The 141,421-nt window shown below is 34.6% G+C and overlaps 5 protein-coding genes, 3 long non-coding RNA genes and 1 other non-coding gene across 24 annotated transcripts; 5 read left to right on the top strand and 4 right to left on the bottom strand.

Annotated features, from left to right (window-relative positions):
• The first annotated feature begins 28,746 nt into the window (after positions 1–28,746).
• On the top strand, positions 28,747–41,176 carry LOC109801950 (alpha-L-arabinofuranosidase 1). The gene is made up of 18 exons (XM_020363127.3): positions 28,747–28,976; positions 29,751–29,955; positions 30,333–30,387; positions 31,141–31,352; positions 31,586–31,707; positions 31,811–31,964; positions 32,199–32,268; positions 35,019–35,164; positions 35,282–35,327; positions 35,541–35,593; positions 35,716–35,860; positions 36,096–36,214; positions 36,314–36,385; positions 36,470–36,573; positions 37,635–37,691; positions 38,807–39,005; positions 39,651–39,794; positions 40,844–41,176. The coding sequence occupies exons 2-18, from the start codon at positions 29,779–29,781 to the stop codon at positions 40,991–40,993; spliced, it is 2,025 nt and encodes a 674-aa protein (XP_020218716.1). The 5' UTR covers positions 28,747–28,976; positions 29,751–29,778; the 3' UTR covers positions 40,994–41,176.
• A 4,393-nt stretch (positions 41,177–45,569) lies between these two features.
• LOC145956685 (uncharacterized) lies at positions 45,570–49,013 on the bottom strand. Of its 2 annotated transcripts, XR_014432924.1 has the most exons (6): positions 48,865–49,013; positions 47,289–47,440; positions 47,070–47,204; positions 46,411–46,453; positions 46,056–46,116; positions 45,570–45,936 (listed from the first exon to the last, which is right to left on the bottom strand). It is a non-coding gene; the product is annotated as an uncharacterized LOC145956685 (long non-coding RNA). The 2 variants fall into 2 exon arrangements; XR_014432925.1 differs by lacking the exon at positions 46,411–46,453.
• Positions 49,014–52,824: 3,811 nt separating this feature from the next.
• On the top strand, positions 52,825–75,350 carry LOC114916101 (uncharacterized). Of its 11 annotated transcripts, none has more exons than XR_003804442.2 (4): positions 53,465–53,617; positions 54,278–54,344; positions 59,406–59,499; positions 59,601–59,867. XR_003804442.2 is itself a non-coding variant. In XM_083072167.1 (3 exons), the coding sequence occupies exon 3, from the start codon at positions 67,377–67,379 to the stop codon at positions 72,915–72,917; it is 5,541 nt and encodes a 1,846-aa protein (XP_082928293.1). In that variant the 5' UTR covers positions 53,266–53,617; positions 54,278–54,344; positions 63,197–67,376; the 3' UTR covers positions 72,918–75,350. The 11 variants fall into 11 exon arrangements, 4 of the variants coding, with proteins under 4 accessions (XP_082928293.1, XP_082928292.1, XP_082928290.1 ...); XR_014432917.1 differs by lacking the exon at positions 59,601–59,867 and adding exons at positions 55,949–56,298; positions 61,806–62,494 and having other exon boundaries at positions 53,486–54,344; XM_083072167.1 differs by lacking the exons at positions 59,406–59,499; positions 59,601–59,867 and adding an exon at positions 63,197–75,350 and having other exon boundaries at positions 53,266–53,617.
• LOC145957663 (small nucleolar RNA R71) lies at positions 67,970–68,074 on the bottom strand. Its single transcript, XR_014433706.1, has one exon. It is a non-coding gene; the product is annotated as a small nucleolar RNA R71 (small nucleolar RNA).
• Positions 75,351–80,069: 4,719 nt separating the features above from the next.
• Positions 80,070–80,673, top strand: LOC109802668 (uncharacterized). Its single transcript, XM_020364084.1, has 2 exons — positions 80,070–80,083; positions 80,181–80,673. Exons 1-2 carry the CDS (start codon positions 80,070–80,072, stop codon positions 80,671–80,673), a joined length of 507 nt encoding a protein of 168 aa, XP_020219673.1.
• A 9,708-nt stretch (positions 80,674–90,381) lies between these two features.
• Positions 90,382–93,175, bottom strand: LOC145956683 (uncharacterized). Of its 3 annotated transcripts, none has more exons than XM_083072169.1 (4): positions 93,031–93,175; positions 92,177–92,234; positions 91,853–91,949; positions 90,382–90,648 (listed from the first exon to the last, which is right to left on the bottom strand). In XM_083072169.1, the coding sequence occupies exons 1-4, from the start codon at positions 93,107–93,109 to the stop codon at positions 90,538–90,540; spliced, it is 345 nt and encodes a 114-aa protein (XP_082928295.1). In that variant the 5' UTR covers positions 93,110–93,175; the 3' UTR covers positions 90,382–90,537. The 3 variants fall into 3 exon arrangements, with proteins under 3 accessions (XP_082928295.1, XP_082928296.1, XP_082928294.1); XM_083072170.1 differs by having other exon boundaries at positions 90,384–90,677; XM_083072168.1 differs by lacking the exon at positions 90,382–90,648 and having other exon boundaries at positions 91,662–91,949.
• Positions 93,176–93,990: 815 nt separating this feature from the next.
• On the top strand, positions 93,991–95,706 carry LOC145956684 (uncharacterized). The gene is made up of 2 exons (XR_014432923.1): positions 93,991–94,501; positions 95,392–95,706. It is a non-coding gene; the product is annotated as an uncharacterized LOC145956684 (long non-coding RNA).
• Positions 95,707–103,204: 7,498 nt separating this feature from the next.
• On the bottom strand, positions 103,205–107,350 carry LOC114915743 (uncharacterized). Of its 3 annotated transcripts, XR_014432922.1 has the most exons (8): positions 106,956–107,350; positions 106,814–106,894; positions 106,515–106,555; positions 105,796–105,873; positions 104,657–104,741; positions 104,278–104,329; positions 103,312–104,145; positions 103,205–103,231 (listed from the first exon to the last, which is right to left on the bottom strand). It is a non-coding gene; the product is annotated as an uncharacterized LOC114915743 (long non-coding RNA). The 3 variants fall into 3 exon arrangements; XR_014432920.1 differs by lacking the exon at positions 106,515–106,555 and having other exon boundaries at positions 106,956–107,347; XR_014432921.1 differs by lacking the exons at positions 104,278–104,329; positions 106,515–106,555 and having other exon boundaries at positions 106,956–107,343.
• Positions 107,351–111,021: 3,671 nt separating this feature from the next.
• On the top strand, positions 111,022–117,511 carry LOC109794192 (alpha-L-arabinofuranosidase 1-like). The gene is made up of 17 exons (XM_083072163.1): positions 111,022–112,693; positions 113,016–113,070; positions 113,186–113,391; positions 113,588–113,703; positions 113,793–113,943; positions 114,355–114,424; positions 114,734–114,879; positions 115,002–115,047; positions 115,160–115,212; positions 115,298–115,442; positions 115,637–115,755; positions 115,883–115,954; positions 116,060–116,163; positions 116,278–116,334; positions 116,480–116,681; positions 116,880–117,026; positions 117,133–117,511. The coding sequence occupies exons 1-17, from the start codon at positions 112,520–112,522 to the stop codon at positions 117,226–117,228; spliced, it is 1,959 nt and encodes a 652-aa protein (XP_082928289.1). The 5' UTR covers positions 111,022–112,519; the 3' UTR covers positions 117,229–117,511.
• Positions 117,512–141,421: the final 23,910 nt, after the last annotated feature.

The following is a 141,421-nucleotide window of genomic DNA, read 5'->3' as shown; positions in this document are numbered from 1 at the left end:
TTGTGAGACCATTGAGTTAGTGAACCCGAAATGGGCCTGTAGATTCGGACTCTTTAACTTGACACTTTTTTTTAACACCGTTCCTTTATTTTCTTTTGGGTTGATTGTGCGTTTCGGCCTCTGCTGATTGAGCTAAGGTTCATGATATATACACGGTTAATGACATGTACACCTCCTTTTTTCTATAAGCACACCTCCTTTTAAAAAAATAATTAAAATTTTAAAATATTTTTAATTTTTTGTTTTAAATTTTTTTAATTTTACATCCACAACATTTAATTTAGTACTTTTTTTTCACACATCTTTCCTCCTTTTTTCAATTTTTACATGCACTCCCTTATTTTTCCTTCACCCCACCTATTTTGGTTACATGTGAAAATTGAAAGAGAAAAAAAAAGTGTGTGAATAAGAAGAAGAAAGTAACAAATTGAAAGTTGAAAGTGTAAAATTAATTTTTTTTTAAAAAATTATAATATTTTATAATACTTTTTTTTAATAGGATGTGTACTTATAAAAAAAAAGGAGGTGTATATATCATGAGCCTTGAGCTAATTAGGTTCCGGAGATGGTTTCTATTTTTCTTATTAGGCCTCTACTGATCAAGTAATTATCTATCTTTGGATATCATGGTTTTATTATTGTAGAAACATATATAAACTAAAATAAGTAAATAAAACCTTTAAAAGTCATTAGAGATTGATTTAGAGACGAACTTTCACTCTCCAAATAACTCTTTAGGTCTCTAAACCAATTTCTAGTATATTAATTTCTTATAGTAATATTGTGCATTAGGGATTACCACACACATATACATATCTCTATATTGGTGGAATATTGTCCACTTTATGACTTCTGCCATCATGATTTTGCTTTTGAACATCACTTAAAAAGCCTATCAACCAATGGAGATAATTGTGTATATATAATTTCATGTCTATCCTCTTATTTGTATGATGTGAGACTTTGTTTGCATTCCAACACACTTTCTTATTATTAGTCCATAAATTATGCATTAATATAACTGAACTCCAACCATTTTATAAAGATAGATCTTCTTTAACACTCTTAAAGAGCAAGTATTTTATAAATAATTTTTTAACACTCTTAAAAACTGTGTTAAAGAGTGTGTGAGTGAATTCACCCAAAAAAAAAAAAAAAAAGTGTGAGTGTGTTTGTCCATGTCTTACTCTTAATACAGATAGAAATTCAGACAATTTAATAAGTTTAATGATAATATGTTAAAAAATAGGAATAGGACTTTTCTTCATAATTGAAATATGTAAAGAATCTTGTGCGTACGAAAAAGTATCGGCGTGGATAAGTTGTTTTTGTTAACTTGTAAGGGAGAGTTTCGCTTTATTAGCGGAGAAAATCTTAACGGCATATTTATGTACCATGTACGTACGTGCCTTTATAGCTGGACTATCGCCTCAGCATTTTGAATTTTTCATCATGAGAAGTAGTGCTATTTAATAGCCTCAATCTTATTTTGAATAAAATGCCTAAGACAAAGACTTTTTTTAAAATATTTTTTTTTTCTTCTGAAATATAATTTTTTTTCCTTAATATTTTTTTTTTTGCTTAACTTTTAGTTTCTGTATTTTTTTTTCAGTCTTTGCCGTGACTTTATTTTAACTATTTTAGATTATGTTAAATTCTCCTAAAATAGTATTAAAATATTTGACTGGTAATCTAAAATAGTAAAAAAAAAAAAAATTACAGTAAGAACTAGAAGAAAAAATTAATCTATAAGGATCAAAAGTTAAATAAAAATTTTTATGGATCAAAAACAAAAAATAGATATATTTCATAGAAATAAATATTTAAGCTTAAAATTAATAAACCTCCTATATATATATATATATATATATATATATATATATATATATATATATGTGTGTGTGTGTGTGGATGTAGATAGAAATGAATAAATTACATTATAGGTATTTATTATTTATTCATCTTCTTTTGTGTAAAAATCTCAACTCTTAAAATAAATAAGACTATTGTGTTACGATAGATAATAGACAATAAATATATGAAATATTAGAAAAATAAATAAAATTTATAAATTTAAATATCTAAGATATTGTTTAAATTTTAAAAGGTATTGATTCTTTTATGATAATATTTAGAATTAAAATATATTATATTTATTTTAAAGATTTTTTTTCCTCTTTTAAGATTAGGTCTTTAAAGGAAAGGAGATCATATAATTGTGAGTTTTTAAGTTTTGCTAGAGAACTAATGAGAAAGGTGTTTTCAAATTTTACTTATAAAATTTAAAGAAAGAATTTTAGATATATTTGTAATACATTTTAGGATAATAAATATCCTTATAAATGTATACATAAGAAATAAGAGACTGAAACACATTAAATAAATTAATTATGTAATATTCTTCTATTTCTTTAAAACGTTACTTATTTGTGTTTTTTCATCCTTTCATATAAAAGAAGAAATTTTTATTCTCAACATAAATGATTGCCCCACAAGGTGTCACTGGTTAAAGTTTTTTGTTCCTATTAGATAGAATTTGAAACCAAATCCTATTTCTTTTGTACTTTGTACTTTTTCATACAAATTTGTAACGACTTGACTGGTCGCTACACACGGCACAACACACCAGAACACCACACAAAAAAGAACAAGTATATACATATAGTGTCTAGAATATATATATATATACAAGGTCCAAATCAGGCTAGAGTCAAAGTGTACAAAATACAACCAGCAATGCTACACTAAGTAGCTAAATACAACAACAAAAAAACAAACGCCATCTGCCAGCTGCAGACTTTCCTCGGCACACCAACCTAACCCTGCTCTGCTCTCATATATAGTATGATCATCGCAGTCCAAACCACATGGAAACAACAAAGGGTAAGCTAGTGAAAGAAACAACATACATATATACATATATATGAATAGTAAACAGCTACAACTATCAGCACATCAATCATCTTAACAACATTAGCTTAATATATATATATATATATATATATATATATATATATATATATATATATATATATATAACAACACACATCTCACATCATTAAGCAATAACAGCAGTAAACAGCAATACACAGTGGTAAACAGCAGTAAACACACAATGCATCGTCACGCATATAAGTTAGTATTGGTCGCTTGTAAGCGGTATAGCTCGACCTGGCCCCTATACCGTGGTCGCTTTGTACACGTGTGCCTCGACCTTGCCCACACACGGGACCACTAAGAACTTAGAGGAGAACAGCATAGTTACCACTCCAAGGGTCAGCTTTCCAGGGAGGGTTTTCAACAAATTGGGCTCCAAGAGCACCACAGCCGCTCAATCCACACAATGGGATGAGGAAATTTCGAAAACAACTCCTCTGGTCTTAGTGATCAACAGCTCAGCCTTACGGCCTACAACAGCTCCTATCAGCACGGAGCACATCACTGCATAGCAGCAATAACAGCACCGACTTAGCGGCTATAACAATACCACATTAGTGACTATAACAGCACCGACATAGCGGCTATAGTATCACAATAGTGGCTAATAATAGCACCGGCATAACGGTTATAACAACACCACAATAATGGCTAATAACAGCACCGACATAGCAGCTATAGTACCACAATAGTGGCTAATAACAGCACACAGCTCAGTACAGCAAAGCAATATCAGCATACAGCAATAACGGCTTACAGCTCAGCTAAACAACTTACAACACAACAATATCAGCATACAGCAATAGTGACTTACAGCTCAGCTAAACAACTTACAGCACAACAATATCAGCATACAGCAATAGCGGCTTACAGTTCAGCTAAACAACTTACAGCACAGCAATATCAACATACAGCAATAGCGGCTTACAACTCAACTAAACAACTTACAGCACAACCTAAACATCCTTAATCAGCAATAACATCTAACAGCACGGCATATTCATCAATTTCAGCTCAACATCATACTTCAGCATTATCAACTAGTCAGCACAACAATATTTAACAACTACAGCTCAGCTCAACATATCTATCATCACATTTCTACACATAACAGCTTAACATCAAATATCATGTATGCGCCCGGCGCACTCATGGTCGCGCCCGACGTGGCACAACCCTCGCTCGGCACAGGGTAAGCAAAGACTTCCCCAAAGTCTCACGCCCGGCGCAATATAAATTGCGCCCGGCGCCACCTCTGACAGAGACTCCCAAGGAGTCTCCACGCCCGGCGAGACATGGTCACGCCCAGCGCCACACCAGAAATCCCCAAGCAATGTCACTTACTAATATCGCGCCCAGCGCGGTCCAACCACGCCCGGCGTGGGCCATCCAGAGGCTCACACCCTCAAGCTCGCCCGACGCATACACCACTACGCCCGGCGGGCTTGCCCAATGGAGCCCTCTAGTGGTCACGCGCCCGGCGCGAATAACTGCACCCAGCGCTAATAACTGCGCCCGGCGTGATACCCAGCAACAACCCTCAAACTTCAAAAATCTCTTCCAAACCTGCACCAAATCAGCTTTCCAGACACATGCAATCGGCCCAAAACATCACATTTTCATCAAACAACCCAAAAATCCCAGTTTTACCCACATGCAACCATAAACAATGAAAATCCCAAAATTTCACCAAAAACCCAAAAAATGAGTTTTCATCCAAAACAGCTGAAAATCTTTGAAAATCTCAGCAATTCGTGAGCCCTAGCTCACTACAACACACAACCGGCAAGAAATCCTAGCTTCCCTTACCTGAAGATTGGATCAGGATAGTCAAGAAGCAGAATCCCCTTTCCGAAGCTCAACTCGGAACTTCAATCCTTCAAAAGTCAGCTTTCCAGTCCAAAGCCCTTCTCTCTAGAACTTCTCTCTAAAAAAAAACTCCTCTCCTCAACTGCCCACAACCTCTATTTATAGACATTCCGGAGTGGCCAGAACGGCCTGTACCGAAACCGGAATGGCCCGTTCTGCACCCCTTCATCAAGTGCAAAAATCGCATGCAGCACGGCTCGTTCTAAAATCAGAACGGCCGATTCTGGAACTCATCTAGAACGGCTCGTTCTCCATCCAGAACGTTCCGTTCTCCCTCCAGAATGGCCCATTCTCAACCACGATATACAGGTCATTTTCATAGCTTGGAACAGCCCGTTCCAGATTGGGAACGGCCCGTTCTAGGCTACTGAAACACCAACTTGCTACGTCAGAAAATTTGCATTGAAGATGATATGATTAATATGTAAGTCTACTAAAAATATTTTAAAAAAATAAATAATTAACTTTAATCTTACATATAGTTATATATTTTTCTTAATCTAAACTTTTTTGTAAAAAAAAAAATATACAAATGACCACCGATGTAAGATTTTTAAAATGACGAAAAGAAAGGTGAGTGGTTATAAAAGATTGGACATAACAACAAGTAGCAAGAAATATACGAATGATCAGGAAATATACGAATGATCTCATATAAGATATTTAAGGAAACATGTTTGTTCCCCAAAACATATAGATGAGTAGTTATGAAAGATACAAATCGTAAGTGATTTGTCTATTTTCTTGCAAACTATTTTGTACATATCTATATTTTTCAATAAATTAATTACAAAAAATGATTTCTTTTCCTTTTTAGAAATAAGCAGTATACATTAGCAATATTACGTTAAAATAAACATATTTTTTAAAATTATACTTTTATTTCTCTTATTTTTATCAATATCTAATTTTAGTCTTCTATTTTAAAATAGAAACATTAATTAGTCATTAATTTAAAAAAATTATGAAATTTTGATTATCAATTTTATATCTATTTATCATTAAATTTTAATTTTAAAATTATAAAACTTTGATTATCAATTTGATAACCACTTACCATTAAATTTTAATATCAAAATGTGACTTATTATTAATTAAGTAATGTGACTTTTAGTGATGAATTTATAAATGAGAATTATCTATTATGTGTTAGAATTTAGTAGTTAATAAATGTAAAATTAATGATAAAATTAAAATTTTACATTTTAAAACTAATGAGAATAAATATATCTATTTTAAATCAAGATCAAAATTACGGATTAAAAAAAATATATATATAATTTGACATTTTTTTTAATCAAAGTATGTCTTGATAAGTCTTCTAGAAGGTAATAAAAAAACAGATGCATACAAAAATATAATGCAAAACAATATTAACATATATTATAATAAATAAAGATGATCTAACTAACTAACCTCCCTTCAAAAAAAAAAAAAAGATGATCTAACTTAAAATTTTTCCTAATTTACTATTCTATTTTTTAATAATGCGCAAACTGCCTTTATTTTTACCAGTTACCTTAAGAGAAAACTAATTTTTATTTTAATCAAAGTAAGTTTTTTTATAAGCTTTCTTAAATAAAATTTAATAACTATTAGTACTTTGATTATGTAAAAGAAGATCTCGGATTTGTATCTTATAAATTACATGATTTAGAGAGAAGATTTAATTAAAAGTGATTTGATGAAATTTTTTTGACAAAAGTTAGTCTAATAAAATTAGTGAATACTTTATATTAATAACATAATTATTAAAAATAAAATTTAACAAAATATTATAAATCTAAAATTATTAAAGCTGTTGAACGAATAATGTAATAGAATACGGATAACAGTGAGTTACTAAGATTACATGAAAATGTAGGTACAAAACATAAAATTGACTTAGGTTGATGATACAATAACAAATGAAAAAAAAAAACTCTTTTATTTAAGTAAAATATAGATAAAAAAAAATTTAAACAATAATACAGAAAAAGTAATGGCAAAGGGGGAATAGGACAAAAGTCAGGTGGAATGAAGTAAAGGGCAATAGAATAAAAATATGAAGAAAAAACAAAGGCCTTCCAAAATTAAGAATCAATATAGATAACTATAGAATAAAAAATTAAATGAAAATGAAATGAACCGTAAAATATATTTTTCAAAATAAGAAAATAAAAATCCTTTGGACCAAATCGACTTCTAAAGTAATATATGGATTGATTCATTATAAGGAAGATAGATTTCCCTTTTAAAACTTAATGTAATTATATCTATCTTCACTCTTTCAATTCAGTTTCAACTACCATATATAATAACTTACTAAAATCAACACATCATAATTTGGTTCACCCACCACAATTCCTTTTCCTAGATAGAGTCACACATTGTGTATGCTTTGACTTGTGATCAGAGGTGAGCTAAGATTCAAGCTGTTAAATGACCTAACTCAAATTCTTCATATAGATTAATTAAAATTTTAAATTAAATCCAATATTTTTTTATAGAATGGATTCATGTTATGCTTTGAATTCTCTCAACCTAGCTACATTTTTAAAATAATTATGTATTAATATTATATAAACTTATTTTATAAAGTTATACTTTATACAACATGATACTATATTTATAATCAATATTATTTATTTTAAAATATATTAATAAAATATAATTTAATTTAAGTTTTATATACATTCTTTTATACTTTTGAAATAATTATGTATCAATACTATGTAAACTTATTTTATAAAGTTATATTTTATATAACATGATCTTATATATATATATACACATTATTTTTTAAAAATATATTATAAAATATACTGTGTTTTCTGTTCTTTTCTTACACTCAAAAACCATATCTAACGAATGTGGACAAAATTACAGATAAAATTTGGAAGTTTCATAAGTAATTGTATATTTAGAATTTGTTTAGATAAAATTTAAAACCTTTTTTTTAAGAATTTCTTTACTGAAAATAAAAAATATATTTAGTAAAAAAATTCTAAAAAACACTTCTTAAATTTATATTCAAATAGATTCTTAAGTTAATTTAGACTTCTACTAGTGTAAGAAATAAATGATGTGATTTATAATTATGAAATATATAAATTAACTTATTAGTTATAAAAGTAATTGAGTGAGAGAGAGACTATATAATTTGATAATGTGTTTTAATTTTACCATTTATGAAAAATTAATAATTAATATTTTTTAAAAATTTTCACAAAAATTCTCTCATTTAATACATTTCTTTACACACAATCTCACACTATGTATAATTTAAAATAAAAATGTTAATATTAACAAATTCTTACTAACATGAAACAGTATATAATTTTAATTATCTTTGATGTCTGTCAATGTCAAACTATGTACTCTTTTTTATTTTTCAAATAAATATTTAACTAATAACATTATAGACATATATTTTCATTCTCTTTTTGTGCAAACAGTTTTCGTGTTATATAGCATTGCTGAATTAAAAAAAGTAAATTAGTAGCTTTCACAAGATTTCCGAAATAGCTTCTCTGATTATATGTTCTTTTAAGGAAACAAATATTTGGCTTTTTTGAGTTTTTCTGTAATAATGAACTAATAATGTCGTACGTCGTAATCTAATTACATGATGAAAGTATCTAAGAAGGTGGAATTTCTACAAAAAAGAGAAAAAACAAGGCTTTATAGTCTTATAGACAAAATTTTTATTAAAAAATTAGTTGTTCATTCCAATGCTGAATAATAAAAATAAATTAACAACAATTATAAATATGAAGCATATAAATTTATTTATTTCAAATTAATAAATAATATATTATTATAAAAATTGTAACGACCCAACTGGTCACTACACGCGGCACAGCACACTAGAAACACCAAGCAGATAGAACAAGTATATAAATATAGGATCTAGAATATATAGATATACAAGTCACAGTCTGACTAGAGTTAAAGTATACAAAAAAAAACATCATCAACTGCTACATCAAGTAGCTAAACCACAAAAACAAAACATCCTAAGAGGATCAGCTCCAACTGACAGCTACAGCCCAACTACCAGCCACCGACCTATCCCTGCTCTGCTCCCATACATAGTATGATCATTGCAATCCAAACATCAAGGAGACAACAAAAGGGTAAGCTAGTGTAAAGAATTCAACATATATATATATATATATATATATATATATATATATATATATATATAAATATATATATATAAATATATGAATAGAACATCTACAACTATCAGCACACCCACACAACTTATACTACACCACAGCAATTCAGCAATATCAACACCGCTCAGCGACATAGTGGCTATAACAGCACCACAATAGTGGCTAACAGCACCGACATAGCGGTTATAACAGCACCACAATAGTGGCTAACAACACCAACATAGCGGTTATAACAGCACCACAATAGTGGCTAACAGCACCGACATGGCGGCTATAACAGCATACAACTCATCATTTCACAGCACAGCACAGCACAACTAAACAACTTACAGCACAACTAACACAGCTCACAGCACAGCTCATCATCATTTACAGCTCAACTCAGCATAAAACAACATTTATCAGCAATTTCAGCATTTTCATCTAGTCAGCACAACATATTCATCAAATATCAGCTTAAATCAACACAAACAACATTCGGCACAGCTCAGCTTTTCATCATACGACATTAACATCATTAATCAGCATACAACATTATCAGCAAATTTAGCATATCAATTCAACATTCTTCTACGCGCCCGGCGCACCCAAGGTCGCGCCCAGCGCAACTCAAACAGAGAGCATCAGGGGCTAACACGCCCAGCGCAAGACTGCCCGCGCCCGGCGTGGCCCCTCTCGCGTCTGGCGCAATTGAGAATTGCGTCCAGCGCTTGCCAGGCAGAGACTCCATGGAGTCCCACGCGCCCAGCATGCCTGAACCCGCGCCCAGCGCGGGGAAGGCAGAGACCTCTCCTAGGTCTCACGCTCAGCGCAATTTGAATTGCGCCCAGCGCCCTCCAGGCAGAGACTCCCAAGGAGTCTCGCGCCCAGCGTGACTAGGGTCGCGCTCAGCGCTGAACCACCACTCAAATATTGCCTGCGCGCTTGGCGCGATTCTTTCCCCGCCCGCCGTGGACCAACCAGAGGCTCACCTTCTCAAGCTCGCCCGACGCACACATCTTTGCGTCCAACGAGCTTGTCAAAAAAAGAGCCCCCAGGTGGTCTCGCGCCTGGCGCGAAGAACCGCGCTCAGCGCGAGACTCGCCAGCAACCCATCCAAGTTCAAAAACTTCACAAATCCTGCAAAATAACCAGAAAGTCTAACATGCAATCCAGCAAACAGTTCACATTTTCATCATAGATCAATAAAAATCAATCATTTTCCACATGCAACCACAGAACAAGAATTTCCCAAAATTTTCTCAAAAGCCCCAAAAACCCGAAACCCTCAATCTCATCATTTTCAACCAAAAATCATCAAACAGCAACAGCCAAAGAGTTCCTAGAACTCATTTTCATCCGAAAACGGCAAAAGAACCTAGCTTCCCTTACCTCGGTGGAGAATCCGAGCTTCCGGGAATAGACAATGGAGAAGAAAGAGCTCGAAAAAGGCGGAGAACGGAGAAGAGATTTTCGGCTTTCCTGCTAGCTTTCAAACACGAGAACCAGCACCTACACACCCAAGAATATAGAGAATTTGGACCAAGGCAAACAAAGGAAAGAAGAGAGTGAGATGTGCAAGTGAGAGTTTTGAGAGAAAGTGAGTAGGAGAGGGTGAGAGTGAAAACAGGAAAAGGTTAGGGTCTCACATCCTCCCCAACAACAAGAGTTTTCGTCATTGAAAACAGACTTACTTGGGAATAAAAACGGATATCGCTCCCGGCACTGCTGTTCCACCTCCCAAGTAGACTCACCGGTAGTTGCATCCCACAGGACCTTCACCAGGGCAATGGACTTGCCCCTCAGCTCCTTCAGCTTATAATCCACTACAGCTACTGGCAACTTCTCAAAGGTCAGGTTCTCTTTCACTTGTACATCGTCCGGTTCCACCACATGACTTGGGTCATGAGTATACTTCCTCAGCTGAGACACATAAAATACATCGTGTAGGTTCGAAAGGGACGGTGGCAGAGCCAACCGATAAGCGACCAGACCCACACGCTGTATGATCTGATAGGGACCAACAAACCTCGGTGTTAACTTCCGAGCCTTCAGTGCCCTGCCCACACCCGAAGTCGGAGTCACCTTCAGAAACACATGCTCTCCCTCAGCAAACTCCAAAGGCTTACGCCTTTTGTCAGCATATGATTTCTACCTACTCTGAGCAGTCCTCATCTTCTCCTGAATCATCTTCACCTTTTCAGTAGTCTGTAGGATCAGCTCCGGTCCCACAACCACTGTCTCACCCTCCTGATACCAGCACAGAGGAGTCCTACATCTTCTGCCATACAAGGCTTCGAACGACGCCATTCCAATGCTAGCATGAAAGCTGTTGTTATAGGTAAACTCCACCAGTGGTAGGACCTCCTCTCAGCTACCCAAGTGGTCCAACACACAAGCCCTCAGCAAATCCTCCAAGGACTGGATTGTCCTCTCTGACTGACTATCCGTCTGTGGATGATAAGCAGAACTTAGCTTTAGCTTTGTGCCTAGAGCTTGGTGTAGACTCTGCCAAAATCTAGAAGTGAACCTCGGATCCCGGTCGGAAATAATACTGGAAGGCACCCCGTGCAGTCGTACTATCTCCCTCACATATATCTGTGTCAGCTTCTCCAAGGACCACTTGATGTTGACAGGCAAGAAATGTGCACACTTGGTCAACCGATCAATAATCACCCAGATAGCATCACTATTCCTAGCTGACCTAGGCAACCCAACAACAAAGTCCATGGTGATACTATCCCACTTCCATTCCGGAATCTCAATCTGCTGCATCAACCCACTCGGCTTTTGATGCTCAACCTTTGCCTTCTGACAGGTCAGACAGGCCGCCACATATTCAACTATCTCCCTTTTCATACCCGACCACCAGAAAGTTTTCCTGAGGTCATGGTACATTTTAGTCATACCTGGATGTATGCTAAGTCTGCTCTTATGGCCTTCCTCCAGCACAGCTCTCTTTAGCTCAGCATCCTGAGGTAGACAGATTCTGCCCTTGAACCTCAAGATTCCATCTTCTCCCAGCTCAAACCCCACAGCCCTTTCGGTGCCCAGCAAACCAAGAAGCTTCACTAACTCACATCCTGCAACTGCTTTTGTCCAACCTGCCTCAAGAACTCATTAGTTATGGTCAGCATTCCACAACTAATGTGATCCTGAGCTAATTCCACATGAAGATTCAGATCTCTGAACTCCTCAACCAGCTCCAGCTCCTTCACCATCATCACAGACATGTGGATGGATTTCCTACTCAGCGCATCCGCCACCACATTGGCCTTACCAGGATGATACATCAACTGGAATTCATAATCCTTCAGAAACTCCATCCACCGCCTCTGCCTCATGTTCAGCTCCTTCTGATCAAACAAGTACTTCAGACTCTTGTGATCACTGAAGACACTGAACCGAGCACCATACAAGTAATGCCTCCATATCTTCAAGGCAAACACCACAGCTGCTAACTCCAAGTCGTGAGTGGGATAATTCCTCTCATGATTTTTCAGTTGCCTTGAATCATATTGTTGAGATTTCCGTTGAAACACTTTTGTTAATATTTGTAAATTCGTTTAATTCTATCAACGGTCTCAAACACGGCAAGTATACCGGCCGTTCAAGTAGTAAAAATATCGTATCCACAAGGATTAGAAGGTAATATAAGCATTTATTGACTATTCGTGACTAAAGAATAATTCCAATTTCATAGTTTGTGCAGTGAATGCAAAGTTGTGACTATTGGAATGAAAGCTGTAAATAAATATTGTTTTGTGAGTGGAAAAGGTAAGGAATGGTATTGTGGTATTGTGAGGTTGTGGGGGTCAGATTTCACCAAACGTAACACTAATGTATCCTTAATCTCTTGTTGAATTCATTGCTTAGTCAACCCATAAGTTTACTCAAACCTAATCCCTTAGAGAAAAAGCCTAGGTGCGGATATTGAATATCAATCCCTTGAGTACCCAATATCTACACCCGCATTACGGGCTAGGGTTTAAGACTACTAATGGGTCAAGCTCTATCCCTAGATACAATCACCACTAGGCATATGTTTCAGAACTAGTTTCAAAGGTTATTTTCCAATACCCATGGAACCTTAAATCATGCAAAGGGTGATCAATCCAAAGCAAGCATTAAGAATAGAAACAAACACAACAAAGAATAAAACAACATGTATATATATCATTAAAATCGTAAAGATTACAATAGAGTACGTTGGTTACATCTAACCCCACAAAATGGGTGAAACCACTCAACAAAGAGGGCAAATACAAAATAGAGATGAAAGGAGGATGAAGAACCGAAGGAAAGATCCGCACACGGACGATCCCAAGCCCTGGGAATCCCTTCCGCAGCTCCTGGAGACGCCCAATGTGAGAATGCAGAGAAAGATCCCCGAAAATGGCTTCAAATACGAGCCTGGGAGATCAGATTAGGGTTCCGCGCCCGGCGCACAATTCTTCGCGCCCGGTGCAAGTTCTTCCAGAGAAGTCAAGCACTCTCTGTCTCAACACAAGCCCGGCGCAATTCCTTTTGCGCCCGGCTTAATTCCTTTTTCGCCCGGCGCAATATAACTGGCAGAGATGAAATACTCTGTTTTTGTCACGCGCCAGCGCGGGTTATATTGAGCCCGGCGCAGAACCTCTTCTCTGCTCCTTAGCTTTTTAGGTTTCCAATCCTAAGAGTCTTCAATCCTCAAGTCACTAGCTCAATACCTGCACAAAAAATGAGGTGTATTAAGGTATTGTTAGCTGAATTTGGGTTAGTTATATCTGCACACAAAATGAACCAAAAAGAGAACAATTATATTGCAATGATTAAGAGGATGAGTGTAATTTGTTCAATAAGTCTCATCTAAAAAGAAGTAAAATTGAGACTTAACACATATGCCACCACTCTCCTGTTTTGCATCAACACACAGCCCAGACCCTGGTGAGAAGCATCACAGAATACATCAAAGGGTTCACCAGAATCCGGCAACACCAGCACAGGAGAAGTAGTCAACCTCCTCTTTAGCTCATCGAAGCTCTGCTCACAAGCATCGGTCCAAATGAACGGCTACTCCTTCCTCGTCAGTTGGGTTAAAGGCGCCACTATCTTGGAGAATCCCTCTATGAACCTCCTATAGTAACCCGCCAAACCCACAAAACTCCTGATATCAATGACAGTTCTGGGACGCTACCACTGTAACACCGACTCCACCTTAGCCGGATCAACAGAAATCCCCTCAGCTGAGATCACATGTCCCAAGAACTTCACCTCACTCAACCAGAACTCGCATTTTGAAAGCTTAGCGTACAACTATTTTGCCTTCAAAATCTTCAGCACTAACCTCAAGTGCTCTCCATGCTCCTCTGGGGTCCTTGAATAAATCAAGATATCATCAATGAATACCACCACGAATTTATCCAAGTACGGCCGAAAGATCCTGTTCATGTAATCCATGAACACAGCTGGGGCGTTGGTCACACCAAACGGCATCACAACATACTCGTAGTGACCATACCTAGTCCTGAAGGCAGTCTTCGGTATGTCACCCTCCTTCACCCTAATTTGGTGGTAGCCTGACCTCAAGTCAATCTTTGAAAACACCGATGCTCCCCTCAGTTGATCCATCAAGTCATCTATCCGAGGAAGTGAATATTTGTTCTTGATGGTCAACTTGTTCAACTGTCGGTAATCCACACAAAGTCGACTACCTCCATCTTTCTTCTTCACCAACAACACAGGAGCACCCCACGGCGATACACTCGGCCGCACCAACCGTTTCTCTAACAGGTCCTCCAACTGACCTTTCAGCTTAACCAGCTCAGCAGGAGCCATCCTATAGGGAGCCACCGACACTGGCCCCGCACCTGGGACCAGGTCAATGCTAAACTCCATCTCCCTAACAAGAGGCAACCCAGGCACCTCATCAAGGAATACCTCAGAAAAATCCCTCACCACATCAATATCAGCTAAGACCCTCTCGGTCTCTACACTCAATGCAGCAAGCATAAGACAACACTCTGCTCCATCTCTCAGCAATGATTCAACTTGGCCAGCCGAAATCAACAGCTCTTCCTCCCCCTGAGGAAAAATCAACCGCCTATTGGCACAATCTATTAGGATACGATTGGCAGATAATCAATCCATTCCTAAGATTACGTCAATATCAACTAAAGGAAAACAAATCAAGTTTACCTTATACTTCCTCTCATTCACCACAATCGGACAACTAGCACACAGCTCAGAAGCAACTACCGAAGCAGAAGCGGGCGTCGACACTAGCAGTCTCAACCTCAAATCCCATACAGGCACACCCAGCATAGCAGCACAAGCATACGATATAAATCAATGAGATGCACCAGAATCGAAAAGAATCATCACATCCTTACCAGCAGCTCTACCCTTCCCCTTCACAAGATCTGAGGAAGTAGAAGCTTTAGCTCCAGTCAAGGCGAATACCCTACCAGCTGTAGCGGGTCTGTCACCCCTCTGAGCACCACCCCTCTAGGCACCACCTCTCTGTACATCACTCCTCCCTGATACATCTCTAGTAGGACAGTTGTCTAACTCATGGCCCATCTGGTGGCATCTGACACAACGACTCTTAGTGTGCAGGCAATCCCTGACAAAGTGGGGACCAACACACCTGTAACACCTCAGAGTGGCACCTCCACCCTGTCTCCCTCCACCTGCCGCACCAGAAGGTTGCCTGATGACAGGACCCCCCTGTTGTGGTTGGGGCCTATCATACGACTTCCTTTGGTTCCCTCCTTTCTTGGACCCAGATGGCCCCTCAGCAGGTTTCACCCCGCGATTACCACCTTCCAACCGCTCAACCACCTTCGCCTTCTCTACTAAGGCTGGAAACTCCGTGATGGCCATAGGCACCACCACTCTCTTCAGATCATATTTCAGACCCTCAGCAAACTTCCTACACTTTCAGGCCTCAGCTATACCCTGTGAATAAAAACGAGCCAGGTGCTCGAATTTCATTGCATATTCTGAAACAGTCATCCCTCCTTGGTGTAACCGCATGAACTCAGCTTCCTTGGCATGCCTCACACTCTCCGGGAAATACTTCTCCAGGAACATCCTTTTGAAGCATTCCCAGTCAACAACCACCCCTCTGGCGGTCAGCATATGGTGGGTACCCCTCCACCAATGTTCTGCCTCCCCAACCAGCATATATATAGCATATGCCAATCTTCGCTCCGGTGAACAGCCCAGCACTGTAAAAATCTTCTCAAGTTCACAAATCCAGTGGTCAGCCACCTCTGGATCCGCCTCTCCCTTAAACTACGGAGGATGGCACTTCCGGAACTCGGCTAGGTCCCGACTCTCCTGCGACCCTGTGGTCCTTGCTGCGCCAGCCGCAGCTCTATCCGCCTCTGCCCAAGCAAAATAGGCATTCTGTTGCTGCATAGCCATGGCCATCATCTCCATGGCCCGAGCTATCTGTTCGTTGATTCTAGACATTGTCTACAAAAGTAACAGCATCTTTAGTACACAATAACTAGACCAAACAACAATCAACAGCATAACAAACAACACAGCAAAACAACACAACACAGAGTTCAGCACAATAAAAGCCTAAAGGAACCACCCCAAAGAGTGTCTACTAGACTCTAACTGCTCTGATACCACTAAAGTGTAACGACCCAGCTGGTCACTACACGCGGCACAACACACTGGAAACACCAAGAAGATAGAACAAGTATATAAATATAGGATCTAGAATATATAGATATACAAGTCCCAGTCTGACTAGAGTTAGAGTGTACAAAAAAAAACATCATCAACTGCTACATCAAGTAGCTAAACCACAAAAACAAAACATCCCAAGAGGATAAACTCCAACTGACAGCTGCAGCCCAACTACCAGCCACCGACCTATCCCTGCTCTGCTCCCATACATAGTATGATCATTGCAGTCCAAACATCAAGGAGACAACAAAATGGTAAGCTAGTGTAAAGAATTCAACATATATATATATAAATATATGAATAGAACATCTACAGCTATCAGCACACCCACACAACTTATACTACACCACAGCAATTCAGCAATATCAGCACCGCTCAGCGGCTATAACAGCACCACAATAGTGGCTAACAGCACCGACATAGCGGCTATAACAGCACCACAATAGTGGCTAACAGCACCGACATAACGGTTATAACAGCACCACAATAGTGGCTAACAGCACCGACATAGCGGCTATAACAGCATATATCTCAGCATTTCACAGCACAGCACAACACAACTAAAAAACTTACAACACAACTAACACAGCTCACAGCACAGCTCATCATCATTTACAGCTCAACTCAGCATAAAACAACATTTATCAGCAATTTCAGCATTTTCATCTAGTCAACACAACATATTCATCAAATATCAGCTTAAATCAACACAAACAACATTCGGCACAGCTCAACTTTTCATCATACGGCATTAACATCATTAATCAGCATACAACATATTATCAGCAAATTTAGCATATCAGTTCAACATTCTTCTACGCGCCCGGCGCACCCAAGGTCGCGCCCAGCGCAACTCAAACAGAGAGCATCAGGGGCCAACACGCCCAGTGCAAGTCTGCTCGTGCCCGGCGTGGCCCCTCTCGCGCCTGGCGCAATTGAGAATTGCGCCCAGCGCTTGCCAGGCAGAGACTCCATGGAGTCCCACGAGCCCAACGTGCCTGAACCCGCGCCCAGTGCGGGGAAGGCAGAGACCTCTCCTAGGTCTCACGCTCAGCGCAATTTGCAGAGACTCCCAAGGAGTCTCGCGCCCAGCGTGACTAGGGTCGCGCTCAGCGCTGAACCACCACTCAAATATTGCCTGCGCGCTTGGCGCGATTCTTTCCCCGCCCGCTGTGGACCAACCAGAGGCTCACCTTCTCAAGCTCGCCCGGCGCACACATCTTTGCGTCCAGCGAGCTTGTCAAAAAAAGAGCCCCCAGGTGGTCTCGCGCCTGGCGCGAAGAACCGCGCTCAGCGCGAGACTCGCCAGCAACCCATCCAAGTTCAAAAACTTCACAAATCCTGCAAAATAACCAGAAAGTCTAACATGCAATCCAGCAAACAGTTCACATTTTCATCATAGATCAATAAAAATCAATCATTTTCCACATGCAACCACAGAACAAGAATTTCCCAAAATTTTCTCAAAAGCCCCAAAAACCCGAAACCCTCAATCTCATCATTTTCAACCAAAAATCATCAAACAGCAACAGCCAAAGAGTTCCTAGAACTCATTTTCATCCGAAAACGGCAAAAGAACCTAGCTTCCCTTACCTCGGTGGAGAATCCGAGCTTCCGGGAAGAGACAATGGAGAAGAAAGAGCTCGAAAAAGGCGGAGAACGGAGAAGAGATTTTCGGCTTTCCTGCTAGCTTTCAAACACGAGAACCAACACCTACACACCCAAGAATATAGAGAATTTGGACCAAGGCAAACAAAGGAAAGAAGAGAGTGAGATGTGCAAGTGAGAGTTTTGAGAGAAAGTGAGTAGGAGAGGGTGAGAGTGAAAACAGGAAAAGGTTAGGGTTTCACAAAAATATAATAAAATATAAGTTAATAATATATCTGTAATAAAATAATTTATTTATAAAAATATAAAATTAAAATAAAGTGTAAGAGAATTAACAACTGTAAAAAAGTTAATTATAAATTATAATTATAAATTACTTTTGAACAAATACTGTTTACCATGCATGTTCAATTAAAAAATTATCACATGATATTTAAAATTTTGTTATAAATAAAAATAAAGAGAGTTTTAGTTTCTTTCATAAACAAAGTTTATTAACAGTTTTTTTTAATATATTATCTTATACATATATAGTTAATGAAATCAAAATATTATTTTTATTGAATAACAATTTGAAATGAAATGACTTTTCAAGTTACTCAGTCATTTGGTATATATATATATCGCTTAATCAAATTAATTCAAATGGCAAAAATATTCAGGTTAAGTTTATCCATGTGAATGTTTGAACTAATATTCTTATATATAGCTAGTTACAAAAATCACAAAACCCAATCATATATCCAAACTAAGAAGCAAGTGCCATTGTGAATTGATAAAAAGGATTTAGGTTCCGGCAGCTTTAATTTGTCTTTATCATTACATGATTTTGATATATTTTTTTCATTATTAAAATCTTATTTTTAATGGATATACCTATTTAATGAGATTTATTGATATAGGGGAAAATTTTACTTAAGAACTTCTATTGACCATAAAAGTAAAATTTTGAGTTAAACTAAATATTACTGAATTTTAACTAATCATTAAATGAATCATGGTGTTTAATTTGAAAATCTTAAGCATTTTGTTAACTTTCTATCAAATAATTTTAAGTGTTATCTATTATTTTATATTAAAAAAATACTATGAAAAAAAGAAACTTCAATACTACATGAAAGCAACCCAATTTAATTGCATGGGTATAATTTGCTAAGCAAAATTCCCGTATGAATAGTATTTAGTACCTTTCAATCGCTGTTCTCCAAACTTGACGATTCAATCATCTCTGGCAAGAGTAAGTGTGGTTAGAATTATCCATACTTAAGCTTTAGCAACACTAGACTCCAAAGTCGTTTTATCAGGAAATAATAAAAGTAAAGTTTGAATTTGAAAAGGACATATGTCGTACATATTTTTAATAATATATTCAGTGATTTGGATAATATTCGCAATAAATTTAATAGGAAAGTAGTAGTTGTCATTTTATTCTAAAATAATAAGAGTATGCTAAGAAAATAACAAAAAATGCTTTTGAGATATGATTTTTTTGATGTAATCTCGTGAAAACATGTGAACAATCTCTCGTCGGGCGTGTCAAATCTGGACAATAAATGAAAGAAGAATAAATAATTATGATACGATATTATAAAAGATATAATATAAAAACATTACTGAAAATTATAGTTGAGAAGACCTTTTTCTTTAATGACTAGATTATATTATATATCATTAAAAAAATCATGGTCGAGTCACATAAAAGTATTATTTAAAAATGTTATTTAAGTATATTCTAGTGATGTTATTCAATAAAAATAGGTATTTTACTTCAATATTTTCATATTTTGTGTAATAAAAATTTGTAACGACTCTTCATCATCTTTACATTTAATGGTTGTCAAAGTAAAAAAAATAAAATAGTAGTTGAGATAAATTGTCATAAAATAGTTGTTTATAAATAGCAAAAGAGATTAAATGAGATGAAAAATTAGCTTTAAAAATAACTACAAGTATACATACTAAAGTTAACATACAAATCTTTCATGGAAAACACAAGTAATAATATAAATACATGCATAAGAATAAAATCCACCAAGGATAAAAGTTCCTCAAATGAACAACAACATATCCCACACACACACATTATGATCCAAAAGTAACTATAAATGTAACCTAAGTTATTGATCAAACAACTCTACAAAACTATACAAAGTAGCATCAAGTTACATTGTCAACAATTTGGCTCCCAAAACAACATTAGTCTCTAGCCTATCCTTGCCTTGCTTTTGTGTAAACATGATCATCACAATTTAACCACAAAAAACTATGTAAGGATAAACTAGTAAACAATAGAATAATCATGCAAGTATATAAGTAATATAACTATACAACAAAGACTAACATGTAAATCGCACAACATCATAACCAAACACCTCAACATAGCATTCAACACCTTATAAGTAAGCAACCCAAAATATTAATTTCATATTTCACCACATTAATGCCATTTCAACAATAAAATCAACTAAGCATATGAACACCACCACAACCAATACATCATATGCAAAGCGTCTTAATTACATGTGACTTCACTCATTCACCTAGGAAGATCTCCTACAATAAAGGTGAGTAATCTAAGTGATTTGATCCTATCAAACCAACACAATCTTTCTAGATCTTCTAGATTAACAACCAAATGAGATACCAATCCCTAACAACATGGTTTCTTGGATGATATCACTTAAACTAGGAAGTTTAGTATTTTTGTTGAGGGTAAAATAGCTTGGGTATGAGTTTATCACAACATTAACTTTGCAACACTAAGCACCTTATGAAATTAGCCCATTGACTACCTTTCAAATATGACACCCTTCTAGTACTCAGTTATGGACTAAGCCCCCAACTTTATGCCTTACTCTGTTGGTCACTTTATGCACGTATACCTTGACCTTACCCACATACGATCAACACTGGTAACTTATAGTATGCCTCGACCTGATCCACATCCCACATCAACTAATGCTCTATAGGAGATTCAACTATCCACTTCAATAGTTAACTACTCAAGAATGATTTTCAACAATTGAAATTGTAGAACACCACACCAATATCCAACTTTCAAAAATTCTCTTTCCTCTAGTCTTAAGTTGATCAACATAACGCCTAAAGCATTTTTAGTATTAATGCCTCAATAGTTTAATAATGAACCAACATACCATGCTTAAATGTCTAAAGTGTTCTCAATAGTTCTACAATCATTCATCTATATGCATCATCCTATATCAATGAATATAAAACTAACAATATTAAGCAACATACAACATGCAACATATTCACCTAACCTAATCATTCAAACAACAAACTTTCACAAGGAAGTCCACGCTTGATGCCATACGCCTTGTGCCCAACACCATTAAGATAGGGAGCTTTTTGCCTTGCCTATGCTTGGTGCCATTCAACTTATGCTCGACATGGATAAGGTATGGAACTCTTAGACGCTCACGCCTAGTGTGGAAAAGTCCATGCTTGATCCCATTTTAAGTAGAAAGCCTCTACTTGACTCATGTTCGACGTCACTTTATTGGTGCCCAACGTCAATTCAAGTAAAGACAATTATCTCTCCTCACACTCGACGTCATTCAACTTAATGTCCAACATGACTAAGTCAGAGGTAATTCTTTCTTATGACGTTCAATGCAACCAATCCTATGTTTGACATGAGTAAGATAGAGGGCTCTTGATTTGAGCCATGCTCGACACCATGAAGGCCCACTTGATGTGATAGTGAATTCTACAGTTGTAGATTCATAAAAGTTGCTTTCTTCACCTAAAAACCATAAAATTTCTAACATGCAACACCAAAATCTATATATATACATCATATACAATTCATTTTTCATCCAAATGACATCATGCAACCACCAAATAACTCAATTCATCAAAAATCACCTCAACATGCCTGAAAGCACCAAAAACTCAACCTCTTCATCATACAACATGAAATCAACCAACATAACCACATTTTCTTGAAAATCAAGCAACATGCTACACAAAACCCAACATAAATAATGTTCTAGCTTCCTTTACCTCAAGATTACTCTGAAAAGAGGAAGAGGAAGAGGAAAAAGAAAATGGTTTTGCACTCCTATGGAAACTCCACATGACTCAACAACTATGACTCATAGTTCTACTAACTTGAATCAACAACCACAACTAGTCAAAACTCTGGAAAAAGAATCACCCTCTCAAGATAAGATTAATTTAGAGATGTAGAGAAAACTCATCGACTCTAAAGTGTTTCTCTCTAACTTATCTCTCTATAATTTTTTAAGAATTGAACTCATGAAGTTCAATTCTTTAAAGAAACCTTATATATTTCTTCCCTTAAAATCAAATTAGACCTCTGTCCAAAGAAACCTTCTAAATACTTAAAAATTTCTCAAGAATTTCTTAACTCTTAGAGCCCCAATGTTAGACCCTAAGACATCTCAACACAATTATTAATAAAATGCAATACTTAACAAAAACGTACAATGTTATAAAATTCACATTAAAATTAATACATAATATTAAAGTAGAATTCCAATTTGAATTAAAAAATAATAATAATGGTACCCAAATAACTTCCTCTAAATTTTATCTTAAGTATGGTTAGCAGAAGCATTATAAGAGTTTATAAATTCCTGGAGTAGTTTATAAATTAATTTAACATAAAAAAGTTTGTTAGCTATATGATTTTTTATATGATCAAATTAGAATCACAATGATTATAAAATAATTTAAATATAAAATTGTGTGTATATTATTCTAACTTCGGTCACTAAATCGACTTTAGTGGTTTGTATTGTATGAGAATTTATAACTTATTTCATAAATTAATTAAAATAACTTATAATTTAATTATAAGCTTTTAGTCTTTTTTTAATTTTTTTATCCTTGTTAATTAATTAATTTTTTTTAATTTAGAATTTTTTTCTACTTTGACATTGTCTCACTATATCAAATAAGTTAGCTAATTAGCTAATTGTACTAAATACTTTTAATTTAATCAATTAATTTATAAATTTATAAATTTTCAACTTTTAAAATGTGTTTGAGATGGATTATAATATTTCATTTCAGCTACTTTTTTCTTTTTAAACAAAAATATATTTAAATATATTATATGTTCGGGATAACAATTTAAATTAATTTGCAAATAATTTTTTTCTTGAAAAATAAGTTGTTTTTATGAAACAAAAAATTTGATTATGATTCTCTTTTTTTTTCTTCTTTTAAGTTAATTAGTTACATAAAAAACAATTTTTTATTCAAACAAAATTAAACATTTTAAAATCATTTTTTAACGGTTTTATCCAAAAAAAAATTTAATTCAAATTATAATTAATTATTGAAATAATTTAATTTTCACTTTTTTTTCAAATACACTTTTAATTTGTAACTTATAAACTTATAATTGATTTATAAGCTAATTTTATTAAACACTTTTAATGGATAAATATAAAATAATATAAAAGAATATACATTATCTTTTTTTTTTTTATATATATATTAATAAAATATCTATCAATTTTGTTAAAAATTAATTTCTTTCTTAAAATTTTGACCATATTTGCCCAGTTTATGGGTTACTTATTTGCTCTAGTATGGATCGGTTAAGATGGTCAACTGTGTGAATGACTGTTTTATGGTCTCTTTGAATTGCTAAGAATTAGACTATTTTCTCTGATAAGGTCACATTATATTTTGACTTATTGGAGTTGATTCAAATACGTTCTTAGAAGTGACTTAAGACTAAGGACTTTTCTTTCCAGTATTCCTTTTCATCTTGGGTTGGTTTCCCCACTGTCTGTCTAAATTTTTTGGACATATATTTAATTTCTGAGCATCTGAGTATGTAGGGTGAGATTTTTTAGCTGATTGTGCCTAAGCTACTAGCAATATTTGTAACGACCCATCATGGCCGTCACACTATGAACAACATTACACACTACTGAAATATATATATATATATATATATATATATATATAAAGAGTATAATAAAATATTTATTTTTCAATACAAGTTGCTAATCAAGCAACCAATGACGACCAAATATATACAACAAAATATGCTACCTTAAGGCAGCCTACAAAAAAATCTATCTCCAGGTACCTCCTGTGGTCTCTAGCAGCTAACTCCAGTCTATCCCTACCCTACTCCCATACAACGTATGATCATCGCAGTCCAAACCACATAGAAACATGCAAGGGTAAGCTAGAGACAATAAACAACTCATAATAATTTAATCTGAAACATAACAACTATAATCATCTTCAAATCTGACACAAAAGATAAACAACACATATATATATACATCTTAACATCATTTCAACTTAATTCCACATATCAACGCTGTATCAACACCTCTCAACAAATACATGTTTAAAACAACTTACAATACAACATAACAACATTATCATCATCCTCAACAGGATCAACATACAACACAATTACAACATACAACACAATCACAGATTAACAACATAACAACATAGATACAACTTTTATCAACAACAAATCCACTCATCAACAACTTATGCATCGTCACGCATTTCAACTCGGAGATCTCCAACAATTGAAGTTGAGCAGTCTAGGTGGCATAAACCCTACCGAATCCAACGTTTGACCTATCTCAACCAGGTCAGGTATAGTACAACGTTAGGAACTCCGAAGAGAACCAGGTATAAACAACAATAGGCGATTGCTCAAGTGTGCCACTTAGACTCGGAGGTCCAGTACTACTATCAGGACAGAAGGGTTTGGGTATGAGCCTACCACGGCCTTGGCTAGCATCACCAATCCACATATGGAGTTAGCCCACCCACTGTCTTCCAAGTACCATGCACCCTCCAGTACCTAGTCAAAGACTACATCTGTAACTAGATACCTTACTCAAATTGGTCATTCAACCATGACATGGATCGACTATTTCCATGTCGCCCACACAGTACTAAGGGATTCAACTTTAAAACAACTTTCAACTTATCACCTTAGTACTATGTATCTCAACATCTGGCCGCTTGTAATCGGTATAGCTCGGCTTGACCCCTATACCGTGGTCGCTTTATACACATGTGCCTCGACCTTGCCTACACACGGGATCAACTAAGTCCTAGAGGAGAACAACACAACGTCCACTCCAAGGGACAACTTCCCAAGGAGGGTTTTCAACAAATTGGGCTCTCCGAGCATCACAACTATCTCAATCCGCACAATGGGATGAGCAATTTCGAAAACATCTCCTCTAGCCTTAGTGATCAACAACTTATAATCACAACTTAATCAACTTAACAACTTAAACAACATACAACTTTTCAACTCATCATCTAAATCAACATTCAACTTGAACAATATAGTTTATCAGCACAACGACTCATCACAAATTGTTTAACAACACATTTTAACAACACAACATCTCATTTCAACTTTAAACAACACAATCAACTCAACAACTTATTAGCTCAACTTATAATTTACAACTTAATCATCATAAAAAAATGTATTTTCAACACATGGTACAACATACAACTTTTTAGCAACATACAACTTTCCTCTAACAACTTAACAATATTGTCATCATGCACTTCATAACATATACATGTCCACACATAACATATAGTAACTTTATCAACTTAATTTCAACTAACTTCAACTATATCATAGATCAACACACAACTTGTAAACAACTTCACAACTTAACTACAACATGCATCTCCAACAACATCATTAATAAATATTTAATCATATATTAGCAACACATAATATTTTCATCACATAATACAACTCATACTAATCAACCTAAGTACCCAAATGAGTTCCCAACTCACATACAACCAACAACTTTACCATCTAGCTTCCCTTACTTGAAGATTGGCTCAGAATAGCCAAGAAGCAAAATTCCCTTTTCCGAAGCTCAACCCGGAACTTCAATCCACCCAAAGCAAGCTTCCTTGTCCAGAGTCCTTCTCTCTAAAACCTCTCTCTAAAAACCTCCATTCCTCTTCCACCCTCCAACTCTATTTATAGACATTCAGGAGTGGCCAAAACGGCCTGTTTCGAATCCGAAACGGCCCGTTCTGCACCCCTTCATCATGGGCAAAATTCACATGCAGAACGGCCCGTTCTCCATCCAAAACGGCCCGTTCTCAACTACAACTTACAGGTCAATTTAATAGCTTGGAAAGGCCCGTTCTGAGCTACTGAATCACCCATATTGGGCTTTTGGGCCTAAACTTGCTACGTCACAATTATACTTGTGGAAGATCACATACTGTCATCATCAAGGTTATTTCAAACACTGTCCTTGTATGAAATCAGTGATAAATCACTTAGTAATTACTTTTTAGGTGTCATATCTTTTATTGTTGTGGTTGTAAAATAGACACCGTATTTTTAATTGTTATAAGTATTCTTTGGCCTATTATATTTGTATATAGATTAGAGTATCTTTTGTACTTCTTTTTAATAAATCTCTTTTACTTGTGTATTAAGAATATCTCTCTTAACTTTTTTTCTAATAAAAATTCAAAATTCAATTTCAAAATCTTGAAATTTAAGAATCAAATCAACCAACTTTACATTGTATTTAATATCCACTATGGCTGTCTCCTCGAAAAATGGAAGTAGCCGTAGGCTTCTTAGTTTCTCATTTGTGAACCTCTTCTCAGTTTTCTTCTCCATTCTAAACGGTAATTGAATTTTTTTTATTATCTTTTTTTTTCAAAGAGACATATTTAAAAATTATAAAAATATGATTATTGATTATTTTTAAAAATGATCTTTTCATATTTCAAAATTTATTATGAACGTGTGTTTTTAATATAATATTCACCATTGAAATAGAAAGGGACAAATGATAACCGATAACATGCCCGCATTTCTGAATTGATGACATATATATAGGATAAGGTACATATAGTATGTAGATAAAACAAAATTGATAAAATAAAATGAATGTTGTTATATGGCTACGACTAGAGCTGTCAAAACGGGCTAACTCGGCCTATGTGGGCCGGCCCACCTTGACCCACTTTAAAAACGAGCCAACCCAACCCAGCCCACTTATAATTTTTTCAAAAAAAATTTGGCCCGGCCCGGCCCACCACGGGTTGGTGGGTTATACGGGCCAGCCCACCAGCCCACCAAAAATTTTAAAAAAATTATTAACAAAATTCAAAATTTTAAATTAATTATAAATTAACATAATAGTCATAAAATTAACATCATTAATAGTTATAAGTCATAATTCATCATACAAAATTAAATACAAATCATGATAAAAGTTTAAAATAAAAATTTTCAATATATCATCATATAAACTACAAATCATATTCAAATTTTTATTGAAAAAAAAATGGTGGGTTGGTGGGCCACCCGGCCCACCACGGGTTTAGCCCGGGTGGGCCGGGTCAAAGTGGGCCGGGTTAAAATATACCCACCTACTATAAAACTTCAATTTTTTTTGGCCCGGCCCGGCCCGTTTTCAAGGTGGGCCGGGTTGGCCCACGGGTCCCAGCCCACTTTGACAGCCCTAGCTACGACACGCCACGCAGGTAGCACGTCAAAGCCAGACGGCAAACACGATGGTGGGTCCCTCACACCCCACGCAAGAAAATCCTAAACACAACTCACAAGTGCCACCAATTTCTCTTAATTATGCTTCTTTTACTTAAACTTAACTAAATTTAATCTATGAATAAACTTATTTTTTATTTACTTTATTTAAAAATATCAAGAATTTTATCAGACTTGATAGTTAAATGAAGTTTTTGATAAATAAAAATGATAGAAAGAAGATAATACTCACAATTACTAAACATGTCAATGATTCTTATGTTATCACTTTTTTATTATGGATAATTAAAATCATTTGACTTGAGTTTTATTTGTAAAATTGAGAACTAGTAAAGATCTATTAAAAAACTTAATTTTTTTGATGATTTTTATATTATCACTTTTTTTTGGGTAATCAAAATCATAATTAACATCTGATTTGACTTGAGTTTTATTTGTAAAATTGAAGACTAATAATGATCTATTAATTTTTTTTATAGAATATATCCGTCAAGTAAAATTTTAATAATATTAAAAATGTTAAATCTACTTATAAGAAAAGTAAATTTCTATCAAATATTTAAGTATTTGTATAAACTAACATGATATTTAACATGTAATTTTTTTTAATTTAGTAAAATTTATAATGTTAGTTCAATTGTTAAATATTATATATTAATCAATAAAATTGTAATATTAATTATGAATTGGTATCGAATAAATAATTCAAAAATTAATATTTAATAAATTTTTTAATTAAATTACAGTTAAACCTTATTTTTATATCATTTTCATATATATGTTTATCTCTTTTACGAGGTTAAAATCGAAACTAAACATGACAAAAGTAGTAATTTAACTTGAAATTAATCAACAGTTAAGATCTGATCCATGTTTTTTTAAGGAAAGGTTTAGGTGAATTAGGAACTCAAGTTATGGTAAGATATGCATCCACATCGGTGGCATCCAGTATCTTTAAAACTGGAGAGAGTCTCTTTTCCGCACACACACTGTTCCAGTTCAAACCGTGGAAGCAAAGGTAGACTCAGATGTCTGTATCCCTTTTGCTTCACTCACACCGATCCAATCCAATCCAATCTTCAATCTTTCTCTCTCTATAAAGAGAACTCACACACTCCCCAGATTCACACCCTTCTTAACTCTCCTTCTCTCTTTCTCCGCTTCAATCAAACATTCCCGTGAGTATTGTTTTACCACAGACCCCTTTTATATTCTCAATGATTGCCTTTGTAGTTTTCTTAAGCTTGATTCTGTATTGGATGATAACTGTTTCATATTCTGGTACTTATTATTATTATTATTATTCTAGGTGGCATGGGTGCAGCTACCTGCAATAATTACTGTTCATTTCTTTGGTGTTTTGGACAATATCTGAATTCACAACATGTCATAAATGAATAATACTAATAATTGCATTCAAATGCTTTTAAAAACCTTAAATTTGAGCTCAGTGCTTGCTTCTTCCTACCGCAATTTACTAAATTCTCATTTTATTGTTTCGTGTTCTCTGTGATATTTTAATCTAATTCTTTTAGAACTTTTCGTTTGAAGTTGACTTTAACTGTTCCATCCAATTATTGAAATGCCATTTCTTTCTTTATTATTATTTTTTCTCTCTTTAACCGGGACTTTAGATAAGTATTAGCATTTCTTTCGTTATTATTATTGTATCTCCCTTTAACTGGGATTTTAGAGAAGTCTTAGCGTTTATATTTATACACCGAAAAGAAAGAGAAGAAGGGGGAGAAAAGGGTCGGTTTTTTTTGTCTTATTGTAGGATTAAGCGGTGGTGAGTGATAACGCAATAATTGTTAGCTTGTTCATGTGTACTTTTTTGTCCACCTCTGATTACATGACATGTTGATTGTTTTGTTTTTAACTTCGGTTTTTTCCGTTTCTCCTATATAATCCTAGTATTCCTGTTAATTTTCATTACCTTGTGTTGTTTTCAGAGTGCAAATAGATTGAATGTTGTGAACAATGGGTTCATCCAAGGCCTCATGCAGTGTTTCTCTGCTCCAATTGTTCATAGTGGTTTGCCTTGTCTTCCAATGCTTTGCTAAAAACCATGCTGACCTGAGCACAACTCTAATTGTAAATGCTTCTGATGCGTCTGGAAAGCCTATACCAGAGACACTTTTTGGCATATTCTTTGAGGTAAGGATAAACTTGCATGTAGATGTAGCACTCATTTTTTGTTTACTTGCTTCACTTTCTTTCTAATGACTTTTTCTTCTGATACCTGATTATTATTTCTGGTGTAATATGAGAGTCTTCTTTTAAATGGATTTGGATAGAACATGTGCTATGCATGGGTTATTAAAGAAATAGTTATGAAGATAAAATATGAAATAATTGATTGTATCAATGTTATGCATGTAATGTATCATCCATTGTAATGAATGATTATGAGTGATTGAATAGACTGCATGTAACTTGGGATTATGCAAACGCAGATTTAGTTTGTATTCAATTTGATGATGCCTCACATCCAAATATCGGACAATGACCATTTTCTTGAATTTCATCTACAGGAGATCAATCATGCTGGAGCCGGGGGAATTTGGGCTGAGCTTGTGAGCAACAGAGGTCATTTTCATATTTTCCAAACTTTTAAATGACAAAACTGGCACTAGAAGGTTTCTCTGGGATATTCTTTTTTCTGCAATTTTTCATGCAACTTACATGTTCAGATGCTCAAGCAGAGTTCCAGCATTCTGTTGTACTTGATGGGAAACATGATAATAACTGAAAAATAAAATCAAAAGAAAAGAGAAAAACGTAGAATTCATGAGATAAAAGTAAGAAATTAAAGGTATATCCACCTTGATTAAAAGTAGATCATGATTTTAACCTGCTAAACTTTAAAAGAGAATGCATCCTTACTTTCTCACTTTAGAGGAGCTTTTTCCAAATTGAAAATACACACATGTAAGGACTTGTGCTTTTTCTTTCCTTAATTATGGGTGTCCATCAGAAAATTGATATCCTTTTCACTGTTATTCAAGTAATTTATAGTGTTTTCTTCTCAACAACCCGTGACAAGTGACAACTTTAGTCGCTTCACAGTCGTTTGTCTATTGAGTTCCTTTCTTCAAACATTTTAGTTTGGTGCCCTCATGCTTCTTATGTACCTTAATCTAATGTTTGATTAAAAGGAGAGGCCTGATGTGTCTTTTTATCATTTTCTTTGGGAGATTCTGCTTTAGATATGATGGATGATCTTACTTTATCAATGTTCAAATGTGAATGAATGGACGGTTTGCTGTTTACCTCGATGTTTTGTTATAGGTAGGTCTCTGTTTTTAAGGATAACTGAAATATTATGAATTATTGTTTTAGGATTTGAAGCTGGGGGCCCTAACACTCCTTCAAATATTGATCCTTGGTCAGTTATTGGAAATGGATCACTGATAAATGTTGAAACTGATCGTACCTCTTTCTTTGACCGTAATAAGGTTGCACTTCGATTGGAGGTGTTATGTGACAGCAAAGGTGACAACATCTGCCCAGCTGATGGTGTTGGTGTTTATAACCCTGGTTTCTGGGGCATGGTGAGACTAATACCCTTACATCAAATGAATTATAAATCCTATGTGCATATATTTCCTGAACAAAAAACAAAAGACAAAAATATGAATAACATAAATTTAGTTTAAATTGTTTGGTTATAAACTTTGTTATATCCTTCTGATTACTTTGATTGTTTGATTTAGATTTTTTTTTTTTTTATAGCTTTATGGCTGAGACCTACAATTAATATATTTACTACTTGGGTCTCTTTCAGAATATTGAGCAAGGGAAGAAATACAAAGTGGTCTTCTATGTTCGTTCAACTGAATCACTTAATCTAACAGTTTCATTGACTGGATCAAATGGTGTAGGAAATCTGGCTTCATCTGTGATTACGTGAGCTCCAATTTTATGTGCTATATTGACTTTATGTGTAGTAGTTTTGATCCCAAAAATTATCATTTGCATCTTTGAGTAATATTGATATTTGATCTTTCAGGGGTTCTGCACTTCATTTTTCTAACTGGACAAAGGTGGAGACTTTATTGGTTGCCAAAGAAACGAATCGTAACTCAAGACTTCAATTAACCACTACCACCAAAGGTGTGATATGGTTGGACCAAGTGTCTGCTATGCCACTGGACACATATAAGGTGTAATATGGTTGGACCAAGTGTCTGCTATGCCACTGAGCATTATCAAAATGATATTGGTTGAAATGATGTTTAAAAAGATTTATGTGAATTATTCTTTCCTTATAAAAAGACAGACATTCTTTAGACATAAAATATTTTAAAATGAAAATAGTTAATATTGAATCAGTTCCAATTATAAAATAATGCTTCATTTCCTCCACCCTTTCAGTAATATCTTCAACCTTGATGCAGGGACATGGTTTCCGCAGTGAACTTGTTGAAATGCTGGCAGATTTGAAACCAAAATTTATCAGATTTCCGGGTATGTATAAAGTGGTTAAGATTGATAAAATTTCAGACCTATAATTTGTTATAACGCACAAACACAAACACAAGTTTTATGTGTTGCTTTTGTCCTGTGTAATGTGCTCTTGTCTTGAATATTCAAAATGTGTATACTTAAATAAGGGTAATCAGGGTATGCTGAATTGGACAGTTGGGAATAAGAAAGGAAAGTTAAAAAAGAAAAAAAATTGTTTGAGTTATAATTGCTCATGAATATTTGGTAGAGAATGTACAAAATAAAGAGAAGAGAAGGGTAATCTATTTTAAACTACTCTACTTTTTTCCCCCTTTGTCAAAGTGTAAAATAATTTCATCCCAATATGAACTGGTTCATTTTGTTATAACTAGCAAAACCTTAGTGAGCTAGGTGAACCAAGAAATTATGGACTTATTTATATCTGAACTTAATATGTTGTTTGGTTTGAGAAATGTTTTCCGTTTCATTTTTATTTTTAATTCGAAAAATTCCACCTTATTTTCATCTTTTTTTTTATCCATTATTTCCAAGAATAATGAGAATTTCTCTTTATTGTTTTCACTGTTTTTTATGTAAACTTTTCAATATAGGAAATAAAATAAAAGCGAGATAACATTTTTGTAATTAAAAATGAAAACATAAAGCATTTTTTTTAACCAAATGAACCTTATGTTTTTCTGGTTTCTGTTGTACTTGCTTTTGGTTATGTTCTAGTTGTCACTTTAAAACTTGGCTCCACACTCCAAAATTACTAGAATCACGTGATAAGCTGTAAGCTTATTCCAAGTCTTAGTGAAATTATTTAAATCTTTTCTATGCTGTCTGGAATTCCGATTCATCATATTTCTCATGGTTATTTATTTATTAGGCTAATTGCACTTTTCGTCTCTATTTTTGTCAATCTACAATTTCAATCCCTCTATTTTAAAACAATGACATTTATCCCTCTAATTATGAAATTTTTGTCCTTCGTCAAATTAACATCTATTAATCATTATGTTTTAATGTTTATTCATAATTAAGTAATGTAACATTTAGAAATATGGCATTTATAGATAATTTTTTTAAAAAACATACAAATAAAATTTATTAATGTTTTTTTTTTTTGTTTTTTTTGTTTTTCATCTTTCAAAAATTTGTAAACATTAATTTTAGTCCTGTTGGGATACAAACAAGTCCCACATCGATAAAATAAGAGAAAAAATAACAACTTATAAAGCACACACATACTCCAATGTAAGAGAGACCTTTTGGGTGATGACCAAAAACAAAACCGTGAGGGCTTAGCCTAAAGTGGATAATATCTCATCATTGTGGAGTATGCTTGTGTAATAACCTTATAAAAATAACCCCCATAAAATAACCTCAACAAGTCCTTATAAAATGAGTAAATTTTGATTTTGATCACTGTAAAATATTTTTCTTTGAGTTTCATCCCTCTAATATCTAAAATAATTATATTGGTCCTTAATGATGATTTTAAGGTAGATAAATAACATTTATTTTAAGGACCTATAAATTTTTTTAGATGTACCACATGTTAACATAGTATCATTAACAATTGTCAATAACATATGATGTGGTCACTTAACCTTATAATAAAAAAGGTAAGTAGTTAAAAAATAATTAGTTAATTACATAATAATAAGGACTAAAAATAATATTTCTAAACTTTAGAGGATGAAAAACAAAGAAATTTTTTTATAGGGATCAAAATCAAAACTTACTTATTTTGTAGGGAGTAAAATCATATTTAAACCTAAAATAAATATCAATTATTCGTTGAAATATATACAAACAAATATTTTTTATGTTATTTTTAATTTTTATTCCTACTTGTCATGTCACTAAATATTACTTCACTTAAATAGTGATAGGTTTAAAGTGTGAAGTGTTAAGGGGAAAAGTTGTTAGATGTCATTAGAAGATAAACATTTTCTGAACTGGCATGCATAAGTGTGAAGTGCTCTCTGTCTTTTATAGAATAAAACAATTAAACCAGGCTCTATGACTATGAGAAGCGACAACAGGATACTGGGATAGGATACAGTATATAAAATAATTGTGACGCCAGTGAGGAATTTGAGCATCCAATTTGGCATGGAATTTCAGGAATGTAAATGTTGACAATATCATGTTCAATATTATGAATGGTAAAGTATTAAATGAACATATTCATTATGCTTCTTCACATTTAGATTGCATGGTTTTGATTTTTGCTTTGTAATGTATAAATTGTAGCTTATGTTTCATTGATTTTATTTTTAAAGAATCATTTCCTTGCTTTTCTTCTTCTTTCCTTTCTCTCTCTCTCTCTCTCTCTCTCTCTCTCTCTCTCTTTCTTTTAATTATAAAGCAGTTGATTGTGCTATAGCTTTTTGTATCTTGTTGGACCAAGGTGATCAAGGACGGAGCCAAGGGGGGACCTACGGGTGCCACGGCCCCCCCAACAATTTTAATTTTTTTTTATATACATATATATTACTATATGGCACCCCCTATTTTTAATATAAACTCATATTTTTAATATAAACTCATATGTATATTACTATATGGCACCCCCTATATGGCACCCCCAGTATTGAAATCCTGGCTCCGTCCCTGAAGGTGATCTATGTATTTTTTACTTTTAGAATATATTATAATTTGAGTAAACATCATTTGACAATCTTGCATTCCATTTTACTCTTTAAGTTTGTAGATAACTAAACTAACATCTGGAAATGCTATTTTTCATTACATTGCATTAGGTGGTTGTTTTGTTGAAGGAGAATGGTTAAGAAATGCATTTCGATGGAAAGCAACTGTTGGACCATGGGAGGAGAGACCTGGGCACTTTGGTGATGTTTGGATGTACTGGACTGATGATGGACTTGGCTATTTTGAGTTTCTCCAAGTAAGTGTCTCTTTGCATATAATGTAGCCAAGGATTACGATGCTCATGTCATGTTAAATTCCTTTAATTTTGTGCTATGCTAGTGAAATGATACATATTCCTATTATTGTTGAGCAGCTAGCAGAGGACTTGGATGCTTTACCAATATGGGTATTTAATAATGGTAATTTTATGTTTATCTCTGTTAACTAATGCTTGTCTGGAATTGCTTTTTTAAAGGAAATATGACTATTTTTTTGAAAGCCCTCTCAAAAAGCTGACAACTACAAGCCATTCTTTCCTCAAAATAAGTTATACCAAACATCCACCAAGTTTCTTACTAACAACGTGAAATGAAAAAATTATCTTTGATTCCTAATTGAATATTTTATTTTAGGTGTCAGCCATAATGATCAAGTTGATACGTCAGCTGTCTTACCTTTTGTGCAAGTACGTTGCCACTGTTTTTTACCCCTTGCTCTCCACCCCCTTCTTATTTATTACTTTTTCCATTTTTGTTAAAACAAAGCTGTCTTAAAAATATATAAAATATCTTGAAATCTTGATTGTAGGAAGCCCTTGATGGAATTGAGTTTGCAAGAGGTGATCCCACTTCAAAATGGGGTTCCCTTAGAGCTGCTATGGGACACCCAGAGCCGTTTGACCTTAGATATGTTGCTGTTGGGAATGAAGATTGTGGAAAAAAGAACTATCGTGGTATGCTTATTTTTCTTATTTATTCTATCTTAGAAAAATGTGATATTTTTCTTACATGCGCTAACACTTTGGATTATTTATACCATGATGAGGCACAAAAGCTATTGTTGAGTTTATTATTAATATATTTTATGTGCTGATTCTAACGAACAGTTCTGGATTTCATATTCCCCGCTTCTAATTGAATCGTGTCATCTGATGCCACTTCTTTTTCTGTTAAATCTTTGATTTCCAGGAAATTACTTGGAATTCTACAAAGCAATAAGAAATGCTTATCCAGATATCCAAATTATCTCAAATTGTGATGGTTCCTCTCGACCTTTAGATCATCCAGCTGATATGTATGATTATCATGTAATGTCTTCAGACAATGTCTTTGATTACAAATCCCTTCACACACATAATATATATCCTCTTGTAGTATCTTTTCTTATACTCTGTTTCTATAATTAGGTTTATACAAATGCAAATGACATGTTTTCTAGAGCTAACGCATTTGATCGTACATCACGAGATGGTCCAAAGGTTTTTTGATCTCTATCAAACACCTCTGTTTTAATTAGTTATTGGTGTAGCAGTATGTATTCAATCTGTTTTGACACTTTACAGGCTTTTGTGAGTGAGTATGCTGTGACTGGAAAAGATGCGGGGACAGGAAGCCTTTTGGCTGCCCTAGCTGAAGCTGGATTCCTTATTGGACTGGAAAAGAACAGGTTTACCAGGACTTCTTATGAAATTTTCCTCAAGTATTTTATCTATGGCCAGGCTTGAAAATTTACACTTTTGCCCAAACCAAATATGCAAACCACATGGAAGAGATTTTTTTTTAAATTATATGGGCAAGTTACCCTTCTAATTGATCTTTTGGCAAGGCCATAAACAAGTCCAAACAAGCTACATATAAGCTTAAGCAACTCAAGTCAGTTGTTAGCATTGTTAAGCAAGCTTGACTTATCTGTTTAACAAGATTCACTTCAAGTTTTACAGTCACTTTTCTTTCAAATGAATTTTCTCTAGTGCCCTTACTGATTTGAGATTAGCAAGTAATTTTTCATATATGTTTTAGTTCATTTCCTTGAGGGTGACTCTTGGTTAAATGGTAAGGCAGCCTTGTGACACGGGTTTAAATCCTGCAAATGGTCTTTCTGTTTGCGAGAATAGGGATGCATAAATGATTCATCTACCCTCCCTAGATGCCACTGGGACTGGGGGGAAGTTGTGTGCCCTGAATGACCTTTTTTCATTTAATTCATATCCTTGTGTCTTCAAAGCTTTTATCTTATATTATTCCTTTAATCGCTGATGATGTACTTAGCATTTGTATCATACCCTAAATATAACATTTAATAGAAAGGTGGTCCAAGTGTCCTACAAGCCACAAAACATAAAGTTGAGATTGTTTGGATTTAGGAAGTTAGTTAGGAGATTTATTGAAGTTTGTTTGTTGAAGGGGTTAGTTAGTTAGAGGAGTTTTATAATATAGGAAGATGTAAGGGGAGGGGCATCCAGATTGTATCATTTGTAAATTGAGCTTGAGAACTTTGTTACAGAGAAATCCCTTGTAAAGAGTAAACCCTTGAAGGAAATACTTCATACCTCTCTTATTTATTTAGTTATTTTATTTTTTGCATTCGATTTAATAAAATCTTTCTTTTTCTTTTCTTGTCTTTTCCATTTCTATTATGGGTTCCCAGCATTATGAAATCTGAGTTTCTGATCTAGTTCCTTAATAGTTAGTACTCACCATCTTTTTCATTTTTTCTTTATGGTGCAGTGATGCTGTCGAAATGGTCAGCTATGCTCCACTTTTTGTTAATGCCAATGATAGGAGGTAAATTCTTATGATTTTACCAGGAAATTTCTATTATCTATTCTTCTTGTTTGCTTTTTGATCTAGCCTTATTGTGCACTATGTTCTTTTCTGAATTCTTAGCAGAAGTTTTATGAAAAGATTCCAGATATATAGAAAATAATTTGTTGATTTCTTTGAAGCATTGTTGTTGATAGGGTTATTTTATGGTATTTGTCTGAGAGGATATTTTATGAGTTATTTTTATAAGGTTATTACACAAACATACTCCACAATGATGAGATATTGTCCGCTTTGGGCCTTAGCCCTCACGGTTTTGCTTTTGGTCATCACCCAAAAGGCCTCTCAATCATTGAAGTATGTTTGTATTATATAAGTTGTTATTTGTTGTATTATATTTTATGAGTTATGAGGGGTTATAGGGTTATTGGTTGTCACCGAATCCAACCTACGACTCTGATACCAGAGATAGGGTTATTTTATGGTATTTGTCTGAGAGGATATTTTATGAGTTATTTTTATAAGGTTATTACACAAACATACTCCACAATGATGAGATATTGTCCGCTTTGGGCCTTAGCCCTCACGGTTTTGCTTTTGGTCATCACCCAAAAGGTTTCTCAATCATTGAAGTATGTTTGTATTATATAAATTGTTATTTGTTGTATTATTTTATCGATGTGGGACTTGTTTGAATCCCAACAGTTGTGTTTGTGAAAATGGGGACTATAATGGTATACTCCAACCCAGTGTTTTGCAATTTCATTCAGATGACTGCTTTAGCCCCTTTCTTTCAAGACCAGCCTTCCATTAAGCCAGAAATATAATTGTAGCTTGATTTACCTCTCCTTGTAAATGGATAACTCTGTTACAGTACCTTTTAGCTATAGGATGACGAAGAGATCATTAACATTTATTGTTCAGCTAAACAATTGCATGAACAAAGAAATGTGACCTTTTTATTCCATACAAATTTATAAACAAATTTAGAAGAACAGTGCCTTCAGAGGTTTTCATTATTTTAAATTATCATTAGAAGAAAAATGTTTTTCTTCAAATGCTAAGGTGGTTAATAAATTATGTAGAATTGTTCTGGGTGATGGTAAAACTAAGATTGTGTCAATTTGTGTTGTTAGGTGGAACCCAGATGCAATTGTTTTCAACTCCTTTCAGCACTATGGAACTCCTAGCTATTGGGTGCAACAATTCTTCTCGGAGTCAAGTGGAGCAACACTTCTAAGTACATCACTTCAAGCAACTTCCTCAAATTCACTTGTTGCATCAGCAATTACATTTCAAAGTTCCGTAGATAAGAAAAATTACATACGAATAAAGGTAACACAATTTTGCATCAGTTACACTTATTTCTGTACCTTTTTAAAATTGATAATCAGTTTTATTTCCTTACTTATACTTGATGGTATAAAGTTATTTCACTATTTATTCCACATTTTTTGGAAAGTTGACATTGCTTTGAAATGTCATAGGTTTTAAGAACATGTCAAAGATAAAGGCATATGTTAAACTATTACACCTTTTTGGTGTCTCGTAATAAAATTAAACATAAAAATCTTCATTCGGATTGTATTTCAAACCAATATTAATATAAAGACTCTAAATTTAATCTGAAGATTGAAGTGTAAATATTTAATAGCTTCTCTAATATAAAAGATTGCAAATAGCTTCTCCTCACATTTAGCATAAGTAAATAAATCAATTTCTTGAGACTTTGTTTCTTCTGTTCTTAAAAAATTCTGATGTAAAAAATATGACTACTTTAGATTGAGTTTTCCTCTAAGTGCCTTCTAGTGTTATTAGAAGTACGGCTGCTAAAAATGAAATGGTATTTCGTATTTGAAACCTATCTTTCACTAATTTCCATAAAAAGGACTCAATTTCAGCGAGCAGATTAATAAATATTTTGTGTCGTAAATGCATTCACTAGCACTATCATCACTCTGAAGCAATTGACTTTTGCAGGTTGTGAACTTTGGTACCAACGCCGTGAACCTCAAAATCTCTATTGCCGGACTGGAACCAAACTCATTGCAGTTGTCTGGGTCACAGACTGTGCTTACCTCTGCAAATGTAATGGATGAGAACTCCTTCTCGCAGCCAAATAAGGTACCCTCAAGCTTCACTCTTTTCAAGCTTCTCATTACTATTTGAGCTAATTTGTTCACTCCCATGTTTTAATATGCACTTCTGAATGTTGTTCTGTTCATTATGCTAATGTTCTAACTCCTTGCATGAACCATTATTTAATTTAGGGGTGACAAGGAAATTCATTTATTCATCATTCATTCGATTTATCTACAAATAAATTTATTCAATTTATCTATTATAATAAAAATAAATAATGGATTAGATCCAATTCATCCATTTAATTTTATATATAGTTAATGATCTATCCACTACCTTTTCAAAATCCATTAGATTGCAATATGAAATGATTATTAGATTGAGATTTTAAAAGACTATTTTTACATACAAAAAAGTCTTGTAAACTTTATTAGACTATAAGAATGAATTGACTTATAAAGAAAAGAGAGAAAAAATTTCAAAAATAAAAATTATTTAATTTTTTAAAATATTACTTTTATAGATAGATTGGATATCTATTTATGAAAAAAATATTAATGGATGGATTAGATGAACTTTTTGTTTTAAGTGGACTCAATTTTTATGTGAATTTTTAATAAATCTAAATGAATTAATCGTTTATTTTATCTATGATTTGTCTAAAAAAAATATTCAATTCATCCTTTTGCCACTTTTGCCACCCTTACCTTACTAGGAAACCATTTCCCAATTACTTTAAATACCTTTCCCAATTCAGTGAAGTTTTGTTACTAACAAGAGTCTCCTCTAAAAATATTTTTAGGAGAAAAAAAAAAAAGAAAAAAAAAACCTCTCAATAAGTTAATTTGTAGCAGTTAAGTTTCTCCAAAATCTTAATTTTAATTTATGTAAAGTTAGTCCTAACTTATGAAGTTCATTTCAATTATTTTCTTTATTTTTTCTCCTATAAGTATTGTCCGAGAAATTTATCTAGACATATCCTAAATCAATCAAACATTAGCTTATAAGTTATAAAGATAGAAAGTCGTTATGGCTATTGAGGAACCACGTCAAATTAGGTTATGCTTATGTTATTTTGAATATGGATCCAGGTGGTGCCAAATCAGAGTCTACTGAAGAATGTTGGGAAAGACATGAATGTCACAGTCCCACCACGTTCGTTCACATCATTTGATTTGCTTAAAGAATCCAGTAATCTGAAGATGACAGGGAGCGAATCTTCCTCGAGGTCTTCTATTTAAAGTGATGAAAAGTTAGACCAAAAACAGAAAAAATAAAGGGGAAGGAATGGGATATATGCAGTAGCTGTCACTAACTGTATAAGTTTGACATCTTACCTGGTCTACTTTGTCATGTTATTAAATAATGTTACTTTGTAAATAATATTTATCTGGCTTCATTTAATTTATGAGTAATTTGTCCAACAGGCATGATGATACTGATTTCAAAATTAAGTTAGGCTTGGATTTTTAAAATTCATGCCGTACACCTATGTACCAGGTACACACTTTGAACATTTTTTTTTAAAAGTGGGTAACTATTTTAGACACACAGTATTTTTTGGGTACCTATGAGATTTGTGCTTAAGTCCGAAAAATAAACTTATATATGTCAACAAAATTTTTTAAAAATAAAATCCAAAAATTGGTAAGTCATGTATGATGCAACAATCTCCAAATTTTTATGCGGAAATTTCTCTCACAATCAACATCATCTTTGAGAAATTGGAATACATATTCTTTTATTCATTTTATGAAGAAAAAAAGCTCAATCTTAAGAGAGCTAAAGATTTAGTCTTTATGTATACAAATTTTTGTCTCCCTTTAAGAAAGAACAAGGGTTACTCATAGGGTGAGAGTAAAATGTGGAATATTGACGGAGATGAATGAGATCTACATGAATGAGTTAATATTCTTGAAATTATTGCTCTTTCTCTTTGATAAATTAGAGTTAGATGTAATTTTTTTCCATAGGTGATGGACAAGGAGACGCAAAGATTGAAACTATTAAAGTGTGATATAATATAATTGTGATATATTATAATTAAAGTATGTATTTCAAATGTGATATTGTAATCATATTATTATATCTCTCTGGACCTATATATATATATATATGTATATATAACATAAATAATTAATTTTACACATATTACGAAAATTTATTAAATGTATTTAATGTTGTTGCAATCGGAATCCTAATGAGACAACAAAAATAAATTTAAAATATGAAGTTGTTACCAACGTTTATTTAGGAAAAGCACAGAAAAATCATTTAAAAGAAAATGATCTTTAAAACCAAATTTTTGGGTTCGAGAGTTAATTGCGTGTAAGAAAAATATTAGCACCCTATGGCTATCCTAAGACAATTATCTCTAATTAATTAAGCAAAATTTATAATTTTTTAAAAATATTTATCTCAACCAAGAAATTAAAGAAAATAATTATGACAATGATTTATTATTCATTTAATAAGAATGTTTATTTTATTTTAAAAAACTAAATTTTGTTATTATATTGAAAAAAAAGATTAATTTTATTTATTTTTAGCTTGATAGGAATAGTTTCCTACTCTTACGTATTTCTATGGGTATTAGAAAATCAGAGTTACGTAGTTCTTTTGATAGAAAATATTTGTGGGTAGGGTTTTTAGTTCCATGTTTGTTAGATTTTAGAATTCCTAAACTGTCACAGTTCATATATTCCAAATGGTAAAATTGACAGGTGTAACCAAGTCAATCTACTGATATATTTTATTTGTTATCTTTATTTGATAATTTTATTTACTTTAGAGAAGAGATATAAGATGTCAAATTGTCTCACGTTGTACCTTAAAATCTCATGATATAAAAGATGTCACATTTAATTATTCATTTTCTCTAAATATGTTTATTATAATTTGATTAAATTGTAAAGAATAGTTTTAAATTTCATCAAATATTTATTTTAAAAGACTTAGAACCTCCAAACTGTCATGACTTGTATTCTAAGTATCCAAGGTCAAAGAGATGTCACACCAAATTAATCATATTTTAGATTTTAACTATTAATTATTTTGTCATTAGTCACTAAAAATATTTAAACTATTTTTTCAGTATTTTTATCTTACAATAAATATATCATTAATATCATTATAAGTACAAAAGTAAAATACAAACAACACACTTATTCTAATAAAACTTTCACTTCACCTAGATTTTCTACACATATATGCAATTCAAATAATAATACTTAAAAAAATCACCTTCAAAGATATTAAACCCATCCATATTGCAATGAACATAAATTGCGAGAGCTATATATTATAAAATGTAAACGAGAAGCATACGTATATATTATCGATGGCAAAAAAAATGAAAGTAGATATAAGAGAATATAACAAACACAAATGTTAAACTCGATATGTATGAAAGTCATGCCTTTATTCTTGGAATATGATTAAGAAAAGAAAATATAAGTTTGTGATGTGTTTCATGATTGTGGATACCTATTGTTCGTAGCAAAAGAGCTCACATTGTTTTGATTTGAAGCATACTTGCTTGCTGGTTCAAAATAGGTATTGCTGGTTTGAGGTTGGCCTAAGGTGCAGGGGTTGGTTCATCGATGGTGTTCCAAAGGTTTACTTAAGTGGCATCATGGATAGTATATGTGGTGGTTGAACTTTTTAATTTGTTTTTTTTGTGCACTAAATGGAAAGAATCGGTTTAGGCTGCAACATGCTTTGGTTTTTTAGGAGGTTGTTGTGTGTAAGAGGTTCATAATTTTTAGAGGGTTCAAAACCGTGGCCCCTACTCTTCTCTTCCTCCCTTTATAAGAAGAATTGTGTAGAAAATTAAAGCATGCTGCCAAAGGGTGACAACTAGCTTAGCCTTCAGTCCCAAAACAAACTCTGCACGCATGAAACCAAAGTTGAATTGCCTACACTAATATAACAATTGTAAAAGACATAAAGAAAGTCATCCTGACTGCAATATTCAAAATAGAAGTCCAAAATGTGTTTCCTTTTATTGTTATGTGTACCTTCTCCCATTCTTTCCATTGGAACATATCCTTTCTTCTTTTTTGTTTTCTTTTGTACGTGTTTTATTTTATTTTATTTTTAAAAAAAATGTAAATCTATATTTTTATTTTATTATTTATTTATTTATTTAGTACTAATTAGAACTAGGGATGGCAAATATACCCGTACCCACGGGTAATACCCGAACCCGTTCCGACTTTGACGGGAAATACCCGGTTTGACCGGGTACGGGTACGGGTACGGGTAAAACCCGATATATTAAATCGGGTACGGGTACGGGTACAGGTATGTACTTACCCGCCCCGTACCCGTACCCGTACCCGTACCCGTCCCCGTTTCCATTTTTAATTTAATACTCACTTTTAATTTAATTATATTAAAAAAAATTTAATATTTTTTATGTGTGATTATTTATTATAATATGAGATAGAAAAATAACTTAATTCTAATTATAATATAATAAAAAAAATAATTTAAAAATATTATTTTTTTTACAAAAAATAAAAAATAAAAAAATTGACGGGTACGGGTACGGGTACGGGTATACCCGATACCCGACGGGGACGGGGATGGGGATGAAAACCACATACCCGGCGAGTACGGGGACGGGGACGGGGATGGATTTGACTCGCGGGGACGGGGACGGGGACGGGTATCATAAAACCCGTACCCGCCCCGCCCCGTTGCCATCCCTAATTAGAACGAAATTGAGTTATACCAGTTGCCCCTTTTTACTTATTTTTATTATATATATAAGTTTCCTAACTAGAATAATCGATTATTTTATTTTTAGCAGATAGAAAAATCAACCAATAATAGTTTAAGCGATTATTTTGATTAATAATTGATTATTCTAGAAACTAATTTCTGAAATAATTAATTATTTTACCGAATAATCGATTATTACAACAATTGCTCCTCATGTTACTAAAAAATAAAACAAATAATCAATTATTACTTATATAATCGATTATTTTAAGTGAAAACTTAATATTTCAATTTTTTTATGTCATTTCTCTTTACAAATCAATTTTAAAACTTATTTTCTTCATCAATCATCATCTAGATAAAGGTCTTATGCTAAGTTACTTATCAAGCACTAAGCACACAAGCAACAAGACTCTAAACATATAAACAAGATACAACTTGCACTTTTTTCTTTCAAGACACTACTACAAGATCTATCATCTACATCGGTTCAAATAGGTAATCTACATCGGTTTGAAAACCGATGTAGAATTGGGAGATGTAGAAACACATTTTATTTTACATCGGTTTTAAAACCGATGTAGATTTGTGCAAAATCTACATCGGTTGTCAGAAAAATCGATGTAGATTTTGTACACCAATCTACATCGGTTGTAAATAAAACCGATGTAGATTTGTGCACAAATCTACATCGGTTTTATTTACAACCGATGTAGATTGTAGTTTTAAAAAAAAAATTATTTATTTTTTATTTTTTCTGGTTACCTGTAATAAACATATATATATATATATATATATATATATATCAAACACACAAGAATGACATATAATCATGATAACCTACAAACAAAAGTATATGTTAAAATACTTGAAAATTTAGTAATCAAGTTTGTTAATCAAGCAGATTTCATGAAATATAAAACACCCCTGATTGACAAGTTTTGATCCTTAAGTATAAAATAAACAAAACAAAAGTAGTTTCACTTTCATTTTCTGTGAAAAAAACAAGGCACACCAAATACTTGCCCAACAATACAACACTTGTTTCAAAGTATATTGGAGACCAAAATCCAGTAAAGGCACCATCCAGAAGAGCACAAACAGAATAAATATTAGATGTTGTAGTTCCTAAAGCAAGGAGGACATCCATGTTTGTTGAACCATTTCTAAGTGCTATGCCAGCTGCTATATAGAAGCATTTCCCAGAATAAAATCATTACAAAATAATGAAAACATTGAAACCAAGAGCCAAAATGAAAACATTGAACCAAGAGCCAAAACAAAAACAATGTCTCTGAACAGACTCTCAAAAGTCATTCATAGTACAATTTCTAAATCTAATTGAGTGACTATGTGTTCTTTGATGATTTCACCCTTGTCTGGAGGCCTATGTTTAAATGTTTCATTTGAATTCCACTTGCTTCTGGCATTCTGCCTGTTGCTTCTATGGTTGATGCTGGTAAGAGAAATTCATTTTCAAAAAATTAATGCTTGGTAAAAGATAGGTCCTGCTTAGTTCATATTTTGCTTATGAAATACATGTAAAGAAAATTAAAAAAGAAAATGTTCCCTCACCAATTTTATTGTTGCCAGTATAATTGGTTTGTCCATGCATATTTTTACTGATCCTGTATTTCTGCTATCAAAGATAAATTAATAACTAATCACATAAAATATATATGCAATAATAAGACAATACAAATCATTTCAACAGTCTTTGCCCTATGAGTGCCAATCTGTTATAAAAGGTAATTAGTTTACCAGTTACAACTGAATAGTGAGACCAGTTACAACAGAATAGTGAGCAGGTTCTATTTTATAATAAACTGATTCTTTGGCTAAGTTTAAAAAGATTGATTTTGTTTTCATGTCTTGAAAGGAACATAAAAAATCCAAATCAAGTAACCAACTATTTACAAGTAACTAGTACCATCATGTGTCTTGGTGTTCACCTTCACTACTTGAATTGCAATCTGTACATAACATTATCATAATTAAACTGGAAATTTAAATAAATAATATGGCCAAAATTAAATACATGTTATATTAATTATATTGGTCATTCATTGAAATAACATGTTACTGAAGATTTTTCTAAAACAGAACAAGAATTGTAAGTTCTAGCACACTAGGCAAAGTGAATATAGATTCAAGCAGTAGATGATTTATAAACTACATGAAGATTATTAAGATCAGTTTAGCTTTAGCATCATTCTATTAGAAACCATAGCTAACCCTTGTGCCCATAAATTAAAAACTTGTGTTGAATAGTATAAGCATAAATTTCTATTGCATTGTGTATGGCATAACTTTTGAAGACTAATTACATAAAATTCTATTAAATTTATGTAGCAGATATTGAGATTTCAGTCACCCAGTTTTTTGTAGGCAGAAATTATAGGAATTTAGGTATAGAGGAGAGGAAAAAGAGAAAATAAAAAAGGCTGCATACAATGAAAACAGTGTTAGAGCACATCTGAGACAAAAATTGGGGGCACTTTGCATCTGGGACAAAAAAGTAGCAAAGACCAAACCACATTCAGGACAAATAAAACCGACCAATTCCACTGTTTAATTGAAAAGAATTACCTGTTAAGTGTTCCTCAATACGAATTGGGCTGTCTCCTTTAATTGTATTATTATTGATCTTATCTAATAGCTCTTCAACTCGTTTGGTTGTCACATTTTTAATTAGGAGGAATCCCAGAATGCTACGACAATAGCCTGCATTTCATTTATTTATTGGATTAATACTCAACCATCTTAGTTCTTCTATGAAGATGACAAACCAACAAGTCTCAATCATACCTGTAAAGCAGTATCAGATGCAGCTTTAACACATCCACAGAGATTCAAAACTTTCAGCTTTCGGCAGAAGCTGGCAAGGTAAGCCAGGGCACTGTCACTGAAGGCTGAATAACCACTGATGTTCAGTTTTGTAAGATCACGGCAACCAAGGCCTACAGCATACAATGAACGATCAGTAAGCTTGAAACTTTTGCTGAGGTCCAGGATTTGCAGGTCATGACAGAAATAAATTTTCTTATGACTTTCAATGAGAAAATGATGACATTTTTTTACCCATAATACTTTATCAACACTTTCTTTCTTTAAACTAAGTTATTAGCATTAAACATATCTCCTGAAAAGTTAATTAATATGTTAATTTCTTAATAAAATATATGACGGATTGTAATTAAATGAGATGTAAAACTGTTTCATATTACAAATTCACAACTTTTTTCCTTCTTAATTAGGGCATTGACATATTATGACAAATGTTTTTTTTATACACAAGCTTTTGGAAATTGATTTTCTAACCATGTATTTTAATCGGATTAACCTATGTTTCTAATGCCAAATTAAGTCACTTTATTTCATCTCACAACAAATCCTTTTCCCTCACTCAATCTCATATTGTTTTTGACTTCTACTCCCAGCCTAGCTAGTGCCTAGTAATGAAATTCCGGTGAGGGTAGGGGTCCAAAGATTGAGATATAAAACTGATATTTTGACCAGCAGAAAAAAAGGGAAATAAAGTAATGGTTTTTCTCCCCTTTTGCAGATGAAACATCCAATTATGCAATGGTTGTGTATACAATATAGATAACAAGGAAAGTAATAGTGGCAAATTGGGTAATGGGAGACACAAACACACACAGTGGCAATTAGGGGCATTATAAAAACACCACACACCTTATAATTTAATCCCAATCTATATGTTAGATGTCAGCATTTTTCTCGAGATGTTAAATGGATCATAATAAAGATAGGATAGTTTCCATCTTTATACAAATTTATAAGTATGTAATGTGAAAAGTCAACGGTCAAAGATTTGCATTACTGTCTCTGTCTCCCACACATACATACACATAGGCATTTGAGACACACACACACACACTAATAACTCACATTCTGTCACTTACAGATGACATTCCCCAAAACCCTCACAACGCCACCAAGCACTATGCGTCCCACTTGGGTGCGGCCCTACCTGCTACCTTGGTGCACCCGCCTTCCCTCCCTTCCCACACACCATAACATTAACATGAAAAGGCTTTCTCTCTCTCCCATAAACCCCAAACTGGCCTTAACCTTGGCCCTGTCCATCCTCTGCATCGCAGAGGGAGCATACCAGAATGATACACACGCCCTCACCCAATTCCGCCTCCAAAGCGACACCCACGGCAACCTCCTCACCAACTGGACCACCGCCGACGCCTGCTCCGCCGCATGGCGCGGCGTCGAATGCTCCCCAAACGGTAGAGTAGTGGGCCTCTCCCTCCCTTCACTTAACCTTCGCGGCCCAATTTGATAGAAACAAAAAAAAAAGGAAATAAACCCTAAACTGAGAAAAGGAGAGAAATGAATCGATGATGCTTACAGAGGGTTATTCAGGGGAAAGGGCGCGGAAAGGGCGCGGCAACGGCGGGGCGACGGTGGTGCAATGGGGGGCAAAGGCTCATGCGCGCGCACAGGGAAACCTTCTCAATATTTAGTAGCTAGCAAGGGCTTCAGGGAGAATGCCTACTCTTGGGCACGCGCGGGGTAGGAAAGAGTTCTCAATATTACATCGGTCACTATGTAAACCGATGTAGATCTCTTTATGATTGAGCCTCTTATTCACAAAAATGCCACCGTGATTTTAATATTACATCGGTTCGTCTTAAACCCGATGTAGAATATGTAATATTTACATCGGTCCCACTAAAAACCGATGTAAATATGCTTAATATTATACCCTTAATTACAATAATGCCACCGTGCTTTCTTTTTACATCGTTTCTTGCTTAACCGATGTAAAAATGGTGATGTAAAATAGTATATTTGTAGTAGTGAGAGACTCAAAACACAAAACAACACTAGAAGTTGCACTCTTATCTTTCAAGAGACTTATTTCTAATCATCAAAACCAACTAAGACTGTCTTCATCTTGAGTTTGATCAACACCACCACCACAAAAAACAAAAGCCACCTCGTTTCACCAAATAGTACTCTTTATCACTATCTATGACTCATCACCAAACTTTGACGATAAGCTTCTTTCCTTCCATCTTTGATGACCACAAGCCGCTCCTTTTCACCCACCAGAACCAATAGCAAAAGCTCCCTAACCTTTTAACAATAGAAAAGATGACATTTGGTGCATGGGCTCCCTATGCCTAAGACAAAAATTCAGGAGGAGTTCATTTTAAAATGAGCACAATGTCTTTCACTGAAAGAGGAAAAATAGATGCAATAAAAAATAACTAAGTTGGTTGTTGAGGAGGAGAGACTTTATAGGAAACATTTCAAGCATCTATTGTTGAAGTTGCTAAAAAGCAAATAAAATTGGAGCTAGAGTAGACCCTTGCCTTGTGGAATGCCATAAAACTTTTTTTATGCCCAAGGCATTATCCAGGGTGATGTACAACATGAACCATTTGTGAACAGTAAAGGAAGCTCAATACCTTATCACTATAAAGGCTTTTGTAGGCATGCATCCTACCTCTCCTCTCCTTCCTACCTTGAGACCAACACAAACTAGTACGTTTGTCATCGATGAAGTCATTGTTGAAGTCCTTTCAACCTTCCCTTGAGTCCAAAAGTCCCCCCATTATAGTTTGCACTACTTGTTGAAACTATTGTTCCCTCTCTGGAACAATCTTTTGAAGTTGTAGGTTTTGTAGTGGTCTTACAAAATGTTGAAGAGACTGTTGGAACATCAGTTGGAATAACAAATGAAGTTGCACCATCTTCTATTGATAGTGGCACAATTGATGTTGAACCACTAAATGTGGCTACAAAACTTGTGGAGTCAAACCCAAGATGCCCTAAAGATTATGCATGGATGATTATGCCTAGTGAGGCCCAAGAAACATTACATTTTCCTTTTGATGATTTGGAGTTGTTGATGGAAAAGCTCACAGATGAAGAGGATAACCCTAACTTCGTTCTCATAAGCGATCCTTCTTGGAGATTGGTTTACTTTAACTTCAAGGGGTACTTGAATTTGTGTCATAAAGATGGGTAGATGATTATTTTCTATCCTTGTACTTAGGAATTGTTGGAGGTGAAACCCCTTGATCTGTATGGTCAACATCATCTAGAAGACCAAACCATGAAGCTTATCAAATAAATTTGGTTTGAGCATGAAGGTGCATGCTACACCAGGGTCATATTGAGTTTAGTTATTAAGGTATTGAAGTGAATAATAGGCAATAAGAAGGGGAAGGTTGAATTATTGTATTCTTTAAAAATATATTCTTTTTAAAAAATTTGTCCTTTAAAAGCTTTAAGTGTTCAAAAACTTAGTTTCCTTATAAAACTACCTTTTGATCAGTTTAGTTTTGGTAACAAATTATGCAATAATATATAAGACAATAAAGTAAATGCAACAAATAAGGAGATAAAGTTAGAGAGATTGCACATTTAATTTTTATATTAGTTTACCCCAAATTGGGCTACTTGCAATCCTCACACAACCTTGTGAGATTTTTCACTAAGGGGAGTGTATTGGATTAGGATTTTAAAGGACTTTTTTAGTTAAAAAAAATCTTGCAGATTTTAAAAGACTTTGCAAGATTTTCATGACTTTTAAGACTTTGTAGGATTCTCCAAGACTTTAAATCAGGATTTTAATTGATTCTGCAAGATTTTTAAATCAGGATTTTAATGGATTTTATGGGACATTGTGGATTTTGTAAAATTTTCATGGATTTTTAACATATGATAAGATTTCAAAAAAATTTCATACATTCAAATTTAAAAAGAGTCAAAAGACAAAAATAATAAAAAAAATAACAATGTCTAGATAAATAATAATAATAATAATAATTCTTCATAATATCATATCCTCTTAAATAACATTCACCCACATATACATAGCTATACTAGTCTTCCAAGCATTAACGTCTTCTCGCTCTTGTTCCTAAGTTTAAATAATAAGCTCAAAAGTATAATCTTCATTAACAAGTAATGTTGAAGATGAATGATCAAATACCTTGGCCATTATAAAAAACATGTAAAAATGGAAATATAGAAACATAAGATAATTTTTTTATATAAAAATTCCGTATATTCGATACTGAGAAAATATTTATATATATATATGTATATATATTAGTATTTTAGTTATATATTATATGATAATTTTTTAACAATGTTTATAAATGTAAATTATTCTAACAAATATTTTAACAATATTTGCTTTTTTTAAAATAAGTTAATGAAGACATAAATCCTAAATCCTAAAAAATTAGATACTGCAATGTCTTATGTTAATTTTTTTTAAATATAAAAAAACCCTAATTTTACAATATAAAAATTAAAAAAATTCATAGTAAAAAAAACAAAAATAATTGTTGAGTCATAAAAGGAGGAGGGATATGAGTAACAAACTCAAGGGAAGGAGAGAGATCGCAATTTTTATACTGAGAGAGTTTTTCTCTCAACTAAGATCCATTTTTATTTCATTCTACTCACAGAAACCCTAAACTAAAATTCATCTTTTATATATATATATATATATATTGTAGAGATCATGATATCAATTTTATCTTTCACTTTTCCCTTTTCTTGACATGTGTTATAAAAAAATTACCACTTAAAAGTTAAAATTTCAAGCGTTTTCTTGTGTTATATAAAAGAAAAAAATTAAACTAAATAGAATAAAATAGAGAAAGTCAATTAAAGAGAACGAAGAGAAAAATAGAGCAAGTTAATGACATTGTCACTTACATATCGGATTTTCACAAAATAGGAGAATGGAATGGGAACAATACTACAATATTATATATGAGCAATGAACAATAGTGCAGTATTATCATTAGAGAAAAAATGGAGAAGACAAAAGTATAGAAAAAAAAAGATGAAAAATTCACTTGAAAATTCTTGAAGTACTTGAAAAGTCACTTCAAACAGTCCTCCAAAATCTGATGGGTTTGGATGAGATTATTTTTTGAATTTGGTATTTATAGATAGTACTAGAAAGTCCTTCAAAATCCCTTTAACATAACAATCCTTTAAAATCCTTATATTTTTGAATACCAATAGATTGTTTTTAAGTTGTAAAAAATCTCAAATGAATACCAATATATTTTAATAGACTTTTTAAAAAATCTTGAAAATCCAGATTGAATACCACCAGATTATTTTTAAGTGACATAAAATCCTGATTGAATACTAAAGGACTTTCTTACTCAAAAAAAGTCTTTTAAAATCCTATGAAATCCTAAACCAATACACCCCCTTAACATAACCACTAGTGTTCAACTTGCAACTTTAGCAACCTACTGATACAAATTCCTCACTATATAACCACCCATTGTTAGTGATTTCCACTCAGCCACCTGCTAAGATTTCTCCCTCAATAACCTGTTGAAACACCCGGCCAACCTCATAGCCACTTGCTATGATATCTTACAACCACCTGGTTAACTTTTTTTCCTTCCTTCCTACACCTTTGCAACTCATATCTAGGTAGGAAAGACTTTTACAAAGAATGGGTTTGTGTATCCTAACACTTAGCTATGGTTACAACAATTTATCCTAGCTAGAGCTTCCACTAAGGATGACTAATATTTCCTTTTCTCTATTACAAGATTGATTCAAATGTAGAAGTGGAGTTCTTTATAAAAATAGAGTATGAAGCAAGAATCACAACTTTCACAACTTTGTTTTGATTCATCTCTTGGATCTTGCTTGCTTTTAAAATGAAGCCTTGGTCATCCTTTTGTAGCCTTCAAAATGTCTATTGAGGCAATCTTAGTTTTTAAGCAATGCCGAGATCAACTTGTACTTTACTTTTTTAGTGTTGTCAACAATTCCTTCAAAATTTTTTACCTTTTGAGTACACTAGTGCAAAAATAAGTTTTAAAATCGCAGTTTTAAAATCGATTATATTTAAACTGATTTTAAAAGTGATGCGATAGTATTTTTGTAATTATCATCTCAAATTTTAAAATCGGTTCAAATATAACCGATTTTAAAAAGTGTTTTAACATCGGGTCCTAGTTAACCGATCTTAAATATCGTATAACTAAGGTATGATAATCAATTTCCCTTTCTGTTCCCTTTTATGATTCTACAATTTCGGCCTCCACTATCTGCTTCTTTCGTCCAGGTTCGCAAAGAGGCAACTGTCCGTTCGGGTTCAGGTTCGTTCGTTCGTTCGTTTCTATGTTCCTATTTTTAAGCTTGTTGTTGCCCTTTCCTTCATTCGTGCTTAGGGTTTCTACCCATTCACGATGGCTTTCACTAAAACCATGCAAACTCCTTCTGATTCTTCCACACGCGAATGTTTTTACTTGGTTGCGGCGAGGGAGTATATGTGACCCTCTTCGCGGACTAGGGACCTCACTAGAGCTTCGTTTTCGTTGGAGATGAAAGCGTCTTCGTTGATGTGAGAGGACCATGGGGATTTGGATAAGGGAGAGATAGAAGGGTCGTAGGGAGCGTTATTTGTGACCATTTGAGGATCCAAATGAGGTACGTCCAACGTCACGGGTTTGCAAGGGCTGCTCTTCGTTCAGGTTTGCAAAGAGGTAGCTCTCCGTTTGGGTTCGTAGAGAGGTTGCTCAATCTATGCTGCCTTTATGGTTTAGCTTCAAGGAGGCGGATTTTGCTAGCTTTTGGTTGGCCTGAACTTTCAGATAGTCTTTATACGAAGGCAAATAACACACTTCTCCATGTTCTGCCCATGTCATCTTTGAGATTTGATGTTTAATTTTGTGCCATTACATTTTAATCTCACCTCTTTTTCCTCTTAAAATTTTGTCGTGTTATATTATAATTCATGTTTTTACTTGTTAAACTAGACCTTAAAGGATTACTTGAAGACCTACAAGGAACAATTCACAGCAATTTTGGCGTTTCGTCCAACAGGTATTTTATCTATACTTGTGATAAAATTAATTTGTGAATCTTGTTGGCATTTTTAAGTTATCATTGCTATATGATTATTATTATACTTTCTATTTATCTTGTTAATTAGTTTTTCTATCATTTATTATTTTTCATTTTATCTCACTTTAAATTCATGATAAATGGGGTAATCAAAAACTAGGTGTAGGTAAAGATATAATTGACAAAATAATTATCTTGTTTTGGCCAATTGTCCACGTCTACAATATTATAGATAACAACTATTCTCAATAAATAGTTGTCTCTAAAAACTCGTAACTGCTTAACAAATTCAATTAACTTTAAGCTGTGAAATAATTTTTAGCAGTTCTAGCATATACCAAAATATCAGTACCCTAAAATGAATTGACATTTGAGTATCTATAATTCAAAATACAATACAAATTCAATCAACATCATTGAAGTAAACAAGATGAAAGGGTTCTACCTTTACATGATATTATTACTTTTAAGTTCTTTGGGTGTTTGTAATTGCATATGTTTATTTTAATTACCTTATTCCGAATTCTGTGTGGCAAAAGAGTTAACTACAATTTTTCTATACTTTCCTTAATCAAAATTTATGTTTTTCAATTTTCTTTCGTTAGTTTCTGTGGATGATTTGCATTGTTCTGCATGTGTTCTTCTCTAGCAGATGGGACTTGTGTTCTTTACTTTTTTTTAGAATTTTTAATTCATTTTAAATTTGAATGTTTAAGTCATGTCTTTATTTGTATATTTTTTTTCATGTATGTGCATATAAAGACATCAAAGGAGCTAACTTGCTTGCTTACTCTGCTGGAGTTGTCAAGTTTGTTGATTTTGGATTACTAAGCATGAAAGTTTGCTTGCCAATAGATTGATCTTATAAAGATTTTTAATTTAACTTGTGTGCACGTCGGTGGTGTCTTGATTAGCTAAATTAAAATTACATACCACAGCTGAATCAGCTGCTGCACCCACATCACAGACCGCAGCTGCAAAATGAACTGTTGCACCAAAATCACCGATCACAGTTGCAGCAGCTGCACCAACATAGAGATAATAAATCTGCCTCAATGTTCTAATCCCTTGATAAGCTCTCACTATTTTCCCTAATGTGTGTGCGTAAGAAAAAACATGGAATGTCTTTCATATAAAAGAAGGTGCACCAATTAGTCAATGAAAAAGATAATATATCTGCAAAAATGTATACAGATTCTAATATATGTATGTTCCTAACTTAGTTCATTTATTGGTATAATACTTGGACCCCCATTATTCAGTTTCCTCAAACCATATATCTAGGGAAAGAGCCCTGACAAAATTAATCTACAGAAGCTAAATATAGATAATCCTCTAGTCAAACTATTAATTAATTAACTCAAATCAAGGACTGGATGGAATAGTTGCATTTGAATGAGTTCACCCCACTGAATGAGCCCTGCCACTGATATGGAAGGAATATAGCATTAAGGAATTATGCCATCAAATTATTGAAAAGGTAAAAGTGATAGGGAATTTTTTATGTTATTTTACTTTTTTATTTTAGACTTAGGCAAGTTGAACAATTAAGTGAATCTTACTTCTTCATCATTTTCTTCAAGATTGCTACTTCCTTGTCTATGGCTCTCTCCAAAGTCATCATTCTTTGCAAACCTTCCTCTTACTCGGGGCCTACTATCTGCCAAAGTTTTGCGGCAAGCATACTGCAAATATTTTTTTTTTTATTTTTTTTTCACCATTAGTTGAATTTTGAAAATAAGTAAAAGAATTGGTTGATATGAAATATATTAGAATCCATGTATAAAATAATTTAAGATTTCAAATTTCGTTAATGTTGGTACACAGATATAGTACCTTGATTTTGTTGCTAAAATTTCTTTCATTTCTCTTCTTCATGTATCTGTGAATCTTTTCCTTCCTCTGCTCGACAGAAAGTTTTCCAACCTTCAAGGTAGAGTCCTCCAAGTGTAAAATCTTAAGTTTAAACCAATGGACTCTGACTTGATTTTAATGGATTCCTAAATAGTCTTGGACAAATGAATTCTTACATAAAATATTTTAAACTTAAGTTTTGGTTAATAAAATATAAATTTAAGGATAAATTCAATGGACAAAATATCTGTAAAATGTTTTAAATATGATTTTATTATTTAAGGAGTAAGTAATATGATTGAAGTTTCCTTTAGGAATTATAGTTTAGCGTGTATTTAGAAAAATGTGAGTTTAACGTAATTAACATTTTTTTATTTTATAAATATACTTAATTTATTATTTGAAGCTTTCAAACGCACACACTTTTTTTCTCTCTATAATTCTTGTCTGTTATATATTTAGTTTACGCACATATTAAGTGAACCTTAGTTTCTCGTTTAAGATTCAATGCAAATGATTAAATTTATTTAATCATTAATATTTAATTTTGAATTGTATAAAATAGTGAGATTGACATGCATGGTCTATCTTTTTGATAGAGAACATAAGTGATGGATCAAAGTTGGTTATTGAATCGAAGTTGGATACGTGCGCCACGCATAAGTGAGCAATATGAGATTGGAGTGTAATATTTTATTGAATATGTAATACGGAATGGTAATGATGATATGAATGGAAATTTTCTCTATCCTTGTGTTAATTGTTGTAATGAGAGTTGTTTAGAACTTGATGTTATAAGGGAACATCTTTTATGTGATGGGTTTCTTAAGATTTATACACGTTGGATATGGCATGGTGAAAATATTGATATTCCAAATGTGTCGGCTAAAACTCAAAATCAAACTTTTACACAAGAGGTAGATATGGATGATCGGCTTGAGGAGATGATTCGTGATGTTGGTCCAGAATCATTCCAAAGAGCACATATGTATGAAATTTTATGTAGGGATTCAGAGAAGACGTTATATCCAAACTACACAAAATTCACAAGATTGTCAGCGGTATTGAGATTGTTTAATTTGAAGGCGAGACATGGGTGGAGTGATAAAAGTTTCACAGAATTGTTAGAGCTGTTGAAAGAAATGCTTCCAGAAGGTAACACATTGCCTAGTCGTAACTACGAGGCAAAAAAAGTGTTGTGTCCCATGGGTTTAGAGTATAAGAAGATACATGCATGCCCAAATGATTGTATGCTATATCATGGTGAGTTTGAAGGGTTGCATCAATGTCCAAGGTATGGGTTGTCACGATATAAAAAGAAGCAAAGTAATTTTGATTATGATGTTAGCACTAAGGGTCCTCCGACGAAGGTTCTATGGTATTTGCCAATTGTTCCAAGATTGAAGCGTTTGTTTGCTAATGCAAATGATGCAAAGTTGATGAGATGACATGAAGATGAGAGGAAATGTGATGGACAACTTAGGCATCCGACAGATTTCTTGCAATGGAAAAAAATTAATTCTATGTTTCCAAATTTTGGTAAGGAGGCAAGAAATGTTAGGCTTGGACTAGCTATAGATGGAATGAATCCGTTTGGTAATTTAAGCATAAAGCATAATTCATGGCCTGTTTTGTTGGTAATTTACAACTTACCTCCATGGTTATGCATGAAACGCAAATATGTGATGTTATCTATGATGATTTCTGGTCCAAGGCAACCAGGAAATGACATTGATGTTTATATAAGTCCATTGGTCAAAGACTTAAAGATGTTGTGGGAGGAAGGAATTGATGTGTTTGACGGGTATTCAAGTGAATTATTTAAGTTGCATGCCATGTTGTTCTGCACAATCAATGACTTTCCAGCATATGGAAACTTGTGCGAGTACAACGTTAAGGGGCATAAAGCTTGCCCTATATGTGAAAAAGGGACTTGTTATCATCAATTGCATAATTGGAAGAAGACAGTTTACCTAGGTCATCAAAGGTTTCTTAAACCTAACCATCCATATCGAAGGTTAAAGAAAGCTTTTAATGGATGTCAAGAATATGATATTGCTCCTACTGCCTTAACTGGTGAGGAAGTTTATGAATGAGTGAAGAATTTAAATGTGATACTTGGAAAGACAAAAACACAATCAAAAGATATAAACATATGGAAGAAGAGGTCGATATTATTTGATCTTCCAATTGGAAGCTTCTTGATGTTAGAAATTGCATTGATGTCATGCATGTTGAGAAAAATGTATATGTGACAGTGTAATTGGCACACTTCTCAATATTTAGGGCAAGACAAAAGATGGACTCAAATCTCGTCTAGATTTGCAACTCATGGGGATACGACAACAATTATATCCACAATCTAAGGGTAAGTGAACATATTTTCCCCCAGCATGTCACACATTGTCAAAAAAGGAGAAAACAAGTTTTTGTGAGTGTTTACATGGTGTCAAAGTGCTGTACAGTTACTCTTCTAATGTAAAAAGTCTAGTATCAATGAAAGATTTGAAATTAGTTGGCATGAAGTCTCTCGAATGTCATGTACTGATGCAACAGTATCTTCCTATGTTATACGTAATGTTTTACCTAAAAATGTGAGACAAGTCATAACTAGGCTTTGCTTATTTTTCAATGGCATATGCAACAAAGTAATTGATCCTCAGAAGTTGGATGAATTGGAAGATGAAGCTGTTCTAATATTGTGTCAATTAGAGATGTATTTTCCTCCTTCATTTTTGGACATTATGGTTCACTTAATCATCCACTTGGTTAGGGAGGTTAGGTTGTGTGGTCCAGTCTTTTTGAGGTGGATGTACCCAATTGAGCGATACATGAAGATACTAAAAGGGTATGTGAAGAACCAATATCGTCCAGGAGCATCCATCATAGAAAGGTACATTGTAGAGGATGCAATTGAGTTTTGTACTGAATACATGTCTCAAGCTGAATCAATAGGCATTCCTAAGACTGGTCATGAGGGACGAAGTGCTGGGAAGGGTACAATAGGCACAAAAATAAAAAGCATGATGCGAGAAGAAGTACTTCAAGCGCATTTGTATATATTGAACAACACCGATGATGTTCTTCCTTATTTAAATGCCCACAAAGATTTAGTGAAGAGATTTTTTTAAGTAATTTTTTTTGAATTACTATTCTATTGAAATTGATTTTATATTATTTTTGTAGTCTCAAACAAAAAGGAAATTATGAGTGAGGAGATTATGTAATGAAGACAATGCATACTATTGTCGCTTCACAAATAGTATCTGGATGGACTGAAGTAAGTTTTACGATTTTGAAAGTTTTTATTTTAAGTTCTAATTCTATATATTTTATGAATTATTACTAATTTTTCTAATTTTTCTTAACAAACATTTATAGATCGATCACTATTGCTGCTAGAAGACATAAACACCATTAGGGAGCAATGAGCCACATTTTTTATTGACCAATACATTAACTGGTTTGGGCTTATGTTTCATTGAGTAGTGGGGTCCATTTATGTATTAGATGTATTTAAAACTATTCAGTTATATATATGGTCGACATTTATCATCTCTTCTTATTTGTATGCAATTTGGTTCATTAAGAAATAACATAGAAAATGCAAATATTTTGGTTAATTGAAAACATGTGAATTGCTTGGTATTTATTCATTTGCAGGTTTTGTTCTGAGACGCTCACAAAACAAGACAAACATTAAAAAAAAAATTCACTACTTTTAAGATCGATTATGAAGTAACCGATCTTAAAAGTGCACTTTTAGGATCGGTTGATTCAAAATCGATCTTAAAAGTTAAGACTTTTAAGATCAATTGATAACTGATTTTAAAAGTCTAGCCTTATAAAATCGGCTCTTTTAAAATCGGTTGTAGAACCGATTTTAAAAGTTAAAATTAATCGATTTTAAAAGCCTTTTTTTCACTAGTGGTAACTTTCTCTTTAAACCTTCTGAGTAGAGTCTTTAGTACTAGTCTTCTGAGAAGTTGAGTTTTAACTAAAACTTTTTGATGAATGGTTCAAAGAATTAGACTCCTAAGCTAAGTATTCAAGGCATTTTCCTTGAGAGAAAATGTTAATCTTTGAACTCTTTTGATCAGTAGTCATTGTGCACTCATCAAAATAGTTAGGACCATGATGCTGCATAACAACTCAAGTAGTGTCTGACCTGTAATACTTTGTTATGTTTCTTAGTACTAAATATAACCAATTTAAGTACAATATTTACACATAAAGAATCAAATGACCTTTTTTTTATTTATTTTTTTTTTACAATTATTATGCTCTTTTCTTTAGAAATCTCCAAGCTTCTTTATAGAGGTGCTTCATAAAGTTTACTGTTACAAATCATTGAGTTTCTCTCATAGACTTTTTTCATCTTTCTTCGTCTTCTTTCCTTGTATAGTGAAGTGTCCATTGGTGTAGTAAATGTGTACATTAAATGCAATTCACTAAATTGTCACTTCTTATGCGATTAAAAAGGTTACTTATCACTTTTAAGGTACAAAATAGGAGAGACTATTGTGTGTGTCAGTTGGAAAAGACCTTATCTAAGACTTGTATACTTCAAGATACCTATTTGTCTTTTCTCTAAAGAAAAGCAAATCTTTGTTCTTTTTTGAAGTTCAAGTACCAAAAAAGTTTTTGTTCCTTCAATTAATTTGTTAAGAAATTATATAGACAAAGATGATTTGATTATCAGACATAAAAAATCATATATTTAATACATTTGTCTTAGACAAACGAAGTTGTTCATCATAATGACTACACGTCATACGAATCTGTTGGTCCTTTAGCTTCTAACACCTAACAAGAAGATTAAAACATACAAGAACCACAAAATACTGGTGCACACATATGCACATAGATGCAAGAATGTTTATAAAATGCAAAAATTAAAGATGAGAGAAAAAGAAAGAACACCAAGCTTTACGTGGTTCAACCTTGAGGCTTACATCCATGGGAAGAGCAACACCAAAATTCATTATGATCTTCAAGCAATACAAGTTACAAGTCCCACAAGAACCTTCACCTTGTTCTACCACACCTTGTAACTTTCACCCTTACTTGTTAATCACTTTCCCACTCACCAATCTGACTTGTATTATATTACATACAATAGAAAAAGATAAGAAAAAAATATATATACAGAATACAAGGGAACCCAAGATTAAACCAGAATCATAGCCAACTAACAGAAAAGAAGTTAGTTGAGAAACTGTTTTTATTTTATTTTGTTTTAGAGTCATAGAGATCAACAGAATCAATCATCTTTTTAAATTCATCTTTCTATATGATTTGAAAAACATTTCTTTACAAAAACATTCAACTTTTTTAACATTAAAACTTATATTCTAAGAGATTTAAGATCATTTTTTGATTTAATATTGTTCTTATATGCAAGAATGATGATAAGTGTCTTATTATTATGATTAAATATGCATTTGAGACACTTATCTAGCACAATTTTTGTACATATTGATATAATTTTGGTCTATATATACTTAGAATCAAAAAGGGACTTTTGATTTATATTAGTACAAGGAGTGATGAAGCTTTTGATCAAATATGGTGTTTATTTTGTAGGTTTTGAAAGTTGAAGGAAAATGGCTCAGCCACTCAAAAGCGCTGAGCGAATTCAAGCTAGAGAGCTCAACAAATGCAGAACAGGAGAGGCGCTCAGCCACTCCAAGGCGCTCAGCGGATTAGGCCCTAGAAGAGAAGGACTGCTCTCTGCCTCCAACGCGCTTAGCCACTACCATCCGCTGAGCGGATTTGGGCTAGGAAATAGGATGCTCTCTGCCTCTAAGGCGCTCAGCGGATCTGAGGCGCCCAACCCTTATGCTTTGCTTAGGAGTGAAGGATCTTCAAGGCGCTCAGCAGATCCAAGGGGCTCAGCCCTTTAGGTTACTTCATGGTGAAGGATTCCTCAAACCGCTCAGCCGTTTCAAGGCGCTGAGTGGATTCGTCTCTTTCCTGTTCACTCTGTTTTAATTTTATCACATATATAAGGGCAGAGAAGAGAGAAAGGGGTATCATCTTGAGCTGTACGAAGAGAAAACAGAGAAAGGGGAGAAATAGAGCGCTTTGGAGCTCGTGGGGACGCGACTCTTCGAAGGATTTCTTTCTTCTTCTACCTTTCCTCTTGTAATTGGGTGATTTCTTGTACTATGGATAGCTAAGCTTTAGGGTTGGGATTGATGTAATCGTCGAACTCCTTTGTATTCCTCTTTGATTCATATATATCTATGTCAGTGATTTGTTTCTGTTTTTAATGCTTTGATAAACTGATCATTTATCTCTGATTTGGAGCTTAGAATTTGGTTGGAAAACGTTTTCTAACTCTAGACTTGGAACGAATCACCTATTAGTTTTGAGAGCCAGGGATGGTCTTGAAATTAATAGTTGCAACAAGTTCTGATTCTTAATGCAGGATATTTAATTGAATGAAGTGAGGAATCATTCATTGAATTAAATATCTTAGAATTTCTTATGCCAAGGGATTGGATTTGAATGAATCTCGAGAGCTCAATGGCAACGAGTAATGGGATCTTTAGAAAGAATCAATAGGAATGCATAGGAGGGAGATTGATGAAGTCTAATCCCAACTGTTTCTCATATCTGTTTTTTCGCAAATTAGTTTACCTTTTGGTTACTGAAGTTTGATCAATCATCCATATCAAAATTGAATATGTGTAATTATCCAAGTTTTACATTCATAAGCATCATTTAGTATAATAGAAGTCATATCTTATTACACAAGTCCTTGAGGTTCGACAACCTTTAAATTATACTACAGAGACTTGGGTGCGCTTGCCTATAAAAAATCCAACAAGTTTCTTGGCGCCGCTATCGGGGACTTGTGTCAAGATAGTTAGTGATTTCTATTGTTCTAGTTGTAGCTTGTTGTATATATTGTTTTATCTTCGTTTTGTTAAATATATTCTTTACCTGTTGTTCTAACTTTTTTGTTTAAGTCAATCTTTGTATGCGAGGTAAAATTCCTGCTGAGCAATTGCTATTTGATCCAGAGATTAAGAAAACAGCTAGGAAAAATAATAGCAAAAGAAGACGACAAAGGAAGCTTGAACATGAGAGACAGGAACAGGAGGGTACTTCCACCTCAATTTCAGCTCAACACCCTATTCCTAAATCAATGGCTGAAGAAGGACCGGGTGGTGGTGATAGACCTCATCATCCTCCAAGAAGACTCCTAGGAGAATATAATCATCAATTAGGTCCTAGGCACTTCTCCAGTATAGCCAGACCAACAAAGGGGATGGAGATGAAACCAACATTTCTATCTCTCATTACTGCCAATCAATTTGCAGGGATGGACCATGAAGATCCCTACACACACCTGTCTACTTTCTATGAGCTTATTGGCTCTATGGGCGTGCCTGGAGAAGATGAAGAAGCGGTATATCTGTGATTATTTCCTTTCTTTTTGACAGGTAAGGCCAAGACATGGCTGTAGGCCCACCCAAATCAGAGTTTGACCAGATGGGAAAATGTAGAGCGGAAGTTTCTGGCAAGATTCTTTCCTCCTTCCAGATATATAAGTGCTAAATCAGCAATTGCAACATTCTCTCAAGGTGCTGATGAACCTTTATGTGAAGCTTGGGAGAGATATAAATCTTTGTTGAGGAAATGCCCAAATCATGGGTTTGATAATGTTGCACAACTTAACATGTTCTGTAATGGGTTAAGGCCGCAAACAAAGATGTTATTGGATGTTTTTGCAGGTGGTTCTATGATAATGAAGGATTCTGAGGAAGCAATCACTATTATTGATGCTTTGGCAGCCAATGATTACCAAGCTCACCATGATAGGAGCCAGCCCACAAAAAGGGGAATTCTGGAACTGGATACTGAAAATGCAATTCTAGCTCAGAATAAACTCCTTTCTCAGTAGATGGAAGAGTTGAAGAAACAGATGTCCAAACTTCAAGTAGGATCATCTTCACGTCCTCAGCAGGTAATGAGATGTGATTTTTGTGCAGGTGATCATCCGAATGGACATTGCACCATCTCTGAACAAGATCAAGAGGAGGAAGTTAATTACATGAACAATCCAGGAAGGCAAGGGAATTTCTCTGGAAATTATAATAAAAATCAAGGCTGGAGAAATAATCAAAATCAATATTCTGGGTGGAAGCAAGAAGTAGGGCCTTCACAAAGGCCACCTCCACAGAAACCATATCAAAATCAGTCTTCTTATCAGCCAGACAGGTTGTCAAAAATGGAGGATGCTCTTACACAATTTATGCAGGTTTCCACAACCAACCAGAAAAATACTGAAGCTTCTATCAAGAACCTGGAAGTACAAATTGGGCAGTTAGCTAAGCAATTGGCAGATCAGTAAAACAATTTTTCTGCTAATACACAGGTCAATCCTAAGGAGCACTGTCAGTCAATTACAACCAGGAGAGGCACTGTGATAGGAAAGGGGATTGGTGACAATTTGAGAGAAAATAATGATGGAGTGGATGAAGAAAAGAGTGGTGTTGAGTTAGAAAGTGAGAAAGAGGTGGAGTTGAATAAAGAGGCAGAAAAAAATGAAAAAAATAAAAAAGAGAGTGAGAAAAATGAGAACAGAGATGGAGATGTGAAGGAGGAGAGTAAGAAGAAGGGGAAAGAAGTTGTTAGGCCTCCTCTTGTGAAGAATTTACCTTACCCACATGCTCCGTCAAAGAAAGACAAGGAATGCCAGTTTGCAAGGTTCCTTGATATAATCAAGAGGTTATAGATCAATATACCCTTTGTAGAGGCTTTAGAACAGATGCCATCTTATGCAAGATTCATGAAGGAGCTTCTAACAAAGAAGAGGAAATTGAGTGAGGATGGAACAGTGGAGCTAGAGGCAGGTTGCAGTGCTATAATTCAGAAGTCACTTCCACAAAAATCTAGAGACCCAAGGAGTTTCACCTTGCCAGTCACTATTGACAATGTTTCTGTGGGGAAGGTGATAGTCATATTTTAGTATATCTTTCTTTATGTGATTTTACCTTGTTTGATTCTTTTTAGTAGCCTTTATTCATGTTTTAGTTCAGATTTGCATTAGTGAATCATTTAGGAATTAGTTATAAATTTTACTAATTTTCCGTAAGAATTTCCTGTTTTGACACAGTTTCTTGTACAAGCCATATCTAGAGCTATTCAACTCGGAATTTGGCAAACTTGGTGTCCCTGTAAAGATAAGACGGAGATCTACAATTCACATGTTGGACGAAAAGCCCAGTTTGGACATTTTCAGACCCAAAATTGTGCTTTAAGGTCGCGGCGCTGCACTTGATTTTTCAGCTTGTCATGAAACTGTTTTGTTTAGTTAATTAGGCTTTTGAATTGTAATTAGTGGACTGGACCTTTGGTTTTAGACCCATTATTTTGTCTTTAAAAGCATGTAATGACTCAGGAGTTGGGTCTTGGACAATTCATTTTTTAGATTTTCAGATTTGAGATAACTTCTTCAAGAAGTTTCTCTAAAAAGTCTCTCTTCTCTCTTTAGAAACTTCTCATCTTCTCTCTCACTCTCTTTTTACACGAATCCTTTTCTCTTTCACGAAATTTCTTCTCTCAATTGGAAACTGCTGCAGCATGATAATGAGGCACGGCTAGTTCCTTAATCGGTTTAAGGTTTCAAGAATTACGGTAAATTTGAGTCTCTAATTTTACTGAACGAATTCTTTCTTCTTCTCCTCTTTTCTGTTTAGTTCAAATTCGGGTTTCATGATATTGAATCTTTGTTTTGATTCCTAATTGAAAATGAGAAGAATTTTCTGATTAGAAATCACCTAAATCCCTAATTCAATCGATTACTTTTCTTGGATTTTGTTGAAATTTGGAATGTGCGATTGTAGTTTCTGTTTTAATAAAATTCATAATCTAGATTTAGATTACACTGTTTGGATTAATTTCGGATTGAATTAGATGGGTTAAGAATTCGTATTTGTTGTGAACAATGATGATTATACCGTATGAACTGAAACCTTGAACCGAATTCCTATACAACTGAAATTTTGTGTTGATTTGATTTCTTTGCTTTCTTAATACTTTGCTCTAATTGTTTGCTGGAAAATCTTTTCCCCCTGAGTTCTAAATTGATTTACATACATGATTAAATTCAAAATATAATGTGCTTGTGTCCTTGAGAGATGACCTAGGTTAAGCCCTCTATATTACAGAAATTTGTTGAGGAACCTAGAATTGTTTGATAGTGATACGACCGAGCTATCAAAATGGCGCCGTTGCCGGGGACATAAGTCATTTTGTTTTGATTTTTATCATGTATACTAACTGTTTGTAGAAATGTTTTCGAATTTATAGTGTAGTATTTTGTAATTCAATTCTAACTCTGATTCTGTCACTAATTCATTGTTGTTTTTGCAGTTTAGTTTTCAATACTATTGTGTTTGTCTTGAATTGTGTTGTTTAGGTAATTTGTAGTGTTTTTGTAGCAATATTGTGTGGTCTCTTTGCGGTTTCTTTGTGGTTTCTTTGTGCTGTATTTTAGCTGGAAAAACAGGGAAAGGAAACAGAGAAAAAACAGAGGAAAACACATTCCGGAAACAGAGGACTAGTAGAAATCATTTCCTGAAGAAATTGATTTTGGCTCTCCATGAAACCATTCCGAAAATTTTCAAAGATTCTCTGATTGAGCTGAAACTTGGTCTCCAAAGGTAAAACGTGATTCTGAGCAAACTTACCCCCTATTGGGGGTAATCTGGGCTTAAAATCACGAAATTCCTTCATCTTCTATGAGTTCTGTATAATTTTTTGTAGGGGTATTTTGGTCTTTTTTGCGAAAGTTGTCAGATTGGGCTGAAAATTGGTGGGAAGGTGGCTAAAATTCACACATCAAGGCACCCCTGTTATGGAATAACTACGGGTGTTGGGGGTCCTTTTTGCCAAATTCCTTCATTTAGACCGCTTTTTCAATTTTTTACTGTTTTTGATATTTTTAAAAATCACAAAAAAATTCTCAAAATTAGGAAATCATGTGAGAAATGATGTTCTGGTGGTGAAATATTTTTTAAAATTCATTTGGTATAGTTTTGCATGTTATAGTTGCTTATATAGTAAATATTGACTTTTCTGTTGACTTTTGACTTTTCTGTTGACTTTTGACTTCATAACCTTGTATGTGTTCTTATTTGCATGACTAGGTCCAACCCTGGTACATTACATGATTTTGATCCTGAGATAGAAAGAACACTTCATCATAGGTTAAGGTGTAGGTCTAGTCAGAAAAATAATAGTAGTGTAGTTGATTCTGAAGTAGTTATTAATTCTACTTTTAATCCTCAATCCTGCTTAGATAGTGATATTTTTAATTTTCAATCTTGCTCTTCTTCTGAAACTGATTCTGAATTTGATATCATGGCTGATAATCGTGAACTCACTTTGAAGGAATTGGCTACACCTAATGTTGTGTATCAACCATGGTGTGTCCAATATCCTGATAATCAAACAAATTATGAGCTTAAATCTGGACTTATCCATTTGTTGCCCAAGTTTCATGGACTTGCAGGTGAAGATCCTCATAAGCATTTAAAGGAGTTCCATGTAGTGTGTTCCACCATGAGACCTCAAGGAGTTCCTGAAGATCATGTCAAAATGAAGGCATTTCCTTTCTCTCTGGATGGTGTTGCAAAAGATTGGCTCTACTTTCTACCAGCAACAATCACTACATGGAATCAAATGAAGAGATTGTTTCTAGAGAAATTCTTTCCTGCATCCAGAACAGCAGCAATTAGGAAAGAGATTTGTGGTATAAGGCAACTGAATGGAGAGACTTTGTATGAATACTGGGAGAGATTCAACAAGCTGTGTGCTACATGTCCTCAACATCAAATTAGTGAGCAATTATTGATTCAATATTTTTATGAAGGACTAACCTTGATGGATAGGAACATGATAGATGCAGCAAGTGGAGGAGCACTGATGGATAAGACACCAAATGCTGCAAGACAACTCATTTCGAACATGGCAGCCAACACTCAGCAATTTGGATTTAGAGGAGCTGTCAAGGGAGTAAATGAGATGGCAATTGGTGCTGGTTCTAGTTCTGTTTGTGGTGTAGATAATCAAAGGCTGGAAAACAAAATTAATGAGCTAACCACCATGGTGAGACATTTAGCAATTGAACAAAAACAACAGGCGAATGCAGCAAGTGAATGTCCAGCAACAGTTTGTGGCATTTGTTCTTCAGAGGAGCACTATACACATTCATGTCCCACTCTACAAGAAACAGATGCAAATGTTTCTGGAATTTACACCAACCAGCAACAACAATATAGGCCACAACAGCAACAAAATTACAATCCATACTCCCAAACATACAACCCAGGTTGGAAAGATCATCCAAATCTGAAATGGGGGCAACAACAACAACAACCTTCATTCCAACCTTTTGGAAAATATCAGCCTCCATTCAAGCATCAGCAACAACAACCACCAGCACCTACACCTCCTCCTGCACAAAAGAGTGGACCTTCATTTGAGGAGATGATGCAACAGATGGCTGCACAAAATTTGCAGTTTCAGAGAAATATGGATGCCACTGTCCAAGATTTAAAGACTCAAATTGGCCAGTTAGCATCTCAGGTAAATCAGTTTCAATCTCAAGGTTCTGGCAAACTTCCCTCCCAAACAGTTTTAAATCCAAAGGGGAATGTGAGTGCCATTACTTTGAGAAGTGGAAAAGAGTTACCACCAGTGCAGCAACAATCAGTTGTAGCACCAGTGGAATGTGATTCTTCCTTTGCAGGTGCAGCTGAAAATAATGATGCAGCAAAGAGGAGATCAGAGATTCCACTCCCCTTTCCAAATAGACCAGCAAAGAAGAGATTAGAAATTGATACTGAATTGCTGGATATGTTTAGCAAGGTGGAAGTCAACATTCCTCTCCTCGATGCCATCCGACAAATTCCAAAATATGCAAAGTTCCTTAAGGAATTATGTACTAATAAGAGAAAGTTGAAGGGTGATGAGAGAGTGAACATGGGGCGAAATGGTTCTGCATTACTCCAGAAGAAAAATGTGTCTGCCATTATTCCACATGATCTACTTCCAGATTTGCCACAAAAATGCAAAGATCCAGGAACTTTTACTATCCCTTGTACTATAGGGGAAGAAATTTTTACTAATGCTATGCTGGATCTAGGTGCTTCAATAAATGTTATGCCTGCATCTATTTTTAGATCATTGCAGATTGGAGACTTGATTCCTACAGGTGTGAGCATTCAGCTGGCAAACAGGAGCATTGTGCAGCCACTTGGAGTAGTAGAGGATGTGCTGGTCAAAGTAGAAGATCTTCTCTTCCCTGCAGATTTCTACATTCTTGAGATGGAGGATGAGTCATCCAGTCATGCTACATTGATCCTTGGGAGACCATTCCTAAGGACAGCAAGGACAAAGATAGATGTGCATGCAGGGACTCTTTCTATGGAGTTTGGAGATAATCTGGTGCAATTTAATATTTTTGAGGCTATGAGACATCCAATAGAAAACCATTCTGTTTTTAGTTTGGATGTTATTGATTTATTAGTTGATGATTGCACAGATTTTGATGATGATCTACTTGCTGATTTTTCTGATTTTACTGACCCATTATGTACTTGTGATGATGATTCATCTATGTGTGCTATTTGTGCAGAAATTAGTGTTGCTATTTCAGGTGTAGCAGATTTAGCCACATCAATAGATGTTCCACCACCAGCATCTGAGACATTATCTCCATCTTTACCTTCATTGCCAGTACCATCCACTGTGCAGGCACCATCAGTAGAGTTAAAGCCTTTACCTGCACATTTGAAGTATGCTTATTTAGAGGACAATCAAGGGCTTCCTGTCATTATAGCTAGCATTCTTGAATCTAATCAGGAGGAGAGACTGTTGCAGGTTTTGAGAGATCACAGGAAAGCCATTGGTTGGACTCTTGCTGACCTTCCTGGGATTAGTCCTGCTATATGCATGCACCGGATTCTACTTGAGGATGAGTTCCGACCTGTGAGGCAGCCACAGAGAAGACTTAATCCTACTATTTTAGATGTGGTGAAGAAAGAGGTCACAAAGTTATTGGCGGCAGGTATAATATATCCTATTTCTGATAGTAAGTGGGTTAGTCCTGTGCAGGTCGTTCCCAAGAAGACTGGGATGACTGTGGTGAGGAACCAGGATGCTGAGTTGGTTCCAACCAGAGTTCAAAATAGTTGGCGAGTTTGTGTGGACTATAGAAGACTTAATCAGGCAACTCGCAAAGACCACTTCCCTCTTCCATTCATCGATCAGGTGTTGGAGAGGTTGGCAGGTAAATCACATTATTGCTTCTTGGATGGATTTTCAGGGTACATGCAGATTCATATTGCACCAGAGGACCAACACAAGACCACTTTCACCTGTCCATTTGGCACATTTGCTTACACTAGGATGCCATTTGGTCTATGCAACGCTCCGGCCACCTTTCAGAGGTGTATGGTAAGTATATTTTCTGATCTATTGGAGAGTTGCATGGAGGTGTTTATGGATGATTTTACAGTTTATGGTTCTTCATTTGATGCATGCTTAGAGAGTCTATCTAGGGTATTAGATAGGTGTATCCAAACTAACCTTGTGTTAAATTTTGAAAAATGTCATTTTATGGTCACACATGGTATAGTTTTAGGTCACTTAGTCTCTAGTAGAGGCATTGAGGTTGATAAGGCTAAGATAGATATCATTGCTTCTTTACCTTACCCCGCTTCTGTGCGGGAAGTACGTTCTTTTCTTGGACATGCAGGTTTTTACAGGAGGTTCATCCAAGACTTTAGCAAGATTGCACTGCCACTGTCCAAGCTTCTACAAAAAGAGGTGGAGTTCATTTTTGACCAGCCTTGTCAACTAGCCTTTAAGGAGTTGAGGAAGCGGCTTACCACCACACCTATTGTACAGCCGCCTGATTGGGAGCTTCCATTTGAGCTCATGTGCGATGCATCCAACTTTGCACTTGGGGCTGTTTTAGCTCAGCGGGTTGGGAGGCTTTCGCATGTCATTGCTTATGCCTCTCGCACATTGGATGCAGCTCAAGTCAATTACACCACCACTGAGAAGGAGCTTTTAGCTATTGTATTTGCTTTAGATAAATTTCGTTCATATTTGCTTGGCTCCAAAATTATTGTGTTTTCTGACCATGCAGCTTTGAGATTCCTGTTGAAGAAGCCTGATGCTAAACCCAGATTGATCAGGTGGATGCTTCTTCTTCAGGAATTTGATATTGAGATCAAAGATAGGAGTGGTGCAGAGAATTTGGTAGCAGACCATTTGAGCAGGATTGAGGGGGGGCGTGTTGATCCCCTGCCTATTAGAGATGATTTTCCTGATGAGCAGTTGATGCACTTACATGATACTGCTCCTTGGTTTGCTGACATTGTAAATTATTTGGTTGCAGGTGTTCTTCCCCTGGATTTATCTAGATCACAAATAGCTAAACTGAAAAGTGAAGTTAAATATTATGTTTGGGATGACCCTTATTTGTGGAGATTTTGCAGTGACCAGGTGATCCGCAGGTGTATTCCAGATCATGAGATCCAGTCTGTGCTTCAATTTTGTCATGCTTCACCTGTTGGAGGACATTATGGTTCATACAGGACAGCTAGGAAGGTGTTGGACAGTGGGTTTTATTGGCCCACCATTTTCAGAGATGCACATCAGATATTCAGCACCTGTGAGCAGTGTGAGAGAGCAGGGATGGCCATTACACGCAGGCATGAGATGCCCCAACATCCTATCATTTTCTGTGAGGTTTTTGATGTTTGGGGTATTGATTTTATGGGTCCATTTCCTCCATCTTTTGGTTACACTTATATTTTATTAGCTGTTGATTATGTTTCAAAATGGGTGGAGGCTAAGGCCACAAAAACTAATGATTCTAAAGTTGTTGTGGATTTTGTTAGATCCAATATTTTTTGCAGGTTTGGTGTGCCTAAAGCCATCATCAGTGATAGGGGGAGCCATTTCTGTAATAGGAGCATGCAGGCTTTGCTTCATAAGTATGGGGTGGTGCATAGAGTGTCTACAGCTTATCATCCTCAAACTAATGGGCAAGCTGAAGTTTTTAACAGGGAAATCAAGCAAATTTTGCAGAAAATAGTGCACCCCAATAGGAAGGATTGGAGCAAGCTTTTGGAGGATGCTCTGTGGGCACATAGGACAGCTTACCGGACACCTATTGGGATGTCTCCTTATAGGATTGTGTTTGGTAAAGCATGTCATCTACCTGTTGAGGTTGAGCATAGAGCATATTGGGCAGTGAAGAATTGTAACTTGGCATTTGACCAAGCTGGTATGCAAAGGAAGCTTCAGTTGCAGCAACTTGAGGAGCTTCGGTTGGAAGCCTATGAAAACTCCAAGATTTATAAAGAGAAAGTCAAGCGCTTTCATGATAGTCATCTTTTAAGAAAGGAGTTTAAAGTGGGCCAACAAGTATTATTGTTCAATTCTCGCCTAAAGCTCATTGCCGGTAAACTTAGATCAAGGTGGGATGGTCCTTTTGTTATTACTAATGTGTTTTCCCATGGTGCAGTAGAAATTAAAAATGAAGTTACCGGCAAAACCTTCAAAGTGAACGGGCATCAACTTAAGGAATTTCATCAAAGTCCAAAGTTGGAGGACAAAGATGTGGAAGACATTTCATTAGAAGAGCCAACTCTTGGACCTTGAGGGAGTTCTACCCCTTATCTTATAATTTGCAATTGTCTTTATTGATTGCATTATTTGTTTCATTGAGGACAATGTGTGTTTCAAGTGTGGGGGGAGTTGTTTGCATAATAAAAAAAAAAAAAAAAAAAAAAGTTTCAGAGAGAATCACGACCGTGATTCTAAATCACGGGCGTGATCTTCTCTGGAAAATTTTTGGAAAACCCCAGAGAGAATCACGACCGTGATTCTAAATCACGGGCGTGATCTTCTCTGGAAAATTTTTGAAAAAAAAAAAAAAAAAAAAAAATTTCTTATTTTTTTCTTTGGATTTGTAGATGTATGGATTTAGAAAGTTGCATCATTTTTGTTGATTGGTTGAACATCATGAAGTGAAAACCATTTGTGCATTTTTAGTTTTGTTAGTTGATTTGAAAAATTAAAGTTTGATTCTTTGATAATAGAATTTTAACCTTGTGAGATTTGAGCCTATATTGATGGATGGAATACATCACTCCATTCCAATTTCTTTCTTGTGTGAATTTGCTCATGATTGCTAGATTACTCTAGGTTTTGCCTTAACTCTTTTGAAGCTTCTTGTTCACATGCTCTATTGATATGATTTAGGCATTTAGGCATTTGTTTCTTAAACTACTAGCCAAATAGCCTACCTCACAATTTTTTTTTCCCCCTAGTTTCCCTCTTTGAGCCTTTATATCCCTTCCTTGATTTTAGCTCATTATAAGCCAAAAGTGAAAAACCATGATATCCCATAACCTTAGGGATTAAAGAAGCTCTGGAATTGTTTTGGGAATGGGTTCTTTATAAGTGTGGGGGTGCTTTTAGGGAATGCTTCTATATTGTTGATATTGAGTTATTTGGCACTTTAAAAAAAAAAAAAGGAAAAGAAAAAAAAAAGGAAAAGAAAAAAAAAAAAGAAAAAAAAAATCAAAATAAATAATTTGCCATTGGGAGGCAAAAATTCAAAATTCAAAACTGAAAAAATAAAAAAAATAAAAAAAATAATAATAAATAAATAAATACATATGAAAATGGATAGCATAACAATTTATAGGAGTTTCTTCTAGGGGTAATCTTTATGCTTATTGAACCTATTCCCCATTGCTCCTCTTTTCTCTTTGGTTATAAAGCTTAAATGACAATTTTTTTTCTCTTTTCTCATCTAACCTTTAGCTTGGCCAAGTTACAACCTAATAAAAGTCCTACTGATCTTTAATTGCATGTGATTCAAGTTGTGAAATTTAGAGGTTTGTCAAAGCTTGGGTGTGCTAGTTCTACATGATGCATTTGAGTGTAAACACAAACTTAAACACTTGAGTGATGAGTGTAAACACTTCCTTGTGAGGGTTCTATTATTTTTGAATCATTCTTTAATTGAGCTTATCACCTTGCTAGCTTCTAATGTTGCATTTGTGTTCATGGATTGTTGTTTTACCTTGATGCTTGAATGTTGTATTCTTTCTTTCTTCTTATACATTTGTGAATTCATTAGAAAAATTTAAGAAGTTTTGCTCATTCTTTGATAAAGTTTTAGAAAAGTTATATTAGAGTGATTTTTAGTTTTGCCCCGGAGTGCAAAAGATTAAGTGTGGGGGTATTTGATAGTCATATTTTAGTATATCTTTCTTTATGTGATTTTACCTTGTTTGATTCTTTTTAGTAGCCTTTATTCATGTTTTAGTTCAGATTTGCATTAGTGAATCATTTAGGAATTAGTTATAAATTTTACTAATTTTCCGTAAGAATTTCCTGTTTTGACACAGTTTCTTGTACAAGCCATATCTAGAGCTATTCAACTCGGAATTTGGCAAACTTGGTGTCCCTGTAAAGATAAGACGGAGATCTACAATTAACATGTTGGACGAAAAGCCCAGTTTGGACATTTTCAGACCCAAAATTGTGCTTTAAGGTCGCGGCGCTGCACTTGATTTTTCAGCTTGTCATGAAACTGTTTTGTTTAGTTAATTAGGCTTTTGAATTGTAATTAGTGGACTGGACCTTTGGTTTTAGACCCATTATTTTGTCTTTAAAAGCATGTAATGACTCAGGAGTTGGGTCTTGGACAATTCATTTTTTAGATTTTCAGATTTGAGATAACTTCTTCAAGAAGTTTCTCTAAAAAGTCTCTCTTCTCTCTTTAGAAACTTCTCATCTTCTCTCTCACTCTCTTTTTACACGAATCCTTTTCTCTTTCACGAAATTTCTTCTCTCAATTGGAAACTGCTGCAGCATGATAATGAGGCACGGCTAGTTCCTTAATCGGTTTAAGGTTTCAAGAATTACGGTAAATTTGAGTCTCTAATTTTACTGAACGAATTCTTTCTTCTTCTCCTCTTTTCTGTTTAGTTCAAATTCGGGTTTCATGATATTGAATCTTTGTTTTGATTCCTAATTGAAAATGAGAAGAATTTTCTGATTAGAAATCACCTAAATCCCTAATTCAATTGATTACTTTTCTTGGATTTTGTTGAAATTTGGAATGTGCGATTGTAGTTTCTGTTTTAATAAAATTCATAATCTAGATTTAGATTACACTGTTTGGATTAATTTCGGATTGAATTAGATGGGTTAAGAATTCGTATTTGTTGTGAACAATGATGATTATACCGTATGAACTGAAACCTTGAACCGAATTCCTATACAACTGAAATTTTGTGTTGATTTGATTTCTTTGCTTTCTTAATACTTTGCTCTAATTGTTTGCTGGAAAATCTTTTCCCCCTGAGTTCTAAATTGATTTACATACATGATTAAATTCAAAATATAATGTGCTTGTGTCCTTGAGAGATGACCTAGGTTAAGCCCTCTATATTACAGAAATTTGTTGAGGAACCTAGAATTGTTTGATAGTGATACGACCGAGCTATCAGAAGGCATTGTTGGACTTAGGAGCTAGTATCAATCTTATGCCTTTATCTATGTTACAGAGGATAGGTGAGGTGGTAGTGAGACCTACCAGGATGACTCTGCAGTTGGCTGATAGGTCTATAAAGTATCCTCATGGTGTTGTTGAAGACCTCTTGGTGAAAGTTGATAAATTTTGGTTCCTAGTAGATTTTGTTGTCATGAATATGGAGGAGGATTCTGAAGTTCCTCTTATTCTGGGAAGGCCATTGTTAAGTCTCAATTATACCTCTTTTTGGTTGAGACTTAATGAACTAATCCACTCATCCTTTGCACCATTGCAAGACAATTATCCCCTTTTTGATTCACTTTTTGTGCAGATATAGCTAACCCATATTTAGCTAACAATACCTTAATACACCTCATTTTTTGTGCAGGTATTGAGCTAGTGAATTGAGGATGGAAGACCTTAGGATTGGAAATCTAAGGAATAGGGAGCAGAGCAGACTGGCTGCGCCGGGCGTAAGATGACCCACGCCGGGCTTGAGAAGAACAGAGTGTTCCACCTCTGAAAGTCACGCCTGCGCCGGGCGCGAGACTACCTCCGCCGGGCACGATCGAGACAGAGAGTACCTTAAACTCTCTGGAAGGTATTGCGCCGGGCGTAAAAGAAAATTGCGCCAGGCTTACACTGAGGCAGAGAGTGCTCAAAAGACCCTGCGTCGAGCGCGAAGACTTATGCGCCGGTGCGCGAAACCCTAATCTGATCTCCCCAAGCTCATATTTGAAGCCATTTTCGGGGGTTTCTCCCTCATTCACGCAGGGGCGCCTCCTTGGAGCGGTAGAAGGGGTTCTTCGAGCTTGGGAACGTTCGTGTGTGGATCTTTTCTTCGGTTCTTCACTTCTCCTTTCATCTCTATTTTGTATTTACCCTCATTGTTGAGTGGTTCCACCCATTTTTGTGGGGTTAGATGTAACCAACGTACTCTATTGTAATCCTTACGTTTTTAATGATATATATATGTATTGTTTCATTCTTTGTTGTGTACGTTTCTACGCTTAATGCTTGCTTTGGATTGATCACTCTTTGCATGATTTAAGGTTCCATTGAGTATTGGGAAATACCATTGAAACTAGTTCAGGAACATATGCCTAGTGGAGATTGTATCTAGGGATAGAGCTTGACCCATTAGTAGTCTTAAACCCTAGCCCGTAATGCGGGTGTAGATATTGGGTACTTAAGGGATTGATATTCAATGTCCGTACCTAGACTCTTTCTCTAAGGGATTAAGTTTGAGTAAACTTATGGGTTGACTAAGCAATGTATGTAACAAGAGATTAAGGATTCATTAGTCTGACGTTTGGTGAAATCTAACCCCCATAACCTCACAAAACCATTATACCATTCCTATCCTTTTCCACTCACAAACCAATATTTATTTATAGCTTTCATTCCAATAGTCACAACTTTGAATTCACATGACAAACTATGAAATTGGAATTATTCTTTAGTCACGAATAGTCAATAAATGCTTATTTTACCTTCTAATCCCTGTGGATACGATATTTTTACTACTTGAACGGCCGATATACTTGTCATGTTTGAGACCGTTGATAGAATTAAACGAATTTACAAATATTAACAAAAGTGTTTCAACGGAAATCTCAACAGCCATTCATGAAGACAACCAAGGTCATCATTGATGTTGATGATGGCAAACTCAAGGTTAGAGTTCAGGATGATGAAGTTAACTTTAATGTCTTTGAAGCCATGAAACATCCAAGTGATAAGGCAGGTTGCTTCAGAGTGGATGTGATTGATGAGTTGTGTATGGAAGCTCAAAGGAAATTTTCAGTAGCTACACCATTACAGAAAACATTGGTGAATGCAGTCAGTGAAATCAATGATGAGGAAGAAAAAGAACTTCAGAAGTGTTTGGAGGAGTTGGACAAAGCAAAGGAGATTTCTCCTAATTCTACAAGTGTACAAGATTTAAATATGGAGGAAAAGTCTCAACCTCAAAAGTTAGAATTGAAGCAATTGCCAAGCCATCTCAAATATGTGTTTCTAGAAGCAAATGGTGGCAAACCAAATTAGCAATTCCTTATCTATGGAAGAGGAAAAGAAGTTAGTTGAAGTTCTTAAGGCAAATGAAGGAGCTATTGGGTGGACCTTGTCTGATCTCAAAGGTATTAGCCCTTCATATTATATGCACCGGATTTTGATGGAACAGGATTATAGGCCTGTGGCACAACCTCAAAGGCGCCTCAATCCAACAATGAAGGAGGTGGTCAGAAAAGAGGTGATTAGGTTGCTTGAAGCTGACATGATTTACCCTATCTCCGATAGTGCATGGGTTAGTCCTGTTCAGGTGGTTCCTAAGAAGGGAGGTATAACAGTGGTGAGGAATGACAAGAATGAATTGATTCCTACTAGAACAGTCACTGGCTGGCGGATGTGTATTGATTATCGGAAGTTGAACCAAGCCACAAGGAAGGATCACTTCCCATTACCCTTCATGGACCAGATGTTAGAGAGGTTGGCGGGTCAAGCCTATTACTGCTTCTTGGATGGTTATTCTGGTTATAATCAGATAGTAGTGGACCCGAAGGACCACGAGAAGACAACATTCACATGTCCTTTTGGTGTTTTTGCATATAGAAAAATGTCATTCGGATTATGTAACGCACCAGCCACATTTCAAAGGTGTATGTTAGCCATATTCTCTGATCTTGTTGAGAAATGTATAGAGATTTTCATGGATGATTTTTCTGTGTTTGGAGCATCAATTGATACATGTCTGGAGAATCTCAACACTGTACTGAGGCGGTGTGTTGAAACAAATCTGGTTCTTAACTGGGAAAAATGCGACTTGATGGTGACTGAAGGAATAGTGCTTGGCCACAAGATTTCTGGGAGAGGAATTGAGGTAGATCCAGCTAAAGTGGAGGTCATTTCTAAGCTTCCTCCACCAACAAATGTGAAGGGGGTTAGAAGCTTTCTTGGACATGCTGGATTCTATAGGCGGTTCATTCAAGATTTTTCAAAGATCGCTAAACCGCTTAGCAATCTCCTTGTGAAGGATGTTAAATTTCAATTTGATGATAAATGCTTGTCTGTTTTTTCACTCTTAAAACAAAAATTGTGCTCAGCACCCATAATCACTAGCCCTGATTGGAATTTTGATTTTGAGCTAATGTGTGATGCTAGTGACTATGCAGTAGGTGCTATTCTGGGTCAAATGAAAAATAAGATTTTTCATGTCATACACTATGCGAGTAAAGTTTTGAATGAAACTCAATTAAATTATGCAACCACAGAGAAAGAATTACTTGCAATAGTGTATGCACTTGAGAAATTTCGTTCTTATTTGATTGGTTCAAAAATTACTGTGTTCACTGATCATGCAACTATTAAATATTTGCTAACTAAATCTGATTCCAAACCAAGGTTGATAAGATGGATTCTACTTTTACAGGAATTTGATTTAGAGATAAAAGATAAGAAAGGTTGTGAAAACCACATTGCAGATCATCTGTCAAGGCTGGAAAATGAAGAGGTGACCATACTTGAAAGTGCAATCCATGAGAAATTTCCAGATGAAAAATTATTCTCTGTGCAAGAAAGGCCTTGGTTTGCTGATATGGCAAATTTTAAAGCAGCCGGGGTTATTCCAGAAGATCTCAATTGGCAGTAGAGAAAGAAATTCTTCAAGGATTCCACTTACTATGTGTGGGATGATCCTTATTTATTTAAGATTGGTGTTGATGGTTTGTTGAGAAGATGTGTTTCAGGTGCTGAGGTTAAGGATATCTTGTGGCACTGCCACAATTCACCTTATGGAGGTCACTATAATGGAGATCGCACAGCAGCAAAGATTCTCCAGTCTGGATTCTACTGGCCTACTATCTTTAAGGATTCTCATGAACACTGCAAGAATTGTGATAAGTGTCAGAGAACTGGAGGAATTTCAAAAAGACATGAGCTACCTTTACAGAATATTCTTGAAGTTGAAGTTTTTGACTGTTGGGGAATTGATTTTGTAGGACCCCTTCCATCTTCTTATTCTAATGAGTACATTCTGTTTGCTGTTGACTATGTTTCTAAATGGGTGGAAGCAATGGCAACTCAGAAGGCTGATGCACGTACGGTGATCAAGTTCTTAAAGAAGAATATCTTTACCAGATTTGGAACACCATGAGTGCTCATTAGCAATGGTGGTTCTCATTTCTGCAATACACAGCTGAAGAAGGTGTTAGAGCATTATGGTGTGAGACACAAGGTAGCTACACCTTAGCATCCTCAAACAAATGGACAGGCAGAGGTCTCCAATAGGGAGTTGAAGAAAATTCTAGAAAAGACTGTAGCCAGCTCAAGGAAAGATTGGGCTTTGAAATTGGATGATACACTGTGGGTTACAGGATAGCGTACAAGACTCCAATTGGACTCTCTCCGTTTCAGCTTGTATATGGGAAGGCCTGTCATCTCCCAGTTGAGTTGGAGCATAAGGCCTATTGGGCTTTGAAAGCATTAAACTTTGATTTGAAAGCTGCAAGTGAAAAGAGAAAGCTTCAGCTACACGAGCTTGAAGAAATGCGGTTACAGGCCTATGAATCTTCCCAGATCTATAAGAGCAAGGTGAAGTCTTACCATGATAGGATGATTGTCCAGAGAAACTTCCAACCAGGCCAACAGGTGTTGCTGTTTAATTCCAGGTTGAGACTATTCCCTGGAAAGCTCAAGTCCAAATGGTCAGGCCCATTTGTGATTAAATCAGTTAAGCCATATGGGGCAGTGGAGTTGGAAGAGCCAAATTCTGGGAGATCTTGGATGGTAAATGGTCAGAGAGTTAAGCCATACTTGGGTGGTGAGGTTGAGAAACTTACCACTGTTGTTCACCTCAATGATCCATGACTTAATGGAGTGTCAAGCTAATGGCAATAAAGAAGCGCTTTCTGGGAGGCAACCCAGCCAACATGTTTTGAAATTGGTTTTGGTTATGTAGTATTTACATGCTTAGCTTCAGCTGTGTGTTGATGTTTTAGAAAGTAAGTTTAGGATATAATACTTAGGTTAAAAATTGTTCTTATGTTAGGTTCATGTTGTGCATTTTCCTTTTATGTCTAATGTATGCTTGTTGTAGATAAGTTTAGAAGAAGAATTCTAGGGAATTTGGGGTCAACTTAGCCATATTTGGAATAAAAGAATTTCTTCTCCAGGACGCAATGGCTCAGCCCCTTTGAAGGGCTCAGCCCCTCATATCAGTAAGTAAAACAGAGGAGCCTTTGGGGTCAAGGCGCTCAGCGCCTCTGAGTGGCCCAGCGCCTCAAATGGAAATTCTCAAAGAGGGGTCTCTGGAAGCAAGGTGCTCAGCGCTTATGAGTGGCTGAGCGCCTGGAATGACAAGAATTTTTGGAACTCTCTGGAGCCTAAGCGCTCAGCGCTTTTTAATGGCTCAGCGCCTTGTGAGAGCATTGCTCTCTGGAGCTAAATGGCTCAGCGCATTTGGGGCGCTCAGCGCCTGGAATTAGCAAGCATTCTGGAGTCTAAGCGCTCAACGCTCAGAAAGCCCATTTGCGCACGGATTAAAAAAAAAACATAACCCTAAATCAAACTACTCACCCTTTCTCATTCTGCTGCATTTTGAAAGAACCCTTCTCCTTCCTCTCACTTGTCACTCCTAATCTGTTTTTATCAACACCACTCACCTCGCATTCTAGGTATGTTCTTTGATCAACCAGCCTTCATTGCGTCAATTCATTTTAGAGTCAGTTTTACCATTTTCCTGTTGCTTTCGTCCTTCAAAGTCAACTTGAATAGTTAAATTTCTGTCTGTGCATTGATGTGTATGATCATTAGGTTCTTTAAAGTAAGGTTCTGTTTGTGAAAAATGAGTGATCTTCTTTAATCATGCATGGTGTCATATGTTTGTAATGCATAAAATAGGGTTTGGACTTTTGATGGGTTCTTCTATTTTCAGCCCTAAAAAATTTTGGTTGTGAAAAGGTTTCATAGATTGTGGGGTTTCAAGCTAAACAATGGGAATTTTCAAACTCTGAAGCAAAGCGCTCAGCGCTTCCAAGGCGCTGAGCGAATTGAGAGCAGAAACCCACCATGCCCAAGGCGCTCAACGGTTCTGAAGCGCTGAGCAGATTGGAGGCAGAGAGTTGCAGTACTCAAGGCGCTCAGCCCTTTCCAGGGGCTGAGCCATTTTGTACTCTGCTGAATTAAATACTTAAAGTTGATTTAACAATTTGATCTTGCTGTTTCTTGTTTTTATTTGAACATATTGCAGATGGGCAAGACCAGAGCTACCCATGAAGTCCTTGCCAGCAAGAAAAGGAAGGGAGCCGCTTCCTCAAATCCCCCTCCACATGATTCTGACAATGATGAACCTACTCCTCCACCTGTGGTTCCAATCCGTTTGGACAGAAAAAGATTCCTTACCAAATCAAAACAGCAAAGGTACATGGAGCTGGAGCCTAGAAAAATAATTGCTAAAAAGAGGGTAGAGCTAGAAGCAGGAGAGTATATGGATTTCCAAGGAGAACTGACCAGAAGGAAGTGGAGCAAGCTGGCCACTCCAGAAAAGAAGTACAATGAAGATATAATCAAAGAATTCTATGCCAATGCTTATCCTCTACAAAGGCATGATCAGACTAGAAATAGCTGGGTGAGAGGAGTCACAATCAGCTATTCAAGGGATGCTATCAATGAATATCTGGGAAACCCTTATAGCTTAGGAGGTGACGGCCTAGATGAGTATGGCCGACTGAAGAAGGCCCGTGGTTTCAATGCTGACAAGATGGCCAAGCTTCTATGTTTACCTGGCTGTACTTATACAGTGGGAGTAACAGGAAACCCAGTTTCATTCCTCCGCAAAAACTTGACAACTCTTGCACGCATCTGGCAGAATTTCTTATACTGCAATGTGTATTCCATTACACACATATCTGACTTGAACATGCCCAGGGCAACTCTCCTCTACTCTATTTTGCAAAAGAATGGTGTGGACATAGCTTCAATCATTTCAGATGAGATCCACAAGACTGTCCTTTCCACTCCCTCTATGACAGGTGTCTCTAAACCCCTGGGATTTCCAGGTCTGATTACTGGTTTGTGTCTAGCAGGTGGCTCTCGTCTTCCGAATAATTTGAACAAATCTCTCCGGCCTCCGATTAATGTTGCATATATCAAGATTCATTGTAAGAGTGAGCAGCAAGGTGATGCTTCACAGCCTAGACCTCAAAGGCATTGGCAGGGATCCTCCTCTTCTCAGGTAGCTGGATAGGAATTCATGGCTGCTCATTTTCATCACATTGAGCAGCAGAATTTGGCAAATCATTTGGTGTTGATGTCTCTCAACACCAGCATGTACCATGCTCATCAGCAGCAGTTTCATGAAGGTCCTCCATTCCAATGGCCATCCCCAGAGACTTTCCAACAGCAATTCTACTGGCCTGGGGACAATCCACACTTTGAGGGAGGTGAGGAGGAGCATCAGCCACAACCAGAGGAGGAGTAGCCGGAGTAGGAAGGTGGAGCTGGAGGGGAAGATGAAGGAGAAGAGGATGTGCAAAGAGAGGGTGTTGAAGAAGAAGAGGATGATGATGAGGAGGACAGATGAAGAGTTTGTTTGTTTATTTTACAGTAATTTTAGCAGTTTATTTATTTATTTTCAGTACTTTGAGTTGCAGTTTATTTTGGGTTACTTTAATTTCTTGGACTTTTAATTTCTTGGGTTACTTTGGTTTGATGATTCTTCACTTGGTAAGTTCTTTTGAGCAGTTTCAGTTAGTATGATTGCAATGTTTTGCTTTAATTTCATGTTCTATCGTTAATTTCATAATCGTTTGTTAGTTAGGTCTTTTTGGACAACAGTAATGTTAATGTAAAAAAAAAAAAATAGGAACAAATGAAAAACAAACAAAATTCTTTTTAGGAATTCAACTGAAAATTTTTCTGGAAGGAGCATTTTCATGATTCAAGTTTCCAATGAACGGGTTTTCTAATCTGGAAGTTTTCAGTGTTGCACAAGTGGTTGTACATTTTTGACTTTAAGTATGTGCTTCAAGCATGTTCAAGTGAAATTGAAATGAGTTTGAAGTTGTTGATGTCTAGGGCACTTAACCAAACCGTGTGAGTGAGTGGGCCAAATAATTAAAAATTCAATCTTTGAGAGTCATCACTGATTCATGCGGTCAGTTTTGTTTGAGTCTCCCATGAGTTACAGTTAAGCTATGCATGGAATTCACTAAGGCATTTGTTTTATTTAGCTAGTAGCCAAAAAGCCAACCCATGAATTACATTGACCATTGATCAGCAAATCGGACCCTAAACAGAACCCCTAAGCTTACAAAGAAAAACCATGATTGTCCTTAGCCTTGTTGGTAAGAGACATTCTCAAGAAGCAACTGGGTTTGAGCCAAGTTGGGGGTAAATGTATGCAGTATTCATGTGGTTAGAATTGTACAGGCAAGGTGTTGTTCTCTGTGTATATATATTGTTACTCTAAAAAAAAAACAAAGTTAAAATCAAGGTTCCTTGTTATAATTTCACCAATTTGTGTATAGTATATTCTGAAAGAGAAGGAACCAGTAAATTTAATCAAAAGAGAATTCATGCTGGTATAAGAATTTGGTATCAACCCATATGAGTGAGAATGTCTCTTGTCAAACAGGCCTTTAGATTCCCAAAGAAAAACAAAATCTCTGATAGCCAGGCCACATTACAACCCTCTTAAGCCCTTAGTCATCCATGTTTAGTTTTAACAACATATTTATGGGAGACGGGTAACAAACCAGACTTAGCATGTTTTGGTGCATGAAATGAGAGAAACACTCACCCTTCACAACATATCAAAGAGAGATACACATTGGTGAGGAAAATTTTAGTGCCTTTGATTGAAAACAATGGAAGATGAGTGGATTATGTTTCCCTTGAGTATGCTTGATGTTCATAATTTTTGTTATTATGTGGGCACCATTTGTAGTAACATGTACTCACTGGATTTTGCAAGCAAGTTCATTGGACTCTTTGAAATCATGTAAGTGCATTAACATATTTTTTGGGTGAAACTTGTTAGTATTCACTGTATATATAAGTTAGTTATATTATACTCTCAATTAAGACCTTTTGTTTGAGGACAAACAAATTTCTAAGTTGGGGGTAGCTTAATAAGTGTCTAATTATTATGATTAAATATGCATTTGAGACACTTATCTAGCATAATTTTTGCACATATTGATATAATTTTGGTCTATATATACTTAGAATCAAAAAGGGACTTTTGATTTATGTTAGTACAAGGAGTGATGAAGCTTTTGATCAAATTTGGTGTTTATTTTGTAGGTTTTGAAAGTTGAAGGAAAATGGCTCAGCCACTCAAAAGCGCTGAGCGGATTCAAGCCAGAGAGCTCAACAAATGTAGCACAGGAGAGGCGCTCAGCCACTCCAAGGCGCTCAGCGGATTAGGCCCTGGAAGAGAAGGAGTGCTGCTCTCTGCCTCCAAGGCGCTCAGCCACTACCATCCGCTGAGCGGATTTGGTCCAGGAAATAGGATGCTCTCTGCCTCTAAGGTGCTCAGCGGATCTGAGGCGCCCAACCCTTATGCTTTGATTAGGAGTGAAGGATCTTCAAGGCGCTCAATAGATCCAAGGGGCTCAGCCCTTTAGGTTACTTCATGGTGAAGGATTCTTCAAACCGCTCAGCCGTTTCAAGGCGCTGAGTGGATTCGTCTCTTTCCTGTTCACTCTATTTTAATTTTATCACATATATAAGGGCAGAGGAGAGAGAAAGGGGTATCATCTTGAGCTGTACGAAGAGAAAACAGAGAAAGGGGAGAAATAGAGCACTTTGGAGCTCGTGGGGACGCGATTCATCGAAGGATTTCTTTCTTCTTCTACCTTTCCTCTTGTAATTGGGTGATTTCTTGTACTATGGATAGCTAAGCTTTAGGGTTGGGATTGATGTAATCGTCGAACTCCTTTGTATTCCTCTTTGATTCATATATATATATATATCATCTGTTATTCTATGTCAGTGATTTGTTTCTGTTTTTAATGCTTTGATAAACTGATCATTTATCTCTGATTTGGAGCTTAGAATTTGGTTGGAAAACGTTTTCTAACTCTAGACTTGGAACGAATCACCTATTAGTTTTGAGAGCCAGGGATGGTCTTGAAATTAATAGTTGCAACAAGTTCTGATTCTTAATGCAGGATATTTAATTGAATGAAGTGAGGAATCATTCATTGAATTAAATATCTTAGAATTTCTTATGCCAAGGGATTGAATTTGAATGAATCTAGAGAGCTCAATGGCAATGAGTAATGGAATCTTTAGAAAGAATCAATAGGAATGCATAGAAGGGAGATTGATGAAGTCTAATCCCAACTGTTTCTCATATCTGTTTTTCTGCAAATTAATTAACCTTTTGGTTACTGAAGTTTGATCAATCATCCATATCAAAATTGAATATGTGTAATTATCCAAGTTTTACATTCACAAGCATCAATTAGTATAATAGAAGTCATATCTTATTACACAAGTCCTTGAGGTTCGACAACCTTTAAATTATAATACAAAGACTTGGGTGCGCTTGCCTATAAAAAATCCAACAAATGATATGATCAATTTTAACCTCTCAAATAAAATAAATGGTTTAAATCAAACGACTCAATTAAAATCACAATCACAACCACTATAATGGTCATTACTAGTATCGTCATTACTACCATCACCACCATTATTACTGACAATGGTTGTGGTGGTAGTGACTATATCTGTGATGGTGATGATAATGGTCATGGTGACAATGATACTTGCAATCATGGTAATGATGATAGTGATAGTAGTGATAATAATAATAACAACAATGATAGTGTGATGGAGGCAACAACCATCTCTACAAGAAAACCACCTTTACAAGAAAATCAAGATTTAACAGGAAAATATTTCCTCACAATTAAATTCTTTATTAATTCTTAAATCCTAAATCCTAAATCCTAAATCATGTTAGCGAGTGTACCACTATCATTTCCAACACCACGATTAGCAACGGTACTGGTATTAGTAACTACAACAATGAAGATTGTGACAATGACAATGACAATGACAACCACATCGATAATGATGACAATTGTGTTTGTGATTTGAAATAAATCTCTTTTTATTTTTACTATATTTAAATTTTCAATTACTATCTTAGTGCATTATTGATTATTTCTGTCTACATTCATTTTCCATTTTTATGTTTTAAAATTATCCATTCACTGTCAAAAAATATTTTTCTTTAAAATTATCTTGCAATGATTCAACTATCAGTTCATGCATGATAAGTTATTTGTAAACCTTCATTGAATATATTATAATATTGTATCTTATGTTATTCATTGTCTGATAATGATTATGTTTTTTTTTTAACAATTGGTATCAGAGCCTATTAAGATATATAGATTATGGTTATTCTGGGTTATTCTTATAGGTTATGTGCAATTTTATCCCTTTCTTTTCATCGCTTAGGGTTTTCTTTTTCACTTTCTATTTCGTTTTTTTTTTCTTTTAAATGATTCCAACGGGAATGCATACAACTTTATTTTGTCTTTGCATTCAATTTTGATAACCTACTCAACAGAACAATTTTTCGTGTTTTCTCTTTTCGGTGCGATCAATTTATCCTCTTGTTATTTAAGTGACATGTTAGTATGTTGTACTCTCTTTGGTAGCATGTTTACACTAGAATTAATTTTTTGTTTTTTTTTACCCTTATTTATATTAATAGTTGTTTGTTTTCTACTTATTTCATATATTGTTCATGCATAATACACTACAAGAAAACGGTGAATAAGCGGCAAGTTCACTTAAGACCTCAAGGTTCACGGATCGAGTCCTAGGAATGTTAAAAATACGACCAAATAAATGATAAGCTGGAAAATGAAGATAAAGAAAAAAATAAAATAAATTTTGTGTCAACATAGTGTCGGCTTAACCGACAATGAAAAATTAAAATAAATAAATTTGTTAGTGACGGCTTAGCCGACACAAAAAAAATTAGGTCGACTTATTTAGCGTCAGCCAAAAACCGACAAATAACCGACAATATTACGTCAATTTTTATGATTTAGAGTCGGCTTTTGGCCGACTCTAAATCGCAACATTCTTGTAGTGATATAATTTTATTATATTTTGTTACGCATGAGTAATATAATTTTATATGATTGTGAACATACTTATCGTGGGTATAGTTATAAGAAATTTGTGTGAATGAAATAATTTAATTATTTCTCTAATTAATTTTATATTACGTTAATGATAATTATGCCCTATCGGTATTTTGTTGTTAATGTATTTTGGTGTTATGGTACAATGCAATTTTAATTTTTTTTATATCAATTATTTGTTAAGTACCCTATTGGTATTAGATTTTTTTTTACATGAGTTGTGTATTGTATTTTGTATTTCTTATTTTATATTTCTTATTTGTTATGATTTGAGACCCTTAGGCGGGATCATAATGATTGAGAAATTTTATATTATAGGCATGTTTGGCCGTGTATTCATCACCATCATGATATTGTTAATAATTATAAAATTTATTGTTTTAAATATTTAATCATTTGTCATTAGTATATTTCACTCTTTTTTTATTTTTATTATATTTATGTGAGAATGAAAATATTTAATCTCAATTTTTAAATTGTAATAATTAAATAGTTTAATTAAAATATTATAAATAAAATTATCATAATCATCATCGTGATTATCTCTATCATTCTTAATGTCACTCTTGTCATTTGAACCGTTATCACTATTATTACTGTTATCATCGTAATTATAAAATTTATTGTTTTAAAAGTTAATTTAATTATTTGTCTAATATATTTTCCTCTTTTTCATTTTTAGTACTATATTTAAATTTTTAATTACTATTTTAGAACATGAGATATTTGTTAATTCCGTCTATACACTTTCCATTTTTATCTTATATATGTTTTAAAATTGTCCATTCACTTTCCATAATAAAATGTTTTGAAATTATCCTCCAAGGTTTCATCTTCCAGTTCACGAATGACATTGTTAACGTATATCTATACTAATGTATGGTCTCTACTTTTTTTTACCATTATACCCTTTTATTTTAAAATGTTAGAAAAAATACTTTTTAATCAAATTTAAGAACTTGAAATTAATGAATCTATACTAATACTAATATATAAAGGGAATACCACTTTCAATAACTACTTTTGGTTTTCATTTTTACATTGACCATTTTATCATTTATTTATTTTTCAATAATTACATTTCTTATGAGTAACTTCTCATTTTTTTTCCTTTTAATATAATGCAGGCACGGAGTGCCTTTTTCCTGCTAGTTATTAATAAAGGGGATTATCTCTTACGGTGTTCATATTTTTAGACAACTTTAATAACTATCTTTTTATAAATTATAATTTTTTATTCTTTTTGTAAATTTCACTTCATAACTATCTGTATTTTTAATAACCACTTATTACTATAAAATTTTTATTATTTATTTATTTTAAATAATTCATGGAGGTATGGAATGCCTTTTATACACTATTAGTTATAAAATTGATGACAAGTATTATTATTATTATTTTATTACTAGAAAAATTAAAATTAGAGAGGGATCAAATCCGTCACTAATTTTGATAAAATCCGTCACAAATTAATTAGTGACGGAATTTGTGACGGAAATGATTCCGTCACAAAATTTGGCGTCACAAAATATTTAGTGACAGATTATTTTTTTCGTCACAATTAGTGACAGAATTAAGGCATCACAAACAGTATAATTTCCGTCACTAATTTCTAATAATAAATGTTTAGAAATTAATAAAAATCCGTCGCAATTTGTGAGGGATTAAATCCGTCACAAACTGTGATGACTTTAATTAAGTAGAATCCGTCACAGTTTGCGAGGGATTTAATCCCTCGCAGTTTGCGAGGGATTTAATCCCTCGCAGTTTGCGAGGGATTTAATCCCTCGCAGTTTGTGAGGGATTAAATCCCTCACAAATTGTGAGGGATTAAATCCCTCACAAATTGTGAGGGATTAAATCCGTCACAATTTGCGACGGATTTTATCCGTCACTAACTGGGATGAATCCCTCACTAACTGTTGATGACTAAATTTCAGGGAACCATTTGTTTTTAAGAGTCTGGTAATCGATTACCTATACATGTAATCGATTACCAGACAATGAAAATCATATGTTCGAAATTTACTTATTAAAAGGTTCTCTGGTAATCGATTACCCATTTATTGTAATCGATTACCAGAGCCTATTATTGAAACAATTTCAATCAAAACAAAAATATCAAGTCTTTTTTATGAAAATGCATGATATCATTTAAAATGAAGATAAAAGAACAATACAGACATCAAGAGGAGTTCCCAAGATTAATGATGTGCTTAATCGGCAAGACAACACATGAAAAATAATGAATGACCTCTATCAGTGTAACTATGACAATAAAGCTTCATTGGAGTATATCCATAGCCACGATACTTTTCATCATTTAGAGATCAAAATCCACAAGGCACACATTTAGGCAAAGAAACCCCTTCAAACAATACACATGAAGCAACCTAATTTTACTAAGCTAGATTTCTTATATAGTGATGACCTTATACCTATCTACCAAACATACAATTAATAGAGGCAACATGTTCCAAATCAAATCATACAAAAATTCAAATACAGGGGAAAAAATTCTTAAAATTGATTACCTTTTTTCCCGGCCTAACAAGCATCAAGGCCACCTCAGCAGCAGTATTTGCAGTAGCAATAACATCAATTGCCCTTCCTGTGACAAGACCTTCCTGAAGAACATGAGTGTGAGCCACAGCCGCGATGAAACCATCTATATGACAAGCCAAATCACTACAAAGTCTAAGAATAACAAAAAATATTGGTCAATATTCGATGATATAGCTATATTTCTATAAGCTTAAAAATAAATCCAAATACAATTAATGAGAATTTGGTTATCACTTATTCACTTTCTTTTTAGGTAATTAGTTGTCACTTCTTAAACTACACCCATGTTGTGCATTGTTGTGAAGCTTTAAATAGCTGATCTTGAGTTGGGATAAAAGTGGAGGTTATGTTAGGCACTCAAATTCTAACATAAAACATTGTTGAATCTTTTTGACATGCACAAACATGTGATTGTTTAATGGTTAATGCTTGATAATTTGGCAGAGGTTTAAGAAAGGCTAGATGAATGAAGGAGAATCACTTTGATCTCTATTTAGAGGAATGAAGAAGACATACAGAACTATACCAACTACAAAATGGTAAAGCTCATCATAGCCACACTATGAGCATATGGGAGAGAGTAGTTGATCAAAGATCAAGACAAGATTCATTCAGTAGAGAACCAATTTGGTTTTATTACTAGGAGGTCAACCATGGAAATAAATCAACAATATATCTTTTGCAAGGTTGATGGAGAAATGTAAAAGGAAATGAAAAGATCTACACAAGGTTTTCATCAAGCTGGAAAAGAGAGTATGCTAGACTGACTAGATAAGATTTGAAGAAGGCATTTAAAAAGAAAGGTGTTCATTTGAATGAATTTTTGCTGCCAAGAAGGGTGACGAGTCAGGGAAGTGCGTTTGATTTGGATTATCTTATTTGTGTTTAGAAAAACTTATAATCAAAATGCTGCAGAGAGAAACTATCTTTATATAAAAGTGATGTAGCTTACTCCAACATACAAAAACAGCCTCTTATACAATTGAGAGCCAAGCAATTTTAGCAAAGGGTGTATTATAAACCAAAATAATCTGTTAGTTCTGTAGAGATTCAAGGAAAAAATATACTGAAACTGACCAAATTAAATAGTCAAAAAGGAGGGAAACCTCAAGGGAAGACAAGGAACATAATCAAGCTTGTTCATACCCAATATTGTACTACATTAACCCCTCATCCATGATCATTACAGATGTTCATTATTCAAGGAATTTCTTTATATTACAAAAAAATTGCTCCAGAGAAAAAGAAAAAATACCACGCATATTTACAGAAAAAGAGAATGATCCTTTAAAGTTTAAACAAATTACCAGTGTTTCCTTTGAGTAGTAGTTAATTTGAGGTAAAGCCAATACAGTTGTTGCAAACCAATTTGTAACCTTGTCAACAGTAAGCTCACCAACAAACCTAACACGGAAAATAATGTATAGTAATTCCATGCAGTAGATTTTTTTTTAAACCATGCAGAAGAATATGACTTATGTAAGTAGACTCACTAAACACATGATATAATAATTTGTATGACCTAATTTAATTTAAATGTGAATTACCCTCTGTTAATAAAGTAAAAAAGGAATTACAAAATTTGAATTATCTATTCTCAAATCAACCCTTGGTTTTATAATAAAACTCACCTATTAATACATTTAGTAGCTCGACATCCAGCAGGAATGGCAACAAGAGATGGAATTCCTGAATTAATATTTTCAATAGGTCAAGACAAGGCACATGTGATCCTTATCACCTAAAATCTGAAACATTCATCTACCATTTATGACACAAAACAACCATTTGTAATTGTAAGTCAAGTAGAATTACTGGAAATTTTATAAAACTTTTACCCCTTTTCGGATATTGAATTTCAGTTATAAGTAACACTCACTAACACACACACACACACACACACACACACTTATTGAGCTCTGCTGGTGGGTGTAACGGAAAATTGAAAATGATTTAACTTCTCACCACCCCTACATTCTAACAAATTTTTGCTCAAATAGAAGGTCAATCAGGTAAATTCAAATCTTTAACAAATCAAAAATTTGATTTTCACCTCTATCAAATTCCCAATTCCTCTATTGAAAATATTCTCAGCAGCAAATGAAACACTCAATTTGTAGCATAGAAGGAAAAATCAATAACAAATCAGTTTTATACAAGTATACCTAGATATATGCAACATATCTGCTATAAGGAAAAGCTCAGGAGTCCCTAACACAAGTATGTATAGACAAAAAAACATACTCAGAATTAACAGCATACCTGCAACTAGTCTGATTTGGGTAAAACACACAATCTTTACAATGAATTTACAAAGTATAATTGTAAGTTTTGCAAAGAATGTTCCTTGTTGGACCATTGTTAAAAAATATAACAGGAGGTAAAAAAGAAACTATTTAAACCTGGGAATAGTTTTTGACACAGATCCTGTAAGATGAACAGAAACAAAAAGACAAATAAAAATTTGTTTGTATTCAGCACATACCATTTCTAAAAAATGGCTTGCCTATTGATCTTCTATCAGCAAGGAATATGGCAAGCTCCTTCTCACCAAGCTCCACCATACCAATGTTTGCAACCGGATCCAACAAAGAAGCAAAAAACAGAAGAATAATAAGAATAATCTTATCCTTAAACTAGTGACCAATATAACACTCTGCTTGGATATCAATTAGCTTCAGTCCATGGAAAATATATAGAACAGCTACAAAAATTTAATTCTGTACAAGAAAGGAAATACTGCCCAAAAAAACTAGTACCTAGCCTTTTCTTTTGTCCACAGAAAACTTCTAAGAGAAAGAGAGATACAGAAACAAAGATAAGGAGGGGGGAGAAGAAGCATTGATTACACCCAAAACTACAAAAATTATCCCCTTATCATAAAACAAGCTTTCAAATTTCTCATATTAGCTTTCATCTACTTGGTGAGAAGGGAATTCTCTCCCTTTTCTAGCAATACCATTTTAAAACCTAAAGATTAACTCAAGAAAATTAAATGCTATTATTAACCATAAAAGGATAACATTATCTCTATATTCGACAGTTACATATCATGTTCATAAAAAAAAAAAAAATTTATGCCAGGAGTTCAGTTCAAATAACATACCAATCTTATTCCATGACTCAGAAAATTGAGCACAACGTTCGCTCCCTGATGAATACAACTGATACAAATACATTCAGCATGTACTTCAAGTTAATACTTTTAAAGCATAAAAATAAAATAGATAAAGATAATAGAATCAAGCAAAAATAGTCAGTACAGTAGGTTTATTAAACATATATGCTTTAGTATGAGATTTTAGTGTGGGGTTTATAAGGCCTTGGGCTCTCCAAACTACAATGGCTAGCTTTTGTGGAGTAGTTCTCCCAAGGTTATTGTCAATATCAATATCCATATATTGTCATATGTAATATCCCAAAATTTTATTCAAATGAAAAGAGTTATTTATTATGTGAATAAGTATTTTATTCCCGTATTTTACTATTCATGTATATGTATTTTACTATTTACATATACGTATTTTACTATTTATGTATACGTATGTATGAATAGTATTTCACTATGCAATTGCATAGTGAAGGGGCGGCTGCACGAGGGACGCGAGTTCAAATTTTTTAATAAATTTGAATATAATAATGAATAGTGCATAGTAACTTATAATATTATTTTAATGAATAGTGCATAGTGCATAGTAACTTATAATATTATTTTAATGAATAGTGCATAGTGCATAGTAACTTCAAAATTTCTATAAATAGGGACCTAAGGATTTTGAAAATTCATAACTAGAGAGAAGAAAAGTTTAGAGAGAAGGAATTCTAGAGAGAAAATAAGAGAGAAGGTTCTGCCTAGGTTGTGAAAAGAGGAGGAGAATAGAGAAGGTTCTGCTCTAGTTCCGGTTCCGGTTTAAGGAGAAAGAGAGGAGATTCTGCCCAAATTCCTATTTATCCAGGTAAAGGGGGGAGTGGGAAACCTCGCTTGGGGGTGTGGGAATAATTGTTAAATAGTTTGTTTGTTGGATTGGCTCCCGATCCCTTGCCTGTTGTTTATTTCTTTGAATATGTATTATTGATGTGTTTTGTTTTATATCTTATTTATTTACATATTAGAATCTGTTATTTGAATGGAAGGCTAAGCCTCCTAAGTATTTATAAATTTGTAATCTATTATTTAAATGGAAGGCTGAGCCTCCTTATTATCTTATATTACCTTTTAAGCTTCCTACTTTACTTAAAAGATCTTAATATATTATTATTGAAAAATATGATACCTAAGCAACCTCTGGACTGTTGGATTGTTGGACTGTTGGATTGTTGGATTGTTGGACTGTTGGACTGTTGGACTGTTTGGACTGTTGGACTATTGGACTATTAAATTGGATTATTGAAATAATTCTTAATTATGAAATATGAATATGATATGTGTAACATGCTAAAGGTTGAGTCTGTGAATGTATGACATGCATCATATGCACATATTACTCCAGGTGTGCCGCTGAGGCCGCATACCCACGACTAACAAGGTGTACCTTTGGGTCACCCACGATATGCTAACGAGGTGTATGAACACCAATGATAGGTGTACCTTAGGGTCACCGACAATTGTATAGGTGTGCCTTCGGGTCACCAGTGATGAATTCTGTAACTTCCGTATGGCGCCACATGCATACATTAGTGAGTCAAGTCAAGAAAATCATTATACATAAGCATATATGTGAGATTGATTATATATGTGAATTATATTGTGTGTGTGTGCTATTTAACTTTTATTTCTATATCTGCAACTGAGTGAGAAGTTTCTCACTCCCTTGTCATTTTTGTGTATATTTAAATTATGATGCAGATAATTAGCATGAGGCTGAGGATGTTGGTGGTGAAGCTTAGGCTTCTGTTTGGGTTTCGCTCTGATAGGATGTGACATCGGGATTAGCTAGACTTATTGTTAAATTATTATTATTTTTCTTTTGTAATTTTTATGTTATTTATGTTGAAAGTGTGTATTTTTGTCATATTATAATTTTACTAAAAGATTATAAGTTAATTCCTAACTAGGAGGCTCTGCCACCTTTACTGGGATTAATCTATAATCTTTATTTTATTATTTCTTGACAATTTGATACTTATAGTTGAAAATTATGAATGTGCATCTTTTACCCAATGATACTTGAGATAATTATGTTATATTAGACTAAGAAAGAATTTATATATAGATGGTTTATATCTATTGTATTTATGTTGGGGTAGAGGATGTCACATCATACATCCCAGTTAACATCAACTAAATGTTTCATTTTCTAGTTTTTTTTGTTCTCCCTCAATATCTAAAACTATATAATTTCAACAATGATCAAGACAGCATTAACGAGTTAAGGCAATATTTCTTTAGACAATTTTAGAGCAAAAATCTTGGATGATTGCAATACTTCCATTGAATTGAAGTAGCTCAATCAATAAAAGATATTAATATTTCTCAAATAAAATATGCACTTGATGTTTTGGAAAAATGAAACTGCAAATTAAACTAAGTGCTTGGACTTACCGATCTTGTTCATGCACTAGAGTCTCCATTAATTTAGTACAATCCAATATATCTCCAATGCTTTGAAAAGAAAATCTCATCCAACCTGTACAGGGCGATCACCAAGTATTACTCTGCCACCATACTTGATGGCTTCTTCATATCCCACACGAAACAGAGCCAGGAAGGACCTCAAGCTTACTAGCAATCTGTTAGAATTTTAAGAAAGAAAAAGGAAGGTATAAGATAAGTATAGCATTAATAAATAAGAAAACGAAAAATATTAATAATTGAAAATCAAATAAGGATGATACATATGATTCTCAAAAAGAAAAATAAGGATTAAAAATTGTAAGTAGATAAAACAATACGTGAATTTGAGAAAAACAATTAAAAAAAGTAATTTTGGATAAAAGAAGTATCAACAACAACATATATTTTTCTACATGATTGTTTAAAATTAATGAAAAACTTTTAGGTGAAAGAAAGCATGTTAAAAAGAATTAGGTTAATTATGTGTGGATAAAAAGGAATTTATAAAAGAGGAAATTGTTTGATTAGTAAAGGATAGTGGGATCCCATCCCATGAAACAACATAGTGGGTTTGAAGGAAAAGGAAGAGAAGGAGAATAAGGAGAAAGGCGAAGGGTAAAAATGCGAAGAAGAAAAGGCATTAGAATTTAAGCAGCGAATTAAAGAAAAGAAGCAACTCTAGTTTAGTTTCCCATACCAGAGCAGACCAGACCAGACCAACGCACCCTCTTCTCTTCTCATTCCCTACAAAGCCGTTTACCAACTAAGCTGGAGGGAATGGCCACCGCACCGGCGCCTCCTCCGGTCAAGTCGCAGCCGCTCCACAACTTCTCCCTCCCCTTCTTGAAATGGGGCGGCACCGCCAAGAACCACACCAGCGCCGCCCACCACCACCGCTGCCGCCGCCCCTCCCGATCACGCCTCCGAGCCTGACTCCGACCCCGACTCCCTCTCCCGCCCCCACCGCCTCGGATCCAGGACCGCCCGCAACCGCTTCGCCCTCCCCCTCAAGCCTCACCACCACCACCACCACCACGCACTACTAGAAAAATTAAAATTAGAGAGGGAAAAAATCCGTCACTAAACTTCAAAAAATCCGTCACAAATAAGTTAGTGACGGAATTTGTGACGGAAATGATTCCGTCACAAAATTTGGCGTCACAAAATATTTAGTGACGGATTATTTTCTCCGTCACAATTAGTGACGGAATTAAGGCGTCACAAACAATATAATTTCCGTCACTAATTTGTAACAATAAATGTTTAGAAATTAATAAAAATTCGTCGCAATTTGTGAGGGATTAAATCCCTCGCAATTTGTGAGGGATTAAATCCGTCACAAACTGTGATGACTCTAATTAAGTAGAATCCGTCACAATTTGCGAGGGATTAAATCCCTCGCAATTTGTGAGGGATTAAATCCGTCACAAACTGTGATGACTTTAATTAAGTAGAATCCGTCACAATTTGCGAGGGATTAAATCCCTCGCAATTTGTGAGGGATTAAATCCGTCACAAAATGGGATGAATCCCTCACTAACTGTTGATGACTAAATCTAAGGAAACCATTGTTTTTAAGAGTCTGGTAATCGATTACCTATACATGTAATCGATTACCAGACATCATATGTTCGAAATTTACTTATTAAAAGGTTCTCTGGTAATCGATTACCCATTTATTGTAATCGATTACCAGAGCAAAATATCAAAATAAGGTTCAGCTAAAGTGAAACAATTGGAGCAGAAAGACGATAATTTCATTCATAATAGAACGTTACATAATCTTGAAAGAAACCGCATTAACAGCTAAACAACAACCAATGCTTGAAATTATCTATACAGACAAGCTAGGGGCTTAAGCACGCTCGCCCCTGATGCGCCTAGCTCTGTGAAACTCAAGGTGACCCTGGCACCGCAAGGTGTAGTTGCCTCTACTGGGCCGGTGCAAGGAGCAGCCATGGGCGACGAAGCCCGAGAAGGGAGAGAGGCCCATTTGGAGGAGCCAAGTGCCCTGGAGAATGAGGCCGAGGCCGAGGCCCAGTCTGGGGAAATGGGAGAGGGGAGATCTGACGTGGAAGAGAGTGCAGAAGAGGCAGAGGGCGATGGGGAGGAGGAAGAGGTCGTAGTAGCGATTCTCGACGCCGGTGGGGTCTTTGCGCTGAAGGTAGAAAAGGAGGAACTCTAGGGCGAAGGCGAAGGAGGCAACGAGGGAGAGCAAGGGGGAGGGGAGAGGGAGGAGGAGAGGTAGGAGGGAGTAGAAGAGGAAGAGCAGAGCGACAGGGAGGACCTGCAGCTGAAGGGCGGTGCCAACGGCGTCGTTTGAGTTGTGGGCATCCAGTAGAGTTGAATGGGGGAATATTGATCGTTGATTTGTTTAAGGTTTATGGATGGTGGTATTCATTGAGTTGAATGGGATTTTGAACTTGCGGTGTGTGCGAGAACGGTGAGAGAGATGAATGGGGAATATTGAGCGTTGATTTGTTGGGAAAATGAATGGGTGGTATTCGTTTGAGAGTGTGACAGTGCGCGGATCGGTGATGTGGCAGGGAGGAGTACGGAAGGCCGTTGATCTTGCGATAATGAAGGGCGAAGATTGAATTGCGTTACACGACGCGGATTGGTGTATTCTTGAAGAGGAAACGAAAAGAAATTTTGATATTTGGGCGGGTTCTGAAAATGGGGCTGCCAAATCAAAAACTTTGAAGTTTGAAACCCATGTCCTTAAACAATTATCCTACTCAATTAATATTAAATGAGATTAAACAATTATCCTACTCGATTAATATTAAATTTTGATATTTGAAGTTTGAAGTTTGAATTACCTACTCGATTTTGAATCCATTATTATAGTAGGTTCGATAATGATTTCCCACCCAATTATCCTGATGATTATTAAATGAGATTATTAATTTTTTTTAATTTAGTTATATATGTATTTTATTGATATAAATTGTCATTCAATCACAAATGATTTTATATAATGAGTTGATTAATACCTAAAATATTTTTTATTACGACAATGTAATAAGCTTTGCAATGATCGTACATTAAATTAAATTAAATTTTATTATATTAAATATTTTTAGTTTTTTGTTAATTATAAAATTTCAATAATTTTATAAATCATTAAAAAAGAAAAAAAATTAATAAATAATATAAATAAAAAATTATTAAAATTAAAATATAGAAATTCAAAAATTTAAGACAAAAAAACAAAAATATTCTTAAAAAATAATTTAATTAAAATGAACATATAATAAAATATGTTAACTGATATTTCAATAAAATACATTAAAATATTTTAATCAAAAGAAATTTAATATTAAATCAAAAGATTATATAAATCATAACTAAAATTATAATAAATATTCTGATATTAAATTTATTATATATTAAAATTAATTACATATTTGTATCAAAGAAATTGCTACAAATTTTAGCTTTTATTTATTATATTTTATAATAAATAAAATCCAATATTAAATCAAAAGATTATAACAATCATAACTCAAATCCAGGTAAATATCTTTCATAATCAAAAGAAATCCAATATTAAATCAAAAGATAATAAAAATTATAACTAAAATATTTATATATTTTCTAATATTAAATTTAGTATATATTAAAATTAATTAATTAAATATTTGTATTTAAGACATTTTAGATATATATTTTAAAGTTTTTATTTTATTAAATTAATTAAAAATTAATTATATTTTATTACTTTTTAATCAAGAGTGAATGATAATGAATTAACTAAAATTCTAAAATATATTTTAATTAAAAATAATTTTTTGGTAAATACGATAACTAAAAAGTATTATAATAAATAATTAAACTAAAAAAGAATAAATTTTATAATGATTATATAATAAAGTGAAATTTATAAGTCTAAAAATTTGTATACTTTTATTTATCTTTTAATCAATATTAAACTTGTTCCAGACATGGCTGTTGTACCTTAAAATGTGATTCCAGAACGGACCGTTCTGGATATACATGCTTCTTTTGTTATTTTTCTTATATTTAAATATAAATGTATAATTTTAATATCTCTATGGTTCCTATGAGAAACCTAAGGGAATGCATTTGTAATTGTAAGAGACAATTATGAGTCAGATGTTTATTGTATGGATTAAAGTGCTCTGTGAGTTCTTAAGAGAACCATGAGAGAAACAAACAAACTATACAAGTTTATATTTTGCTTTTTGATTGTTCTGTTGTATTCCTTGTTGCATGAGATGTATGAATATCTATTTAATTTCACAAATAGATGAGTTTTGATTTGAATTAAACATGTTTGATCTCTTATTTCATTTCAACTTTTGAAATATATATATATATATATATATATATATTATTTATTTTATATTTTTCAATAAATAACTAAATTAATACTTTTGAAATATATAAAATTAAAAATTATGAAATTAGAAAGATATTTTTTAATAAATAAATAAGTTAATTATTATTTATTTTATATTTGTGGACATTATCTTCTTATAGTTATTTTAATGACTTTTATAGAATGTTTTAAAGGTTTTTAATAATTATTAGTATTTTAATAATGAATATTTATGAAAATTAATTTTTGTAATATTTTAATTTTTAAGTAGCCCAAAACGGGCCGTTCTCAAACTTGGGCTTCTACGCTCTTAAGTAAAAACAGTTGTGCCCTGACTATCAGCTGCTTTTGGCTTAGTGGCCTACCATGGTCATGTAATCGATTACCAGTGTGTGTTTGCTTGTTCTGATATATGTAATCGATTACAGAGTAGTGTAATCGATTACCAGGGGCAAAATGCACAGAATCTGAAAAGGGGTAATCGATTACCATATTAATGTAATCGATTACTCGGCGCATCTGCACTTATATTCGTGCAGTTCGTCTTCTTCCTCATGAAAGAAAACCCAAATAAAAATTTAATCTTTTGATTTGAATTCCAAGCATTTGTGAAATTCTTTGAAATAGTAGAATTTCAAATTCTCCCAAAAATGTAAGAATAATTTTTTGGTTAATACGGTAACTAAAAAGTATTATAATAAATAATAAAACTAAAAAAAATAAATTTTATAATGGTTATTTTTTTAATGATGCTAAATTAAATATTTTAATTATTTTACAATAAATTAAATAAAAAAATAAAAAAATATGTTAATTGATATTTTAAATAAAATATATTAAAATATCATAACCAAAAGAAATCAAGTATTATATTGAAAGATGAATAATTGATTTAGTATGTATATACCTAATTTTATTTAAATTATATATTGAATTTAATTTTTACGAATGAATTTTTTATTACCGAAACAATTAAATTCTTTGTTTAAATATATTTATATTATAAACAATATAAATTGTTAAGATAATTCTATAAGATATAGTTTAGATATACTAGTTTATACTCTCTTAATTTCTTGTTTAGTTTCCTTAGTCAGTTTTATCTAAATTCCTAAACTTTAGGGATTGATTATGTTTTATGCCTATTTATTTTATTGTATCCATCAATTCAATAACATGAAAATCATTCAAATTCAAGTACTAAGGAAACTATTTATCTAAATTCCTAAACTTTAGGGATTGCGAAGTATGAATATCTATTTAATTCCACAAATACATGAGTTTTGATTTGAATTAAACATGTTTGGTATTTCAATTATGAAAAAGATTATGTTATTTAATTTTTGTTATTTGTGTTATGGTATGTGGGGTAGAGGGTGTCACACAAATGATATATATTTATTATTAATAAATACATAAAATATATATATATATATATATATATATATATATATATTTATAATATTATTCATAAATTAATATCAATAATATTATTAGTATATTTGTATATAAACTAATAATTTGATAAATATAACTTATTATATATTAATATAGTTTTACAAAAATATAAATATACATATCTTATCTACTATATTTATATTTTTGTAAAAGTATATTAATATATACTAAGTTATATTTATCAAATTATCAATTTATCTATAAATATACTAAAAATATTATTGATATTAATTTATTAGCAATATTAAAGTATTAATAATATATAAATTTTATTTATTTAGTAATAATAAATATATATCATTTGTTACATTAATAAAAATTATAGTATATGTTAACTTAAATAAGAAAATAATGGTATAATTTTAAATTATTATTATTATTATATATATATATATTAAAATTTTAAATTTTTAATGAGAGAGATTCAAATTGCACAATTATGATTTTTGAGAGACTAAAATTGTTCAATTAAAAATTAAAGGACTAAAATTGGACAATTACAATTCTTTAGGGACTAAAATTATCCAATTAAAATCTTAGGGATCAAAATTGCACAATTACAATACTTGAGGGATCAAAAATGTAATTAAGCCAAAATTAAATTAATATTTTTTTTTATTATTTTCACAAGTTTTTTTTTAAATATTTTTAATGAATGTCTTAGTTTCTTATGTTCAAAATTGACAATTTTTTATTTAATTAAATGAATTTCATAATTTTTTCAGTCCTTTAATGAAATAAAATATTTTTAATTTTATTATTTTTTTAAAAAAAATTAACATATTTTCTTTAATTATGCATAATTCTTAAATATAAAAGTTTCATAAATAAAATTTAATATTTTGAGAGGGAATAATTTGTCACAAATTTTTTCACAAAATATTTTAACCTATTTGTGACGGAATTTTGAGAGGGAAAAATCCGTCACTAAATTTTTTCATTTTAGTGACGAAATTTGTGACGGATTTTTTAGAGACGAAGTTCATTCCGTCACAAAATCCGTCACAAACATTTTTTTTAATTTAGTGATGAAATTTGTGACGGATTTTTAGAGACGGAAATTTTTCCGTCACAAAATCCGTCACAAATATTTTTTTTTGATTCAGTGATGAAATTTGTGACGGATTTTTAGAGACGGAATATATTCCGTCACAAAATCCGTCACAAAAGTCATTAAATTCTTGTCCGTCACAAAACTTAAAAATCCCTCACAAAATCCGTCACTATTTGCGATGCTATTTTTTCCGTCACAAAATTCGTCACAAATATTAATTTTTCTAGTAGTGACGCCGCCACCGCCATCTGGGAAGGAAAGGAATCCGCTCCAATCTGCAAAAGAAGGATCTGAGTGAAGGAAGAAGAAGGCGCATTGGAAATGGAATTAAGATTGGGAATCGGAAAAAGCGTACCAGAGACGACGAAGAGACGGAAGAAAATTGGTCGGGGACGAGTGGGAAAGAAAGACCAGCGACAAATGAGAAGAGGGGGAGAGAAGCCCTAATTTGTTCAAATCATTCTGTGCGGGAGAGAAAAAGCGGAGAGAAATGAGAAGAGCGGGAGACAAGCACTACAAGAAACTTGTTTGTTTGCGGCGGTTTTCTAGTAAGAGCGGCGGCGGTTTTGACCGCCACAAAATTATATTGCGGCAGTTTAGAAACCGCCGCAATGTCATGCGTCGAGACTTCATTTTGCGGTGGTTTTATAAACCGCCACACAAACAGCCGCAACATATTTGATAAAATTGCGGCAGTTATGAAAGTGTCGCTATTTTGGAAACTGATACTAGTTAAAAATTAGAGGCAGTTTTTAACCGCCGCAAATGTAAACGTACATTTTACGGCAGTTTGTAACCGCCACAATCTATTTTTATCCAATTTGCAATTAAATTTTTATTATAATTACGTTTTTTAACCTGTTTGTTTAAATTATCATCTCAAACATATGTGATAAAGATAATTTAATACAAATGATACAAATAGAAGCATCATTCATTAACTAAAAATATTAAATCCAAATTTAGTACATAATAGATTTGCATCTTTCAAACATAGAAATGATCCTTAACATTAAGAAACTTAGGTACATAAAAATAACAAAAATATAAAGATGGTCCTAAAAGCTCCTAACAAACTAAAATTGAAGCAACTCTAAATAATCTCTCATGATGACCCTCCATTGTCTTCAGGAACATGGCTAGACTCAGAAGAACGTCTCAAATCTGCTGGAGATTCCAATTCAGCTGCCTGAAATTAAAATAATTACGACTTAGATTCAAACTTTTACTTGGACAATAAAATTTATGAATTTTTAAAATATCACATAATACTAAACCAGAAACTGCTTTAGAAACATATATGTTTGGTCAGATACTTTACCACACCCTTTAAAAGTGGAAAAGGCACTCTCAGCAAGCTATTACCATGATTTCTGCCACCCATGAATCAAATTAAGTAATGTTTTTTATATGTAAGATAAAATATGAAGGCATAAACTCAAATTAATAATGAGTATCTAATTTATATGAGTCACAAAAGGGTTATAGGATTCCTGATTATCAATTTGTCACATAGGCTCTAAGTCTTATAAAAATCTAAGAGCATCAGTTTACATGATGAATGGAAATTTTCTTGTTTCTCCTACTCTATGTAAGGCACTCTGTTGTTGCTGTTTTACATTACACCCTTTTGTACCCTTTGAAATGTCAAATCACCTATCAAATAGAGAGAAAATAAAGTTGAGTGCAGTGAAGATTACCAGCTGGTGGGATTGCCAGGGAAGATCATCAAACTCTGGAGTCCGGAATCTTTAGGAGTTGACTGTTGAGAGATCTAGATTCTCCCTAGTTGGATTTTTCAAGCATTTGCACAATCAGCAAATTGGAACCATTAGATAAATATAAGTAGACTCAAATGTTAAATGCATGTTCTTAGTCTTATTTAGTTAGGTAAAATATGACCTGTCAAATCTGCATCTAATGTTACCTAAGCCAGGGGTTTTCATCCTCTAAAGGTTTGAACAAATTATAGGAGATTCGAGTCATTAAAAATAAAATTTTCCTCCTTGTATTAAGATGAACATGAAATATAGAATGTAACAAAATTTACAGTTGATCATCACTTATTTTAATTTCTAAGTCCAATATTTTATATTTATATAAAATACTATCAACTATAGTGTATCCCAACAGCGTAAAGAGCAGTAAACAAGTTACAAAGAAAAGAAAAAATAAAACTTAGAAATTGTAGGTGGGATAGCATTTAAAGTTGCACGTCAACTATGTTATTGTAGCGTAAATTATATTTTACTCAGCTAGATTCCCGCTACACATGTAATTGAATTATTGCTGGAATTTGATTGGCCAAATATGGTGTGCAAACTCTACTCTATTTGGATGCAATCTGTGATCAAATCTTCAGTAGGTCGCTGTTCCTTTCTTCACAATTTTTTAAGTGGTAATCTATGTAGCTGTTGAGTTGACCAACAATAGTGTGATTTAACTTTTCTTCACAAATTTGCGATGCATGTGTGTCTCAATTTGGCTGAACAAGATTCTAAAAGTTGGGGGTGTTTAACAAATCGGAATGATTTGAAGTACTGGTATTCTAATTTAAATTGATTAAATTAATTTAATTGTTTCATCATAACACAACCTTCTATGTAATGTCATCCCTTGGTCAAATATAATATTCTTTTTCTCAATTCCTGGTTTCTTTCTTCATCGTTATAATGGCTTAAGTGGCAATAGTCATTGTAATTTGTAACTATCTATGCAATTATTTCTTTGATAAGCTTACTGCTCAATTAGATGCCTCAATAATTCAAGCATATAGGCCAAAACAGTATAATTATCTTCAAACAAAAATATCATTCAGGAAACGGAGTGAAAAACTTACAAGTTCATAAGGAGGTGTCTTCAAGCCATAAAATGCAGTAATTTTTGAGGACCTAGGTGAACCATCAAACCTCTTTTTCTGCTTAAAATACAATGAGGGAAACATGTCAGCACAAATAAGAAAGGAAATTGTCTTAGGGAAGAAATCTCCCGTGACAAATTAGGATTCATCAATGATATGAAATCAATTCTAATCTATAAAAAAAATTTGAAAAAAAATTTAAAAAAAAAAAAGATCCATGGCTGACAGTGAAATTTATTTAGCTTGCTCAAATACTTTAGAAATAGATCTCTTAACAATTTTCTATATTAAGATATGATGCTATCCCAATAGGAGCTTCACATTGCCATAAACCTTTTTATACCAAGAAACATGAGAACTAACAGAACATATTTATCCTAAAAAAAACTAAGTAATAGCCGATGCATTTTAATGTAGCACATCAGGCTCGCTCAATTCAACGATTTATCATGTATTCCAAAAAAATTAAATTGCTTATTTTATTATCTGTAAGTAACATCATTTATTAAAAATAATCAAAAGACAGGCATAACAACAAAAAAACTACATGCAGACAATTAACCTTAAGAGCAACGCATGCTCATTATATTAAGTATATCACCAGAAAAGCTACCAAAAGAAATTACAATATTTTAAAGGGAGAACTTATCAGCAAGAGACTGACACCAAGACAACAAATATCAGCTCACGAAAGTTACCCTGTGAAGAAGCTCTGGAATCTTGAACTTTCTAGATAAATCTACAAAAATAGTATTATGAAATAGGGGAGAAATTTTGTAAATAAACTTAATATACAACAATCTCGCCTAAAAAAAAGTTGTTGATCCATGCATTTGCTAATTTGGTTTCTGATTTTTGAAAATTGCAAAATAGGGATTCAAGAAAACATCATCAAAAAGATGGGAATTCAAGCACCAGAAATTTCAGAGGGGTTGCAGGCAAATGCTAGGGGAAATAACGAGGAAAAAGTGCAACCCAAGTGTGTTTCCTTACGTACCTCAACTCTTGTTCTAAGGAAAATGCCACGAGTTTGACGGAAGAGAAGAATGAGCAACAACTAATGGAGGAGAACAAGAACCTAAAGAAAGAGAGGTTAGAGCTGCAAATGCAAATAGAGTTTCCAATGTATGATTACTCACCGAAAGAGAGGCAGAGCAAAGCAAAGGCTATGAGCCCTTGAACTCGTCGTTGTGACCCTGTGAACTCGTGCCCGTGAGCAATGTTCACAGTGGCAGGGCAGAGACGTCACTCCTGAGCAGGGAGATGCGTGAACGTGAGTGAAGGAGATGAAGTATGAGTGAGCAAGGGGATTAGGTTTCTAAGAAAGGCTATGTGTTCCTGATGAAATGGGAGGGAACATAGGGGAGGGAACATTTGAGCCTAATATTTTAACTCACCTGCGGCGGGTCTACATAAACCGCCCGAGAATAATAGAAAATTGCGTCATTTTATAAAAACCGCCGTAAGTTATAACTAAATAAGAAAGCGGCGGCGGTTCTTTAAAACCGCCGCAAAATTTGTGACGTTATTACATTTTTTTGGTGTAGTGAAGCCCTAATTTGTTGAATTCATTTTGTGTGTGACCCTCACATTATTCATTCTGTTTGTGTCTTAATTTATTATTTAATATTTACTTTTATATAAATATAATTGAGGCAAGCAATTAACTTGACGGGTCCACTGCTACCTAATCTGAAGTTAATTCATGGGTCTTTCTGTACGTGTAGTTTAAAAAGGGAGGATTTGAAGATTATTTGTTGATTGGAATTAAAAATTAAAAATTAGCTGGATAAGAATTTCATGAAACTTCTTTCGAACAATATTATATCATGTTAAAAATTAATTTCAAAATGTTTAAATATCTAAATAATTAAAATATTTAATGAAATATACTATATATTCTTTAAGTCAAATTTTTTGAGAATTTAATGATCATGTACAAATAATGTAAAGTAATTGTCAACTAATAAAAAATTATTGTTATATGATTGTTTACTGATTTATTATGAAATTCACTTCCTGTAAACAGGTATTGACCGATACGGTAAAATCAAGTGAGTGAATGATAATGAATTAACTAAATTACTAAAATTCTAAAATATATTTTAATTAAAAATAATTTTTTGGTAAATATAGTAACTAAAAAGTATTATAATAAATAATTAAATTAAAAAAGAATAAATTTTATAATGATTATTTTTTTAATGATGTTAAATTAAATATTCTAATTATTTTATAATAAATTAAAATGAAAATATAATAAAATATGTTAACCAATATTTTAAATAAAATATATTAAAATATTATAATCAAAAGAAATTTAATATTAAATCAAAATATTATATAAATCATAACTAAAATTATAATAAATATTTTGATATTAAATTTATTATATATTAAAATTAATTACATATTTGTATCAAAGAAATTGCTCTAGATTTTAGATTTTATTTATTATGTTTTATAATAAATAAAATCCAATATTAAATCAAAAGATTATAACAATTATAACTCAAATTCAGGTAAATATCTTTCATAATCAAAAGAAATCCAACATTAAATGAAAAGATAATAAAAAATTATAACTAAAATATTTATAAATTTTCTAATATTAAATTTAGTATATATATTAAAATTAATTAATTAAATATTTGTATTTAAGAAATTGTTGCAGAGTCGGATCTGCGAGCGGTGATTGAATTGGTGGATGGAGAAACACTGAAGAAGAAACACCAAACCCAACCACAATCCAAATGAACGCAGCGACACGCAGTGAAAATAAAAATAATTTAATTAGAAATAATTTTATAATTAAATTTATATTGACAATGAATGAAATAAATGAAAAATATAATAGATTGTGTGGCAAATTATAAAATTGTCTAAATCCTCAATTCTAGGAGATAAATTGACTATTTGTTTGAAATTTATTGTCTTGGAAACTTTTTCTTTGTCATATGAAAATATTTTGCACATATTAAAATTAAACAGAAGATTTTCTAGTAAATTTTTTTTTTTGCTAGGCAGATTTTCTACTAAAATAAATTATAATATGTGACCGCAAAATATTTAATCACTACATTAATTTATAAAGTTACTGTATTAGCCATTTTTTAACATCTAACTAAATCAAAAATCCCTAAGAATATTAATAAAAATATATTTTCATTAATTAAGGCTGAGTTTAGACATGTAGACTTCTAAAATTAAAATAGATATCTATAACCTATAAAGGTTAATATTTATAAAATAGATATCTAGAGCCTAATAATGGTTAATATTTATAAATCTTATTATGTATATACAAGTCAATAGTTACACATTTCATACATAGTTAATTAGTCACATATTTTCACTTCATCTAAAAATTAAATAATCACATATTTAAATAGTCCAGAACGGGCCGTTCTCAAACTGGAACGGGCCGTTCTAGACTACTAAAATACCCTATTAAAATTAAATCGGAACGCCCCGTTCTAACACATAAATTTATGATCAATACGCAAATACAGAACGGCCCGTTCCCAAAGTGGAACGGGCCGTTCTAAAATACTAAAATAGCCTATTAAAACTAAAGCGAAACGGGTCGTTCCATACGTGGCTGTTGTACCTTAAAATTTGATTCCAGAACGCGCCATTCTGGTGTAAGAACGAACCTTTCTGGTTTCAGAACGGACCGTTCTGGTTTCAGAACGGGCCGTTCTGGATATACATGTTTTTTTGTTGTTTTTCTTATATTTAAATATAAATGTATAATTTTAATATCTCTATGGTTCCTATGAAAAACCTAAAAGTATGTTTGGATGAGGAATTTTAATGGGATAATTCATTTGTTTGAAGAATTTTAAATTTTTGAGGTGAAATACTTTGTTTCGATGGAGAATTTACAAAGAATTAGAATTCCAAGCATTTGTCAAATTCTTTGAAATAATAGAATTTCAAATTCTCCCAAAAATGTAAGAATTTGAAATTCCTCATATTTTTTCCCCTTATTTCACTTATATATTTTATCTTATATCTTCATATTTTTAATTATTGAATATTAAAAAATACTTTAAAATTATTAAATATTATCTAAATTAATTTTTAAAATTATTAAATATTTAAAAATTGGTTAACATTTTTTTGTTAAATTTTATTTAAAAATCTCAACATATAAATATATTTTTAAAAGCAATTTTATCATGATAGAATCAAATTATCATATCCAAATTAACAATTTAAAATTTTAAAAAAATTAAATTGACTTATCTAAACAAAATATTGTAACAATGATATAAATTGAAATCAAAGTAATTCAAATACCAAGAATTTCAAATTCCTTAAATTTGTAAAATTACTCATCCAAACACACCATAAGGGAATGCAATTGTAAGAGACAATTATATGAGTAAGATGTTTATTGTATGGATTAGAGTACTCTGTGGGTTCTTAAGAGAACCCTGAGAGAAACAAATAAACTATGCAAAAGTATAAATATAACATTATATATTAATATACTTTTACAAAAATATAAATATACATATCTTATCTACTATATTTATATTTTTGTAAAAGTATATTAATATATGCTAAGTTATATTTATCAAATTATTAATTTATCTATAAATATACTAAAAATATTATTGATATTAATTTATTAGCAATATTAAATTATTAATAATATATAAACTTTATTTATTTAGTAATAATAAATATATATCATTTGTTACATTAATAAAAATTATAGTATATGTTAACTTAAATTAGCAAATAATTGTATAATTTTAAATTATTATATATATATATATATATATATATATATATATATATATTAAAATTTTAAAATTATTAAATTTTTAATGGGAGAGATTCAAATTGCACAATTATGATTTTTGAGGGACTAAAATGTTCAATTAAAAATTAAAGGACTAAAATTGCACAATTACAATTCTTTTAGGGACTAAAATTATCCAATTAAAATCTTAGGGATCAAAATTGCACAATTACAATACTTGAGGGATAAAAAATGTAATTAAGCCAAAATTAAATTAATATTCTTTTTTTTGTATTTCACAAGTTTTTTTAAAAATATTTTTAATGAATTTCTTAGTTTCTTATGTTCAAAATTGACAGTTTTTTATTTAATTAAATGAATTTCATAATTTTTTCAGTCCTTTAATGAAATAAAATATTTTTAATTTTATTATTTTTTTTAAAAAAATTTAACATATTTTCTTTAATTATGCATAATTCTTAAATATAAAAGTTTCATAAATAAAATTTAATATTTTGAGAGGGAACAATTTGTCACAAATTTTTTCACAAAATATTTTAACCTATTTGTGACGGAATTTTGAGAGGGAAAAATCCGTCACTAAATTTTTTCATTTTAGTGACGAAATTTGTGACGGATTTTTTAGAGACGAAGTTCATTCCGTCACAAAATCCGTCACAAACATTTTTTTTTATTTAGTGATGAAATTTGTGACGGATTTTTAGAGACAAAAATTTTTCCGTCACAAAATCCGTCACAATTTTTTTTTTGATTCAGTGACGAAATTTGTGACGGATTTTTAGAGACGGAATATATTCCGTCACAAAATCCGTCACAAAAGTCAATAAATTCTTGTCCGTCACAAAACTTAAAATTCCCTCACAAAATGCGTCACTATTAGCGATGCTATTTTTTCCGTCACAAAATTCGTCACAAATATTAATTTTTCTAGTAGTGATATCAAGGAGTATTCTTTGTCAAACTAAGAAACAATTTTTCTCAAGAGTTTGCCAGACACTAAATAAGTATATATTGTCTCTTAGTTTGAATTTTTTACATTGGCAAGAGTTAGCTCAATATATATAAAAGTATTTAATTTGTTCCTTTAAATCAATTAAGAAAATGCCTAGAATTCAAATTCTGACTTTGGATATGAAATAAATTATGTTAGAAGAAGAATACACATCTTGTTTTGCACTCACAATTCTTAGTAGCTAGAGATAAATCACTATTTCTAATAATAGATACTTTGTATCAATACCATGGTTACCCAAAAAATTAAGAAAATTATTTTTAAGGATAATATATATTTTTTAAAGTAATTAACATTTTTCCATTTGTTTTTATCAAAATTTATTTATTTTTTCTTTTTAACAAAATTATATTCGACAAAAATAATATTTTCTTTAACGTTTTATGTTGTCTATATATATTCATTTTCCATGTTTATGTTTTAATGCCTATGTTCACTTTCCATGTTCATGTTTTAAAGCCTATATTCATTTTCCAATTTTGTGTTTTAAAGCCTATATTCATTTTCCAATTTTGTGTTTTAAAATTATCCATTTTGTTATTATAAAAACAAAATGTTTTGAAATTATCCTCCATTTTTTTTCGCTGACAGTTCACGTATGACGTACATCGTTAATAGTTTAGATTTTAGATAAGTATCCGTTTAAAATATGAAAGTATTTAATGCTTTTGGTTTTAACCAACTAATTCAGAAGATGATTCGGTAAGATAAGATTATTTTAAGTAATTAAAGTAGTTAAGGTAGTTTTTTCTTAGTTTTTTTTCTTAAAATTATTTTTTCCCTTTATTTCAATATTATAATTAATGAAGACAATTAATTTTATTTACAACTTATAAAATTTCGTTGCCTATATATACGATCGTTTCGTTAAACAAGAATATCATCACAGATTGTCATTTAAAATCTTGAAAAAAATGGTGTTTTGTTCTTCCAAAGGTTCCTTGGGTGTTATGTTGTATTCCTTGGTGATTTATTTTCTTGCATTTCAGTATTCCTACGTTGATGCAAACTCAACGCTAGTTGTAAATGCTGCTACCAAAGCCACTACAAGGCGAATTCCTGACACCTTTCTTGGAGCATTTCTCGAGGTAATGCAACAAATTATTCTCCTTGCATTGCATGCATGGCATCAATATTCAACTTTAAAATTGCTAATTAATGCATATGAAACTAATTTGGAGTTTGAAAATTTCCTTTTAGCTAAACACATGTTGTAAAATATTTACAATTATTAAATAAACGAAATATAGACCAAATCACGAAAGATAAACCAAACTCATTTCTAAAGATGTATTACATAACCTATTTTTCAGGAGATGAACCTATAGAAAACAAGTATTAGAAAAAAAAAAAAATAAACAAATTTCAATTTCTAAAATGGTCATCAATTTCTTTGAACTTATTTTTCAGGAGATTAATCATGCTGCTGCCGGGGGACTGTGGGCAGAACTGGTTAGCAACAGAGGTTATATCCATATCCCAAAAACAATTCTTCATCTTTGTCTTCCTAGTTCAATGTTTCATTTAGATTTCAATATATTTTAAGTAATATTTTTCTATTATTATCAATCTAATTTTAGGCTTTGAAGCTGGAGGCCCAAACAATACCTTAAATATTTATCCTTGGTCAATTATTGGAAATGAATCGTTGATTTCTGTATCAATTAACCGTTCATCTTGCTTTGAGCGTAATAAAGCTGCATTACAAATGGTGGTGCACTGTGGTGGTTACACACCTTGCCCTTCTGGTGGCGTTGGCGTCTCTAACCCTGGTTACTGGGGCATGGTAAGAAAATAATTAATACATATAAATATTTTTCATATTTTTTCTTTTTATTATGTAAGTTTAAATATAGCAGAAATGAATCTGAAAATAAAGACTTGAATAATGTCACACCTTTATTTTTCTTAAGAAATGACAAATTTATTATTAGTTTAATGTATATCTTTCTAAAAGTTTTTTTTTCTTCAATGATCATCAGAATATCGAGCAAGGGAAGAGGTACAAGGTGGTCTATCATGTTAAATCAGAAGGAAAACTTAATTTTCAACTTTCATTCACGGGTGTTGATGTTAACATAGTGTCATCAAATATCAAGTTAGTTCTTTTTTTTTCTTTAGAAGACATGTGGTAGAGATTCTGCAACCTATATTCATAAGATTATTTGTTGTGATGGTTCTTGACAGGTATGGTTATGGAGGTGCAAAATGGAACAGGGTGGAGATAATAGTGGAAGCAAAAGCTACTAATCATATTTCAAGTCTTCAAATAACCACTACCATCCAAGGGGTTTATTTGTTAGACCAGGTGTCAGCGTTGCCATTGGACACTTACTTGGTTAGTAGAATAAAAGAATCACACCTTATAAATCAACAAATGTGGCTAAAGATGAAAGCCCCATTACTTTAATTTTGTAAGATATAATATTAATTAATTTGTCTTATAATAATTTAAAGTGTCATCAATTATTCTGGGGAAAAAATAGTTCACCCAGATTTTTGGTTAATTACTATTGAAAATTTAAATAAACTTTGATCTCACATTAAAATTACAATCGTAATTTAATCCAAAAAAAAATCCTAACTAAGGAATTATTCAAATTAATTATCATAGTAGTAGTTTTCATGTGTTCTCAATAATAAAATAATTAATAATAATTATAATAAGTTCTCAATACCCAATGATGGCAGTGCATTATATTTTGTTTGTTCTTTTCCTTGATATCATTTCACTCTTCTCTTGTCACAGGGTCATGGCTTCCGAAAGGACCTTTACCAAATGGTTGCAGATTTGAAACCAAAAATTCTTAGATTTCCGGGTATGTTGAAATTCTATGCTTTCAGAGTGAGGATTTGCTATACAATATATATATTTATTTATTTATATTGGGGAACAATATACGCTGCATTCTTACCTAAACAGTTAAATTAAATTTGTAAAAACACAAATCAGTTTCTATACAGTTATAAGTAATTAAAAAGAATGTATCATGGTAGAAAAAAAGCTGCTGAAACTGATCTAGTTGTATTCACCAGCTCACATGTAATTAGGGCATTGTGTGCAAGGGTTTATGTCGAATTCCATGTAACCTTCGGAATAACTCTATTTGTGAATGGCGATGCATTAGGTGGCACTTATGTTGAAGGTAATTATCTGCAAAACAAATATCAGTGGAAAGATACTGTTGGACCATGGGAAGAGAGACCTGGACACTTTAATGATATTTGGAACTATTGGAGTGACGATGGAATCGGTTATTTTGAGTATCTCCAAGTGAGTATCTTTTTACATATATAACATAATTGAATTTGTCCTATTTTTTTCTTCTGATTTTTTACACCATTTGTCCTACTTAGTTAATTGAATTAATATAATGATTTAATATTTTTTAACAGCTAACAGAGGACCTTGGTACATTGCCCGTATGGGTGTTCAACGCTGGTATATATATATATTCATTCATCTTACCCCAATTGAAATTTGTTCTCAACAATCACATGCAAGTATTTGAATTTTTTATTTATTTATTAATTAATTTAAATGTCACATTTAGGTATCAGTCGCCATGACGAAATTAATACATCAAACATAGCACCTTACGTACAAGTACAACTTTCTTCCCTTGCTCTTTTCTTCTTAGTTAATTATGAATTATATCTTTATATTTACTATAAAATCTATGCATTAAAAGGACGCTCTCGATGGCATTGAATTTGCAAAAGGCTCTCCTAGGTCAAAGTGGGGTTCTGTTAGAGCTGCAATGGGACATCCTAAGCCATTTGACTTGAGATTTGTTGCTATTGGAAATGAAGATTGTGGTCTTTTTAATTATGAAGGTATGCAATTTTATTGTGTTTATCATCCTGTGAGCACATATTTTAGTGCAATCTTCATATATATGTTAACCATGAAAACTTGTTTTATACGACTGATCGATCACCTTTGAAATTTTGCACGATTCTAAAGATCGACTTTGATTAATTCAATTGTTAATTTAATTTAATTTTTTTGACTTTTTGTTTCTTATCAGGAAATTACCTTAGGTTCCATGATGCTATAAGATATGCCTACCCTGATATTAAAATTATCTCAAATTGCGATGCTTCAACTAAACCATTAAATCATCCAGCTGATTTGTTCGATTATCATGTAATGATAACATTCTGATACTACATATTGAACTTTCATTTGTTGCTTCAGCTTTGGCAAGAGTGTTTTCTTGTCTTGTTGTGTTTTTCAATTACTCACATCCTTCTTAATGTTTTATTTTTATTAGATTTACACAGACTCCAATGACATGTTTTCTAAGTCTACTCAGTTCGATCACACATCACGATCTGGTCCAAAGGTTTGATTAATTTCAGTTTTAAATTTTTATGAACTCTTCCAATTCATCATTTATCGATATTGATTTATCTGTCATTTGATATATGAGTGCTCAATTTGATTACAGGCTTTTGTTAGTGAATATGCGGTGTGGAGAAAAGATGCTGGAAATGGAAGTCTTTTGGCTGCTGTGGCTGAAGCTGCGTTTCTCATTGGATTGGAAAAAAACAGGTTTACGAATTTGTTTTAACTTTTTTTAATGTACTGTGTTTTGTGTAGTTTTTCAACTTAACCATATAAAGTTTTTTATTTCTTACATATAATATTTTTTTTTTTCCGATGCAGTGATGTTGTCGATATGGTTTCTTATGCACCACTGTTCTCAAATATAAATGACAGGAGGTAATTTTCTTATGCTTTTGCCTTGAAAACTTATACTCTTTAACATAGAATAAGAACTTTGAAAATTTATTGTCGGGAATTATTGTTGATTTCAACATATATGGTTCCCATAATAACACAAGATTGTGTAAACGTGTCAATGTAGATGGGTTCCGGATGCAATTGTGTTCGACTCATATCAGGTTTATGGAACTCCAAGCTATTGGGTGCAAAAACTTTTCATTGAGTCCAGTGGAGCAACATTTCTTGACTCAACACTCAGTACAATTAATTCATCCAATAAACTCATTGCATCTGCAATTATTTGGAACAATTCTACAGAGAAGAAAAACTACCTAAGAATAAAGGTAAGAGGTGTCCTTTTTCAACTAAACTGAAATTCTGACTATTGTTATATGCAATGTCTGAATCTGAAAGTGAAACAAATATGAGCATCTTTTAGATTAGGTCTAGTTCATTTTTCATCTTCGATTAGCATTTATATTTGGTGTAAATGATTTTAACTATCACTATATTCACCTGGAGTTAATAATTGATTTCTGCAGGTAGTAAACTTTGGAACAGCAAGTGAGAGCCTTAGCATTTCTATAAATGGGTTGAACGCAACCGTGCAACAATATTATGATACTAAAGCCACAGTGCTTACATCTAACCAAGTAATGGATGAGAACTCCTTCTCAGAGCCGCAGAAGGTACAATTTGGTTTTGCTGTACTTGTGTTAGATACATTACATAAATTAGCCTTGCATGTAAAAACCTATGCCATTAATCATTTATGGCTACTCATTTTAAATACAGGTGGTTCCACAAACAAGTTCACCAGGGAAGGTTGGCAGTAACGTGAAAGTGATTCTCTCCCCCTATTCAGTGACATCATTGGACTTGTTAATTTGATAAGAAGATAGTTCCGAAGCAAGAGATTTTGTGGCCTATCTTTTATGTTATCAGGAAATGTATTATTATCAAGAGTTTGAGCACGAAGATGTGCGAGTATTATACTGAGAGTCAAGGCTCAAAAATATGTAATTGTTTGTGTTAATTAAAGAAGAATGTTATTTCCGTTTATTTTATGTTATATTTTTCGCATTTTAAAAGACAAGAAGAACAAACTATAAGTTTTTTTTTCTTTTTCATTTGAGAACATAAAATTGAAGGTTAAAATCATTTTTCAGTTTTACTACCGCTTTCTTGACATCATATATAGATATGCACGAAGTAAAATCTCAACTAAGATCAAAACCATGTTTTCCAACTCCATGTCTTTAGTCCTTGTTTTCATGCAAACCTTATTATTTTAAGATTTTCTCTTCTTTAATTATCTTTTAATATCAAATGATCAATCAACAACTAAAAATAAAACAAAATTTAAACATAAAATATTAATACAAAAATATCACTTAACATTGTCTATATTCTACAACGATCATTACGTAATTGAGGCAAAAAATAATATAATGACATTTTTATAAAATAATTGATGTAAAAAAAACTCATTTTACACTAATTTAAATCAAAACTAGTGTAAAAAAGAGTTTTTTACATTAATTTAAATTTCATCCGATGAAATAACTTTTTTTTTAATTTTAAAATCGTGAAATGAAAAGCAATAAAGGAAGCTTGTTTTTTTTTTTTATTTATTCTTTTATTTTTAATTTTATTTTTATTGTTTTCTTGTTTTGTCTGGTATTGTTTGTGGGCTATTTGAGCTACTAGAAAAGGGGGCTCATTTGGGCTATGGTGGTGGTTAATGATTTTACAAATGTACCAAAATCAAAAGCATGTTCTATAATGGATAGGAATTTAAATATCGAAATCGCGAGAACTTGTGCAAGACTCACTCAATTTCTATTTAACATTTTTGTATTTATAATTTGATTGAGGAAACTTAGTTCTTAAAAAATAATGATTTTTTTTTAGAGTTTTCCAAATGTATTAAAAATAGAAACTAAAATAAATCATGATTTACAAATGATAGAGAAGTTAGAATTAATTTCAATAACACATTTCTCACACGTACCAATCAATTGAAAATTAGCCTCTAATTTTTGTTTCTCTAATAAGTAATAAATAATAATCTTAATCTCTTGTATAAAAAATTCAAATTTCCTTAATTAAAATATTAATTCATGTAAGTAACTTTAATTAAGGCACTAATCCTAATAATAAGTTTTATCAAGCTTCTTTTTAGTTTGTTTTAAAAGTATTTTCAAATATCATTCAATTTCATATGTTTATATTAGCGTGATCGAGCAAATATATGCATTAAGAGAAAAAATCAAGAAACAGTTAAATGAATTAAAAACTTTATATTCAATAATTAGAAATAATATATGGATATTCAAGACTTCAAGTCAATTACATCAATCTTTGACAAGAATGAATTAGTCATTCATAACTAATTTAAAAAGGTAGTAGAAGAAAGTAATGAGGTTTGAAGTGTGTTTGTGATGAGTATTTTTGCTTCCTCTCTTTGTTTTTTTATAGAAAAATGCAATACTCTATCTTTTGTAGCGTAACCTAATTATTTTCTTGGACCCTTTTATTTTGTGTGCTTAGGTCAAAAATTACTTGCTTAAGTAATCAAGACAACTTGTTTAAGCAAACCTTCAATAAATCTTATTATGTCTTTCTATCAACTCTTGCTTAAGCAATCAAATAGCTCTCTTAAGTGAGTCTTAAAAATTCATAAATAGAGATTACTCAGTCACCTCTCACTTAAGCAAGTATTCAAGACTCTATTCAAGACTCCTTGGGTGTTGTTTATTGTCACCCTTTGCTTAAGCACAAATGGCCTCCCTTTTAAGCAAGGCTTCTTCACTTAGTGGCTTCACTTTGTGTAGTCAAGACAACCTGACTTCTCTAACTCTCATGGACGATTCTCCCAACTCTTCCACTTGTTGTAGCTTCCAAAGAAAACAACAAAAAGAAATCCCAACAAACTAAATAATCTAAGCTTAATTCAACTTGTTTATTTGTAAATTTATGAGTTGTAAATTCAAACAAGTTTCAAAAGAATGAAAATTAAAATAATTGTCAATATATTTTTACAAATGTAAATCATATATAGAAAGTATCAAAACTCCAAACTTAGAATCATTTTTATCTTCAAACAAAAATAAACCAAAACTAATAAAATTAACTATAGTAGTAAACATTAAAGAAAGCATGGCTTGAGATCAATCATGTTTCATACACCATCATGTACTTTCACTTTAAACTCAAGAGTTAGATGGTTCCAACAATTGACTCACAAAATATGGTGCTCATTTGTTTTTTTTTTTTTTTTTTGATCAGCCAAATAAATGCATTATGGAGGCACTAGGGGTGCCAAACCCACATACATAAAAGTTTAGATGTTGATATTTGAAATAAAAATACAAAAAGTTCACCTCCTACTTACCCTACTCAATCATACACTCAACAAGCACTTACAGAGAAATACACATGCCTGGGTTGCTTAGCCACTGTTGAAAGCTGTAATGGAAGGACTTGTCATGCCTCAACCAGACCCAAGCATAGAAAGAGATATCATCTTGTAGTCTTTTCTGATCAAAATGATGTCCTCTGAACCTACAATTGTTTCTCATATTCCAGACACACCAAACTATCACACACCAAACTACCTTCCATCTTCCTCCTTCTTCTTTAGACCATCTCGAGTGAGGTTGCTGGAGAAAATGGTGGTGCACACTCTGCGGCAAGACAGTTGAGATAGAGGCCCATTGGTAGCAACTTTTCCAAATTTTTTGTACTTCTATACAAGTGAATATTATATGTACCATAGTCTCCATCTCCTTGTCGCACATGGTACAAGTCTGGCTGTCTACCGGTAAAGCAATGTTCCTCCTAGTCAGGTTCTCCGTTGTAGGTAGACCATTGTGAAATACCTTCCAGCATAAGACAGCGGCCTTTGGTGGGATTTTTAATTTCCACAATGAGGAGAAAAACTCTGTCATTGGCTGATTAGTGCTGGCAAGATAGCTCTGGCTGTGAATGAGGGTATATGCAGAAGACACTGAATATTGTCCATTGGCCTCACAAGTCCACCACCAAAAATCTTTTTCATTTTTCTTTGGCTTTCTTCCCTCCAGCATTCGTTGTAGCTCCTCCCATTGACCAACTTCTCTTTCAAACCAGCCTCTTCGCCACTTTAAATCCCATCTCCAATCCTCACCAATCCAAGATCCCAACTCCATGATGAGGTTCATCTTTTGCTTTGAGTTCAAAAACAATCTGGGAAAAACCTCGGCCAGAGTCGTGTTCCCAATCCAAGTATCATGCCAAAATCTGGTTTTCTTTCCCCCTCCTAACCTCCACTCCACTGCAGCATCAAACCACTTTTCTCTTGTTTGAACACCACACACCCTTGTTAAATCCTGCCACCAAATGGAAGAGTTCTGATGGCCTGCCTCTTTCAAAAGTGATTGCCACCCATCGTACTTAGAGAGCAGTAATCTTCCCCACATAGAGTCCTCTTGATGGAAGAGTTGCCATTTCCATTTCTCGAGCAATGCATCGTTAAAAGATTCTATATTCTTGATGCCCAACCCACCTTTTTCCTTAGGTTGGCAAATTGTTCTCCGCTTGACCCATGAGATCTTTCTGGTTTCGTCTTTTGACCCCCATAAGAAATTCCTTTGGATTTTTTCTAATTGTCGCATCACTTGTTTTGGCATCTTGAAAAGGGAAATCAAGTATAAGGGAAGTCCAGATAAAACAAAGTTAATTAGACACACTCGTGCCGCCAACGACAGGTTTTTGCTCCTCCACAATGCCAATTTCCTATTGTATTTGAGCATTATTTCTTTCCACATCTTTTGTCTCCTCGGGTTGGCCCCTATAGCAATCCCAAGGTACACAAATGGAAGGGTCATGACTTTGTAATTAAGTAGTGTTGCGCATCTTTCTCGTGATCTGTTATCTAATCCGACAACCCCAAATTTACTTTTATGGAAGTTTATTTTTAGTCCGGAGACGAGCTCGAAACATCTGAGGATGCACTTTATCGTAACAACATTGGCCAGGGTTGCCTCCCCAAAGAAGAGGGTATCATCAGCAAATTGTAGTAAATTCACCTCCATCTGATTAGATCCTACCTTAAACCCATAATATAAATTAAGGGTGACTGCAGCCCTCATCAACCACTCAAGCCTTCAGCTACTACCAGAAACAAAAACGGTGCCAACGGGTCCCCCTGTCTCAATCCTTTTTGTGTGTAGAACTCATTTGTAGGACTGCCATTAACCAATGTCGCCACCCGCCGAAACGGACCTTGGCATTCGCTACGATGGTTGGACTCTTTTTAAAGTTTTGAAAAATGATGGATTGTTAGAACGACTTATTCTCAAACTGAGACCTCATCGAACTAACAATTTTATTAAATGATTCACCAATCCATGTTAATCCCAAGCGGGACCCTCCATGGATTAGTGGTTTTCGTAAAAAGAAGGGTTCTTGGAGTCGCCACCAATGTTTTACTCAAAACATTGGAAAAAGGGATAAGGCAATTGATTTTCGCAAATCAACCTTGGCCATTACAACCAGAGTTGGGTAAGGGAGTCGGTTACGTGCGAGGAAGGTGTTAGCACCCCACAACGCCCCTTTCGGGTTCCCTATGACGAATTATTTTATTAATAATAATGTAAAATTACTAAATTACCCCTATTTAATATAAACGGCTATGAATAAGATATCTACATGATGAATAAATTAAACATGCGATGCAACAATCAGAAAGCAGTAAAAGGAAGGATTTTGAAGAAGAAACCTTTGAAGCGTGCTTTTATATATTCAAATGTTAGGAGGCTTTTTGGCGCTCCCTCCCACTACACGCTCGCTCGCTCCTTCCCTAAAAATTAATCTTTACTATGGAAATAAAAAAGATTTCCCTTCGACTAGTTCGAATTCTCAAGCTAAATGCTCAGAACTCAAGAACTTCGTCGGATCGACTCTCGGAGAGATTCCTAGGGCAAAACACTGCTCAAAAACCCCAGAATCCTCAAGAAGAGAGTCCAAGAAGTGTGGAAAAGTGTGAAATGACGTCCAAATGACGTCCTATATATAGCAGTGAGGCGCAGTACGGCCTCTGACATCAATACGGCCCGTACTGAAGATTTGAACTACAGTACGACCGTATTGAATTCAGTACGACCGTACTGAAGTTTCAAAAACTTCAGTACGGCCGTATTGGTTTCAGTACGGCCGTACTGAAGTTCAAAAACTTCAGTATGGCCGTATTGGGTTCAGTACGGCCGTATTGTAGTTCAAATTGTTCAGTACGGCCGTACTGAACTTCTAGGAGGTCGTATTGAGCTTCAATTCTCCCACATCCTTATTTTAAGCTACTCTAAGACCTCTAAACCTACAGATAATCATCCTAGGGTCTTCCAGGAGTCCTTCTGGCTGACTTTCCTTCGGTCTTTGAGAGTCTTCGAGTCTTATTTCCGACCCGGACAATTTTAGGGGTCTACAGCTGCCCCCCCTTTACTTAGTCAAACGGCTTTTTGGTGTACCGGTTGACAAGTAAAGGAGTTGACCCAATTGTCCGGGGAATAAGCCATCCTTCCGACTTGTAGTGTCTTCCGGTGGAAAATTGTTGAGTAGCCTCTCCAGGTTGAGTATTAGTCGTCGCCTCTCCAGGCTCGTGCATACCTCGGTGCTTCTGACAACCTTGGTAGCGTGAGTTTGCCCTCTCCAGGGTTAGCTTCGCTCGACACCCGAGCCGGAAGCTGCATACCTCCGTGTTTTTGACGACGGGGGTAGTGTGAGTACCGCCTCTCCAGGCTTAGCTTCGCTCGACACCCGAGCCGGAAGCTGCATACCTCCGTGTTTTTGACGACGGGGGTAGCGTGAGTACCGCCTCTCCAGGCTTAGCTTCGCTCGACACCTGAGCCGAAAGTTGCATACCTCCGTGTTTGTGACGACGGTGGCAGTGTGAGTTTGCCCTCTCCAGGGTTAGCTTCGCTCGACACCCGAGCCAGAAGCTGCATACCTCCGTGTTTTTGACGACGGGGTAGTGTGAGTACCGCCTCTCCAGGCTTAGCTTCGCTCGACACCCGAGCCAGAAGCTGCATACCTCCGTGTTTTTTACGACGGGGGTAGCGTGAGTACCGCCTCTCCAGGCTTAGCTTCGCTCGACACCCGAGCCGGAAGCTGCATACCTCCGTGTTTGTGACGACGGTGGCAGTGTGAGTTTGCCCTCTCCAGGGATTTGCAATGACTTTGTCTCCACAGTCCACGATGCTGCTTCGACGGTTGTTTTTTGCTTTTGATGCCGTTGAGGGCTGGATAACGCAGGGATCCGTCTGGGGGATGTGCAGTTACTCATAGGTTCTTGTGTCCCAACTTTCCATTGCGTAGTTGGTACCCATTGGGGAATTTCTGATTCCTTGGGGTGTAGACACAAAGATGCTCTTTTTTGATGTGAGCGATGCCTTATGATTGGCTGACGTCCTTTCGACGTTGGTGGAGTATCCCGGTTATCCTTATTCGGGTGACTCTTTTGATTTTCCAGTTTTTGTTGCCTCTGTGTAGGCTGTTATCCACTGAGGGATTCTGTCGTTGATTTTAATTGGCCTCTTCTGTTAGGCGGATCATCTTGACGTTTAATGATTGGCTCGATGCCGAACTCCGCTTGGGGAATGATTATTGATCTTTTCGATTTTTTCTCTTTTTGAAAGAGTGCCTCTGAGTAGGCGAATGATCTTGATGTTCAGTGTTCGGCTGAGTGCCGGATTCCGCTTGGGGAATGGTTATTGATGTTTTGGATTTTCCTCTTTTGGAGGAGTGCCTCTGAGTAGGCGAATGTGAATTGAGGATTTTATGTATCCCAGAGTATTATTTAGAAAGCCTCTGCAGGCTTAGCTTCACTCTTCGCTTGAGTTGGAAAGCTATCTTCCACTGAGGAAGTCTGAGTCCTTTGACTCGGATATTTCGTTTGGATGATCATTGCTTCCATTGGGGGATCTTATTGATCTTGCTTTGATAGCTCTTACTGGGGATTTGGTCCAAGAGTGTGAGCTGAGAAGTCTCTAGGGAGTATTATTTCGGCAAGCCTCTCCAGGCTCAATTATTCTGTATAATTTTTGGATTTTCTGTTCAGCCCAAGAGTGCAAGTTGAGATGTCTCTTGGGGAGTATTATTTCGGCAAGCCTCTCCAGGCTCAGTTATTCTGTATGATGAGGGAGTATTATTTCGGCAAGCCTCTCCAGGCTCAGTTATTCTGTATGATGAGGGAGTATTATTTTGGCAAGCCTCTCCAGGCTCAGTTATTCTGTACAATGAGGGAGTATTATTTCGGCAAGCCTCTCCAGGCTCAGTTATTCTGTACGATGGGGGAGTATTATTTCGGCAAGCCTCTCCAGGCTCATTTATTCTGTACGATTTATTGTTTTTCTGAATTTCTGCCTTTTTTGTTGATTTCGGCTTTTTCTGTATTTTTGCCTTTTTTGTTGATTTCGGCTTTTTCTGTTGGAGGGATCTCAAACACACTCACAGATGAAGTATGCAGAGGGAATGAAGATGTTGTGATGAATGAGAATGGGCCAATACGGGCCGTATTGAATTCAATACGCCCGTATTGGTGTGGACGTTATGGCCAATGCTGCCGTATTCATTTCGGTACGCTCGTATTGAGTTGAAAATTTGTTCATAACCCTGATTTTAGTACGGGTGTACTGAACATGGTACGGGCGCATTGTTTTTTCTGAAGTTTATATTTTTTTGTTTTTTTTTGTTTTTGTTTTTTTTTGTTTTTTTTTTGTTTGTTTTTTCAATAAACAGAGAATAAGTGATCTTCCAGTACACCTATCATCTGTATGCATGTATGCGGTATGATGCACCTAATTCTATTTGATTCATTTTTCAAAAGAATTAACCGATGCGTTTCTCTGTTTGAATTTTGCCATTCCTCCAGACGGGCTGTGCGATGCCGATTTCTGTAACCGAGGAATGATGCGTGTTATATCGAGATTGGTGTCATCAACCAAGTGATCCTTCCCTTCCTTTAGAAGACATGTCAACCCTCCTATTGACCACTATATCTCCATGTTTCCACTAGATTATTCTAAAATCGTTTGGGACAAGAGAGAAAAGAAAGGAAAGATATTTTTGTTCTGAAGTTTGTGTTTTAGAGGGGATTATTTTTTCGAAAATGGTTTTTGTAAGAATGGCTGGCCAAGGTAGGCTTATGTGTTTAGGCTTGTTTGATTAAACACTTATGAAGTTAAGAAAATCTTGTTATTGACATTGTGATTTTGACAACTTAGATAGTTTCCTTGAACCTTTCTTTTTGAATTCAGCTCATGGTACCATCATGGGCTTCTTTTGCTTTTTTGATTGTCCTTATTTTTGCCTAAAACACCCTTTTGTGGCGTTTTAGCGGACTTTTGTTTTTGTTCATTTTTGCAACCCTAACTTTTGCCTAGGTCACCCTCTCGTGGGATTCCTAGCGGGTCTTTTGCTCTTATTTTTGCGCAGCCCCCTTTTTGGGTTTCCTGCCGAGCTTCTTTTATTTTAAAGGATTTCTTTTTATCCATGATGGCACTTGTCGAGGCCAAGGGAAGGTGCTCCAAGTTGTCACACACACTTCCACATAAAAATGATGCGGGTTTATTGTTATTAAGATGATTTTAACCTCATTCATGTTTATTCAAACAGGGTTAAAAATGTGGTTTAGAATTTTATTATAAGCAAGAAAAGAAGCAGTAAGAAATAATAAAGAATGATTTTATTATAATCATAATGGAAACATGTGCCCTATCGAGGCTCGGGGGTCGGGCTGTCCCCGAGGAGTGATCTCTAACAGTCATCAGGTCTATACATCCCTATCGGAAGGAGAAGAACACTTGATGACGACGACCGGCCTTGACGCTTGTGAACCGGCCTTCCTAAAGATCTGGCTTAAAGAACGTCGTGAAGGATCTTGGTTCCTCTTCGTCCTTTGATCTTTATCCTCGGATTCTTATTTTCCTCGGTTTTTTTCTTTTTCTTTATTCTTGGGAGCTTTATCGTGAAAATCTTCGGGAGTGTAGATCCTGCCACTCCTAGTCATGCCCCCAAGTCCAGCGATGTTAGAGATATCGCTGTCGGCAGAAGAATGGATGTCGTATATCCATGGCACAGCCTTATTCGATTCGTAGGGAAAAGGTCTTGGAGCTGTGATCCTTAATGGTATCGGACCTTCCCCTTTATTCGTCTTGATTACCAACAACGGAGTTGACGTGTGTTCGCTTGGCACGGTTGTTGGCTTACACTTGATAACGAACGGCGTGCGACGCATCGATTAATCCTTTCTTTTTATTAATGTTATTAATAAATTACTAGGAGGGATGTATGCGAATGAATGACTATGAAATGCAAAGGCAATTGAAAGATTTCATAGATCTCAAAAATTCGATTTATTTAATCAAGGAAAGTGTACAACTTATTATACAACGCTTCGAAGCAATCTTTTACAAAATGAGAAAAGCCGATAGAAACCCACAGGCGGGTTCATGTTTCTTCTCCATTCATCTTCGGCTTCCTCTACATGGCGGGCCATTGCTTCGACTTGCGTATGGACTGCTTGGCTCATATCATCACTGATCTTTTGAGCGTCCTTCGCCTTTTGATTATGGTAGTTGATCATGGCCTGCAGCTCGTTAAGTTCGTCTTCGGCTCGATCCTTCTCCTCCCGGAGTCTAGCCATCTGTGCTAGTCCCTCCCTTTCCTTTTTGCGGAAATCGGAAAGGCTTGCGGTTTGTTGTTGAGCAACTTCCCGCCATTGTTGTGCGTCGGATCGAGTCAAGAGCAGATCGTCTTGCATGTCCTTGATCAACTGTGCCTGCCTTGCATGCTCGGCTTCAAGGTGTGCTATCTTTGCGTTGACTTCTAGGAGTTGACTACTCGGTTCAACCTTTGGCATTTTGGATGCCCGAGTAGCCTCCTCATTGAGGTTAGCACACTCATCCTTGAGCCGCTCTATCTCGTGGTCTTTCTTCTTGCATTGCCTTTGTAGACCATCAATGACGAAACCGGATTCTTCATTCTTCTCTTCAAGAACTCTCATCTGAGCTCCCATGATTTCCAGTTTCTTGGTCAAGGCATGACTTGTTCTTGCATTAACCTCCTTGTAGTTGCGGTTGCGCAAGAGGTGGATGGTTGGGACACCCCCCTCTCGTTCCTCCATATCTCGTAATCTGTGGAGACGGATACCCGAGGCTTTCCAAGCTCTTGATCGCCCTCATAGATTGGTCTCTCCCACGCTCTAATGATGGCGTGCATGTCCCTTTGATGCTCGGAATCAAAGGAGAAACACAATCCTCCAAGCTCCTCTTGAGTAGGAACAATCTGAGTCCTCATAAGTTGCCTCATAGCCAATCTAGGTGAGTAGGCTATGCAACCTCTAAGGCCCATCAATGGTATGCTTGGATAGCTGCCGCATCTCATCAATATATTGCTCGGACGGAACCAAGGACAAACCCATGTGAAGTGTTCAATACTCCACTGTTCCATCTCTTCCTTCCACTCGGAAGCATATCGGCGGCATACGGGGATCTTCGAAAAACCCCTCAACGGATCGGGCAAGGTCCCCATGTGACTAGAGGCATAGAAGTGTGTGATGCCCCATACATACAACAAGGAGGTACAGCATCGGATAGTCTTCCCTTGCTTCTGCTGAGATAGGTTAACAGAAAGCAAGGTGTCGGCAAGAATGGCAGGCACGGGACTCTTCATGCGTACGTCCCAAGCGAAGAAAGCGTCCATAGCAGCATGGTCCACTGTGTTAGCGTGAAAGGGGAATAGGATCATCCCAAATACGGCTAACGCTAGAGTCTTGTTGAAAGCTAACCAATCTCCCTCACCAGCCAAGGAAGAAAGGTGGTCCTCAATCATAGCGAGCTTCCAACCCTTGATACTGCCGTTCCCCACTAAGGCAGATAAACGTGATGGCAGTTTGACTTGAGTAGCGACCCTCTCCACGGCCACATGATTGCCATGAAAGATATAGACCCCTTCTGATTTGGGCCATCGAAGCATGAGCTCGTATTCCTCGAGAGTAGGAACTAAGTCAAACTGGGGGAACTCGAAACAATGCAGATCGAGACTCTAGAAGTGAACCAATGCTCTCAGAAAAGCTGGATCCACACATATCTTCATTAAGTCGAGGACTCGTCCATAAGATTTCTCAAATTCAACACGAGCCTCGCGTGGCATCAAAGTACAGAGGTGATCCAACCTCTCAACACGGTATAATAAGAAATCCACTTTCTTCAACTGCCCTTGCATCTCCCTAGATCCCTCCATGATCTACGAAAAAAATGCATGATATGAGATGATGAGGTTGAATATGCATGCATTGTGTTTATTGAACTAAGCATTATCATGTTTTCGGGATGTCCCTAATATGATGCATGATATTGCTTGGTTTTGGGTAAATATCATTTTTCTTTATTTTTTCTTTTGGGTATTTTTTTATTTATTATTTTTTTGTATTTTTGGGTGAAAAGGGAAACTACCTATATGAATGTGATGAAGGTAGATGTTAACACCATGTAATGGAAGATTTTTATTCCCATTTATTCTTATTTTAAAAGGGGAATGTTGTATGTTTAAAGAATGCAATGTATGCTCAAACAATGTCACATAAACAATGCACACACAATTCACTCATCCACGAACAGTCACGAGCGAATCACGAGGTAGGGGTATCCTGCAGAAAAGTGCATATTCAAGGTGGTTCTAACTGCTCTCACCGGTCTGAGGCCCCCAAGGTGCCCCCATTATAGGGACCCAATTCCTCTCGTCGTAAGTCGATGGAAAGTTCCAACGCACTTTCGGACTTGAGTTCATGGTTATCACCTTGAGTGATGTTTTCCGACAACGGTCTACGGGCACCTAGACCCATTCGACAACCGGCCGTACTAACATCCACTCCCTATGGCTTACCACTCATGCCCCCGGGTATAGAGGGAACTGTTGTGTGCAAAGGTTCGTGTGCAGTTTGTATTTCAAACAATTGCGAGAATTTAAACATACAACAGTTATTAAAGCCAAATAGATAAAGCATGTTGTCATACAAGTAAGGGGTAATGAAGTAATTTTAAACTATTATTTTGAAAAGAATCCATCACTAAATGGGACTGACTCTCAAGGCTTCCCCAGTGGAGTCGCCATCTGTCGCCACCCGCCGAAACGGACCTTGGCATTCGCGACAATGGTTGGACTCTTTTTAAAGTTTTGAAAAATGATGGATTGTTAGAACGACTTATTCTCAAACTGAGACCTCATCGAACTAACAATTTTATTAAATGATTCACCAATCCATGTTAATCCCAAGCGGGACCCTCCATGGATTAGTGGTTTTCGCAAAAAGAAGGGTTCTTGGAGTCGCCACCAATGTTTTACTCAAAACATTGGAAAAAGGGATAAGGCAATTGATTTTCGCAAATCAACCTTGGCCATTACAACCAGAGTTGGGTAAGGGAGTCGGTTACGTGCGAGGAAGGTGTTAGCATCCCATAACGCCCCTTTCGGGTTCCCTATGACGGATTATTTTATTAATAATAGTGTAAAATTACTAAATTACCCCTATTTATTATAAACGGCTATGAATAAGATATCTACATGATGAATAAATTAAACATGCGATGCAACAATCAGAAAGCAGTAAAAGGAAGGATTTTGAAGAAGAAACCTTTGAAGCGTGCTTTTATATATTCAAATGTTAGGAGGCTTTTTGGCGCTCCCTCCCACTACACGCTCGCTCGCTCCTTCCCTAAAAATTAATCTTTACTATGGAAATAAAAAAGATTTCCCTTCGACTAGTTCGAATTCTCAAGCTAAATGCTCAGAACTCAAGAACTTCGTCGGATCGGCTCTCGGAGAGATTCCTAGGGCAAAACACTGCTCAAAAACCCCAGAATACTCAAGAAGAGAGTCCAAGAAGTGTGGAAAAGTGTGAAATGACGTCCTATATATAGGAGTGAGGCGCAGTACGGCCTCTGACATCAATACGGCCCGTACTGAAGATTTGAACTACAGTACGACCGTATTGAATTCAGTACGGCCGTACTGAAGTTTCAAAAACTTCAGTACGGCCGTATTGGTTTCAGTACGGCCGTACTGAAGTTCAAAAACTTCAGTATGGCCGTATTGGGTTCAGTACGGTCGTATTGTAGTTCAAATTGTTCAGTACGGCCGTACTGAACTTCTAGGAGGCCGTATTGAGCTTCAATTCTCCCACATCCTTATTTTAAGCTACTCTAAGACCTCTAAACCTACAGATAATCATCCTAGGGTCTTCCAGGAGTCCTTCTGGCTGACTTTCCTTCGGTCTTTGAGAGTCTTCGAGTCTTATTTCCGACCCGGACAATTTTAGGGGTCTACAACCAATACTGATACTGTTGAAGATTTCAAGCATTCTTTTATCCAAAGTCTCTATTTGTCACAGAAACCGAGACGATGAAGCATATAAAGTAGGAACTCCCAGTTGACTGAGTCGTATGCCTTCTCGAAATCAACCTTGAATATCATACAATTTTGATTCTTTCGTTTGGCTTCGTCAACCACCTCATTGGCTACTAATGCTCCATGCACTAAGTTCCTGCCTCCCAAAAAAGCGCCCTGCATTTGGTCAATAACAGCTGGCAGTACCCTCTTGATTCGATTGGCGAGCACTTTTGATAGTAGCTTATATAGGCAACCCACTAGGGATATCGGTCTGAAATGGCCCAATTGTTGTGGGCATTCAACCTTAGGACTTAGTGCAATGAATGAGGCATTTGTCCCTTTTGGTAGCTTCCCATTTGCATGGAATTCATTCATGAACCCCATTATGTCCGCCTCTAGCACGTCCCAATACTTTTTTATAAAGTTGAAATTGTAACCATCTGGACCTGGGCTTTTTGAGCCATCACAACTCCACACTGCTTCCTTAACTTCTAATCCCCCAAATTGTTGAGTCAATAAGATCCGTTGTTCATTATTGATTTGTGAAAATTGGACCCCATCGAGGGTAGGTCTAAGCCACATTTCCTCTGAAAACTTGTTACTAAAGTAGTTTGGTACCTCATATTTCACCTGGTTTGGCTCTTGTATCCAAACACCATCTTTCTCTATACCTTTTAAGCTGTTCATTCTTCTCCTCCAGTTTACAACTATATGGAAATACCTCGTGTTTTTATCTCCCTCCAGTAGCCACCTTACTCTTGACTTTTGCCTTAATAATGATTCATTGTGTTTGGCCAGGTCCCAGAACTGTTGTTGAAGTTGCCTCTTAGACCTTTGATCCGTCTCATCCAATTCCCCCTCCTCCTCCTTAATGTCCAAAGAGTTCATACGTTCTTCCACCTCCCTGAGTCTTGTTTGTATGTTGCCAAAACTATTTGCATTCCATGTTTTCAGTTTGCCTTTCAATATTTTGAGTTTTTCCTTCACTACGTAAGCACTCCAACCTTGCACCGTTGATTCCGTCCAAGTCTGGTGGACAAGTTGTCTAAGGTTATTTTCTTGAAGCCAACAATTAAGTGTTCTGAAAGGTTTTGGGCCCCAATCGGTTATTGTATTCTTCATTTGTACTATCAAGTTGTCTATGGTGCTCATTTGTATTATCAAAGAAATGGTGAAATTACTAAATTTATAAAAGTCAACAGGAAAAGCAATCAACCATTGAGGAACCTCATGAAACTTGAACCACACTGCAAGAATTTCAGTAAATATAAAAGAGTGCAATCACATTAATGCAACATAATCTAGAAACAAATCTTCATCAAACAAATGTAACAATGCTAGATGATAATGGATACCCCACATGATAATCTCAAGCCAAGGTTGAAATAAAAATTGAAACTATAAATACTTTTTTTTAATCACTTATTTGAACTTATTCACTTATGTTTCCAAAACAAATCCCCTTCTTTTATAGGGACTTGCTTGCTTAAGTGAGATTAGGGAGCACTTAAGCTAGTGACTCTAAAGAACCATCATTTATTTCGGGTACTTTCTAGCTTAAGCAAGATTAAAACTCACTCAAGTGAGGAGCCCTAAGAGTTCATTAAAATTTTTGAAACTAACTCGTTTGAGTTGAGTATAGTGCCACGCTTAAGCAAGTATCAATCTTGCAAAGTCCCCCTTTTTTTCCTTTTCAAAAACTTATAATAGAGATAAAAAAAAAAACACAAAGAAAGAGTTAGAAAACTAGGTTGCCTCCTAGAAAATGCTTCTTTAACATCACTAACTTGATGAATGAGGTGACTCCAAGGGTCACCAAAGTGTAGCGTTGTAGTGAGTCACTTGAAGCTCTTATTTTCTTCTTTGAAGCTCTTAAACAAAATGTGTAATTTTCTATATCAAGAGGTACATGTGGTGTACCTTGCTTGAAAGAGTCAATGACTGTCTCATCCGCTACTTTTATCATCATTAAAGACACTCATTTTTCAATTGGTTGATTGATTGCTTCAAACACATTGAAGGTCATCATCTCATCTTACATTCTCATTTGGAATTAATCATTTGTCCCATCAAATTAGTGTTCCTGCTATAGTCACCAACAATTTTCCTAAAATAATAGGAATGTCCACATTCTCCTTTTTATTCATGACCACAAAATTTACTAGAAAGATATAAATTAATCTTAACCAACATATTCTTAACCGCTCCATGAAGAAATTTGAGAGACCGACCAACAAGTTATAAATTCATTCGAGTTGGCTTCAACTCTACATTATTAACTTTAAAGAACATGGATAGGGACATTAAGTTCATGTTTGTCCCAAAATCAAGAAGAAATTTTACCACTGCGAGATTCCCTGTAGTATTAATAATGGTAACTCTTCCTACATATATAGTTTAAAAACAGATATATAATTTAAATGTAAACTTTGAAGGAATCATAAGTTATGGTGTAAGCATAATAAAATTAGGGGTTTAATTAAAAACATTTAAAATAAATGGAAATGAATAGGTAATTAATTACCATATTAAAATATAATTATCATGTCACATAATATAGTTAGCATAAGCTAACAGAATTTAACAACGTCCACTGGTACAGAATATAGATTTTACGTCGGTCATTTTAGGGGGTTTTACGTTGGAAAACGGTGCGACGTAGAAGCGGGAGACGTAAATTTTACGTCGGGGGCGCGAAAACCGACGTAAATTTACGTCGGACATTACAAAGTCCGACGTAAAAAGTTGTAAAAAATTTAAAAAAAAAAAGAAAAATGACTGCAAGCAGAACGGGTCGTTCTGGTTGGAGAACGGCCCGTTCTCCAAGCAGAACGGGCCATTCTGAATGGAGAACGTCCCGTTCTAAACGGAGAACGTCCCGTTCTTCATGGAGAACGGCCCGTTCTGCTGGGAGAACGGGCCGTTCTCCAACCAGAACGGCCCGTTCTGTTGGGAAAAAAATAGAATGCACAAAAACTCAGCTTCGAAAACTCAGAATGCACGAAGAAAGTAGTAAGTAGAAGAAGATGAGTTACCTTAAAGACCCTCACGAGGACAAATGCAACCTTAAACATGAAAAAATCCATTTTTTTCAGTGAGAAAACATTGTGTCATGTGAAGAAAACGAAAATAGGAAATGAATACCTTGCTGTGAAGAAAAGTGAAGAAAACGAAGAAAAGAGCAAGATGTAGATTAACGAAGAGCCACGATTTGAGAAGGAAGCGGGAGATGAGTTTGGGTTGAAAATTTTGAATTCTCCATGCGTACGTGAACGATTCTTTTATGCGGGAATACGAGGCTAATTTACGTCGGCCTGGTGGGGTCCGACGTAAATTAGCAATTCTACGTCGGCTTGTATACTGCTCCGACGTAGAATTGATAATTTACGTCGGACCCCCACCAGGCCGACGTAAATTAGCTCTCTTTATTTACCGTTCTGCCACCGCGTTTTTATAACGTCGGTGTTAACCTATTCCGACGTAATTTAGGTGACGTAAAAGGCTCTTTTTGCACTAGTGGTCTGTGAGTGAATGGTAATTACAAGATTTTTAAAAATAATAAAAATCCATTCAGAATGTTTTAAACTATAGAAACTTATAGATTAATTTAACCTATTTTTATTTACAATTTATACATTTTTGTCCCCCTCCTCCCCTTCCCCCTTCTCTCTCTCACTCTATCTATTTATTTATCTATTTATTGGATTTTTTGTAATTAATGTAGTCATTTTTTCTCTTTTATGAAGGAAAAATATTTTTTAAAGAAAAATGAATAATAAAAATGTATAATAAAATTATTTTTTTATTAAAATTATATATTTATAATATATTGATAAAGATAATATTCTAAAACGAATATGTATATATAAATTAAAATGATATAAAATATATGTAAATATAAAATTATTTGAATATATATATATATATATATATTATAATTTTTAATATATTACTAAATCAATTTTAAGTAAGTCTTTCAAAAAGATTGAGGTTGATTTTTCTCATTCCCACATAAAAATATATATTTTTCCATATGATACACCATTTTTCTTTTATTTTTTTGAACATTTAATTATATATTATAAGTTTTTGTTAATTATTGTCTTTAGCAATAATTATATGTTGTGGTGTTTTGAGGTGTGGTGTTGAGAGTCTTTAACAGTTAATAAATTTATGAGAAGTCTTTAGATGCTTTAAAGCGTTTTTGAGAAGAGATCTAGTTTGATCATGAAGGAAGAAGTATATAAGGTTTTTTTTAAGAATTAAACTTTATAAGTTTAGTTCTTAAAAATCTTAGAGATATAAGTTAGAGAAAAAACTCTCTAGAGTCTGAGTTTCTCTTCATCTTTGAACTTTCTCTTGAGAGGGGTGATTTAGAGACCAAATTTATATAGTTACTTTAGCAACTTATTTAAATACTATTTTAGAGATTGATTATAGTTGGTCCCTAATTCAATCTCTATTTTCATTAATATTTTTAATGTAATTAGAGACTAAACTTTTAGTAGCTAATAGTTTAAAAATATTATTTATTTAATTAGATACAACTTTTTTGGTCTCTAATTAAAATATAATTAGAGACAAAATTTTTGGTCACTATTAAAAACTTTAGAAACCAATATTTTAGTATTTAAGATGCACTAAAATTAGAGACTAAATTTTTTAATTTCTAATTATTTGACACAAAAATATTTGGTCTCTAATTAAAATACACGAGTAAATAATAATTGATTTTTAGTCACTATTAACTCATTTTAGATACTTTTTTAGTATCTAATTATGCTATATTAGAGACCAATATATCGATCTATGATAGAAATATAATATGTGTTAAGTCTCAATTTTACCTCTTTTTGGATGAGACTTATTGAACAAATTCCACTCATCCTTTGAACCATTGCAATATAATTGTTCTCTTTTTGGTTCATTTTGTGTGCAGATATAACTAACCCAAATTTAGCTAACAATACCTTAATACACCTCATTTTTGTGCAGGTATTGAGCTAGAGAAGTGAGGATTGAAGATTCTTAGGATTGGGAATCCAAGAGGCTAAGGAGCAGAGAAGAAATTGTGTCAGGCGCAAGATGACTAGCGCCGGGCTCGAGAAGAACAGAGTCTGGAAGCCGTGGCGTCGGGCGAGAGAATACATGCGCCGGGCGTGGTCAAGACAGAGAGTGCTTGAAACTCTCTGGAAGACATCGCGCCGGGCGTAAAAGGAAATTGCGCCTGGCTTACACTGAGGCAGAAAGTGCTCAGAAGAGTACGCGCCGGGCGCGAAGACTTACACGCCGGGCACGAAACCCTAATCTGATCTCCCTGGCTCGTATTTGAAGCCATTTTCGGGGGAGAAACCCCCCATTCTCACATTGGGCGCCTCCAGGAGCTGCGGAAGGGATTCCCAGGGCTTGGGATCGTCCGTGTGCAGATCTTTCCTTCGGTTCTTCATCCTCCTTTCATCTCTATTTTGTATTTGTCCTCTTTGTTGAGTGGTTTCACCCATTTTGTGGGGTTAGATGTAGCCAACATACTCTATTGTAATCCTTATGTTTTCAATGATGTATATATTTGTTGTTTCATTCATTGTTGTGTTTGTTTCTTTGCTTAATGCTTGCTTTGGATTGATCACCCTTTGCATGATTTAAGGTTCCATTGAGTATTGGGAAATACCTTTGAAATTAGTTCTGGAACATATGCCTAGTGGAGATTGTATCTAGGGATAGAGCTTGACCCATTAGTAGTCTTAAACCCTAGCCCGTAATGCGGGTGTAGGTATTGGGTACTCAAGGGATTGATATTCAATATCCGCACCTAGGCTCTTTCTCTAAGGGATTAGGTTTGAGTAAACTTATGAGTTGACTAAGCAATGAATTTAACAAGAGATTAAGGATACATTAGTGTTACGTTCGGTGAAATCTGACCCCCACAGCCTCACAATACCATTATCCCATTTCTACTCTTTCCCATTCTAAAACTAATCTTTTTATAGTTTTAACATTCCAATAGTCATGCTCTTCATCTCACATTTACATGACAAACTATAAATTGGAATTATTCTTTAGTCACGAATAGTCAATAAATGCTTATTTTACCTTCTAATCCCTGTGGATACGATATTTTTACTACTTGAACGGCCGGTATACTTGCCGTGTTTGAGACCGTTGATGGAATTAAACTGATCTACAATTATAACAAAAGTACTTCAACGGAAATCTCAACAAATTTTTGGCGCCGTTGCCGGGGATTAGAATGGCGATTTAGTATTTGTAGCTATTTGTGACTTATTCTTTTGTTTTTATTGTTATTTTTATTTATGTGCTGGCAATGAATTGTTGAAGCTAACCTGTGCGCTCTAGTCCTCTGCTTTCTCTTGTATGCAAGGTACTGTGAACTAGATGGACCAATTCCTCTGAGCAGTTGCTGAGAAATCCTCAGATTGAGCACAAAGCAAGGAGGAAAAAGAGCAACAGGAGGAGAAGGAGAGTAGAGCACCTCAAGTTGGTCACCGTCAGGCTCGGGACAATAAACAAGCGCTTCCTGGGAGGCAACCAAGAGATCTGAACTGTGTTTTTATTTGTTTTTCAGTTGCTTGTGTTTTTAACTTTGATTGTTTATGATTGTGTTAGAATTGTATGTTATACTTGTTTTTGGGACTTGTTTTGTGATTTTGCATAGTTTATGATATGTATGTTGTATTGTGTTGTTTGTGTTTGGTATTATGTGTGATTTTTCATTTTCTCAACGGTTCTCCCCCAAAAACCTCTCATATTCTCTCAACTCCCGCGCCTCTCATCTCCTTCTTTCCTCCTCACTCAATCACTTTCATCCCCCAAAGCCGTCACCCTCACTCTCTCAACCCACTCTCTACACTCCTCTTATTCACTCCCCAAGCATTTGCTTCTCAAGGGCGCACTTCACTTTCTCTCTTCCCTCTAAGAACGCATCACTCAAGGAGGTGCTCACATTCATTGTTTCCCTTTGCGTTTTACATTATTCCTGTTTTTTTTCCTTGTTTTGGGTTCATGGGGTTCTGTTAACAGGGGTGAAATCGCGCCAGACGCGGTGCTTCGAAACGGCCCGTTCAAATTCCAGAACGGCCCGTTTTGGACTTTGGAACGGACTGTTCCATGTCCAGAACGGCCCGTTTCAAAATTTGGAACGGACTGTTCCAACTCCAGAACGACCCGTTTCGAACTGAAGAACAGCCCGTTTTGATCTTGGAACAGCCCATTCTGGGCTACTTTTCAAAAAAACGTTCACTTGCGCCCGGCGCACTTGCTTTCAGAGAGTTTTCTACACTCTCTGCGCCAGGTGCATGAGTTATAAGCCCGGCGCAGTTCACCTCTGAACCCCTGTTTTCACTATTTTTAATTTCTTTTTAGGTTCTAGTTTCAGTCTAAGGCTAGTTTCCTTTTCAGTAATTTGCACTGGTCATCATTGTATGTTTTGTGCTCATGTCTGTCTGCTTGGGATTTTTGTGTTAAAATTTTTTTTGCAGATGGCCTCCTCAAGCAAGCGACCCCGTGCAGGCAAATCGGGTCAGCCCCCGCGCAAATCGAGTCGGCCTTATTCGGACCTCTTCCTGACTGAGAGGAATGAGAAGCATTTCGAGTCCACCAGTGCTCGGAAATTTATACTGGAGAGGCGGGTTGAGCTGGAGCCAAATGAGGCTCCCGAGTTTCAAGCTGAACTGCGCAGGCGCCGATGGGACAAGCTCGGTTCCTATCCACTTCCGGCCAACATAGTTGTGGTCAAAGAGTTCTACACTAATGCTCTGAGACAGGAGGGCCTTGCCCCATTCACTAGCTATGTTAGGGGTGTGCATGTCCCCTATGACGCTCGGACGATCAATGAATTTCTGGGGACTACACTGAGGGACGATGAGCAGAATGAGTACGGTAACTTCAGTCACACTACTATGGATCCTGATGTGGTTGAGGCTGCCATATGTATGCCGGGACGTGGGTTCCACAGGAATCGAGCTCAGCAACCTCTGCACGTGAAGCGCAGGGATCTTCTACCGGTGGTTAGAATTTGGTCAGCCTTGGTGCATGCTAACATTCTCCCGTGCTCCCACGTTTCTGACCTGCATTGGACCCGGTCCATGCTTATGTACTGTATCATGACTCAGAGGACCGTGGATCTGGGGGGCATTATCTACATGGAGATTTCTGGCTGTGCCAACTCTGCGCCTGGCTCCGCCCTTGGACATCCATCTCTCATCACGCAGTTATGCCAGTTGGCAGGTGTGGATGTCCACTCGCTGCCATTTGAGGGTCCTGGCAGGGCCATTGACAGCAGATACATCTCTGCCTATTGCCAGGACCGCGCTCCACCAGCAGTCCCTGCCTCCGAGCCTATTCATGTTGTTGGGCCCCAGGAGGACGTGCCCATGGATGATGCTGCTGTCCCAGACCCTCCACTCACTATCCATCAGCGTTTTGACGCCTTGGAGGGTCGCATGGCCACATTCATGCAGCGACAGGAGGACCGCCTGGATACTTTTATGCAGAGGCACGAGGGCCAGATGGAGTCTCTCCACCGTGGACAGACCTTCATGTTTGATGCCTTCAGGAGTTTCACGCTGCACTCTGCCCCTGATTACCAGTTGCCCACCACCACTGATTATCATGCTTACACGGGGTGGCCTGGGGACCAGGCTCCTTTCTTTGAGGGGGGTGGAGTTGCCGAGGATTCTGGAGTTGCTGCTGAGGAGGGTGGAGCTGACCCCGGACATGATGATGACCAGGCTCTGTGATGGATGCAGATGGAGATTGCCTTAGACCATTTTATTTTTATTGTTCTTGTCATTTAATTTTTCTGTCATTTATTTTTAGTCGTTTAACTGCTTTTGTCCCAAAAAATCTTACTATATATTTAGTTCTTTTTGGTAATTACTGTTGGTTCAATTTTTTGTGAATATTCTGCTTTAGCATGGTTTTTAATCGCGTTGATACTTGATTTGCTTGTGGTCGAGTCTGGATTGTGGTTTGCTTGATGTTTGTGGTGCGTGTACCTTATACATTTTCAAGTCACGTTAGATCTTTAGTTCATGACTAGTTGCATGCGGGTTTCAATGTTGATCATAGAACTGAGCTGAGTTTGATAATTGGTGGATGCATAGCCGGGTGAGGTTTTAGCCTAAATACTTATGAGTGAACTATGCTTAAGTTGCATGATAGACTTTGCTTGAGTTTCCCTGGTGGTTTGCTTATGTTGTGCACTTATATGATCAAGGCATTCACATTTCCATATTTTGTTAACCGTCTAAGCCAAAAAGCCATATCCACTTTCCACTTGACCCATACCTTCCTAAGCCTAAACACCACACCTTCCACTTGTCCCAAACCATGAAAAATTAACCATAACCTTTGCCTTGGTTAAGAGAGCAAATTGATGACATCAAATAAGTTTGGGGGAGTCGAAGAATGGGGAATTTTGGGAAGAATAAAGTATGTGGTCAGCCATTTAAAAAAAAAAAAAAAAGAGAAAAACAAAAAGCAAAACAATAAAAACAAAAAGGCTAATGGCTTGGATCCGGTAAAGGGCATGTGCCAAAATGTGTAATGGGGTATGGAGAGGGACATCATTGTAAAATCTTATTTGCTCTCTTAAGCTATAGCACCTTCAATCCTTGAAAAACCATAAAACTACTAATGCTTGACCCTGCTTGACCCAGAATTGCCCTAATAAAGACCTTGTGATAAGTGCCTGCATTTGTTTTACCACTGGTTTCATTTGGAAACGAAGAGCAAAGTTGAATCATGTGGCGTGAGTAGTAGATATGAGAGAAACACTCACCCTAATACACTAGTGTGCATAGAGAGAAACACTTTCCTTGCGAGGATGTATACACAAATAGTCATTACTCTTCTCAGCTCTTTGATCTCTTTTGAAACCTTTGTTTGCACCTTGTCATGTTCCATTGCAACAATTGTGACTGAAAGTTCATCTGAGGTTCATGCTTGCGAAAGGAAAGTATAAGTGAACTATGATGTAGAATTGAACACACTTGCATTGCTTGTTATCTGCTATATTAATTACCTTTTGCTTGAAGACAAGCAAGGTTCTAAGTTTGGGGGAGTTGTTAAGTCTCAATTTTATCTCTTTTTGGATGAGACTTATTGAACAAATTCCACTCATCCTTTGAACCATTGCAATATAATTGTTCTCTTTTTGGTTCATTTTGTGTGCAGATATAACTAACCCAAATTTAGCTAACAATACCTTAATACACCTCATTTTTGTGCAGGTATTGAGCTAGAGAAGTGAGGATTGAAGATTCTTAGGATTGGGAATCCAAGAGGCTAAGGAGCAGAGAAGAAATTGCGCCGGGCGCAAGATGACTCGCGCCGGGCTCGAGAAGAACAGAGTCTGGAAGCCGTGGCGCCGGGCGAGAGAATACATGCGCCGGGCGTGGTCGAGACAGAGAGTGCTTGAAACTCTCTGGAAGACATCGCGCCGGGCGTAAAAGGAAATTGCGCCGGGCTTACACTGAGGCAGAAAAGTGCTCAGAAGAGTACGCGCCGGGCGCGAAGACTTACACGCCGGGCGCGAAACCCTAATCTGATCTCCCTGGCTCGTATTTGAAGCCATTTTCGGGGGAGAAACCCCCCATTCTCACATTGGGAGACTCCAGGAGCTGCGAAAGGGATTCCC

This window comes from Cajanus cajan, chromosome 4 (genome assembly GCF_000230855.2).
Source record: "Cajanus cajan strain Asha chromosome 4, NIPB_CcT2T_4, whole genome shotgun sequence".
Lineage (NCBI taxonomy): Eukaryota > Viridiplantae > Streptophyta > Magnoliopsida > Fabales > Fabaceae > Cajanus > Cajanus cajan.
The sequence above is the reverse complement of the archived record's forward strand: the minus strand, read 5'-3'. Positions and strand labels throughout refer to the sequence as shown.

Coding starts and splice junctions, on each gene's coding strand:
- LOC114916101 (XM_083072167.1), top strand. CDS start 67,377: ATGACTAGGTCCAACCCTGGTACATTACATGATTTTGATCCTGAGATA.
- LOC109794192 (XM_083072163.1), top strand. CDS start 112,520: ATGGTGTTTTGTTCTTCCAAAGGTTCCTTGGGTGTTATGTTGTATTCC. Junction 115,048..115,159: donor CGTATGGGTGTTCAACGCTG/GTATATATATAT, acceptor TGTCACATTTAG/GTATCAGTCGCCATGACGAA. Junction 115,955..116,059: donor CATCACGATCTGGTCCAAAG/GTTTGATTAATT, acceptor ATTTGATTACAG/GCTTTTGTTAGTGAATATGC.
- LOC145956683 (XM_083072169.1), bottom strand. CDS start 93,109: ATGGTGGAGCTTGGTGAGAAGGAGCTTGCCATATTCCTTGCTGATAGA. Junction 92,235..93,030: donor CAAGCCATTTTTTAGAAATG/GTATGTGCTGAA, acceptor ATATTAATTCAG/GAATTCCATCTCTTGTTGCC. Junction 90,649..91,852: donor ACTACTCAAAGGAAACACTG/GTAATTTGTTTA, acceptor CTTGTCATATAG/ATGGTTTCATCGCGGCTGTG.
- LOC109801950 (XM_020363127.3), top strand. CDS start 29,779: ATGGGTTCATCCAAGGCCTCATGCAGTGTTTCTCTGCTCCAATTGTTC. Junction 31,353..31,585: donor ACCCTGGTTTCTGGGGCATG/GTGAGACTAATA, acceptor GGTCTCTTTCAG/AATATTGAGCAAGGGAAGAA. Junction 35,861..36,095: donor TGGAAAAAAGAACTATCGTG/GTATGCTTATTT, acceptor TTTGATTTCCAG/GAAATTACTTGGAATTCTAC.